Here is a 144,179-nt window from a genome sequence, read left to right as displayed (position 1 = left end):
AAGGAAGCCATTCAGCCCATCGTGCTTGCACCAACAGCAGTCCAACCCAGCCCTATTCTGGAACCCCACGTGTTTACCCTGCTAATTCTTCTGACACTAAGGGGTAATTTAGCACACCCAATCTACCTAACCTACACATCTTTTGACACTAAGGCACAGGTTAGGTGGATTGGCCATGCTAAGTTGCCCCTTAGTGTCCAAAGATTTGCAGGTTAGATGGATTGGCCATGCTAAATTGCCCCTTCATGTCCAAAGATGTGCAAACTACCCAGCCTTCAGGAGAACAGTGACCACAACATCACACAACCCTGCCACAGCAACCTCTGCAAGACATGCTGGATCATCGACATGGATGACATCATCTCACGTGAGAACACCATCCACCAGGTACACGGTACATACTCTTGCAACTCGGCCAACGTTGTCTACCTAACACACTGCAGGAAAGGACGTCCTGAAGCATGGTACATTAGGGAGACCATGCAGACACTACGACAACGGATGAATGAACGCTGCTCGACAATCACCAGGCAAGACTGTTCCCTTCTTATTGGTGAACACTTCACAGGCATTTGGTCTCTGATCTTCGGGTAAGCGTTCTCCAAGACGGCCTTCACAACACACGACAGCACAGAGTCGCTGAGCAGAGACTGATAGCCAACTTCCCCACACGAGCATGGCCTCAACTGGGATCTTGGGCTCGTGCCACACTATCTGTAACCCCCATGACTTGCCTGGGCTTGTAAAATCTTACTTACTATCCTGTCTGGAGATAATACACATCTTTAACCTATGCTAATGCTATCTCCACTCACATTGTCTGCATCTTTAAGACTTGAATAGCAGGTTAGCTGTAAAGACTTGCATTCTAATCAGTATTCTGTAAACTGTGTATGACTTTATATGGCCTTCTCTGATCAGAACCTTCCGTACACCTGATGAAGGAACACCATTTCCGAAAGCTTGTAAGATTACTATCAAATAAACTGGTTGGACTCTAACCTGGTGTTGTGAGACTTCTTACCCAGAGTCTCAACCCCAGAACATTGTAATTCAGAGGTGGTGTTTAAACTCAGTTAATAAAATCTCGAATTTTACTTTACAAAGTTAGTTTCAGTACTGGTAACAACTGTCATCAATTGTGGTAAAAAAATCTCATTCACTAATGTCCCTTTAAGGAAGGAAATCTGCCGTCCTTACCCGGACTGGCCTACATGTGACTCCAGAGCCTCAGCAATGATTCTCAACTGCCCTCTGAAATGGCTGAGTGAGACACTCAGTTCAAGGGGCAATTAGGGCTGGGCATAATGCCCACACCTCGTGAAAGAATAAAAGTAAAAAATAAACAACCATTCAATATATCGTGTCTGTACCCACTCTTCGCTTGAAAAATCCAAAATGAGTCCCACTGCCCTGTCTCTCCCCACAGTCCTTATCCTTGTCCCCTAAATGGTCACTGCCTGACCACTCCCTGTGGGAAGCCAGTCAATGTTCCTCCAACCGTCTGTGCAAAGAGATTTCCCTTTAGGCCAAAGGATGTAGGAGCAGAGGTAGGCCATTCAGCCCATCGGGTCTTCTCCTGACCTCCTCTCTTATTAAACTGTTGAGCTCTCATCATCCATACCCCAATTAGGGGAGATTTTTCCCCTCTTCCACAGCACAAAGCCCTTCATCATTAAACATGTCATGATCTCATTGAATGGCAGGGCACAGTTGATGGGCCAAATGGCCTCCTTCTGTTCCTATGCTTTATGATCTTATGACTCTTTTAAATCCCCTTTTACTTTCTGCTATGCTGGGAATAGTTTTGATTTCACCCCTATACTACATATAGTGTATATTTACACTATACACTTCAAGCTGGCACTGATTTTTCCTTTAGTGTCCAACGATGTGCAGCTTAGGTGGATTAGCCAGGCTAAATTGCCCCTGAGTGTCCAAAGATTTGCAGGTTACGTGGATTGGCCATGTTAAATTACCCCTCAGTGTCTAAAGATGTGCAGGTTAGGTAAATTGCCCATGCTAAATTGCCCCTGAGTGTCCAAAGATGTGCAGCTTAGGTGGATTGGCTATGCTAAAAATTACCCCTTAGTGTCCAAAGATGTGCAGGTTAGGTAAATTGGCCAGGCTAAATTGCCCCTTAGTGTCCAAAGATGTATAGGTTAGGTAGATTGGCCATGCTAAATTGCCCCTGACTGCCAGGTAGATCACAGTAAGAAGTCTCACAGCCACAGGTTAAAGTCCAACAGGTTAGTTGGACCTTTTGGACTTTAACCTGATGTTATGAGACTTCTTACTATGCTTACCCCAGTCCAACACCAGCATCTCCATATCATGACCAGGGAGATCAGCAGGGTAGATATGTGGGGTTACAGGGATAGGGCCTGGGTGGATTGTTGGTGCAGACTCAATGGGCCGAATGGGCTCTTTCTTCACTGTAGTCCCTATGAGTCTTACTGTTCCTACATTTGTTGATCATCCTGAATTGCCTTTGAGAAAGTGGTGGGGAGCTACCTTCAACAATGCGAGCTGCGTTCCCAACCATGTCTGTGATGTTTGCTGCAACTCCACGATTGGCTTGAGAAGGGGTTAAAGTAGCAGCCTCCTGGTTTCTAAAGCTCAGTTATCAATGAAAAGCCTCAAATACAAACCTGAATGTCAGCCATCGTCATGACAATGGGGTGTACTGTTGCCACGAATGAATATTAAAGAGCCCTCGGAGACTAACCGTCCCCAGAGAAGGAGCTCAGTTTTGCCAAGTGGACTCACTTAATGAAACCGATCCTCGTCACAGTTTGTATCAACCGTTTGCCGTGTAATCCAAACCCAGGTACTGGCAGCGTTGTTTTACAGAGGGCAATGGCAGGGGGAAAGGCCAGATGTGAACTGCTGGGGCAACAGACTGTCTGGTAAAGTGCCCCTTAACCCAGACCATACAGCAGTCAATGGCTTCAATAATTATAGAGAAACATCGCAGAATCATCAGTGCAACAATGAGGGGTGTGGGGTATATCAGAGTGTTTCTGTAACACCCTGATATACCCCACGCCCCTCACTGTAACACCCTGATATACCCCACACCCCTCACTGTAACACTCTGATATACCCCACACCCCTCACTGTAACACTCTGATATACCCCACACCCCTCACTGTAACACTCTGATATACCCCACACCCCTCACTGTAACACTCTGATATACCCCACACCCCTCACTGTAACACTCTGATATACCCCACACCCCTCACTGTAACACTCTGATATACCCCACACCCCTCACTGTAACACTCTGATATACCCCACACCCCTCACTGTAACACTCTGATATACCCCACACCCCTCACTGTAACACTCTGATATACCCCACACCCCTCACTGTAACACTCTGACATATCCCACACCCCTCACTGTGAGTGATACAGTGAGTGGAGTAGGGTATATCAGAGTGTTACAGTGAGGGGTGTGTAGTATATCAGAGTATTACAGTGTGGGATGAGGGGTATATCTTATTCTCTGGAATTCTCTGCCCATTGAAGTGGTGGAGCTACCTTGTTGAATGTGTTTAAGTCACAGATAGATAGATTTCTGATCGATAAGGGAATTAAGGGTTATGGGGAGCAGGCGGGTAAATGGAACTGATCCACTTCAGATCAGCCATGATCTTACTGAATGGCGGGGCAGGCTCGAAGGGCTAGATGGCCAACTCCTGCTCCTATTTCTTATGTTCTTATCTTCTCATGTTCTTATCAGAGTGTTACATAAACATAAGAAATAGGAGCAGGAGTAGGACATCTAGCCCTTTGAGCCTGCCCCACCATTCAATAAGATCATGGCTGATCTGAAGTGGATCAGTTCCACTTTCCCACTTTGTCCCCATAACCCTTAATTCCCTTGTCTGTCAAAACCCTATCTACCCATGACTTAAATATATTTAGCGAGGTAGCCTCCACCACTTCAACAGGCAGAGAATTCCAGAGATTCACCACCCTTTGAGTGAAGAAGTTCCTCCTCAACTCTGTTCTAAACTACCCCCCCTTATGTTGAGGCTGTGCCCTCTAGTCCTGCTGTCTTTTCTGAGCGGGAAGAATCTCTCTACCTCTACCCTATCCTTCCCTTTCATTATCTTATACGTCTCTATAAGATCCCCCCTCATCCTTCTAAACTCCAATGAGTACAGACCCAGTCTCTCTTCATAGTCTAACCCCCTCATCTCCGGTATCAGCCTAGTGAACCTCCTCTGCACTCCCTCCAAGGCCAAAATATCCTTGCGCAAGTGCCGCGACCAAAACTGCACACAGTACTCCAGCTGCGGCCTCACCAGTGCCCTGTACAGTTGCAGCAAGACCTCCCTGCTTTTATATTCTTTCCCCCTCGCTATAAAGGCCAGCATCCCATTCGCCTTCTTGATCACCTGCTGCACCTGCAGTCTGGGTTTTTGCGACTCATGCACAAGGACCCCCAGGTCCCTCTGCACCGTAGCGTGCTGCAGCTTTTCACTCTTTAAATAGTAATCCCTCCTACTATTATTTCTGCCAAAGTGGATAACCTCACACATGCTAACATTATACTCCATCTGCCAAGTCCTCACCCACTCGCTCAGCCTATCCAGATCCCTCTGCAGACTTTCCACACCCTCCGCGCAATTTGCTTTTCCACTCATCTTTGTGTCATCAGCAAATTTCGTCACCCTACACTCAGCCCCCTCCTCCAGATCATCTATATAAATGGTAAATAGCTGAGGCCCCAGCACCAATCCCTGCGGCACTCCACTAGTCACCAACCGCCAATCAGAATAGCACCCATTGATACCAACTCTCTGCCTTCTATTAGGCATCCAATCCTCTATCCATGCTATCCAGGGGTGTGCGGTATATCAGAGTGTTACAGTGAGGGGTGTGGGGTACATCAGAGTGTTACAGTGAGGGCTGTGGAGTATATCAGAGTGTTACAATGAGGGGTGTGGGATATATCAGACTGTTACAGTGAGGGGTGTGGGATATTTCAGAGTGTTACAGTGAGGGGTGTGGGATATATCAGAGTGTTACAGTGAGGGGTATGGGGTAAATCAGAGTGTTACAGTGAGGGGGTGTGGAGTATATCAGAGTGTTACAGTGAGGGGGTGTGGAGTATATCAGAGTGTTACAGTGAGGGGGTGTGGGATATATCAGAGTGTTACAATGAGGGGTGTGGGATATATCAGACTGTTACAGTGAGGGGTATATCAGAGTTACAGTGAGGGGTGTGGGGTATATCAGAGTTACAGTGAGGGGGTGTGGAGTATATCAGAGTGTTACAGTGAGGGGATGTGGAGTATATCAGAGTGTTACAGTGAGGGGATGTGGAGTATATCAGAGTGTTACAGTGAGGGGGTGTGGGTTATATCAGAGTGTTACAGTGAGGGGGCGTGGGTTATATCAGAGTGTTACAGTGAGGGGGCGTGGGTTATATCAGAGTGTTACAGTGAGGGGGCGTGGGTTATATCAGAGTGTTACAGTGAGGGGGCGTGGGTTATATCAGAGTGTTACAGTGAGGGGGCGTGGGTTATATCAGAGTGTTACAGTGAGGGGGCGTGGGTTATATCAGAGTGTTACAGTGAGGGGGCGTGGGTTATATCAGAGTGTTACAGTGAGGGGGCGTGGGTTATATCAGAGTGTTACAGTGAGGGGGCGTGGGTTATATCAGAGTGTTACAGTGAGGGGGTGTGGGTTATAGCTGCGTGTTAAGGGTGGAAATTTTATCAGGGACTGTTGCGGTGTGGACTAGCTAAGATTATAAAGCCCCTGACAGTTGCCCATTTCACTGAGAGGGAATGTGACTGAGCCTCCCAATGCGGAGAGAGCATGCAATGCTCCAAGTCTGTTATTGCTTCAGAGCGTGTACTTATCTGGGGGAGAGAGAGAGAGAGACCAGTTGGTGCAGGAGATAAACTAATAAACAAGGTCAACTGAGTGAAAAGTGATACTGCACACTTAAACTGCCTCTCCATCCCTCCTGTCCCCCAAGGTGACGGACTGTAGCATTGTGCCTTTAAGCAAGAAATGCTATAGGCCCCATCTTGAGTTTCAATGTCTGCTGTTCCGTGTCTCTCTATGTACAAGCCTCCTATCCATCTTCCTGTTACGACCTTAAACCGAGGTCTTCTCCTGTCCCTCACTATAATATCCCACAGCCAGATTCCCGGGAGTCCCCACCAATGTTCATCCCTCATCCAAGTCACTTAAAACAACAGATTTGATGGTCATTGCTTGCTTGTGGGAGCTTGCTGTGTACAGGTTGCCCACCCCCATCTCCCACATGTCCTATGTTACAACTTAGAGGTATTTCATTGACTGTGGAGCAGCTGGGGGTGGTTTTTTGGGAAAAGCACTATCGATAGTCTTGATGTGTTTTATGAATTTTCCTCGCTGGTCAGTGTGGACCTTGCTGCTACTCCTCTGATATTCATAACCATTTGTCAGACACGTTTGGTGGCCTCGTGGCACAGTGGTTAGCATTGCTGCCTCACAGCGCCAGGGACCCTCTGGTTCAATTCTGGCCTTGGGTCACTGTTCGGAGTTTGCACATTCTCCCTCTGTCTGCGTGGGTTTTCTCTGGGTTCCCCAGTTTCCTCCCACAGTCCAAAGATGTACAGGTTGGGTGGATTAAGCATGCCTAATTGACCCTTAGTGTCTAAAGATGTGTAGATTGTGCATGGCGAATCCACCTAACCTGTACATCTTTGGACACTAAGGGACAATTTAGCATGGCCAATCCACTCAACCACATCTTTGGACACTAAGGGGCAATTTAAATGGCCAATCCATCTAACCTACACATCTTTGGACACTAAGGAGGAACTTAAAGTTAACAAGTTTAGTTATTAGTCACAAGTAAGGCTTACATTCACACTGCAATGAAGTTATTGTGAAATTCCACTAGTTGCCACATTCTGGCACGTTTGGGTCAACACATCTAACCAGCATGTCTTTCAGACTGTGGGAGAAAACTGGAGTGTTCGGAGGAAACACAAACAGACACGGGGAGAACGTGCAAACTCCACACAGACAGTGACCCCAGCTGGAATCGAATCCAGGTCCCTGGCACTGTGAGGCAGCAGTGCTAACCACCGCACCACTGTGCCACTCATGGGGATTAGTATGGCAAACTACCTAACCTGTATCTCTTTGGACACTATAGGGCAATTTAACATGGCCAATCCACCTAATCTGCACATCTTTGGACTGTGGAAGGAAACTGGAGTACCCTTTACAGTAATAAGGCACCTGGATGTTTCATTATAAGATTATAAGAAACAGAAGTGGGCCTTTCGGCCCCTTGAGTTGCTTCCCCTGGCTGATCTGGTGTTACAATCTCTTTACAGGCACAGGTTGCTGTCGTATCCAAGTCAATAGCTCCAGGAATGAGAACATTTGGAGACGTCATTGTGAGGGTCATATCCTGACCTTGTTCTCAGGTAACCAGACTCAGCCACTGGAGAGCTCGGATTGATCCTTAGCAACAGAAGGTAATGTAACGAGGATAGACAGGGTCAAGCAGGGAGGTTAAAGAGAATCAATCAATCAATCAATCACCAGTCCCTCTCTCCTATTAGTGACAGAGTCGATGAGGTGCTCCCTGCACTGAAACCCCCAGAGAGTGGTAGAGCAGCCTTGGACACAACCGCGGCTGCATCCTCATCATCGTATGACCGAGAGGGCATGAGTGGCACAAGAACAGATCACTGACCCACTGAGAGCCAGTGAGAGCCCAGGAGGGCTGGGAGGAGGGGAATGTGAGGAGGAAAGTGGATGAAGGAGAGCTGTGTGTGAGGGTGGAGGAGAAAGAGAGAAAGTGAAGGATTACAGGTCAGCAAAAGGAGACTGAGGAAGGAGAGAAAAACAGAGGCAGCGGGAGGGAGGGAGAGGGACAGAGAGGATGGTGAGGCAGGCAAGGAGAGAGAGAGAGAGAGTGATAGATAGAAAGAGGGAGGCACAGAATGAAAGGATGCACAGTGGCATAGAGGTTAGCATTACTACCTCACAGCGCCAGGGATCTGGGTTTGATTCCCAGCTTGGGTTACTGCCTGTGTGGAGTTTGCACGTTCTCCCCATGTCTGCGTGGGTTTCCTCCGGGTGCTCCGGTTTCCTTCCACAGTCCAAAGACTTGCTGGTTAGGTGGATTGGCTATGCTCAATTCTCCCTCAGTGTACCCGAAGAGGCGCCGGAGTGTGGCAACTAGGGGATTTTCACAGTAACTTCATTGCAGTGTTAATGTAAGTCTACTTGCGATACTAATAGATAAACTTGAACCTAGAAAGTGGGAGGCTCAGAATGAAAGGGCGGCACAGTGGTTTAGCACTGCTACCTCACAGTGCCAGGAACCCAGGTTCAATTTCAGCCTTAGGTGACTGTGAGGAGTTTGCATGTTTTCCCCATGTCTGCATGGGTTTCCTCCAGCTGCTCTAGTTTCCTCCCATAGTGCAAAGATATTCCGGTTAGGTGGATTGGCCATGCTAAATTGCCCCTTAGTGTCCAAAGATGTGCAGGTTGGGTGGATTGGCCATGCTAAATTGCTCCTTTGGGTAAGATACTCTGTTGGAGAACTTGTGCAGACAAGATGGGCTGAATGGCCTCCTCCTACACTATATGGATTCTATGAGAGAGAGAGAGAGAGAGAGAGAGAGAAAAGCAGAGAGGTCAGAGAGAAAGCAAGAAGGCGAGAGAAACAGACAAAGAGAGGAAAATGGAAGCAGAAAGAGCAGAATGATGGATAGAAGGGAAAGAAAGAGGGAGAAGGGAAGTCCAGGAAGGAGGGAGAGTGAGAGAAGAAAGATCGAGACAGGCAGAGAAAAGGAGCTGAGCGAGTCAGATTTTTAATTCTATCAGAAAGGTTTTTAAGGACACTATTCTCTTGACTCACTGGATTTCTTAACAGAGGGTAGGTAAATTGAGCTGTCTGTAAGATGGGAGGGATGGTTTGGTGGAGGGGGGTGGGGTGTTGGTTTGCGGGAGGGAGAAGGTGAAAGGCACTCGGTGATAGAAATGAAGAACTTGCACTCAATGCGCTGGGGGGCCCTCGCTTACAGCCAAGGGGGAGCAGTGTGTAATAATTTATAACATTGACGGTTCTGGCTGTAAAGGGATCCGTCAGCGCTGCGCACCCCTTCCGTCGCATCCTGTAGGACACACAATGAGGCAGCAGATTGTGCTGATAGATTTCGCACCCTGGCAGGATGAGGCCGGTGCTGAGGTTTTAATCAGTAATACTCCTGACAAAAAAGGCAAGCCTCCCTTCAAACAATTCGCACAGAGCTGACAGTGACTGACAGTTCCGCAGGGGGAACAGAGATCTAAATATTTGCACTGAAGGAGTTTCGAATACACTGACATTAGACCCTGACTCTCTCCGAGGACTGGATTGTCATTTTAGCAAGCTAACACAAAATACACCCGATCTCACCTCAAATTGTTTCATTCCCTGAGCACCTTCTCAAGTGCTTGTAAAATTTATTTATTAGTGTCACAAGTAAGGCTTACATTAATACTGCAATGAAGTTACTGTGAAATTCCCCTAGTCGCCACACACCAGCACCTGTTCAGGTACATTGAGGGAAAATTTAGCATTGCCAATCCACCTAACCTGCACATCTTTGGACACTAAGGGACGCCGTGGAAAGTGTCAAAGTGGATGAAGGAGTCAAAGTCAGGTGGGATTTTCCGGTTTCGGGGCAAGCGTGGCTGGAAAATCCCGCTGGAGAACAAGGGCGAAAAGCTGCAGCATGCTACGGTGCAAAGGGACCTGGGGGTCCTTGTGCATGAGTCGCAAAAACGCAGTCTGCAGGTGCAGCAGGTGATCAGGAAGGCGAATGGGATGCTGGCCTTTATAGCGAGGGGGATAGAATATAAAAGCAGGGAGGTCTTGCTGCAACTGTACAGGGCACTGGTGAGGCCACAGCTGGAGTACTGTGTGCAGTTTTGGTCGCCGCACTTGCGCAAGGATGTTTTGGCCTTGGAAGGAGTGCAGGGGAGGTTACTAGGCTGATACCAGAGATGAGGGGGTTGGCCTATGAAGAGAGGCTAAATAGACTGGGTTTGTACTCGTTGGAGTTTAGAAGGATGAGGGGGAATCTTATAGAGACGTATAAAATAATGAAGGGGATGGACAGGGTAGAGGTAGAGAGATTCTTCCCGCTCAGAAAGGACAGCTGGACTAGAGGGCACAGCCTCAAGGTAAGGGGGGTGCAGTTTAGAACGGAGCTGAGGAGGAACTTCTTCACTCAAAGGGTGGTGAATCTCTGGAATTCTCTGCCCGTTGAAGTGGTAGAGGCTACCTCGCTAAATATATTTAAGTCACGGGTAGATTGGTTTCTGATAGACAAGGGAATTAAGGGTTCTGGGGAGAAAGCAGGAAAGTGGAACTGATCCACTTCAGATCAGCCATGATCTTATTGAATGGCGGGGCAGGCTTGAAGGGGCTAGATGGCCTACTCCTGCTCCTATTTCTTACGTTCTTACGTTCAATCCCAGCTCTAGCCTCCCCGCGATCTGGATAAATCTCTGCATTATTTGGGATGTAGTCTAACTTCTGATGAGGAGTGCTGAGGGAGATCTGCCAGTGAGGCAGCAGTGGATGGCAGGGGGTACTGCCACACTGGCACAGAGAGTTCATTAAAGCCACCCGCTCTGCCTTATTAGCAACAAGCTTCTGTATTTTAACAAGACTAGCCTGCAGCAGGAAAGGAAGGAGCTCAGTTAAAAAAAAACTGACATTTGAAAATGAGAAATTAAGTTTTCACACCTGGCCTGCCATTGAGGGAACTTTTGACAGATTTATGCCCCATGATTTTATCAACAGGAAGTCATTAATCACTCGGCCTCTGTCCTTGCCCCTCCTGAAGGCGCTGACTCATGCCAGGGTATTGGTTTCGTGGCCGATCATCTCCCCTCCTGGCTCCTCATCCAACAGGTCAGTCAGCGGACAACACTCCCGGCCTCTAGGAGTCAGGAGGCTTCTCAGTTTCGAGCCCCACTCAAATCCAAACCAATGCTGGGCAAAACCTAGCCTGGGGAGGGGTGGTGTCACATGCAGCTCATCTGGCTTCTGAGTGCGGCCCCCCACCAGATATTTTGTTGACCGTTACCTTTGCAGGGGGTTGCCACATTCCACTGATCCCCAGCCGCGTAATTTTTTTCCTACTGACGTGACTGATGTGATTGGCACTCGGACAATACGCATTTAGAAGAGTGAGAGGGGAATCTCATAGAAAGTTAGAAAATTCTAACAGCATTAGACAGGGTGGTTAGTACGGCTGCCTCACCCAGCCGGGGACCTGGGTTCGATTCCCGGCTTGGGTCACTGTCTGTGTGGAGTCTGCACATTCTCCCTGTGCCTGCGTGGGTTTCCTCCGGGTGCTCCGGTTTCCTCCCACAGTCCAAAGATGTGCTGGTTAGGGTGCATTGACCTGAACAGATGCTGGAGTGTAGTGACTAGGGGAGTTTCACATTAACTTCATTGCAGTGTTAATGTAAGCCTTATTTATGACTAATAATTAAAATAAAGATTCAGAAAGAATGTTCCCAATGTTGAGGGAGTCCAAAACTAAAGTTTGAATTTACCTATTAGTGTTACAAGTAGACTTATTTTAACACTGCAATGAAGATGCTGTGAAAATCCCCTAGTCGCACCACACTGGCGCCTGTTCGGGCACATTGAGGGAGAATTTAGCACGGCCAATGCACCCTAACCAGCATGTCTTTCAGACTGTGGGAGGAAACCAGAGCACTTGGAGGAAAGACATGGGGGAACATACAGACTCCACACAGGCAGTGACCCAAGCCGGGAATCGAACCCAGGTCCCTGGTGCTGTTTTCTCTCAGTGGGTTGAGGACTTTGGAACTCTCTTTCTCAAAAGAAACACAGAGTCTTTGAATATTTTTAAGGCAGATTCTTGATAACAAGGAAGATAATAAGGGGGTTGGCAGGGATGTAGGATTGAGGTTACAATGAGATAGCCATGATCAACTTGATTGGCGAAACAGGCTTGAGGAGTTGAGTGACCTACTCCTGCTCCTAATTCATCGTACGTATGTATATTTCCACAGAACATTACCTTGAGTCCAGTAACAATACAAACTGCGCCACCGCTATTACCTGCTCTGAGCTGGTATCTTTGACTTACACCTGGATTCAAATAAACTGGTTGGACTTTAACCTGTTGTGAGACTTCTTACTGTGTTTACCCCAGTCCAACGCCAGCATCTCTACATCATTACACCTGGATTAACCAGGAAAGGGATGTGCCAAAATATCCAACACTTCCCTCCCCCACCAACCCCCTTACACCAACTGAGCTGCCCAGACTTGGCAGGAGCTAGGAGAGTGAGCAGTTGGCAATGCCAGGAGGGTAGGGGAACTGGGACGACCAATGTCCTCCCTCACCAGATCTAATTAGTATCATTAGGTACATAATGAGATGAGTTTAATTGTTGTGAGTGAGAGGCCCCAGTGATAATGTAATCACTAATAAGTCCACCAGGGAATTCTGATATGCCTGAGAAACCAATGTATTTGTCTAACAAGGCAGAGAAAGGTGGTGGGGAGACTCAGCTAGCAATGTATGCAATTTGGGGGGAGGAGATTGAATTTGAAATGACTGCAAAAACATCTTGCCCCCTTCATGACCCCGATACCCACCCACAGGCAGCCTCAAAGGCAGGGTGGAGGAAGAGGATTGTGTTAACCACAACATAGGTATGTCAAACCTGATCCAAGAATGGTATTAATTTCCTTCTCTCGACTTGGATTAAATCAAAGGCAACGCCACCCATGATAAGTTGTCTCACATCCCAGGCTCTGCCCCTTGGCTCGACTTGCGCCGTGAGACAACTTGAGTGTTGGTGTGTAACCGGTGGGGTTGGTTCAGGTTAAGTACATCGTACGTTTGCACGAACGATTGCAGCATTCCTCCAGCAGGGTACTTGGTTCCCGAGTCGCTGGGGAAAGAATGTCTATTAACACACGTCATCTCCTGAAAACTGCTAGGAAAACATTGAAATCTTTCTATTTCTGAATTTACTTGTCTCCTGTTCTACCAAACGCATCCCCTCCCCGGGTCTCACACGTTCCTCCTGGCTCCATGGGTGGCATACACGCTCACCTTGGGAACAATCATTTTCACTCCGTGTAGCTCAAGCACTGGAACCCAGGCAGATAGTCCAGTGCAGTGCCAAGAGTGTGCCACACAGTCGGAGGTGCCATCTTCCAAGGGATAGAGAGAAAGACAGACGCTAAGCTGAAGTCAGGCAGAAGATCCCATGCTGCTACTCAGTGAGGAGCTCCACTGGTCACTATATATTCCTGAATAAACATTACACACAAAAAAAATCCCACACAAATGATCGGGCCACGATTACCTTGCTGATTGTGGGATCTTGCTGTGCGCACACCATCACCAAGTTTCCTGCATTATAGCAATGGCTACACTGCAAACAAAATACTCCATTGGCTGTTAAATATTTAGGGATATTCCTTCACTGGTGAAAGGCGCTATATAAATTTTTGCTGAGAGGGGAGTTCTGCTGACCAGGGAAAATGGTAAATGATCATAGAATCCCCACTAAGAGACCATTTGGCCCTTCGAGTCTACACCAACAATAATCCCACCCAGGCCCTAGGCCCATAACCCCACATATTAATCCTGCGAATCACCCTAACGTTAAGGGACAATTTAGCATGGTCGATCTACTTAACCTACACATTTTTGGACACTAAGAGGCAATTTAGCATGGCCAATCCTCTTGCACATCTTTGGAGTGTGGGAGGAAACCGGAGCACCTGGGAGAACGTGCAGACTCGACACAGTGACCCAAGCCGGGAATCGAACCCGGGATCCTGCCGCTGTGAGGCAGCAATGCTAACCACTGTGCCACCCTAATGTTCATCAACAGTAAAATTAGAAAGGGTTACTAACAAACACAGAAGTTCACAAGTCATGATTAGATAGTGGCGTAGGAATTTGTATTGAAAATGTAGATTTATATTGTTGACACAATCCATGACTTTAAAAATGAGACTCCATATTCTGCTCCAATCGACTCAATAACACCTTGCTTTTATATAGCACTTTTCTGTAATAGAACTGTCTGTGCGGAGTCTGCATGTTCTTCCCATAGGCCGTGCTAAATTCTCCCTCAGTGAACCTGAACAGGCGCCAGAGTGTGGTGACTAGGGGATTTTCACAGTAACTTCATTACAGTGTTAATGTAAGCCTACTCGTGACTAATAAACTTTAACTTTACTGAGCACCACAAGGTGACGGCCCAGTGGTATTATCGCGAAACTATTAATCCAGAAACTCACCTAATGTTCTGGGAACCTGGGTTCGAAACCCACCACGGCAGATGGTGGAATTTGACTTCAATAAATATCTGGAATTAAGAATCCACTGATGACCATGAAACCATTGTTGGAAAAATCCATCTGATTCCTTTAGGGGAAGGAAATCTGCCGTTCTTACCCAGTCTGGCCTACATGTGACTCCAGAGCCACAGCAATGTGGTTGACTCTCTACTGCTCTCCAAGGGCAACTAGGGATGGGTAATAAATGCTTGCCCAGCCAACAATGCCCATGTTCCACAAATGAACAATAAAAAGAATGTCAGATAAGCAGGCAGATATTTTTGAGAAAGTGGCAGACTCGGGAGGGAGGTGGGGGGGGGGGGGAATGTTGACATTAGAACCTGGTGTCAGCATGGCTGTGAAAACTGATGGGGAATGGGATCTCGCATAGAGGGTGAGAGTCTCACCTGCTGGCTGGATAGTTGTGATGCCTCTTTGGAAAGACTGCTGGGTCTGATGCCAATCTGGCAAATGTGGGGGACACCAGTGGGCTTTCTCCAATATTCAAGTCCCTGGGGGAAGGGTCCTACCATCCAAACAGCAGCCAGCTGCTCTTGTGCTTGACAGTCCAAGGGAAGGGGAAGTGGCTGTTGTTGGAACAGCAGCCCCAGAGTCTCCCATGACCAAGGAGAAAGTTAATAGCTGGCTGGGGAATATTGGAAGAAAGGGCACAGTTGGCGACCTCCATGCTATGTCCTCAATGTTGCGCACATCCAGGGACTGCCCTCCTCAGCGGACACGCAGCCTGTACAATTTTACCACAGAGTTGGGGGAAAACCCTTAAGTGGTTGTTAACTGGCCAGTTGAGAGTTGCACGTGGAGGCAGGATGGGAAGGCCAACCATGGCCCTTCCTGCCCAGAATGCATTTCTGGTGGGCACAGGAAGGTGTCAGGGATTGATCCTGTGCCCAACCCCCAAACGTTCATGCCCTCCCACCACTTGCAGTGGTGTAATGGTATCGTCATGAGACTAGTAATCCAGAGAACTCTAGGGGACCTGGGTTCAAATCCTGCCACAGCAGATGGTGAAATTTGAGTTCAATAAAAAACTAATTAAAAGTATAATAAGACATAGGAGCAGAATTAGGCCATTTGGCCCATCGAGTCTGCTCCACCATTCAATATGGCTGATATTTTTTCCATCCCAATTCTCCTGTCTTCTTCCCATAACCCCTGATCCCCTTCTTAATCAAGAACCTATCTATCTCTGTCTTAAAGACACTGAATGACCTGGCCTCCACAGCCTTCTGTGGCAAAGAGTTCCACAGATTCACCACTCTCTGGCTGAAGAAATTCCTCCTCATCTCTGTTTTAAAGGATCGTTCCTTTAACCTGAGGTTGTGCCCTCTGGTTCTAGTTTTTCCTACTAGTGGAAACATCCTCTCCATGTCCACTCTATCCAGGCTTCTCAGTATCCTGCAAGTTTCAGTAAGATTGCCCTCATCCTTTTAAAGTCCAACGAGTATAGATCCGGAGTCAACCATTCCCCATACCAAAAGATCTTCATTCCAAGGCTCCTCTGGACCCTTTTCCAGGGCCTTCCTTAGATATGGGACCCACAACTCTCATAATACTCTAAATGGGGTCTTACCACAGTGTTATACAACTGCAGAAGTACGTACCTGGTGTCACTTCAGACCCCTCTGCCATCTGCCTTAAACTGGTGCCCCCTTGTTCTCAACCCTTCCATCACTGTGGCAATGGGGACCCAGTGGTTAGCACTGCTTCCTTACAGCACCAGGGTTCGTTTCTGGCCTCGGGTAACCGTCTGTGTGGAACCAAAAGAGAAAATGCTGGAAAATCTCAGCAGGGTCTGGCAACATCTGTAAGGATAGAAAAGAGCTGATGTTTCGAGTCCAGATGACCCTTTGCCAAAGCTCAAATGCCTGTGTGGAGTTTGCATATTCTCCTCGTGTCTGTGTGCGTTTCCCCCAGGTGCTCTGGTTTCCCCTCTCAATCTGAAGATGTGCAGGTTAGATAGATTAGCCACGCTAATCACCCCTCAGAAGGTTTAGCAGGGTAAATGTGTGAGGTTACGGGAATAGGGCTTGGGTGGGATTGTGGTCAGTTCGGGCTCGATGGGCCAAATGGCCTCTTTCTACACTGTAGGCATTCTCATAGCAACCTGACTGTGCAGAAGGAGGCCATTTGGCCCATCGAGTCTGCACCAACAATTTCTACAAGAATCCCTACAGTACAGAAATGGGCCCATTGAGTCTGCACCTACAACAATCCTACCCCAGGCCCTATCCATACAGTTCCACACATTTACCCTACCCCGCTAATCCTTCTAACCTACACATCCACTGAGGGGCAATTTAACATGGCCAATACACCTAACCTACACATCTGTGGACTGTGGGAGGAAACTGGAGCACCTGGAGGAAACCCACGCAGACACGGGGAGAATGTGCAAACTCTGCACAGGCAGTGACCCGAGCCGGGAATCGAACCCAGGTCCCTGGCGCAGTGAGGCAGCAGTGCTAACCCACTGTGTCACCCCTATTCTATGATTCCATGACCTATTCCCAAAACCACATTGTTCTGGGTCCACCTCGGGTCAAAGAGCTCAATCTCACATGCACTCCCTTTGGGTGAAACTTTTGATACGGCTAGCGGGCCAGGGACCTGACCTCCCCCCTCCCCCATAGTCTCCTCAACAGCCTGTCATTCAGACCTGACAAAAGGCAAAAAAAAATGCAACAACAACAAAAAAAAGAAAGAGGCTGAAAGGCAATCTGTGTGGAGATGTGCGACCCGATCGATATGTTGCTGAGATCCCCTCCGGTTTGTGTAACAGAGGGCGAGATAGTGTTGCAATAAACTATTGACGTGCGTGCTGCCAGTTGCCTGGTGTTGAGCAGTCCTTTATCTGCCTCTTATCTGTCCCAGCTTCCCCATTTTCTCTTGAATTAATAAATAGTCGTATTACCAGTTTCCTGTAAGCCCTGACAAAATGAAAGCAGTGTGGGACGCGGTAATACAACACCCGCATCCTTGAAGTTCAAACACAACAGCACTTTTCACTTTGCAATAGTTCCCACCCGGGCGAACAGCCATCGCTGCATCCTCATTTTTGTAGGATAGACCAACGGAAAGTCACCCTTGATACACGCTTCCATCGTCCCTTTTAAGGCAGTGCTTTTCAGGTTGTAATTCACTGCAAATTTAGTTTTTTGAAAAAAGACTCGCTTCCCTGTTGAATTTTGTCAGTTCTTTGAAAATCAAGTCCCTTACACCACGGGAAAGTTCCCGATTCATTCCGAGAAAATAAAACCCCCTTTCGAATTCCCACCACCTCTAAATCTAACCTGCACATCTTTGGACACTAAGGAGCAATTTAGCATGGCCAATCCACCTAACTTGCACATCTTTGGACTGTGGGGGGAAACTGGAGCACCCGGAGAAAACCCACGCAGACACGAGGAGAATGTGTAGTCTCCACATAGACAGCGACCCAAGCTGGGAGTCGAACCCAGGTCCCTGGTGCTGAGAGACAGCAGTGCTAACCACTGTGCTGCTTTGCAACCTTCCACACTCCCAGGAGAACGATCCCAGTCAGTCCACATCGCCAGTGCTCCTTCATCCCTGGCACCTGGTAAATCTCTATTTATTTTTATCAGTGTCACAAGTAACGCTTACATTAACACTGCAATGAAGTTACTGTGAAAATCCCCTAGTCGCCACACTCCGGCGCCTGTTCGGGTAGGAGAATTTAACATGACCAATCCACCTAACCTACACATCTTTGGGCACTAAGGGAAAATTTAGCATGGCCAATTGTAGCAGTGGTTAGCACTGCTACCTCACAGCGCCAGGGACCCAGGTTCGATTCCTGGCTTGGATCAGTGTCAGTGCGGAGTCTACACATTCTCCTTGTGTCTGCGTGGGTTTTCACAATAACTTCATTGCAGTGTTAATGAAAGCCTTACTTACGACACTGATAACAACAACCTGCACATCTTTGGACTAAGGGGAACTCAGCACGGCCAACCCACCTAACCAACACACCTTTCGGACTGTGGGAGGAAACTGGAGCAGCCAGAGGAAACCCACACAGGCACGAGGAGAATGTGCAGACTCCACACAGACAGTGACCCAAGCCAGGAATCAAACCTGGGTCCCTGGGGCTGAGAGGCAGCAGTGGTAACCACTGTGCCATTGTGCTGCCCTGGCATAGCACAATGTTCTTTGATATAAGTGCCATGACAACGTTTATATCCATTCAGTTTAACTTGTCCTGTGAGAGACTGCATTGCTAATTCTGCAGCCCTCCCTTCCCTCAAACTTCTCAAAGGACAATTAGGGATGGGTAATAAATGCCAGGTCTAACCCCACATCCCAAGAATGAAAAAGAAAAATCAAAAGTGAGTCTTGTGACGCTTATGCAATGTGCCCTGTTAGCTCAGTTGGTAGAGCACGAGACTCAATCTCAGGGTTGTGGGTTCAAACCCCACGTTGGGCATCACTGCTTTAGGGTGGCACAGTGGTTAGCACTGCTACCTCACAGCGCCAGGGACTAGGGTGCGATTCCCAGCTCGGGTCACTGTCTGTGCAGAGTCTGCACGTTCTCCCCGTGCCTGCATGGATTTCTTCCAGGTGCTCCAGTTTCCTCCCACAGTCTAAAAATGTGCATTGACCATGCTAAATTGTCTCTTAGTATCCTGGGATGTGATAGGTTAGAGAGATTAGCAGGGTAACTTAATGGGGATAGGACCTGGTGGGATTATGGTTGATGCAGACATGAGCTGAATGGCCTCTTTCTGCCCAGTAGGGATTCTACAATGTTTCTTATTATCACATTCAAAATGGTGTAACTTACTGAATTCAGGGGTTTGGAACAATTAAAAACTATATCCTCCCAGAAAGTTAAAACCAAATGTCCTTAAAAACTGTTTTCGGATCATTCCGTAACTGCACAAGATGAATTGTTGCAAAAGAATCATCTTGCTGCCCCCTAGTGTTAATATTAAGCACATCATTGCTCTGTTGCATCAAGATGGAAACAACACATGTAACTTGTGCTTAATGCTCTCTCCACTCACACTATCTGTACCTTTAAGACTTGATTAGCTGTAAAGACTCACATTCCAATCATTATTCTGTAAATTGAGTTTGTGTCTTTATATGCCCTGTTTGTGATCAGAACTCCTACTCACCTGACAAAGGAACAGCCAGTTCCGAAAGCTAGTGGTGTTCGCTACAAATAAACCTGTTGGACTTAACCTGGTGTTGTGAGACTTCTTACCGTGTTTACCCCAGTCCAATGCCAGCATCTCCACAGCATCAAGATGGTACAGTGGTTAACACTGCTGCCTCAGAGTCAGGAACTCCAGGTTCGATTTCCAGCTTGGGTCACTGTCTGTGTGGAGTCTGCACGTTCTCCCTGTGTCTGCATGGGTTTCCTCCCACAATCCAAAAGATGTGCCAGTTAGGTGCATTGGCCATGCTAAAATCTCCCTCAGTGTGGCCACTTGGCAAATTTCACAGTAACTTCATTGCAGTGTTAACGTAAGCCAACTTGTGACTAATAAATAAAATTTAAACTAATGGCCATGTTTACCATGGGTCGATGTGTCCCCCCGTGTGTGGGAAAGCAAATTGGGTGGAGGACACAAAGTCTGCACAGAGATTTGGATAGGCTAAGTGAGTGGGCAAAGATGTGGCAGATAGAGTATAACGTTTGCAAGTGTGAAGTTATCCGCTTTGGAAGGAATAATAGTAAAATGGACTATTATTTAAAAGGTGAAAAATCACAACATGCTACTGTGCAGAGGGACCTGGGGTCCTTGTGCATGAATCACAAAAACTCAGTTTGCAGTTGCAGCAGGTGATCAAGAAGGCAAATGGAATGTTGGCCTTTATCGTGAGAGGGATGGAGTATAAAAGCAGGGAGGTCTTGCTGCAATTGTACAAGGTATTGGTGAGGCTGCACCAAGAATACTATGTACAGTTTTGGTCCCCTTATTTAAGAAAGGATATATTAGCTTTGGAGGGGGTACAGAGAAGGTTCACCAGGTTGATTCCGGAGAATTATGCTTACGAGAAGAGACTGAGTAGACTGGGCCTGTACTCATTGGAGTTTAGAAGGTTGAGGGGAGATCTTATAGAGACATATAAGATAATGAAGGGGCTAGACAGGGTAGAAGCAGCGAGGTTATTTCCACTTAGAATGGAAACAAGAACTAGGGGGCATAGCCTCAAAATTTGGGGGGGAGTCAATTTAGGACAAATTTCGCAATTACACATGAATTGTTGCAGAAGAATCATCTTGCTGCCCTCTAATGTTAATATTAAACCCATCATTGCTCTGTTGCAGCAAGATGGAAACAATACATATCTTTTTTAACTAGTGCTTAATGCTCTCTCCACTCACATTATCTGCATCTTTAAGACTTGATTAGCTGTAAAGACTCACATTCCAATCATTATTCTGTAAATTGAGTTTGTGACTTTGTGCCCTGTTTGTGATTAGAACTCCCACCCACCTGACGAAGGAGCACAGAGGGTCGTGAATCTTAGGTATTCTCTGCCCAATGAAGCAGTAGAGGCTACCTTGTTAAATGAGTTTAAGTCACAGGTAGATAGATTTTTAACCAATAAGGAAATTAAGGGTTATGGGGATCAGGCGGGAAAGTGGAACTGAACCCATTATCAGATCAGCCACGATCTTAGTGAATGGTGGAGCAGGCTCGAGGCGCTAGATGGCCTCCTCCTGCTCCTATTTCTTATGTTTTTAAGTGCCAGCAGGGTAAATATGTGGGGATACAGGAATAGGGCCTGGATGGGATTGTCAGCACAGGCTCGATGGACCGAACGGCCTCCTTCTGCACTGTAGGGATTCTATGATCGTTTAGGCTGAGGGTTCACTCAAATGAAAGGCCACCCTCAGCCGAGGCAAGCCAATCACAGCTGAGGGCAGCAGGCTCAGTAAAATCAGAGAGTAGCTAGTGCTGGCGCAGACTCTGACCATCAGCCTGGGTTTCACTCTCCTGGATACTGGGTAGAGTGTGACAATCATACAGTCAAATGAGAGATCATAAGAAATAAAGGCAGCAGTAGGCCATTCAGCCCATTAAGTCTGCTCTGCCATTGGATTATGACTTTAGCTCCATTTGCCTATCTGCCCCCCCCATAATGTTTGACTGCCCCACCTCCCCTTGTCGATCAAAATTTTGTCTAACTGAGCTTTGAATATAATCGATGACCCACTGTTTCCCTCCCCACTGCTATCTGCAAGAGACAGTTCAGGGACCACAGCAGTATTATGTTATGAAGTCGGACTAGAATCCAACTATCTTTGTTTCCTTAGGCATCAGAGTGAGGGCTTCACTCCAGCCATGATTCTATGACACACTTAGGAAGCTTTTATCAAAACAAACTTCACTTTAACAATAGTTTAAATACAGTGAATGAATTTACTTGCTCCTAGAATCCCCACAGTGCAGGAAACCATTCAGCCCATCGATTCCGCATCAACTCTCTGACAGAGCATCTTACCCAGGCCCTCTCTATCCCCGTTATCTACCATAGCTAATCCATCTGGTCAGCACTGCTGCCTCACAACACCAGGGATGTGTTCAATTCCCAGCTTGGGTCACTGTCTGTGTGGAGTTTGCACATTCTCCGTGTCTGCATGGGTTTCTTCCCATGGTATGAAAAGACATGCTAGGTAGGTGCATTGGCCATGCTAAATCAAACCTACACATCTTTGGACCCTAACAGACTATGTAGCATGTGCAATCCATTTAACCCACATCTTGGGTACTAATGTGCAATTTAGTATGCCCAATCCACCGTACCTGCGCATCTTTTGACACAAACTGGAGGCCTGTGACCAGTGATGTGCCTCAAGGATCAGTCCACTGTTATTTGTTGTTTATATTAATGATTTAGATGAGAATATAGGAGGCATAGTTAGTAAGTTTGCAGATGACACCAAATCAGTGGCTTGGTGGGCAGTGAAGGAGGTTACCTCCAATTGCAACAGGATGTTGATCAATTGGGTCAGTGGGCTGATGAATGGCAGATGGAGTTTCATTTAGACAAATGTGAGGTGATGCACTTTGGTAGACTGAACCAGGGCAGGACTTGCTCAGTTCATGGTAGGGCGTTGGGGAGAATTACAGAACAAAGGGATCTTGAGGTACATGTTCATAGCTCCTTGGAAGTGGAGTCACAGGTGGACAGAGTGCTGAAGAAGGCATTCAGCATGCTTGGTTTCATAGATCAGAACACTGAATACAAGAGTTGGGACACCTTGTTGAAGTTATACAAGACATTGATAAGGTCACACTTGGAATACTGTGTGCAGTTCTGGTCATCCTATTATAGAAAGGATATTATTAAACTACAAAGAGTGCAGAAAAGATTTACTAGGATGCTACTGGGACTTGATGATTTGAGTTATAAGGATAGACTGGGACTTTTTTCTCTGAAGCGTAGGAGGCTGATGGGTGATCTTATAGAGGTGTATAAAATAATGAGGGGCACAGGTCAGCTAGAGAGTCAATATCTTTTCCCAAAGATAGGGGAGTCTAAAACTAGACAGCATAGGTTTAAGGTGAGGGGGAGAGACACAAAAAAGTGTCCAGAGGGACAATTTTTCCACACAGAGGGTGGTGTCTGCAACAAGCTGCCAGAGGTAATAGTAGACGTGGGTACAATTTTGTCTTTTAAAAAGCATTTAGACAGTTACATGGGTAAGATGGGTATAGAGGGATATGGGCCAAACACAGGCAATGGGAATTAGCTTCAGGGTTTGAAAAAAAGGGTGGTATGGACAAGTTGGGCTGAAGGTCCTATTTCCATGCTGTAAACCTCTATGACTCAGAGGCAATTTAGCATGGCCAATCTATCTCAACTGCACATCTTTGGAGTGTGGGAGGAAACTTGAGCACCCGGAGGATACCCACGCAGAGACGGGGAGAATGTGCAAACTCCAAACAGTCACCCAAGGCTGGAATTGAACCTGGGTGCTGTTTAGGTTCTCTCCAACAAGAGAGAATCCAGCCATTGCCTCCTCACTGGCACTGAAAACCACACCTCAAGGAGCAGTTGTTCCCCTTAGATTTATCTTTCATCTCCCAGGGTTTTAACTAAAAAGTTAATTTTAGGAAATTCTCATACACGAACATACAACGTAAGAACGTAAGAACTAAGAGCAGGAGTAGGCCATATGGCCCCTCGAGCCTGCTCCGTTATTCAATAAGATCATGGCTGATCTTTTCGTGAACTCAGCTTCACTTACCCGCCCGCTCACCATAACCCTTAATTCCTTTACTGTTCAAAAATCTATCTAACCTTCCCTTAAAAAGATTCAATGAGGTAGCCTCAACTGCTTCACTGGACAGGGAATTCCAGATTCACAACCCTTTGTGTGAAGAAAGGTGGTAGAGTCTGGAATTCTTCTGAAAATGGTGACTGATGCTGAACTGTTAATTTTAATTCTGAGATTGGTAAGATTTTCATCAGTCAAAGGGGCATGAGTTAAAAGGTCACAGATCACCCCACTGAATGGCAGAACAGGCTCGAGGGGCTGAATGGCCTCCTCCTGTCCCTAAGTGCTCTGCAGCACTGTTGCTGATGTTAAGCTAGCCAACAATGGCAGCCAATTTATGCATAGCAAGATCCCACAAACACCAACTGGAAGAATTACAGGCCAGTATGGTGTTGCTCAAGAGAAGTCCCTGTGCCAGCTTCTAAAATAACATCTGGATTCTGACATTCTGAACATCAAACTCCTCAGCATCTGGTGACCATGGGTTACATGCAGCTGCTGCTTTGGAGTTGCTGAACAGATCGTATGAGCAGGGCAGATGGAACACTGCAATTTCTCTCAAAAATTAACAGTAACGGGTGTGTGTTTAAACATGGACTTTTTATTCAATAGAAAAGCATATACTTTTCTACAAAGGAAAATATATTTGAGATGACACACACAGACCCAGAGAGAGAGAGACACACACACACAGATCCAGAAAGTGGTTAAAAAAGGGGCAGTATGGACAAGTTGGGCGAAAGGGCCTGTGTCCTTGCTGTAAACCTCTATGATTGATGGAGAGAGAGAGAGAGAGAGAGAGAGGGAGGAGAGAGAGAAACATGCACACACACACACACACACACACACAAAGACAAATGTATGTAACACATCTTTTGTGCAATATAATGGAAGTAAGTAACAAGACTGGGATATTTTTGCTACCACTGACCTGGACAAATTCAAACCAAAATCCAGAAACAGTCACCACCTAGAGCTGGTCTTAGTGAGTAGGCCAGGTCCTGAACCCCTGGGTTTGGACAAAGTGGAGCAATGGAGAAGGGCATCTAGGGTTCCCCCTTCTACTCACTCAGAGTCAGAGAGAGAGAGAGAGAGAGAGAGATGCACAGACCACAGACATTGATCCTGGACAAGGTCAAGAGCACCTAGGATGCCCACCCAAGCTGAACAGTTTGAAACACTCACCCTCTGGGTGAGGTTCTAAAGGAGAGTCTGTTTCTAGCGAGAAGCTATTCCACTCAGGGAGAAAGTGAAACACTGGGGAGTGGTGAAAACCTTTGGAAAACTTAAAAACCCAGAAATCTGTGCCATCAGTTCGGAGACCCTGTCCTGAGCTTTACGAGCAAACAAGAGACCTCAATTAAACATCTCGTCTGAAAGACAGAGGGCGAGATTCTCCAGCCTCCCAGCACCGTGTTCCCCCCATCCCACCCCCACCGACAGGAGGTGGTGCATTCTTTGCAAGTGACGGGGATTCTGTCAGCGGGAATTCTCAATGACGTCACCCCACTCCGACAGGAGAAACCCGTGGATGGACTGGAGAATCCCGTTCAGAACTGGAAAATCCTGCCGGTGTGAACCGGCCAGTACCTCCTGGACAGCGTGGTGCTCTCCCAGTGCTGCATGGGAAGTGGATTTTGTGTTTGAGCTTCTGGAGTGAGACTTGGGCCTGAGAGCTCCTGGCAGAGTGGCAGCAGCCCACCCCACTCCCTGCCTCCACCCCCCCCACCCCACCCATTGAGCCCTGGCTGGTATCACATTGCTTTGCTGCGTATGAAACTTGAACGGGAGTGTGTGACGCTCAGCTTGGTTTGTCTGTGCGGGGAGGGCATCCTGAGAGACAGGGCCCAGAGAAAAGAGGGCTCTTGCGTGTTCAGGCGACAACTCTGTCACACGTGAGAGAGCGACACGCACTCTCATTCCGTCAGTCGCTGCAGAATGTTTGCACCTCCCTCCCCCCACATTAATTAAAACAAATCTGCCCAAAGACATTTAGACATTGGCCAGAACGCCATCACCCAAACACGAAAACCCTTCCTTTCAGAGACACACACACACACACACACACACACACACACATTACAGAAACGGGAAAAACACTAAACATTCTTTATATCTCAGGCTGGAGTCACTACGTATGTACAATATGTATATAAATAAGGAAAATAAGAAAACACCGGCAGCATTCACAATACAAAGGAGTGCCCTCGCCAGAGCTGGTCCAGCTGACAAACCATTCTTGTCCCCCACCCCCTTCCACGGGTGTGCCAACCCACACATTTCACCCGCTTGATTTGATCATGGCCAAAGCGTTTCACTCCAATACTTCATACCCTTCCTCCTCTCACCCTCCTCCCATCCAAAGATCCAGACTTCAGTGAGGGTCTCCGTCTCTGGTCGCTGGTTAAGACACCGGTTCCCACATCATTAGTCAGCCACAGTGGAAACGGCAGCATCATGTCCCCGGGCTTAACGTCTCATGTCGGAGCTCTGTGAATCGGGTGGGTGGGCAAGGAGGGTTGGGTTTCAAATAGAGGTGTCTTCCCACCGTTCTGCACCCCCACCTCCGCCCCTGCCACACCCCCCCCCAAAAAATTCCGTCCGGGAAAAGCAACCAAATGGGACCTGAGCCCCAACCGGACTGGGAAGCACCACCCCAGCTCCGCAACCCCATCCTGGTCAACAAGCCTGCTAACACTCGCTACTCAGACTTGGGAATATTGTTTGGGGTTGGCAGCCAGGCAAGGGGGAGAAAAAAAGGGAAATTTTTTAAAAGCCTTTATAAAAATAGTTAAAATATTCAAACCTCCTAAAAGTTTACTGCTGCCTTTTTTCAAAGGCAGATCACACTATCCACACCCACTCCCCGCAATATAACCTCCCCAAATAAGGTTATCCTTTCACGACCACCCCCCCAACCACTCTCACTCACCCTACTGATGGGAGATTAGCAGCTTGGCTCATCGGCCAGTAACAATTTTCCAGTAACCACACCCCGTTTCCCCCCACCCCACCCAATCAGGTGTCGTTTCAGAGGATAAGTATGTACAGATTTCCTCCCTCGCATCCATCCACGCATAAATAGATTCTCATATTCTCAAGAGTACATCTTGTGATCCCAAACGCCAGCGGGATGAGTGTGGGTCAACGGGTCAGCTTAGTCCAAATGCAGTCAGCTCCTCCGATTAATTTTCCATCATGAGACTTAGTGCCAACTCCATCCGTGATTCACACCCAAAAACCTCCTCAACATCACAAGATGCAACATTGGAGTGTGTGGGCATACGCACGTGAGAGTGTGAGAATGTGTGCGCGTGTGCTCATGAGAGAGTGTGTGCTCGTGCTCATGCCCATGTGAGTATGTACACGTGTGCGTGCCCATGTAAAAGTGTTTGCCTGCATGTGTGTGTGTGTGCGCGTGTATGAGTGCGTGTGTGTGTGCACGTGTGTGTATATGTGCACTTGTATACACCTGCGCGCGTGCATATGTGTGCGTGTGTATGCGTGCATGTGGGGTGATAGGTGAGAGAGAAGAACTTTCATGGACTGAGTTCATAGGATGCTGACCCTCTCGCTGAGTCTCTGCACGTCGTCACACACCCCCACGCCCCCTCCAGGACGGGGCTGACTGGCCAAGTGGGGCAGGTACGTGAGGTTGCGACCCTGGCTGAACTGCTCCCAGCGCGAGTCATCACTCTCGTGAGTCAGGTAGCGCTCCCCCATCTTACACTCCAGCTCTCGCATGTCCAGCCACGTCTGGTGGTCCTGTAATGGCGGGGGGAGAGAAACAGTTGTCAAGAATCTGGTTCGAAGGCAGCTCACGTTTCTGTTCTCGGGTTTGCCAACTATGATTAAACGTATTCCTGGAGATTCCATCACATGACTTGCCCCCAGGTGGGTTTCATAACAGAAGCACCCCCATCTCACCCACCCCCCCAGCCATTACCCAGGGAGGTTCTTAAGGGTGGACCACCCCAGCATTCAAGAATACGGAGGTGAACTGTACACACACACACACACACACGTTGAAAGTGAAGTTCAACAAGCACAGGAAGGCGAAAGAGAGAGGGCAAGAGAGAGAGTGGCGCAGTGGGGCGGGGGGGCACAGCAGTTAGCACTGCTGCCTCACAGCACCAGGGATGCAGGTTCAATTCCAGCCTCGTGTCACTGTCTGTGTCGAGTTTGCACATTCTCCCCACGTCTGCGTGGGTTTCCTCCAGGTGCTCCGGTTTCCTCCCACAGTCTGAAAGACGGGCTGGTTAGGTGCATTTACCCAAATAGGATCTGGAGTGTGCTATTACAGGATTTTGACAGCAACTTCACTGCAGTGTTAATGTAAACCTACTCATGACTAATAAATAACTAAACTTTAATTTTTAACTTTGAGAACGAAAGGGAAAGAAATATAGAGTGAGAATGAAGTAGAGAAAGAGGAAGAATATATGATAGGATGAGGTGAAGTTGGAGGTCCATATATAGCATAAGTGCAAGGGCAAACCAGTTGGGCTGAATGGCCTGGCTCGCTGCTGGAAAACCACTGGAAATCCCATTTGGCCATTTTGCACTGAAGAAAGATCTGACAGGCAGCAACAAGATGGAACCGCAGTCCGGAGACCCCGAAAGCTCCCAGAATCTCTTCAAAAGGTAAACTGGCATCAATAACATCCAACTGAAATCGGCAAACCGGTGTGAACCAGACAGTGTGGCACACCCTCAGTACTGCACTGAAGTGCCAGTCGAGGTGATAGGATCAGTTCCTGAAGTGGGACTTGAACCCACAATCACCTGGCTCAAAGCCTACCATCAGGCTATGCCTGTCACATACAACTGTACACAATCGTTACCTGTAGAAAGGGATGACTCAAAGACTTGTCCACGCTGTATCGCTTCCTCATTTTAACCTGGAGTAAGTTGTTGATGAGGTCAATGCCTAAAAAAAGCAAAGAGTCTTCAGTATGGCTGAAAATAGAGACATGCTGTCAAAGCTTTTTATCTTGCACTCATCAGAACAGATGCAAGAATACTAAATTTCAAAAGGAACAATTTTGTAATGCATGGGAAAAGGACGTTGGCAAGTCTGTTCTGATTTCAGTACGTCTCTCCTCTGATGTGTATCAAAACAATGTTGGCAGTCGGATCATAAACCATCGTATGCCCCCACTGTCTCCATCAAACACTCCCAGGACAGGTACAGCATAGGGTTAGATACAAAGTAAAGCTCCCTCTACACTGTCCCTCTTCAAACACTCCCAGGACAGGTACAGCACGGGGTTAGATAGAGCTTCAAGCTCCCTCAACACTGTCCCCATCAAACACTCCCAGGACAGGTACAGCACAGGGTTAGATACAGAGTAAAGCTCCCTCAACACTGTCCCCATCAAACACTCCCAGGACAGGTACAGCACGGGGTTAGACACAATGCTCCAACCAATACCATCTTGCGGCACGGTATCATAGTGGTTAGCACGGCTGCTTCACAGCTCCTGGGTTCGATTCCCGGCTTGTGTCACTGTCTGCGTGGGTTTCCTCCCACAATCCAAAGATGTGTGGGTTAGGTTGATTGGCCATGCTAAAATTGCCCCTTAGTGTCCTGAGATGCGTAGGTTAGAGGGATTAGTGGGTAAATATGTAGAGATAAGGGGTTAGGTCCTGGGTGGGATTGTGGTTGTTGCACACTTGATGGGCCAAATGGCGTCCTTCTGCACTGCAGGGTTTCTATGATCTTGCTACAAAATTACCGCCCCCACCAAGGTCTGCCACACTCACCTTCCCGAGAAATCTCCTTCCAGGGGTTTGGTGGATACATGAAGGCGGCATTCTGGATCTGGTCGTTGATGTCCTCGTCCTCGTTGAAGGGGAAGGTGCCGCTCAGGCTGACATACAGGATCACCCCCACTGACCACATGTCCAGCGAGCGATTGTAGCCTTTATTCAGCAGAACCTCGGGGGCCAGGTACGCGGGTGTCCCAACCACCGACCGACGGAAGGACTTCTCCCCAATGATACGGGCAAATCCAAAGTCACAGAGTTTTACCTGGGAACAGCAATGGTTGTGGGCGGGGAGTGGTGGGGATGAGGGGGAAGAAGGGAGTACTTATTGACAGATACAGCAATAGGTGCAAATTATTCTATTTCCTATAAACTCTGTCTCTCACACCAGATTTTACTTTTATTCATTTGTGGGACACGGGCGTCACTGGCTGGATCCAGCCCTGCCCACCCCTAATTGCCCCTTCAGAAGGTGGTGAGTGAGCCACCGTCTTGAACCCGCTACTGTCCATGTGGTGTAGGTACACCCACAGCGCTGTTAGGGAGGGAGTTCCAGGATTTTGACCCAACGACAGCGAAGGAACAGCCGATATATTTCCAAGCCAGGATGGTGAGTGGCTTGGTCGGGAACCTATAGGTGGTGGTGTTCCCCATGTATCTGCTGCCCCTGTCCTTCTTGGAGGCCAGGTTCATGGGATTGAAGGAACCTTGGTGAGATGCTGCCATGCATCTCGTAGATGGTACAGACGGCTGCCACTGTGCGTCAATGGAGGAGGGAGTGAATGTTGAAGGTGGTGGATGGGGCGCCAATGAAGTGGGGCTGCTTTGTGCTGGATGCTGTTGAGCTTCTGAGTGTTGTTGGAGCTGCACCCATCCAGACAAGTGGAGAGAATTCCATCACACTCCTGAGTTGTGTCTCATAGACGGTGGACAGGCTTTGGGGAGTCAGGAGTGAGCTACTCTCTGCAAAATCCCTAGCCTCTGACCTGTTTTGGTAGCCACAATGTTTAAATAGCTGGCCCAGTTCCTGGTCAGTGGTAATCCCAGGGTGTTTGACAGTTTGTGTCAACTCAAAACGATAAAAATTCTTAGCCTGGAATTTCTTGGTCATTGCTGGAGGGAGTGTGTAGGCACCAAGTTGAGGGAGGAGATTGATCCCTAATGAGATGGCCAACAGCCCACCAAACAAGGCCACGGGCTACGTGAATGTGTTACTGCCCTGCAGGAAGTGTCCGTGGAACTCTGTCTTGAAGAGAAGGTGGTCAGAAAGCCACCCAAGGAGGGGCCATATGATATGATGGTGGCCAACCTGATCGCCACGGTTACCTACCTGAGGAAGGGGGTCGGCTGATGCCAGCAGCACATTTTCTGGTTTGAGGTCACAGTGCACGATGTTCTTGAAGTGAAGGTGGCGGAGTGCAACAAGAATCTGTGGAAACCAAACACAACAGGAGGAGCCACCTCGTCAGTGACGGTCTATGAATTCACTCAACCAGGATCTGGTCTTGGAGACCTGTGGCTGGTCTCCGCCCCACTGTATCACCGTCACGCAGCTTCAGCGCAACACCACCCCGCTCCCTCTCAACCCCTCCAACCCCACATCCTTTTTGATCAACAATGGCGTCTGTTGTGCATTCAGTTACAGGGCCTCAGCCATTCAGCATTCTAAGTAAATAAACTTTATTTATTAGTGTCACAAGTCAGCTTACATTAACGCTGCAATGAAGTTACTGTGAAAATCCCCTAGTCGCCTCACTCTGGCGCCTATTCGGGTACGTAAGAACTAGGAGCAGGAAGTAGGCCATCTGGTCCCTCAAGCCTGCTCCGCCATTCCATAAGATCATGAATGATCTCTTCGTGGACTCAGCTCCACTTACCCGCCTGCTCACCTTTGATGTTGAAAATTCCTTTGATGTTCAAAAGTTTATCTATCCTTAACATTCAGTGAGGTAGCCTCAACTGCTTCACCAGGCAGGGAATTCCACAGATTCACAACCCTTTGTGTGAAGACGTTCCTCCTCAACTCAGTCCTAAATCTGCTCCCCCTTATTTTGAGGCCAAGTCCCCTAGTTCTGGTTTCACTGCCACTGACACAGAATTTAGCGTGGCCAGTGCACCCAACCGGCACGTCTTTCAGACTGCACCTGGAGGAAACCCATGCAGACTTCACACAGACAGTGACACAAGCCAGGAATTGAACCTGGGTCCCTGGTGCTGTGAGGTAGCAGCACGAACCACTGTGCCACCACTCTGTGACTGGAATCTCTAGGCAAAGTGTGTGGAAGGTATATTGGTTTCCTGATTATCACCTCCCTGCTAATAGGTGGGCATGTGCAGATGGGATTAGCCTAGATTGAAAAGCCACACTCCGATCCTTCAGGAGAACGGGGAAAATATTCATTCCATTTTCACACACTATGATTTGTTGTTCTAAAACTGCAATAGATTTGTGTGGTGCCTAAATCTTCACTCTTTCCTATTTCTGTAACCTCGTCCAGCCCTACAGCCTCCGTTCTCCAATTGTGGCCTCTTGCACTAGTCCAATTTTAATTTTCATCATTGACAGTTTTGCCTTCAGCTGCCTGGACCCCAAGCTCAGTAATTCCCTCCCTAAACCTCTCTCCCTCTCTTCCTTTCAGAGGCTCCACAAGGTTATGTGGATGATAGGAGACAAATTAAGATAGGAGGCAGCTGGCGTGAAGCATAAATGTTGGCAGAGAAGTTCTTGGCCCACCTGGTGGATAGTGCCAAGTAACCCCAAGCTGTTGGGGTAGTGTATTGAGATGGATGGAAAACTGATTGGCAGATAGTAAATGAAGAGTAGGAATAAATGGGTCATTCTCCGAATGGCAGGCAAGGGTACCACAGGGGTCAGTGCTGGGACCCCCAGCTATGTTAATGATTTAGATGAGGGAACTAAATACGTCATCACCACATTTGCAGACGATACAAAGCAGGGCGGGAGGGTGAGCTGTGAGGAGGATGCAGAGATGCTTCAGTAAGATTTGGACAAGTTGGGTGAATGGGTAAATGAATGGCAGATGCAGTATAATGCGAGGCTATCCACTTTGGTAGCACAAATGGGAAGTCAGGTTACTATCCGAATGGCCATAAATTAGGAGAGGGGAGTGTGCAGTGAGACCTAGGTGTCCTCAAACACCAGTCGCTAAAGGTAAGTGTGCAGGTGCAGCAGGCAGTAATGAAGGCAAATGGTATAGAACATAGAACAATACAGCATAGTACAGGCCCTTCGGCCCTCAAATATTGTGCCCAGCTATGTCCAACCCCAAGATCAAGCTATCCTACTAGGTATGTTGGCCTTCATAGCAAGAGGATTTGAGTACAGGAGCAGGGATATTTTGATGCAATAATACAGGGTCTTGGTGAGTCACACCTGGATTATTGTGTGCAGATTTGGTCTCTTTATCTGAGGAAGGATGTTCTTGCTGTAGAATGAGTGTAGAGAAGGTTTACCAGACTGATTCCAGGGATGGTGGAACTGATGTATGAGGAGAGATTGACTAAGTTAGGACTGTTTTCGCTGGAGTTCAGAAGAACGAGGGAGAGATCCCATAGAAACTTATAAAATTCTAACAGGGTTAGACAGGATAGATGAGGAAGAATGGTGGGGTCATCCAGAACTAGGGGTCACAGTCCAGGGATACAGGGTAGACATATTAGGAGAAATTTCTTCACCCAGAGAATGGCGAGCCTGTGGAATTTGCTACCCACAGGGGACAGTTGAGGCCAAAACATCGAATGTTTCCAAGCAGTTAGATGTAACAGTTGAGGCGAAGGGGACCAAAGGATATTGGGGAGGGGAGGGGTTTAGGCAGAATCAGGCTATTGAATTGGACGATCGGCCATGATCATAACGAATGGCAGAGCAGGCTCGAAGGGCCGAGTGGCCTCTACCTGTTTCGTGTTTCTAAATCAAAACTGTTGCAATACAACCAAATTCCCCCTGGTGGCGATGTAGAGTTACCAAGCCACATGACTCAGCACCACCATCTGCTGGGCTAACGCAATACTGCAGTTTAATTCTACTTAAATTATTTTGCCTGCCCACCAATTAACCTTTCAAAATAAAAACAAAACGCATAGAAGTTCTCAAACGGAAAATGCAAATTCCTGAAGAAAAAGAGTTGGAGGAGGCTGGGGTTTGTGGTAAGGAAACGTCAGGTGGATAAGCAGCCAGTTAGTTACCTGCGTGATCATGAATTTGGTGATCCTCTCAGGTAGACGTCCTCTCTCGCTGGACAGAATCATTTCTAACATGTCCCCGTGGAGCTTTTCCATCACAACAAAGACCTTCTCAGGTGTCTCAAACATACATTCCAGGTTAACCACTCCAGGGTGACGCAGGCCCTGTGTAGAGGATGGAAGAAAAGAGTAAAGAACAAAGAAAATTACAGCACGGGAACAGGCCCTTTGGCCCTCCAAGCCTACACCAACCAGGTTGCCCGACTGAACTAAAACCCCCTACCCTCTATTCCCATCCTATACTATTGTATCTGCTTTCACTACCTCCGCCTGGCAGCAAGTTCCAGGCACCCACCACCCTCTGTGTAAAAAAACTTGCCTCGTACATCCCTTTAAACCTTGCCCCTCGCACCTTTAACCTCTGCCCCCTAGTAATTGGCTCTTCCACTCTGAGAAAAAGCTTCTGACTATCCACTGTGTGCATGCCCCTCAATCTTGTAGGTCTCATAATCTATCAGGTCTCCCCTCAACCTCCGTCATTCCAGTGAGAACAATCCAAGCTTCTCCAACCTCTCCTCATTGCTAATGCCCTCCATACCAGGCAACATCCTGGTAAATCTTTTCTATACCCTCTCCAAAGCCTCCACGTCCTTCTGGTAGCATAGCAACCAGAATTGAACACTATATTCCAAGTGGGTCTAACTAAGGTTCTATAAAGCTGCAACATGACTTGCCAATTTTTAAACTCAATGTCCCAGCCGATGAAGGCAAGCACGCCATATGCCTTCTCGACTACCTTCTCCACCTGCACTGCCACTTTCAGTGATGTGTACCTGTACACCCAGGTCCCTTTGCCCATCTTAAGAACTCTTAAGCGTTCTGCCATTTACTGTACATTTTAAAGTTTATTTATTAGTGTCACAAGGAGGGCTTACATTAACACCGCAATAAAGTTACTGTGAAATTTACCTGGTTGCCACACTCCGGCGCTTGTTCAGGTCTATGCACCTAACTAGCATGTCTTTCAGAATGTGGGAGGAAACCGGAGCACTTGGAGGAAACCCATGCAGACATGGGGAGAACGTGCAGCCACCACACAGATGCTCACGCGACAGGAATGACTTCTTCCCGAGCCAGAGCTCACCTGAAGGATGGCCACCTCGTTGCGTAGCTGACTCTCTTGCTTGGTTGGGAACCGCAACTTGTCGATCACCTTAATAGCCACATCCCGTCCGGTTTCTCGATGTTTGCCTGGAAAGGAGGAGCAAGGTGTATAGGAATAGGCAGTACAATAGAAGACCCTTCAACCCATTGCATTCATGCTGGCTCTTTCAGGCACTGAATTGCGTCATGTATATGGCACAGAAAGAAGCCACTCAGGCACATCTGTCTCAGCTTTTCCTTGTGAAGCTTTTATTGAAAGAGAGGCGTGTTGTCAATGTTTTTCATCTCGCACTTACTAGGACAAACACAAGAGTACCAAATTTCAAATTATCACAATTTATACTACAGGAGAAAAGGATGCTGATTAGTTGACAAGTCAACTTTGATCAGCTGAGATATTACCAGGCTTCCAAAGCTTCTTGATAATTCAAAAAAGGTGCAAAGCTTGGACAGATTCCTTTTGTTTGCAGAGGATAGTTCCCTATGTATGAACCGTCCAACAAGCGAAAATGAGCCACATTATGAGCTGGACTGATGATCTTAAATGGGTTTTTAGTGTGGCTACTGACTCACTCAGGATTGTGCAGCAAGTGCTGTCCAACTGCCAGAATTCTCTCTAACAGTAAATGTTTTGTTCTGGGGTTTTGCAAGGGTGGGTTGGTTGGCTATAGTCTGCCTATTAGTAGCAACTGGAGGAACAAGAGGTTTGATTCGACCAGCGAATTACTGCAATGTACGACCGTACCTAGCTTCATACCAGCACTGAGGTCCATACACAGCATTGCTCAGTCACAATGATCAATTTTGAAAGTTGCCACCTGCTTTCAGCAGCTGGACACAAGGCTCACAAAGTGGCTACAACAGGCCCAGACTTGACAACATGCAGCCTCCTCATCCACACACACACACACACACACAAACACACACAAACACACACAAACACACACAAACACACACCTCTCCCTTCAAGTCTTGAAGTCTGTCAAAGAGTGGTCCCATGGTCCCAACCCCATTTTGCTTAACCCACACTGCCTGGTAATCCAAACCATCAGTGGTCCTCTCTGGGACCCCTGGTAAAGACCTGTGCCCCCGAGGCTCCTTTTGTGGTTTAATATAACATTCCATCCCGATCCCCACACACCTGCCAGTTCCCACCCTCCGTCCTCTCCCAAAGCAGGTACCGACTCCTCGCTGCGGGTTTGGGTTTCACCCACCCAGCTTCCACCCCTATTAGTGCCTGAAGGAGGGAAATAGTATAAAAGCCCCTCATTTTAAATTTACTATAATAAGTACATTCTCCATGTATCTGCGTGGGTTTCCTCCGGGTGCTCCGGTTTCCTCCCACAGTCCAGGGTTAGATTAATTGGCCATGCTAAATTGCCCCTTATTGTCCCATGACGTGTAGATTAGAGGGATATAAATCAGGTAAATGTGCGGGGTTGTGGGGATAGGACCTGGAGTAGGATTGTTGTTGGTGCAGGCTCAATGGACCAAATGGCCTCTTTCTGCACTGTAGGGTTTCTATGAAGTAGACTGAAGTAACCCAGTCTCCTATCCACTGACTCTGTCTACACTTCCCGCTGCGTCAGTAAAGCAGCCATCATAATTAAGGACCCCACGCACCCCAGACATTCTCTCTTCCACCTTCTTCCTTAGGGAAAAAGATACAAAAAAACTCTGAGGTCATGTACTGACCGACTCAAGAACAGCTTCTTCCCTGCTGCCACCAGATTTTTGAATGGACTTATCTTACATTAAGTTGATCTTTCTCTACACCATAGCTATGATTCTAACACTACATTCTGCACTCTCTCCTTTCCTTCTCCCTATGAAGGGTATGCTTTGTCTGTATAGCCTGCAAGAAACAATACATTTCACTGTATCCCAATACCTGTGACAATAATAAATCAATTCACTGAGGTAGAGACTCTGGCTGCTTTAACTCCTCCCAAACTCAGGGGGCACTGCTGCTGTGGTCAAATGTGGAGACAGATCTTCATGCTAAGGGCTAGTAGGACTCTGGAACTGTCTCCCCCAGAGGGCTCTTGAGGCTGTGGGGCGGGGGCTGGGGATGATGAGTTGAAAGATTTTAGATCTGGCATGGCATATGGACCAAATGTGGGAATGTGGGAAAGTGGGATCAGACATGATCTAACTGAAGAACAAATCCGAGAGGGGTTGCATGGATTCTCTCTGTTCTACTGTTCATTAAACAGTCAACAGGAAGAGTTAGATTAATGTTGGCCCTCAGATTAACACTAGTCCTCAGTCTGAGTCTTTGGGCCAACTATCCACAAGCATCCAACTGGCTAGTAACTGTAAGATAGACTCACCTCCATAGACAATGCCAAACTGTCCAGATCCAAGCACTTCATCAGCAAAGATCTGATAGACGGTAGCAATATCCTAGAGAGCAAGAAACAGAGTGTGAGGGACCCCAGACAGAATGCAAGTGTCTCCCAGAATGGTGGCTGGGAGACAACAGTCAGTGTACAGAAAGTCCACTGTAGTAGAGGGACTGAGAAACATCCCACTATATCACCCTGATGCAAGAACAGCACGGGGTTAGATACAGAGTAAAGCTCCCTCTACACTGTCCCCCATCAAACATTCCCTGGACAGGTACAGCACAGGGTTAGATGCAGAGTAAAGCTCCCTCTACACTATCCCCTTTTTCCATATCAGATTGAACCTATAATTACATTGAGATTGGGATGATTGTCATATTATGAACAGGTTTGCGCTCCTGCTCATTGCATCATGAGCTGGTATCACTGAGGCCGCCTAATACTCACCACGTTCTCCAGGATCTGGCTGTTGCTCACAGAGAAATTAACTGATGCCTGTCCTGCAAAGCGAAGGAGAGATAAAGGCAAATCAGAAACAGTCATAGTGACTGGGGTGGCACAGTAGTTAGCACTACTGCCTCACAGCGCCAGGGACCCAGGTTCGATTCCCGGCTTGGGTCACCGACTGTGCAGCATCTACACATTCTCCCCACGTCTGCGTGGAGTTTACTCCAGGCGCTTCAGTTTTCTCCCATAGTCCGAAGGATGTGTTGGTTTAGCTTTTAGTTTTATTTATTTAGTGGTGTCACAAATAGGCTTACCTTAACACCGCAATGAAAATCCCCTAGTTGCCACACTCTGACACCTGTTCGGGTACATTGAAGGAGAATTTAGCACGGCCAATGCACCTAACCAACAGCACCTAACAGTCCAAAAGGCACGCAGGTTAGGTGCACTGGCCATGCTAAATTTCTCCCTCAGTGTACCTGAAGAAGCGCTGGAGTGTGGTGACTAGGGGATTTTCATAGTAACTTCATTGCAGCGTTAATGCAAGCCCTACTTATGACACTAATAAATAAACTAAACTAAAAAGCTAAACTTTAACGTAACGTGACTTGCCAAGGCATGTCACTGGAGCATTACTGAACACAATTCAGACTCCAAGCCACAGGAGGAGATAGTAAGGCAGGTGACCAAAAGCTTGGTTTTAAGGAGGTGGGTATTGAGGAGCGTCTTAAAAGGGGAGTGAGTGAAAGATATGTAGGGAGGTAATTCCAGAACTTGGGGCCCCAGGCAACTGAAGGCACAGTGAAATTCAAATCGGGGTATGCTCAAGAGGCTGGAATTGGAAAAAGTTAAAATTTATTTATTAGTCACAAGTAATGCTTACATTAATACTGCAATGAAGTTACTGTGAAATTCCCTGAGTCACCACACTCTGGCGCCTGTTTGGGTCAATGTACCCTAACCAGCACGTGGGAGGAAACTGGAGCACCGGGAGGAAACTCAGGTGGACGTGGGGAGATCGTGAAGACTCCATACAGACAGTGACCCGAGGCCGGGAATCGAACCTGGGTCACTGGCGCAGTGAAGCAGCAGTGCTAACCACTGTGCCACTGCGCTGCTCGCCGGAACGTGGGAGGAAATTAAAGAGATAGGGAGGATAGTGGGGTGTGAAGGGAGGAGGGATGGGAGGGAGGCAGTGGATGGTATTTTGGAACAACGCTGAGAGTTTTGCAAACCAGATGTTATTGAATAAGGCACGCAGCGAGAGGCGACGGGGAAAGCGGACACCAGCGAAGGCGCAGCGGGAGCAGGACTCAGTGAGAGTTAACATATGAAGAGCAGTTGTGGGTGACCTCAGGATTCTGGAGGGTGGAATGTGGGGGAGCTGGTAGGAGAGCACTGGAATCATTAAGTCTAGAGGCAACAAAGGGATGAGGGTGAGGGTTTCAGCAGCAGATAAGCTCGGGCAGCAGCGAAGGCAAACGAAGTGAGGGAGGTGGAAATAGGCGACTTTAGCAATGGTACAAATATGAGGTCAGATTTCAGTCGAATGTGACATGGAGATTGCAAAGACCTCAGCCTGTTGCCAAGGAAGAGGGATGGCGCCAGTATTCAGGGATTTGATTTTGAGTGTGTATCAAAAACAACGGTTTCAGTTCTCCCGATATTTAACCACAGAAGGATCATTCAGATAATCAGTTCTTACTGCGTGGCGTCTGTTCCTGTGTGCTGACTGTGTCCTGGAAGATGACCGGTTTTAAGGCTTGTCGGATGGCATTCTCCCACGCCTTGGCCTCCTCAGTGCCAGCCACGCCACACAGCCCACCAGAGCTGGACGGCGGCTGCGAAATGGTGGAAGGACTCTCGCCGACAAAGTACACAACGCTGCCAGTGCGGATCTCGAAACAGTGAGGGTTCCCTCCTTGGGGAATGGAGGCAAAGTTCTGAGCCGGCTCCACGGCCAGGATCTCGGAGAGTGGGATTTCCTGAGCAGGGAGGAAAAGGGTCAGGGAAGAAATATAAAACGTTTAGAAATGGGATCTTTCCCACCTCCCACTTCGAACCCAAACTATGCTCGGAGACTGGGCGTGTGCGCAGCAGACGGAGTAAAGCTCCACATCAAACACTCCAGGACAGGCACAGCACGGGGTTAGATACAGAGTAAAGCTCCGTCTACACTTGCGAGTTGACTTTACCTTGTAATACTTGTTTCCTGTGTCATTGTGAAAGAGGGTGATGCACTTGCAGTCCAATCTCCAGTAGTGCCTTTTCCGCTGCAGGAGGGGAGGAAAAAAGACAACACCTGGTCATCTACTGTCCAACAGGAGCAATAAAGGAGCAAACAGGCTGGAGGGTGAACTAGTGTGGGAGGGAGCTAACATGGGGCAGACAGGTTAACTAAAGCAGTGAACATCAAACGATGGCTTCACTACAATGTTATCAGGATTGGTAGGTCCACTGGGCTTGCGTCCATTGGGAAGGGGGTAGATTCACTGGGCTTCCATTCAATGGGAACGGGGTAGATCCACTGGGATTTTATCTCACTGGAGTCAATGAGAAGGGATGGATCCATTGTAACTGCACCCACTGGGACTGAACAAGGGGTGGGTCATTGGAACAGGCATGATGGCTAGTACTGCTGCCTCATGGCGCAAGAGACCCGGGTTCGATTCTGGCCTTGGGTGGCCAACTGTGTGGAGTCTGCATGTTCTCCTCGTGTCTGCACGGGTTTCCTCTGGGTCTCGGGTTTTCTCCTACAGCCTGAAAGACATGCAGCTTAGTGGGATTGGCCATGCTAAATTGCCTCTCAGCGTCCCTAGATGTGCAGGTTAGGGGGATTGGCCATGCTAAATCCACAGGATTACAGATTTGGGGTAAGAGTCTGGGTGTGACACCTTTTCAGAGAATTGGTGCAGACTCGATAGGCCAGATGGCCTCTTTCTGCACTTCAAACCATAGAATCCCTAAAGGTTGTTAGAACAGGACCAGTGCAGTGGAATACAACCATCCCAGCTTCTGCAGACTTCAAACTCAAAGTTCGATATCTGTGCTGTCCTCAAAAATATCAATAACAGGAAGGTACATCACACCACAGAGAGTGAGGCAAAATCCCTGCAACGAGGGAAATTGGGAGATGAGCGGATGGAGGTTGGTACTTGGGTTTGTTTACCAGAGCATCCCGGTTACTGTAGTGAACCACCCAGCCCTCCTTCAGCGTCGTGCTCAGTTTCCGCTTGGTTTGCTTCACAGACTGCACCACACGCATCAGTGGGATGTTACTGGCCATGGGGTCACTGCAAGAGAGGACAAGACAAAGACCAGAGTGTTCAGGTTTTGCACCACACCACACGCTGGCAGCATCTCATTCAAACCTACATTGGGTTGCCCACCTCACGTAGCCCAGACATGATCTTCTCCAGCAGTGAGCACAGAACTGGCCGGCTTGCAAGGTCAGAATGGAAGACAATTAGGAGACAGTTACCAAGTGTGGGACTGCACTCATGTGTAGATCAGATTTTGTGTAGGGTCACATGACAGGGGAAACTGGGCTTTCACAGAATATTCAAGCTTTTGAGTAAAGAGAAAGCAGTGTCTCTCTTTTCCCCCCTTTCTGAAGTTGGAGACTGGAATCTGCCAGAGATTCTGCCGTGTGAGGGTAGATCTTTCTCTGAAAATTGTTGCCTGGAGCTTTGTCCAGAAGTGTTAAGAAGCTGAAAATACAGCATTAGCCATGCTAAATTGCCTCTCAGCGTCCCTAGATGTGCAGGTTAGGGGGATTGGCTGTGCTAAATCCACAGGATTACAGATTTGGGGTAAGAGTCTAGGTGTGACGCCTTTTCAGAGAATTGGTGCAGACTCGATAGGCATGAGCATACTTATTTTTGTGCTAACTAATTCTGAAGAAGGGGATATTGCTTTAAATTGGAACAGCAGAGATAGCTAGCTGTTAGGGAACATACTTTGCTATGACTAGGAATTTTAATTGGTAAAAAGTTACATTAATTATTTTTGCTATATTCTAATGATGTTCTTAAATAAAATTTGTTTTGGTATAAGATTCCTAGTGGGTCGCTTGAATCATACCTGGAGTGAAACATCTGACATTCACCCTAATGCCAAAAATCAAACATAAAAGGTGAGATCTCGGCTAACTGCATAAAATACCTTGGGGTTTCTGGTCTGGGCCTTAACAAGGTGCTATACAAGTGCAATCCTTCGCCATAAGACACAGGAGCAGAATTAGGCCACTCGGTCCAAGGAGTCTGCTCCACTATTCAATCATGGTTGATATTGTTCGCATCCCCATTCTCCTGCCTTTCCCCCTTAGCTCTTGACCCCCTTATTAATCAAGAACCTATCTATCTCTGTCTTCAAGACACTCAATGACCTGGCCTCCACAGCCTTCTGCGGCAAAGAGTTCCACAGATTCACCACTCTGCCTGAAGAAATTCCTTCTCATCTCTGTTTTAAAAGGATCATCCCTTCAGCCTGAGGTTGTGCCCTCTAGTTCTAATTTTTCCTATAAGTGGAAACATCCTCTCCATATCCACTCTATCCAGGCCTCGCAGCATCCTGCAAGTTTCAATAAGATCCCCCCTCATCCTTCTAAACTCCAATGAGTACAGACCCAGAGTCCTCAACCGTTCCTCATACGACAAGCTCTTCATTCTTGTGAACCTCCTCTCGACCCTTTCCATTCAGCCCCGTTTGAAAGTGATCAGCCAGGTTACCTCATCATTCTGTTGGGACTGTCATCATCTCCAGGGAAACCATTCTCTGGATTGACACCGGGGCTGGTGGATACATCTTCAAAGTCTTCCATTGTCAGGGTCTTGTCTCCATCTCCATAGTCACTTACATCCTCCATGTTTACGTCCACATCAATACCCGGACTCATCAAATCTGAAATGAAGCAAAAGTTCAAACTCCTCACGTCTCCAAATCAGGACAACTATAACATACACAGAACTATATAAAAAAAAGCCATCTCAGTCTGAACTTCTGTGTGAAAAGACTGGGTGGTGATCTGATACAGAAATTTAAGACTCTGAAGGGGGTCGATAGGACAAGACAGACTCATTTCCATATGTCTATTTTTCTTCATTCATGGGATGTGGACATTTGCTGCCCAACCCTAATTGCCCCTGAACTGAAGGGCAATTTCAAAAGGGCAGACTAGGTGAGGACAGCAGATTTCCTGCCCTAAAGGGACATCAGTGAATCAGATGTGTTGTTAAGACAACTTGATAATGGTTCCATGGTCATCATTAGCCTTTTAAGATTTTGAGTTCAAATTTCACCATCTGCCATGGTGGGATTCGAACTCAGACCTAGCTAGATTACTAGTCCAGTGACAATAGGACAGCAATGGCACAGTGCTATGTGGATAAGTCCTGAATTAAGATCCACAAATATGAAACATGGTCACCAATAAATCCAGTAAGGAGTTCAGGAGAAACTTTTCCCAGAGAATGTAGAACTCATTCCATGAAAGGCAATGGCCTAGTGGTATTATCGCTGGACTATAAATCCAGAAACTCGGCTAATGTTCTGGGGACCCGTGTTCAAATCCCGCCACAGCAGATAGTGGAATTGGAATTCAATGAATCAGAATTAAGAATACACTAATGCCCATTTAAGGAAGGAAATCTGCCATCCTTACCCAGTCTGGCCTACATGTGACTCCAGAGCCACAGCAATGTGGCTGACTCTCAACTGCCCCTAGGAAACTAGGGATGGGCAAAAATGCTGGCCTAGTCAGTGACGCCCATGTCCCACGAATGAATTTAAAAAAAAAACAAGCAGCGGTGGAGGCAAATCGGATAGATGCCTTGAAGAGGAAGTTGGATAAACACATGACGGGGGGAAAGGAATATGAGGAGATGAAGAGAGGAAGGGACGAAGCTAATGTAGTGCATAAGGACCAGCGTAGGCTAGTTAGGCTGAATCTGCTTCTGTGTGGCACATTCCTCCCGATCTATAGGCTTCAGTCTCTACTCAATGTGCTTTGAAGAATCCGCACGTTAACTGGGTTATTTACTGCAAAGAAGCAGCAGCCATTGAATCCATGATTCCAGCAAACCCACCGCTCTCTTCACTAATTTCTTCAATTAGATTAGGAAAAATAAATCAAGAAACAAAACGAGATGGATTAACAGGAATGAAATAAGATGCAAAATTACTGCAATCAATCAAAATATATTCAGATGCTATCACAGGAGAATTTATGCAGGAGAGGGCTCAATGTCAGTGGGCCTAAAAGGTATAAGTAGAAAACAGTAGGCAGATATTAAAAAGATGAGGCAGTATCGGTGGTTAGCACTGCTGCCTCACAACTCTAAGAACCCGGGTTCAATTCCAGCCTCGGGACACTGTCTATATGGAGTTTGCACGTTATCCCCGTGTCCGCAGGGGTTTCCTCCAATCTCCAAAGGTGTGTGGGTTAGGTGGATTGGCCATGCTAAATTGTCCCTTACTGTCCCAAGATGTACAGGTTTGGTGGATCGACCATGCTAAATTGCCCCTCAATATCCAAAGATGTGCAAGTTACGGCGATTAGTATGGTGAATGTGTGAGGTTACGAGATTAGAGCAGAGGGGTGGGCCTGGGCAAGGTACTCTGAGTCAGTACAGGTTTGAAGGGCTGAATGACCTCTCCTGCACTGTAGGGATTCTATGATTCTAGGGGCAGCAGGTGTATGGATGCACCATCATCTCAAAGATTCTCCTCCAATTCTTAGACCATCCTTGGTTGGGAACAAATGACCATTCCTTCCTTTTTGCGGGGTCAAAAATCCTGGAGTTCCTTTCTTAAGAGAGTTTGGTAAGACAACATTCACCATATGGTCTACAGCATGTTCAGGAAGAAGGCTTGCCACCAAGCTCTCAAGGACAATTATGGTGGGACAATAAGTGCTGGCTTACCCTACAACGCTCCTATCCCACGACTGAATCAAAAAAAAACTGGCAAATGGTTCATTCCTCACCTCCATTGAGAACTGTTTCTCCTAAGCAGTCATTGGGGACTTTCTCCGCACATCGCTTGTGGCAGTTAAACTTGCAGTCTGAGGAAAGCAAAATGGAGAGGAATAAGCACACACAACTTTATAAAACATGGCTCAAAAGAAGCAACAGTATTTAATTTCAATACAGAAACACAAACTCTTCATCAAAACTCTCCAAAGTTTGGAAGATCAACGCATTACAACGTACCAGAATTGTTTTGCTTGTTGTATAACTTCCTGCCTCTTCTGAGATATTCCTCTCCCCACTCCCTTTCCCCCACCAAGACTTTGCCTTTCCTTCAACCCTGTTTCCTCACCGCAACCACCCCCCAACCAATTCCGGCCAAGACTCTCCAAGACGTTCCTCTCCTCCCTCTTCTCCACCACCACCTCACCTTCTCCAAGACGTTCCTCTCCCCTCCTCCCCCCCGCCCAACATCAAGACTTTGCTCTTCCCTTCCTCGCCTCCCCCAAGACATTCCTCTCCCCTCCCCTCCTCCTTCTTACCCCCACCCGACCATCAAGACTTCGCTTCTCCCTCCACCCTCTCCAAGAATTTCCTCTCCCATCCTCCCTTGCCCCACCACCCCCTGCAAGACTCTTCTCTCCTGCTGCCCCTCTGATGTTTATTCTTCTCCCCACAACCTCCGCAGGTCCTTCCTCAGGTTCACAGCAATGAGGCGCGGGTAGGTCAAACCCGAAGGTGAACCGATTTGAGACCGATGGAGACACGGGGCCACCAATCGAGCACTGACCTTTGCACTGCAGTCCCTGCCGGAACAGCCCCTTCAGCAGCTTTTTGCAGTACTGGCAGACGGTGGGCCGGGTGTACGAGTGCACGGCAAACGTGTGAGGGACCTTGACTTTTGACAGGAAGATTTTGTCCAGCTCAATTGGCCGTCCAATGTAGGTGCCCAAGTTCAAACGCTTCTCCTTCAGGGATAAGGTTTCTGCCAACATCTTCTGTACTTCGAGAGAATCAGAGGGGACGGGGCGGGGGGGAAAGAGAATGAAGGGAGAATGAGAGAACAAACAATTAGAGAGAGAAAAGAAAGGATCATTTAAAGATCTATTAGCCCTGGAAATGTGGTCAAGGAAATTTTGTTTTTATTAATTCCTGGGACATGGGCGTTGCTGGCTGGCCAGCATTTATTGCCCATCCCTAGTTGCCCTTGAGTTGGTGGTGGTGAGCCACCTCCTTGAGTTGCTGCAGTTCCTCTGATGTCTTGGCCAACATTCATTGCTCTACCATCAAAAGCATCACTAACTGACACACTCCCTGTACCACCCTCAGAAATAAACCCTTTGTTGTGACACACTTTGCAACGTTCTGTGGATATGTTATGATGCTAAATTAATGCCCTAGCCAACTACCTGGTCAACACTTGAGGGCAGTGGCACAGTGGTATTGTCGCTAGACTAGTAATCCAGAGACCCAGCGCAATGCTCTGGGCACCCAGGATCAAATTCCACCATGGCAGATGATGAACAACGAACAGTACAGCACAGGAACAGGCCTCCAAGCCTGCACCAATCACGATGCCTGCCTAAACTAAAACTGTATGCACTTATGGAGTCCGTATCTTTCCACTCCCATCCTATTCATGTACATGTCTAGTTGCCCCTTAAATGTCGCTATCGCACCTGCTCACACCACCTTCCCGAGCAACACGTTTCACACGTTCACCACCCTCTGTGTCAAAAATGTGCCTCGCACATCTCCTCTAATCTTTTCTCCAAGCATCTTAAACCTATATTCCCGAGTATTTGACTTTTCTACCTTAAGTAAGAGCATCTGACTATCCACTCTGTCCATGTCACTCAATCTTGTACACCTCTATCAGGCAGCCCCTCAACCTCCATCGTTCCAGTGAGAACAAACCAAGTTTATGCACCTCTCCTCATAGTTAATACCTCCAGACCAGACAACATCCTGGTAAACCTCTTCTGTACTCTCTCCAAAGCACGTGAAATTTGAGTCTAGAACTAAAAGTCTAATGATGACCGTTGTCAACTGTCATAAAAACCCATCTGGTTCACTTATGTCCTTTAGGGAAGGAAGCCTGCGGTCATTGTCTGGTCTGGCCTACATGTGACTCTAGAGCCACAGCAATGTTATTAACTCTCAAATATTAAGAGGTGGTATGGTGGCACAGTGTTTAGCACTGCTGCCTCACAGGTTGAGCCTGAGTTCAATTCCCAGCTTGGGTCACTGTCTGTGCGGAGTCTGCACATTCTCCCCGGGGTTCCTATGGGAGCTCCGGTTTCCTCCCGTAGTCCAAAAGACATGCTGGTTAGGTGCATTGGCCATGTTAAATTCTCCCTCAACGTACCCGAGCAGGCGCCAGAGTGTGGCGTCTAGGGAATTTTCACAATAACTTCATTGCAGTGTTAATGTAAGCCTACTTGTAACACTAATAAATAAACTTTAAAATGCCCTCAGGGTTGGGTAATAAATGCTGGCTCAGCCATTGTATGCTAATACACCTGCCAACAATAAATCAAACCAAATCCCTCAACCAAAATAAATTAAAAATCTCAGGCAAAGTAAGAGGTCAGACAGATACGCTAATACGTGTAGGGAGTATAGAATCCAATTGTCTAGGCATTCCTCCTTAAAGTTAAAGTTTATTTATTAGTCACAAGTAAGGCTTACATTAACGCTGCAATGAAGTTACTGTGAAATTCCCCTAGCCGACACAGTCTGGCGCCTGTTGCTTGGGTCAATGTACCCTAACCAGCATATGTCTCAGACTGTGGGAAGAAACCGGAGCACACGGAGGAAACCCATGCAGACACAGGGAGAATGTGCAGACTCTGCACAGACAGTGACCCAAGCTGGGAATCGAACTCGGGTCCCTGGCGCTGTGAGGCAGCCGTGCTAACCGCCATGCCGATCCTGTTGTGTGCAACGTGTCAGGTTTGCTGACACAAGATTGACAATCTTTGCAAGTGATTGATTATAAACATTTAACAGAATTGCGTGTCTACAATGTTAACTGCAGTCAAAGCACATTTGGTCTGCAAACCCACAATGAGTTTTTTGATTGTGAGTAAGGTTACTCTGTGTGTGTGGGGGGTCAGGGGGGAGAGAAAGCGAGAGAGAGAGAGCACGTGCCAGGGTTACAGGGCAGGAAAGTTGAGACCACAGTCAGATCAGCCATGGTCCTACTGACCAGCAGCACAGGCTCGAGGGGCTGAATGGCCTACTCCAATTTCTTTTTATGCCTGTCTGAGTGTAATCATAATGAGTTGTGCTGATCAAAAGTGCCCTCCTTAACTTGAGTCTTGTGTCGAGTAAGGGGTGGAGTGTATCCTGAATTCAACATTGCCCGTAGCATGTCAGGGGAGTTCTCATCTGAGATGGGCAGGCCACTGAAACCCACTCAGAACCATCTCCCTCTGCTTTCAGAACATGAGCTGCCCTCTGCAATGCATGTCACTCCATCCCCCTTCCGCTCGTCAGCTAGGTCTTTCATATTGATGCATGCCATCTCACACTCTTCGTTCCTCTACAAATCCCTAAAGTGTTCTGCTTTTCTATCTCTAAGAATTTTCTCTCTTCCCCATCAGCTCTCAAAATTACTCAACCCAACAGATTCAAAAGAATTCCTACAGTGAAGAAGGAGGCCATTCATCCCATCGAGCCTGTACCAGCAAAAATCCCACCCAAGCTCTATTCCTGTAACCTCAAGTATTTATCCTGTTAATTCCCCTGCCACCAAGGGGCAATTTAGCAGGCCAATCCATTCAACCTGCACATCTTTGGACACTAAGGGGCAATTTAGCATGGCCAATCCACTTAACTTGCACATCTTTGGAGAATGGGAGGAAACCAGAGCACCCAGGAGAAACCCACGCAGACATGGGGAGAACATACAAACTCCACACAGGCAGTGACCCAAGCCAGGAATGGAACCCAGATCCTTGGTGCTGTGAGACAGCAGTGCTAACTACTGTACCACCATGCTGCCCATAACTACTGTGCCACCCGCAACCCTGTTCCCCAGGCCACCTGAAGGCCAGTGAACGAGACACATATTGGTATCACCAGGGAAGAGGGTGCACGTTAAACAGAGCTGATATGATTGGATGAATAAAGTCAGGAGTTTACCATAGGGTTGTCACTGGGGGAGGATGGCAAGTATTCCGTGACCGATAGCCGCGAGGTGATGGAACCGGTGAGCGAGGTGTTGGAGAGTCTTCTCTTCCTGGCACCGCTGCAGTTATTGGGAATGCTGAATGCGCATCTCTTGTGATAGTTCAGTCCGCACCCTGTTTCCAAAGTCAAACAAAAGATCACTCGTTACATTTCCAGTTCCAAATCAATGCCCGACCCTTCCGGCAGACCCCTGGTGAATAGACAAGGAAACCAACAACAACTTGTATTTACATAGCACCTTCAAAGAGATGTTCCCAAGATAGGACTAGAGGGCACAGCCTCAAGATAAGGGGGGTGGGGGGGTGTTTAGAACGGAGTTGAGGAGGAACTTCTTCACTCAAAGGGTGGTGAATCTCTGGAATTCTCTGCCCGCTGAAGTGGTGGAGGCTGCCTCGCTAAATATTTTTAAGACGCGGGTTGATAGGTTTTTGATAGGCAAGGGGATTAAGGGTTATGGGGAGAGGGCGGGAATGTGGAACTGAGACACGACAGATCAGCCATGATCTTGTTGAATGGCGGGGCAGGCTCAAGGGGCTAGATGGCCTACTCCTGCTCCTATTTCTTATGTTCTTATGCCTCACCAGGGCTAAATTTGACAAAGCCAAGTAAGGTTTGGGTCAGGCGAACAAAAGCTCGGACAAAGAGATGGGTTTTAAGGAGTGTTGTAGAGCGCAGAGGGAGAGGTTAGGGAGATAATTCCAGAGCTTGGGATATAGGCAGCTTGTTGCAAGGCCAAAATATGCACAAGGATATTTTGGCCTTGGAGGGAGTGCAGAGGAGGTTCACTAGGCTGATACCGGAGATGAGGGGGCTGGACTATGAAGAGAGACTAAATAGACTGGGTCTGTACTCAGAGTTTAGAAGGATGAGGGGGAATCTTATAGAGACATATAAGATAATGAAAGGGATGGATAGGGTAGAGGTACAGAGATTCTTCCTGCTTAGAAAGGATAGCAGGACTAGAGGACACAGCCTCAAGATAAGGGGGGGGGAGTTTAGATTGGAGTTGAGGAGGAACTTCTTCACTCAAAGGGTGGTGAATCTCTGGAATTCTCTGCCCGTTGAAGTGATGGAGGCTACCTCGCTAAATATATTTAAGTCACGGGTAGATAGGTTTTTGACAGACAAGGGAATTAAGGGTTATGGGGAGAGAGCGGGAAAGTGGAACTGATCCACTTCAGATCAGCCATGATCTTATTGAATGGCGGGGCAGGCTCGAAGGACTAGATGGCCTACTCCTGCTCCTATTTCTCATGTTCTTATGTAATATCAGGGAACGTGTCTTTTACTGGACAATGCAATCTGCATAATGGGATTAAAAGAACCATCTTGTGTCCAACCCAAGGAATTAATGATAATGTAAACCTCTGCGACTCAAAAATGTATAATAACCTGTATGAATCTACAATGGGCACAGAGAACTCACAGGCAACCTGAGATTCCAGGCCCAAGTTCATCTCTCCCTCAAGCATTTGGAATAAAAGTTTTTCTTGAAGTTCTACATGGTCTCTAAAACTTGATTTGTTTTATTTCCCTCCCACACAGCTGAAGACACAGCGGCCAACTGCAGAGTAAATAAAAAAATTGGGGATGTTCGAGAGGGCAGAATTAGAGGAATACAGAGAGTTCAAAGGACCGAGGGATTGGGAGATATTATAGAGATAGGGCAAGGACGAGAAATTTAAAAAGGATGAGCATTTTATTTAAAAATCAAGGCATTGCTTGACCGGAAGTGAATGTGGGTCAGTGACCACAGGGGTGGAGTTTGGGCTCTGAAGAGATTACAACATACCAATTTACATTATTTGCCCAACTCCCATTATTGGATGAATATTTAAGCCATCTAGCCCTCCAGCTCTTGAATTTCCCCTGTTTAAAGCCACCCTCCGACAAAAACAAAGAACAGTACGGCACGGGAACAGGCTCTTTGGCCCGTGCTACTCACGATGCCCTAACTAAACCACACACAAAAAAAGAACAAAGGTAAATACGTCTTTGCCACCTTCTCAGGAACCCACAGAATCTTCAAGCACATGAGGCCATACAGCCCTCCCCCATCTGGGCCTGTACTGGCTCTTTAGCCAATTGAATGAGTCTCACTCTCCTGTCTCTGTGCTCAATGCCTTACCTGGGCTTTTTTTCACCAGGTACCTGTCCAATTTCCTTCTGTAAGTTTTTTTTTCCCCCATTCGTGGGACAAGGGCATTGCTGGCTGGGCCAGCATTTATTGCCTATCCCTAGTTGCCCGAGGGCAGTTGCGAAACAACCACATTGTTGTGGATTTGGAGTCACATGTAGGCCAGACCACGTAAGGATGGCTGATTTTCTTCCCTAAAGGACATTAGTGAACCAGATGGGTTTTTGCAACAATCACAACGGTTTCACGGTCATCAGCAGGTTCTTAATTCCAGATTTTTAAAACAATTGAATTTACATTGAACCAGCTGCCTTGGCAGGATTTGAACATTATAGAATCCCTACGGTGCAGAAGGCAGCCATTCAATCCATCGGCAACAATCCCACTGAGGCCTTATCCCCATAACCCCACATATTTACCCTGCTAACCCCTCTAACTTATGTATCCTGGGACACTAAGGGGCAATTTAGCATGACCAATCAACCTAACTTACACACTTTTGGACTGTGGGAGGAAATCAGAGCATCAGGAGGAAACCCACGTAGACTCAATAACACCGAGAAGGTGCTACAGCTAAGAAAGCTCACCAATGCCTCCACTTTTACAGAAGGCTAAGGAAACTTGGCATGTCTGCCAAAGATGCGCTATAGAAAGCATTGTTTCTGGTTGTATCACAGCTTGGTGTGCATCCTGCTCTGCCCAAGACTGCAAGAAACTACAAAGGGTTGTGAACGTGGCCTGGTCTGCCTTCCATCCACTGACTCTATCTACACTTCCCACTGCCTCGGCAAAGCAGACAGCGTAATTAAGGACCCCACGCATCCCGGACATTCTCTCTTCCATCTTCTTCCGTTGGGAAAAAAATACAAAAGTCTGAGGTCACGTACCAACCGACTCAACAGCTTCTTTCCTGCTACCGTCAGACTTTTGAATCAACCTACCTCACATTAAGTTGATCTTTCTCTATACCCTAGCTATGACTGTAACACTACATTCTGCACTCTCTCCTTCTCTATGAACGATATACTCTGTTTCTATGGCACGCAGGAAACAATACTTTTCACTGTATCCCAATACACGTGACAATAATAAAATCAAATCAAAGTATGACACTGCTTTTCATAGAATCAAAATCCCTACGATGCAGAAGGAGGCCATTTGGACCATCGAGTCTGCATCAACCACAATCCCACCCAGGCCCTATCCCCATATCCCCGCTTATTTACCCTGCTAATCCCCCTGACACAGTGGTCAATTTATCATGGCCAATCAACCCAACATAGCATTGTGGAATTTTTGATGTCCACCCAAGAGGGTAGATTGGGTCTCTGCTTAGCATCTTGTTCAAAGGACAGCACAACTGACAGTGCTGCCCTTCCTCAGTGCCGAGAGTGGGAGAGGGTCAGCCCAGATTGTGCACACAAGCCTCTGGAATGGGATTAGAACTTACAGCCTTCTGACTCAGAGAGGATCCTGATCTCCAGTCCCGGCAGGCTTGCGGAGTCAGCTGTGGAACAGATGCAGAGCCCGAGCTTCAGGAACCTGCCATCGCGAGCAGGGGCCACACAAAAGACAGAGAGAGACTTTGGAAATCTCAAGGAGATGTGACAACACCATTCCATGAATGGAAGGGCTTGGCAATGTCACACTTAAGCCCCTTTAAGTATATGTTGAGAGGCACAGTGGTTAGCACTGCTGCCTCACACTGCCAGGGACCCGGGTTCGATTCCTGGCTTGGGTCAAGGTCTGTGTGGAGTTTGCACATTTTCCACGTGTCTGTTTGAGTTTCCTCCGGGTCCTCTGGTTCCCTCCCACAGTCTGAGAGATGTGCTGGTTAGGGTGCATTGGCTGTGCTAAATTCTCCCTCAGTGTACCCGGACAGGCGCCGGAGCGTGGCGACCAGGGGAATTTCGCAGTAACTTCACTGTAGTGTTAATGTCAGCCTTACTTGTGACTAATAAATAAACTTTATTTTAAGATATAGATGGATTGGTCAAATGGGCAGGTAAGTGGCAAATGGTTTTCAGCCCTCAAAAGTGTGAGATGATACACTTTGGAAGGAGCAATTTGACAAGGAAGTACTCAACAAATGGTAGGACACTAGAAGTTCTATGGAACAAAGGGACCTTGGAGTGTTTGTCCACAGATCTCTGAACACGGAAGGGTATGTTAATAGGGTAGTGAAAATGGCATAAGGGACACGTGCCTTTATCAATCGAGGCACAGATTACAAAAGCAGGAAAATCACATTGGAGTTGTAGAGAACGTTGATGAGGCTACAGCTGGAGTACTGTGTGTAATTCTGGTTGCCACATCATAGGAAGGTTGTGATCACACTGGAAGGGATGCAGCAGAGATTCACCATATGCTGCCTGAGGCGGACCATTTAAGTTATGAAGAGAGGTTGGGTTTTTGTTGGAGACTGAGGGGTGACCTGATAGAGGTGTTCAAGATTATGAGGGACATGGACAGAGTGGATAGGGAGCAGCTGTTCCCCTTAGTTGAAAAGGTCAGTCATGAGGGGACATAGGTTCAAGGTGAGAGGCAGGAGGCTTGGGGAGGGGATGTGAGGAAAGACTTTTTTTTACCCAGAGGGTGGTGAGGGTCTGGAATGCGCTGCCTGGGAGGCGGGATGCCTCACATCCTTTAAAAAAGTATCTGGATGAGCACTTGGCACGCCATAACATTCAGGGCTATGGGACAAGTGCTGGCAGATGGGATTAAGTATTTGTTTGGGTGTTTCTAATGTGTAAGTGCTGACTCGATGGGACAAGAGCCTCTTATGTGCTAGATGATGATATGTAGGGCTAGTTATATTAAAGGAAGATGCCATTCAGCCCGTCAGGTCTCTGCCAGCCTTCTGCATGAACCATGAGACCATAGAAACCTTCCCTTTTCAGATATTGTCCACTATTTGGTTGTCTTCAGTCCTCAGAGTTTGGACAGAAAAGGGAAGACAGACAAAACCTTTCACCAATCCCTACAGGTAATTGGAGCCCAGAGTTTGGTACCAAGATGAGGCTGAGAAAATAAACCACATGCACAAAGGTCAAATCGAAGTGAACTAAACAAGTTCCTGCAGAAACAAGCATTCACAAGACCAGGCACAAGGTAAAGGGATCCGGCAATAAACCCTTTCAGTTTATCATCCTGTTGTACCACAGTCATGATGTAGAGATGTTGGCGTTGGACTGGGGTAAACACAGTAAGAAGTCTCACAACACCAGGTTAAAGTCCAACAGGTTTATTTGGTAGCAAGCGCCACTAGCTTTTGGGGCAAAGCCTGACAAAGGGGAAAAGCCCCGAAAGCTAGCGGTGTTTGCTACCAAATAAACAAGTTGGACTTTAACTTGGTATTGTGAGACTTCTTATTATGTGTACCACAGTCAGCCAGCAGATGGGGCCCAGGGACTACACAGCAAAACTAAACTCTCCAGTTGAGGGTTTATTACGAGGGGTGAAGTGAAGGCTTATCATAGAAAATGGAAGTAGGCCATTCGGCCCTTTGAACCTGCTCCATCGTTCGCTTTGATAATGGCTCGTCATCAAATTCATTATCCTGACCCTCCCCTTCCCCCTATAATCCCCTGATCCCTTTATTCCCTAGAGTTGTATCTAATTTCTTAGGATGCAGAGATGCTTCAGTGTGTGGGCATCTGCATGGCAGATGCAGCAAAATGTAGATAAATATGAGGTTATCCACTATGATAGCAAGAATAGGAAGACAGATTATTACCTGAATGGGTGTAAATTGAGAGGGGTGGATACTCAAATGAGACCTTGGAATCATAGAATCCCTACAGTACAGAAAGAGTCTGCACCAACCACAATCCCACCCAGGCCCTATTCCCTGTAATCCCACATATTTATCTTGCTAATCTGCCTACACAAGGGCCGATGTAGCATGGCCAATCAACGTAACCCGCACGTCTTTGGACTGCGGAAGGAAACCAGAGCACCCGGAGAAAAGTTATGCACATGGGGGAGAATGTGCGAACTCCACACAGACAATGACCGAGGTCAGAACTGAACCTGGGTCCCTGGTTGCTATGAGGCAGCAGTGCTAACCACTGTGCCACCTATGCATCAATTGCTGAAAGTAAGCGCGCAGGTATAGCAGGCAGTAAAGGCAGCAAATGGTATGTTTGACCTTCATAGTGAGAGGATTTAAGTATAGGGATAGGGATGTTTTCTGCAATTGTACAGGGCGTTGATGAGGCCACACCTGGAGTAGTGTGTGCAGTTTTGGTCTCCTTATCTGAAGAAGGATGTCCTCGCTATAGAGGGAGTACAGAGAAGGTTTACCAGGCTGATTCCTGGGGTGGCAGGTCTCTTGTATTAGGAGGGACTAACACAGTTAGGATTGTATCCACTGGAGTTTAGAAGAGTGAGAGGGGGTCTCATAGGACTGAGGTGAGAAGAAATTTCTTCACCCAGAGGGAGGTGAATGTTTGGAATTCAGCACTACAGAAAGTAGTTCAGGCCAAAACATTATGTAATTTCAAGAAGAAATTAGATCTAGTTCTTGGGGCTAAATGGATCAAGGGATATGGTGGGGGTGGGGGGGGGGAAAATCAGGATAGTGAATTCAATGATCAGCCATGATCAAAATAAATGGCAGAGCAGGCTTGGTGGATCGAATAGCCGCCTCCTTCTTTTCCATTTGAGAGACATAGGCATCGCTGGCTGGCCAGCACTTATTGCCCATCACTAATTGCCCTCGAGAAGGTGGTGGTGAGCTGCTTTCTTGAATCGCTGTTGACCCACAATGCCTTTAGGGAGGGAATTCCAGGATTTTGACCCAGTGACTATGAAGGAACGGCTGATAGATTTCCAAGTCAGGAAGGTGAGCGGCTTGGAGGAGAACTTGTAGATGGTGGCATTCCCATGTATCTGCTGCCCTTGTCCTTCTAGATGGAAGTGGTTGTGGGTTTGGAATGTGCTGTTTAAGGATCTTTGGTGAATTGCTGCAGTGCATCTTGTAGATGGTACATACTGCTGCCACTGAGCGTCAGTGGTGGAGGGAGTGAATGTTTGTAAACACAGTGCCAATCAAGTGGGCTGCTTTCTCCTGGGTGCTGTTGAGCTTCTTGAGTGTTGGTGGTGATGCACCCATCCAGGCAAGTGGGGAGTATTCCATCACACTCCTGACTTGTGCCCTGCCTCTAGCTTCTATGTTTCTGGGTGATGTGTTGCAGCTGTAGTATGTGGGTGCTAGTGAATATAAGGTCAGAGTGTTGAAACATGGCTCAAAAAATTAGTGTTGGAGAAATGAATTTTGATTCACGGGGCACTTAGTGTGACAGGGAGGGACATTGAGAGATACATGCCACGTAGAGGCAAAAGATCTTTAGTTTAGAAAGGCGTGAGGGGTCATTGCAGGTTTGGTGAACTGAAGGGCTTGTTCCTATGCTTTACTGTACTTAGGCCCTTAGAAAAAATTTCTCTCCATCTTGAATGGGAGATCCTTTATTTTGAAATTGTGCCACACATATTCCTCCCCCCTTCAGCCTCCCCAGAGGATCTTATCTGTTTCAATAAGTTCTTCTAACCTCCAGTGGGAATGGGCTCAACCTGTCCTCACAAGACAACCCTTCATCCCAGGAATTAGGCCATTGAACCTACTCCAAACTGCCTCCAACGCAAGGCACGGTGGTTAGCACTGCTGCCTCACAGCCTCAAGGACCTGGGTTTGATTCCTGGCTTGGATCACTGTCTAAGTGGAGTTTGCATGTTCTCCCCGTGTCTGCATGGGTTTCCTCCGGGTGCCCTGGTTTCCTCCTACAGTCCGAAAGATGTGTTAGTTAGGTTGATTGACCATGCTAAATTCTCCATAGTGGCAGGGGGCCTAGCAGGGTAAATACATGGGGTTCCAGGGATAGAGTCTGGGTGGGATTGTGGTCGGTGCAGACTCGATAGGCCAAATGGCCTCCTTCTACACTGTAGGGATTCTATAATTCTAAAAAAAAATCCCTCCTTAGATAAGCATCTAGTGTGGAGTAAGGCATGGAAAGGGGGTTGCAATGAGGTAACAGGGAAATCACCATGATTCAAGAATTTCCCCGCAAGGGAAAACACAGAAAACAAAATAATAACTGACCAACTCTGGGCTATTTACAAACAGGATGTGCAAAATGTTTCCAACAAATGCATGACCATGTTCAGATAGGGCAAGTTTCTACACAGCAGAGAAGTTCAATTAAAACTCTCTGTTACAAATATGGCAAGGCTGGAGGGCTGTGGGCTGCAGTGGAGGTGGGCAGGGGGAGGGGGGCAGGTAGGGACACCCTGCTCAGTACCACATCAGTGACCTGCTGCAAAAGGACGGCCCCAACAACATAAAGGGCTGCTGTTTCAATCTCTCAGGAAATTGGGAATGGTGTAGAGGGAGCTTTACTCTGTATCTAAACCTGTGCTGCACCTGTCCCGGGACTATTTGATGGGGGACAGTGTAGGGAGAGCTTTACTCTGTATCTAACCCCGTGCCGTACCTGTTCTGGGAGTGTTTGATTGAGGGACAGTGTTGAGGGAGCTCTATTTCGCTCAGTTAAAAGTACAGGTCAAGTACAATCTTCCAGATTTCTTATTGCTGATTGTGGTCGAATGCCTCTTGTTGAGAAGTGGGTGTGGTGATAGCAGGCTGGAATTTGACATCCCATGGTTGAATTGCCAGTCGAGACTCAGGTGGAGAGGAATTGAGGTAGTGGGGAGTGCTCACCAGTAGTGAAATCAGCAGAGGTATCGCCTTCCACTGAAAACCAAGAGTAAAAAAAATCTTACCATCGCATTTCAGCCCCTGCCTCACCAGGCCAAACAGCATCTCTCCACAATGATCACAGAACGCTGGAGCACGGTACGAGTGCACATTCAAGGTGTGTGGGCGAATCTGGAAGTCCTCAAAAGTTGCTGCACCTGATAGAAAAACAAAGATAATTAATGTTAATTCATTGAGGCAGTACGGAGGGAACTCTATATTGCATCACAGATCACAGAGGCAGTGCAGAGAGAGTTTCGCAGCACATCCCAGATCACAGGGACAGTGCAAAGGCAGCTCTATAAGCAAATCCCCGATCACAGGGAGCTCCCTAACACATTCCAGATCACAGGGACAGTGCAGAGGGAATTCTATATTAATCACAGATCACAGGGACAGTGCAGAGACAGCTCTGTATAGCATTCCAGATATGGAGATGCTGGTGTTGGACTGGGGTAAACACAGTAAGAAGTCTCACACCACCAGGTTAAAGTCCAACACTGTCCTGTCTGGAGACAATACACATCTCTTTAACTTATGCTTAATGCTCTCTCCACTCACATTGTCTGTACCTTTAAGACTTGATTAGCTGTAAAGACGCGCATTCCAATCATTATTCCGTAAATTAAGTTTTTGTCTTTATATGCCCTGTTTGTGAATAGAACTCCCACCCACCTGGCGGAGGAGCAGCACTCCGAAAGCTAGTGACATTTGCTACCAAATAAACCTGTTGGATTTTAACCTGGTGTTGAGAGACTTCTTACAGCGTTCCAGATCACAGGGGCAGTGCAGAGGGAGCTCTGTACAGTGTTCCAGATCACAGGGGCAGTGCAGAGGGAGCTCCGTACAGTGTTCCAGATCACAGCGGCAGTGCAGAGGGAGCTCCGTACAACATTTCAGATCACAGCGGCAGTGCAGAGGGAGCTCTTCAGGATTTCCCAAGTTAGAAGCTCTCTCTCTGGACCCTGAGTATAATTTGTCTGAGTGCAAAAGGTCCCTCAAACCTTCATTTAGAATAAGGCTCATTTATTCCATCATGAACATCCTACCACTGTTTGCTCTACCGTGAGCCAATAGACCACTAAACCAAACAATGGCAGAAATATCTGCTTAATTCAGAAAACTGTTCAATATTTGGCACCGAGTGAGTGTGCATCTGCGCAGGGAGCTCAAGAGAAAGAAAAGTGATTTGTTAAATCAGTTGGGCGAGAGAAGGTTGGAGAGATTTTATCCTAATTTCCAAAACCAACCCACAACATTAAAGTGAACATGAGCTCATTCCTGGCAACAACACAACAGGATAGTTTGACAGAAAGAAAGAGTCTTTTATTACACCCCACACCCTCTGTTTCTCCTGCCTAAACAGAGTTCCTCACTGTACTGTTCTAAAGAGAAGCAAATCTGGGAATCAGGGTCATTACTTTGCTGACAATGGATAGAAAGGCCCCACACACTGACTATAACTTAAAACTTTGCTGGGAGATAGGATAACCTTTCATTGCTAAAACACAAGTGCCATTGTGAAGTATTCCCAGGACAGATACATCACAGGGTTAGATACAGAGTAAAGCTCCCCCTACACTGTCCCCCATCAAACACTCCCAGGACAGGTACAGCATGGGGTTAGATATAGAGTAAAGCTCCCTCCACACTGTCCCCATCAAACATCCCTAGGACAGGTACAGCACAGGGTTAGGTACAGAGTTCAAAAGAGCCTCACAATACTCTCCTCCTCTCTACTGCCTCTGTACACAGATCAACTGGTATTTCCTCTGTCTTTGTGGGATCACACTGTGCATAAAATACAGCCCAGTGCATCTACTCAAGTGCCACTGCAGCTCAGGCACTCAGAGGTTCAGGTTGCATTGATGCCTTCTCAACATTGCCCCTAGCCTGAGGTATGGTGACCCTTGGGTTAGATTACCACCCTCAAAGGGGAAAGCAGCCTCTAGTCATCTGGGACTGTGGCAACTTTACCTTTACTTAAACAATGTCCCCCGTGTGTCAGAAGCAAGTAACATTGGGCTCACCTCAGCTGGCTCTGGGTTCAGGTCCACTTCTGAGACTCTCAACGATCATGCAAGTGGACACTCTTAATCAATTAGGCCAGTGGGCTGACGAATGGCAGATGGAATTTAATTTAGACAAATGCGAAGTGATGCATTTTGGGAGACTGAACCAGGGCAGGACTTGCTCAGTCAAGGGTACAATGTTGGGGAGAGTTACAGAACAAAGATCTAGGGGTACACGTTCATAACTCCTTGAAAGTGGAGTCACAGGTGGACAGAGTGGTGAAGGCGGCATTCAGCATGCTTGGTTTCATTGGTCAGAACATTGAATACAGGAGTTGGAACGTCTTGTTGATGCTGTACAGGACATTAGTAAGGCCATGCTTGGAATACTGTGTGCAATTCTGGTCACCCAATATAGAAAGGATATTATTAAACCAGAAAGAGTGCATAAAAGATTTACTAGGATGCTACCGGGACTTGATGGATTGAGTTATAAGGAGAGGCTGGATAGACTGGGATTTCTTTCTCTGGAGCGTAGGAGGCTCAGGAGTGACCTTATAGAGGTCAATAAAATAATGAGGGGCACAGACAAGGTAGATAGTCAATATCTTTTCCCAAAAATAGGGGAGGCTAAAACTACAGGGCATAGATTTAAGGTGAGCGGGGAGAGATACAAAAGTGTCCAGAGTGGCAATTTTTTCCACACAAAGGGTGGTGAGTGTCTGGAACAAGCTGCCAGAGGTAGTAGTAGAGGCAGGTACAATTTTATCTTTTAAAAAGCGTTTAGATAGTTACATGGGTACAATGGGTATAGAGGAATATGGGCAATTGGGATTAGCTTAGCAGCTTTAAAACAAAAAGGGCAGCATGGACAAGTTGGGCCAAAGGGCCTGTTTCCATGCTGGAAAGCTCTATGACTCCAGTGCAGTACTGAGGGAATGCCACACCCACCAGAGAACAGATGAGATGTTAATCTGTGGGCCCAACTGCCCACGGAGGCAGAGATCAGATACCTCGTGTTATTATAATTCCCCCATGTTCTGGCCAATATTTATCTATCAATTATCGCTTCAAAGGGGAACTTATAACATTGCTTTCAGTGGAACAGGCTGTGTGCAAAATGGCTGTCACATTGCCTAATCTACAACAGAAACTCTAAGACCATAAGACGTTGGAGCAGGAGAAGATCATTCAGCCCATTGTGTCTGCTCCACCAATCATTCAGATCATGGTTAATTTGATGTCATAATCCTCAATTCCACCTACCCTCATAACCCCTTACTGATTAAAAATCAGTTCCCTTACTGATTAAAAATCTGTCTCTCAGCCTTGGACACAGTCAGTGACCCAGCTTCTACAGCCTTTGTGGTTAAGAATTCCACAGATTCATTCCCCTCAGAAGAAATTCCTCCTCACCTGTCTTCAATGGTCAGCACCAGCCCCCCCAAGACTCTCACACAAGAGAAAACAACCTCTCAGCCTCTACCCTGTCAATGCCCCCGAGAATCCAATACATCTCAACAAGCCTCTCATTCTTCTAAACTCCAATGAGCACAGGCCAACCTACTCAACTTCTCCTCATAAGAAACTCACCCCACACCCAGAATCGACATAGTGAACCTTCTCTGGACTGCCTCCAATACCAGTATATAGTTTTTGCTAAATATGCTTTGAGAAAGTGCTTCATTGATTGTAATCAAAAGCTTGTGAAAGGTGCTATATAAATGCAAGTCTCTTATTTCACTAATTATTCCCTGGATAATTATACTCCCTGGATAATGGTGCACAGTTACACAAATCACTGAATCAGTCCCTGACCGTGGAAATGGAAAATAGCTGATGGCCACTGAACCATGCAAAAATCAAATCCAGTCTACTGTTAAACCCAAATTCCATGCCTAGGCACTATCTAGCTTTACAGAATTAGGAGCAGGAGAATGCCCTCTGAGTAGCCCCTCTCTTCCATCCATTCACCCCATAACATCACACATTTTCAATGACTAATCCACCTAACCTGCACATCTTTGGAGACTAAGGGGCAATTTACCATGGCCAATCCACCCAACCTGCACATCTTTGCAGACTAAGGGGCAATTTAGCATGACTAATCCACCTAACCTGCACATTTTTGGAGGATGGGAGGAAACCCACACAGACATGGGGAGAATGTGCAAACTCCACACAGACAGACACCCAAGGCTAGAATCAAACCCAGGTCCTTGGCACTGTGAGGCAGCAGTGCTAACCAGGCTGTCCCATCTCCTGATCTCTGTGTTAAATGGGAGGCCATTTATTTTTAAACTGTGTCCCCTAGTTCTAGATTCCCTGTGAGAGGAAACATCCATTCAGCATCTATCCTGTCAAGTCCCCTCAGAAGATGAACATTATGATAAAATTACCACATTCCAATGGGCAGAGGCTCAATTTACTCATCCTTTCCTCATGAGACAAACGCCTCATCCCATAAATCGGATAGGTGAACCTTCTCAGGGCTGCTACCAACGCAACTGAAGGTGGGATCTGTAATGCCGCTGGACCTGAAGATGATACTCCTTGGCTCTGGCCTTTTGTCCAGTTTCTTCCAGTATGATACTGTTGACACCCAGAGGATTGTCCTAACCAGGATTGCTTAGGTGGTTGGCCATGCTAAATTGTCCCTTAGTGAGTAAGGATGTTTAGGGTACATGGGTTGGCCACGCTAAATTGCCTCTTAATGTCCCAATCTATACAGGTTAGAGGGATTAGTGGAGTAAATATGCGGGCGGGAAATGGGCCTGGGTAAAGAGGCAATGTTGAGACTTGGCGCAGGCTTGATGGGCCGAATGGCCTCCATCTGCGCCGTAGGGATTCGATAATTCTAACTTCACTCTCCGAGAAAGACCTCAACTTGCAGAGTAAGCAGCATACAAAACCGCGGGGCAGAGGAAGCCGAGACTTCCTGCTGCAGAGTGAAAAAGAAAAGCTGCAATTTGCAGATGAAAAATAACCCCCTCCCAGAACACTCAACCCTACCTTCCAGTCACAATAGGTTCCAAACCCTGGGGCACTTACAGCATTAAACAAACTGCACACTAAGGAAACACTGTGTTTGAGATTAAAGACCACACTCCATTCCAGAACGTTCCCTTCTTTCCTTAACCCTCAAGTTTGCATTAAACTTCCCCTTAAGCACATTTGCACTATTCGCCTTGAAGACTTGTGGTGGTGAGTTCCACATTCTAACCACACTGATTTTCTCCTGAATTCCCTGAGGCAAAGTCGCCATAGTCCCAGGTGACCATAGGCCACAGGGGGAGAATAGTGAGAGAGACATAGATAGGATGCAAGACTGGGCAGAGAAGTGGCAGATGGACTTCAAGCGGATAAGTGTGTAATGGTCCATTTTGGCAGGTCCAAAGGGATGAAGGAGTACAATATCAAGGGTAGGACTCTTAGCAATGTTGAGCAGCAGAAGGACCTTGGGGTCCAGGTCTGGGTCCATAGGACTCTTAAATCGGCCTCGCAGGTGGAGGATATGGTCAAGAAGGCATATGGTGTACTAGCCTTCATTAATCAAGGGATTGAGTTTAGGAGTCGGGAGGTAATGCTGCAACTTTATAAGACCCTTGTCAGACCCCGCTTGGAGTACTGTGCGTGATTCTGGTCGCCTCACTACAAGAAGGATGTGGAAGCTATTGAGAGGGTGCAGAGGAGATTTACAAGGATGTTGCCTGGATTGGGAGGCATGCCTTACGAGGATAGGTTGAGGGAGCTAGGTCTCTTCTCCCTGGAGAGACGAAGATCGAGAGGCGACCTGATAGAGGTTTATAAGATGTTGACAGGAATAGGTAGGGTGGATTCTCAGAGGCTATTTCCCAGGGCTGAAATGGTCACTACGAGAGGACACAGGTTTAAAGGTGCTGGGGAGCAGGTACAGAGGAGATGTCAGGGGTAAGTTTTTCACTCAGAGGGTGGTGAGTGAGTGGAATCGGCTGCCGTCAGTGGTGGTAGAGGCGAACTCGCTGGGGTCTTTTAAGAGACTTCTGGGTCAGTACATGGGATTGAGAGTTATAGATAGGCCTGGTAGGTATGGATATGATCGGCGCAACTTGTGGGCCAAAGGGCCTGTTTGTGCTGTAGTGTTCTATGTTTTATGTTCTAAATCAGAGCACCCGAGGAAACCCAGGCAGACACAGGGAGAATTGTGCAGAGTCCGCACAAAATCTGACCCAAGCGGGATTCATACCTGAGTCCTAGACTCAAGGCCGAGTTAGAAAGATTTCTGAGTGACAAGGGAACCAAGGATTACTGGAGGTTGAGGGTTGCGTAGTGGAGAAGCAGGAGAGCGAGTTGGTGCCACATTCCGATCAGCCATGATCGGATCAAACAGTGGACTTGACTCGAGGGGCTGAATAGTCAGCCTTTTTTGGTCTCTCGTGGGATGTGCGCATCGCTGGCAAGACCAGCATTTGTTGCCAATTACCCTTTGAACGGAGTGTCTCACTCAGCCAGCTGAGTGTCAACCACATTGCTGTGGCTCTGGAGTCACATGTAGGACAGACCAGGTAAGGATGACTGGTTTCCTTCCCAGAAAGACATTAGTGAACCAGATGGGTTTTTCTGACAATTGATGAAAAGTTTCATGGTCACCGTTATTGAGACTAACTTTCAAGTCCAGATTTTATTCATTAAATTTAAATTCCACCAACTGTCGTGGTGGGATTTGAACCCATGTCCCCTAGAGCATTTGCCTGGGATCTGAATTGCTGGTCCAGTGATACTACCATTATCCTCCAATACAAATAGGAGTGGCATAGTGGTTAGCACTGCTCTTCACAGCTTCAGGGATCCAGGTTTGATTCCCCGCTAGTTCACTGTCTGTGCGGAGACTCACTTTCTCTCCGAGTTTGCATGCGTTTCCTCCAGGTGCTCTGGTTTCCTCCCACGGTCCAAAAGATGTGCTGGTTAGGTTGTGCTAAATTCTCCCTCCGTGAAAATCTCCCTCTATGAAAATCCCCTAGTCGCCACACTCCTGTGCCTGAACAGGTGCAGGAGTGTGGCGGCTAGGGGATTTTCACAGTAACTTCATTGCAGTGTTAATGTCAGCCTACTCGTGACACTGATAAATAAACTTAAACTGCTTTAACCTCAAATAAGGGAAATTATGAAGGCACAAAAACAGAGGTGGCTAAAGTGAAATTGGTGCAAGTTTAACAATTCCATCAGGGCTGATTGGATTGTGGCATTGGGGTTGGGATCCCTAAACAGCAACAACCCTCTCGTAATACAGAGGCCTGATCTGTGCCTTTGTACATTTGTACAAGATAACACAGGCACCAATAAACAATAGAGGCAGTGTTTTAGAAGCATAATCACTGTGGTAATGCAGGGTATGCGGCAGCCAAATGTGTGCACAGCAAGATCCCACAAACAGCCCCTTTCAATGATTTTGGTCGCAGGCTAAATACTGATCAAGATACTGGACAGAACTTATCTTGCTCCGCTTTTGTTCAAATTATATTTGACAGTCATAAATAAAAATAATTACCAGATAATCCATTTAGTAGCGAGGAATAATTTAATTAACTGGACTGTTGCTCTTTAGTTCAGTATTCGATGCGTGCAAGGTCCAAGCCTAGGTTCCTGGGTTGCAATAATTGATCAAGGTTTGATTTATGAGCTGTTGTTTTAACATTTTCGACTACGCAACTTTAATTAGCTCAATCTCAGTCTGCCCAATCAAAATCAAGGGTGTGCCAGGATCAGAAATGGAGGGTGGAGACCTCAATGAGACACAGAATCTGAGTGAAGAAGAGGCCATTCAGCCAATCGAATCTGCAGCAACTCTCTGCCAGAGTAACTTACCGCCCCCCCCAACCCCTTGGCTTGGTTGGCACAGTGGTTAGCCCTGCTGCCTCAGTTCGATTCCCGGCTTGGGTCACTGTGTGTGGAGTTTGCATGTTCTCCCTGTGTCCAGGTGGGTTTCCCCCAGGTGCTTCGGTTTCCTCCCACAGTCCAAAAGACATGCTGGTTAGGGTGCATTGGCTGTGCTAAATTCTCCCTCAGTGTACCCGAACAGACGCCGGAATGTAGCGATTCGGGGATTTTCACAGTAACTTCACCACAATATTAACGTAAGCCTACTTGTGATACTAATAAACAAACCTTCCAGTAACCCCATATATTTACCATGGCTAATCCATCTGACTTACACATCTTAAGACACAAAGGCGTTTACCATGGCCAATTCACCTAATCTGCATATCTTTGGATGTTAAAGGGCAATTCAGAATGGCTAATCCCCCTAACCAGCATGTCTTTCGGACTGTGGGAGGAAGCTGGAGCACCCGGAGGAAACCCAAGCAGACACATGGAGAACATACAAATTCCACACAGACAGTGATTCCAAGGTGGGAATCGAACCCAGATCCCTGGCACTGTGAAGGCAGCAATGCTAACCGCTGTGACATTGTACCGCCAACTCGAGCCTCCAGACTTCTGTGGTAGAGGCAGCCTCTTACCTGACAGAACGACTTCAATCAGGTCCCCTTCCTGGATGTCGCCAGCCGATTTCACCAACTGGAGGATGTTGTCGCAGGTCGGGTTGTGTCTGAAGAGGAGGATTTTGTCGTACATTCCATAGAAGCCACATTCTGGGAACTGGGGAGGGAGGGACAGCAGGTCAGACCGGTCACGATACAGGGGTGTTTGTACAGAGCACTCTCTCATCCACAACTGTGAAATTGCGGCACAATCACTTAAAATCCTGAAAAATGTGGTAATTATTATAGGAATATCTTTCTCTCCCCTACAAAACCAGAGCACCAGTTGAAGTTTACCAACACAGGATAGTAAAGGCTGTTATCTCTGCCAAGGACTTGTCTCTGACCTAGGCACTGGCACAAAATATTGTTAATGCATGATGAGGAGAGGGTGACCTCATGGCACAGTGATTAGCACTGCTGTCCCACAGCATCAAGGTCCCAGGTTCAATTCCCAGCTTGGGTCACTGTGCAGAGTTTGCACATAAGAGCATAAGAAATAGGAGCAGGAGTAGGCCATCTAGCCCTTCGAGCCTGCCCCGCCATTCAATAAGATCATGGCTGATCTGAAGTGCATCAGTTCCACTTTCCCGCTCTCTCCCCATAACCCTTAATTCCCTTGTCTATCAAAAACCTATCTACCCGTGACTTAAATATATTTAGTGAGGTAGCCTCCACCACTTCAACGGGCAGAGAATTCCAGAGATTCACCACCCTTTGAGTGAAGAAGTTCCTCCTCAACTCTGATCTAAACTGCACCCCTCCCCCCCTTATCTTGAGGCTGTGTCCTCTAGTCCTGCTGTCCTTTGAGCTGGAAGAATCTCTCTACCCCTACCCTATCCATCCCTTTCATTATCTTATACGTCTCTGTAAGATCCCCCCTCATCCTTCTAAACTCCAACGAGTACAGACCCAGTCTAATTAGTCTCTCTTCATAGTCCAACCCCTTCATCTGCAGTATCAGCCTAGTGAACCTCCTCTGCACTCCCCCCCAAGGCCAAAATATCCTTCCGCAAGTGCGGTGACCAAAACTGCACACAATACTCCAGCTGCGGCCTCACCAGTACCCTGTACAGTTGCAGCAAGACCTCCCTGCTTTTATATTCTATCCCCCTCGCTATAAAGGCTAGCATTCCATTCACCTTCTTGATCACCTGCTGCACCTGCAGACTGGGTTTTTGCGACTCATGCACAAGGACCCCCAGGTCCCTCTGCACCGTAGCATGCTGCAGCTTCTCGCCCTTTAAATAGTAATCCCTCCTACTATTATTTCTGCCAAAGTGGATAACCTCACACTTGCTAACATTGTACTCCATCTGCCAGGTCCTCGCCCACTCGCTCAGCCTATCCAGATCCCTCTGCAGACTTTCCACACCCTCCATGCAATTTGCTTTTCCACTCATCTTCGTGTCATCAGCAAATTTCACCACCCTACACTCAGCCCCCTCCTCCAAATCATCTATATAAATGGTAAACAGTTGAGGCCCCAGCACCGATCCCTGCGGCACTCCACTAGTCACCAACCGCCAATCAGAATAGCACCCATTGATACCAACTCTCTGCCTCCTATTAGAGGACCAATCCTCTATCCACGCTAATACCTTACCCCCAACTCCACGCACCCTAACTTTCTGAAGCAACCTTTTATGAGGCATCTTACCAAATGTCTTTTGAAAATCTAGAAACACCACATCCACCAGTTCCCCTCTGTCTACCGTGCTAGTCACATCCTCATAGAAATCCAATAAATTCGTTAAACATGACTTCCCCTTAATGAATCTGTGCTGCGTCTGCTCTATCAAACCATTCCTTTCTAGGTGCCTCGCTATTTCTTCTTTGATGATGGATTCAAGCATTTTTCCAACTACAGACGTTAAACTAACCAGCCTATAATTCCCTGCCTCTTGTCTGCTACCTTTTTTAAATAGCGGCGTAACATTAACCGTTTTCCAATCTTCCTGCACTTCCCCGGAATCCAGTGAATTTTGGTAAGTAATCACTAAGGCATCCACTATCACCTCTGCCATTTCCTTCAGAACCCTAGGATGCATTCTGTCTTGTCCTGGGGATTTGTCCATCATCAGTCCCGTTAGTCTATCAAGCACTACCTCTCTAGTGACAGTAATCGCATTCAAGCCCTCAACTCCTACCATCCTTCTATTTTTAATATCCGGCAAACTATTTGCGTCCTCCCCCATGAAGACCGAGGCAAAAAACTTATTTAAGGCCTCAGCCATTTCCTCATCTCCCACCACTAAATCCTCCCTCTCATCCTCTAAGGGTCCAACATTCACTCTAGCCAGCCTCCTCTTCTTTATATATTTGTAAAAACTCTTACTGTCCTTTTTTATATTTAGTGCTAGTTTAGCTTCATAGTCTATCCTTCCTTTATCAACTTCTTAGTCATTCTTTGTTGATTTTTAAACCTTTCCCAATCTTCTAATCACCCACTATTTTTAGCCACTCTGAACGCATCAGCTTTTAATTTAATACTGTCCTTTATTTCCTTCGATAACCACGGCTGGTTATCCCTTCTCCTACATTCCTTCTTTACCATCCTCCCCATGTCCGTGTGGGTTTCCTCCGGGTGCTCCGGTTTCCTCCCACAGTCCGAAAGACATACTGGTTAGAGTGTGCTGGCCATGTTAAATTCTCCCACAGTGTACCCGAACAGGCGCCGGAGCGCGGCAACTAGGCGAGTTTCACTGCAGTGTTAATGTAAGCCGACTTGAGACCGCAATAAAAAAAAACTAATAAACCTGAAGGTTGAACTAAGTAATCAAAGAGCCTCAAAACAGTTCTGTGGGTTTCTGACAGGAATGGGAGGTTGAATATCTGTTCCTTGCGAATAGAAAATTGAATAAGTAAGCTTCCCAGGAATAAAATAAAGTTACTTAAATGGACTCTGGGAGCAGGGAAGAGAGAGAGGAGCTCCTCATAGGGGGTCCAATGCTGGTTAGCTCAAGATGATTTTGCAGAGCTTTTCAAGTAAAAGAAATTATTTGTTAGTCACAAGTAAGGCTTATATTAACATTGCAATGAAGTTACTGTGAAAATCCCCTAGTCGCCACACTCCGGCACCTGTTCGGGTACACTGAGGGAGAATTTAGCACAGTCAATGCACCCTAACCAGCATGGCTTTGGAATGTTGGAGGAAGCCGGAGCCCCCGGAGGAAACCCACACAGACACGGGGTGAATATGCAGACTCCACACAGACCAAAGCGACTCAAGCCAGGAATTGAACCAAGGTCCCTGGCACTGTGAGGCAGCAGGGCTAACCACTGCCGTGCCACCCAAATCTGTGAATGCCAGACCAGGATCATACAATGCCATAAGACAGAACATTAGAAGTTTGACTGAGCCTCGTGGAGGACGGCTCACTAAACATTGTTAAGGTCATGTTGGACAGATCGTTGATCTACCATGGTGCCAAGGGTTGTGAAGACATGAAGGAAAGGGGAGTTAAGACCATAATCAGATCAGCCATAATCTTACTGAATGGTTGCAGCAAGCTTAAAGGGATGAATGGCCTCCTGATGAGCTACTGCTTATGAAAGGAGTTTAATTGTATCAACCTGCTTAGTGGATAGGTTGCAGAAGAGGAAAAACACAATAACTTGAATTCATACAGCACTCTAAAGGCAGCAAGACATCTCGCAGTGCAATATAAATCAGTCAAAATATCAGACAAGTGAGCAAAAGCTTAAACCTTAGAAGTAGGAGACAGATAGGGGGAACACGCAGGGCAAAGGCGGGGAGAGAGAGAGTGTGAGCAAGAGCAAGAGAGAGAGAGAGAGAGAGCAGAGGGGGCAAAGGGAGGGAGAGAGAGCGAGTATATGAGGGGGCAAAGGGAGAAAGAAAAAAAAGATCACATGGAAAGAAAGGGGAAGAGAGCGAGAGGGCAAAGGGGCAGACAGAGTGAGGGGGCAAAGGGGGGGGGGGGAAGAGAGTGTGAGCGAGCTCGAGTGAAGGGCAAAGGGAGAGACAGACACAGAGACAGACACAGAGACAGACACAGAGACAAAACGAGTGAAGGGGCAAAGGGAAAGAGAGCGCACAAGTGAAAGGCAAAAGGACAGAGAGAGAGAGCGCAAGACAGAAACTGTAGGAGGGTGGGTGAGCCAAGGAGAGAGATTATCACATTTCTCAGAAACTAAGAAAAAGTTTCAGGTGCAGCAAAGTGCAGTTCCTTCTCTGTCAGGGGAGTAAAGGAGTTTATTTCGAGCACAGCCTGATTGTGTAGGCCTTACACAGGAAAAGCGACCCAATGTTTTTCAATGCTTGTGGTTGAGAGAGCAAAGGGTTCCCTGGGATGAAAGGGAGATGGATTCCTGATTCACCACAAGAGGTTAAAATTCCTGAGATATACATTACTGGTGACAGAAACTCATCAGAGATCACTGGCACCGGTTACGCATAGGTTTGACGCAAGAACTGTCTTTCCACTATGAGCAACGTCTCTGTGTCCATGGGCAACTTGTCTGCCACCTGCCACCCTTCCCCCCAGCCATTGTTTTTAATCAGGCTTGATCCAGGAGTCCTCACAGTTTTCTTTGTCTGTTTTGCATTTAACAAGGGCCCAAAAGTGCAAATGACGCAGAAGGAAAACGCAACTAAAGTTCTGACAATGTTTTCAATAGAAAGAGACCTTCTTAAAAAAAACATACAATGGTGCCTTGCTTCCAGTCAAAGCTCCTCCCTTCAGGAATTGCTCTCTTGGCAATTTCTAGAGAGTTCTCCTTGATCATCTTATTAGCAGATCTAGGGGGCCCCCACTCGACAGAGTGTCAACAATCCCCCCACCCTCCACCCTCCACAGCGCTTCACTGAAACAAACAGTGTTGCCAAACCACCAGGACTCAAAGACCAACCTCCAGGACACCTAGTTAGCCCAGGAGGAACAAACGTTATGAGGCAGGGAAACACGGTTGTGCCTTCCTCCTCCACCATGCCCATTTTTTGGATAGGTTAATGAATTAGTTACAAAAATAAATCAGCGACAGTAAATAACCTTCCCCGCTCTGACACTAGTCAAGATTATTCCAACTGCATTTTTAAAAATTCATTCGTGGGACATGGGTCTCGCTAGCTAGCCAGCATTTATTGCCCATCCCTAGTTGCCCCTCGAGAAGGTGGTGGTGAGCTGCCTTCTTGAAATGCCGCAGTCCATGTGCTGTGGGTTGACCCACAATGCTGTTAGGGAGACAATTTTAGGATTTTGACCCAGCGACTGCAAAGGAATGGCCGATATATTTCCAAGTCAGGATGGTGAGTGGCTCAGAGAGTCTATTCCAGAACGTTGCTGAAAAGAGAGGCCTGTCAAAGTTGCTTTGTCTTGTGCGCATCAGGACAAATACAAGATCAAATTTCAATCCGTCACAACAATTCATGCTTACAGGAGCAAAGGGCGATGATTGGATGACAAGTTGATTGTGATTGTTTTCTCCATGGCAATGACTCAGCCAATGGGTGCCCCAAGCTCCCAGGTAATTCAGGGGGTTGGGTTGAACATATTCCTCTTGTTTGCAGAGGATGCATCTCTATGTACGCACATACGTCACTTCTATCCAGTGAAAGTGACTTCTGAATTTGACAGGTCATCTTAAATTGGTTGTTAGTGCAGCTCCATAGAATCCCCACTGTGCAGGAGGCCATTTGGCCCCTCGAGTCTGCACACATTCTCCAAAGCAGCATCTTACCCAGGCCCAGCAACAACCCCCCCCCCCCACCCCTGCCCTGTCGCCATAACCCCACACATTTACCATGGCTAATCCACCTACACATCTTTTGGACACTAAGAGGCAATTTAACATGACTAATCCACCTAACCTGCACATCTCTGGGTTATGGGAGGAAACCAGTGAATCCGGAGGAAACCCACGCAGAGAACAGGCAAACTCCACACAGACAGTGACCCAAGGCCAGAATTGAACTTGGGTCCCTGGCACTGTGATGCAGAAATGCTAACCACTGTGCCACCATGCCCTCTAGTGCACTACTGGTGCACTTGGGATTGAACAGCAAATGCTGCCCTATCACTGAGGACCTTACAGTGCAGAAAGAGGCCGTTCAGCCCATCAAATCTGCAATGACTACGATCCCACCCAGGCCCTCTCTCCACAACCCCACTTGCTCTCTGACAGCAACGGACAATTTAGCATGGCCAATCCACCTAACCTGCACATCTTTGGACTGTGGGAGGAAACCAGAGCACCCAAGGAAACCCATGCAGACACGGGGAGAACAGGCAAACTCCACCCGGCCAGATCACTTGAGGCTAGAATCAAACCTGAGTCCCCGGCACTGGGATGCAAAAATGCTAATCACTGTGCCACCCTAATGTACTATTGATGCACTTAGGATTGTTCAGTAAGTGTTGCGCGATCACTTAGAACTCCTACAGTGCAGAAAGAGGCCATTTGGCCCACCAATTCCGCAATGATCACAATCCCACTTAGGCCCAATCTCTACAACCCGACTCGTTTACTCTACTAGCTCCCTGATAGCAAGAGGCAATTTAGTGTGACAATCCACCTAACCTGCATGTCTTTGGATTCCCGCGGAAAAATATGGCAGCCATTTGGCGTACCACCAGGGCCCAAAAACAGAAAAGACAATAAACCAATGTTCCAATGGACGTAACCCAAACTGAGAGGTGGGCATAGTATCAAGGGAAGACCATTTTGGCAGGGATGCCATCTATCAGATGAGGCACTAAATGAGGTGGGCAACCCCAAGACATTTCTCAAAATATTTGATTGACACATGTATTAACAGAGTGAAAAGTATTGTTTCTTGCACACTATACGGACAAGGCATACCATTCATCGGGTATATCGGGTAGAAGGTGCAAAATATTGTGTTAGTTAAAGCTAGGGTGTAGAGAAAGATCAAGTTAATGCGAGGTAGGTCTATTCAAAAGCCTGACAGTAGCAGGGAAGAAGCCGTTCTTGAGTTGGTTCGTACGTGACCTCAGACTTTTGTGCCTTTTTCCCGATGGAAGAAGGTGGAAGAGAAAATGTCCAAGGTGTATGGGGTCCTTGATTATGCTGGCTGCTTTCCTGAGGCAGCGGGAAGTGTAGACAGACTCAATGTATGGGAGGCTAGTTTGCGTTATGGACTCACAACCCTTTGTAGTTTCTTGCTGTCTTCGGTAGAGCAGGAGCCATACCAAGCTGTGATACAACCAGAAAAGAACGATACTCTCCTGGCTCTGCTGTCCAGGACAATACCGCCAACGTCTTGGCTGGAGTCCTGGAGAAAGTGTCAGCTGTGGCTCAGTGGGTAGTGCTATTCTTTGGAGCAAGAGGTTGCAGGTTCAACAGCAAAACAAAAATTCGAGGCAGACACTTGGGTGCTGCACTATTGGAGGCACTACCTTTTGAGTCATTAAACCAAAGCTCTGTCTGCCAGTTCAGAAGGAGTTAAAGGATCCCTTGGATAGTACAGCAGAGCTGGGGGAAGTCCTGCTTGAAGTTTATCTCTCTAACAAAGTGACCAAAATAGATTATCGCATTGCTAGTCGTGGGAGCTTTCTCTGTCCAAATTGACTGCCAGATTTCCAAAACTGCAACACTCCCAAAACATTTCCTACACTAAAATGCTCTTAAAGGCAGCGTGGAGCTCTTGTGGTGCAGTGGTTGGCATCCCACCTCTGAGCCAGAAGCTCCGGGTTCGAGTCTCACCCCAGGACATTTGTAACACGGTCAAACAAGATGAATGACCACCTGTAAATCCTTCCAAACACACCAGTGGCTAGCAGTAAGAGTGGGAGAGACTGCTGGTCAGAAATGCTTGATGCGGAGTGACGCCCCTTCAAGTTCTGGCGACAGACCGTTCTGGGAATTACTAGCTACGGAAAAGTCTTGGGTGTGGGAAAAGAATTGGGAAAAGGGTAGTGTAAAAACATTTTGGGGCCTCCCAAGGTTATAGAAGGTGCTATTTAAATGCACACACCAAAGTTCTTTGCTAGAATCCAGTGCACAACTCCTTTAATCCACCAAGTGATCTAACTTGGGGACCCCTCCTGCCCCTACATACATGGGTCACCATCAAACCAAATGTAGCATCTGCTGAGGAATTATGAAAGGAACCTAGTGATTGGTGTCAACTTGATGTCTGGGAAGCCAAGAGCTGTGGGTGTGGTGGTAGAGGAGAAAGCTACACTGGCAGTGACCCACAGCATTCTTATTTGCAATCGACAACTGCCACCCACATAAAAAAATTCCTTGAGAAACAGGTCCATCAACAAAGTACTCCGATGACAAACACAGATTCCTTCGCAAGCACATTGGAGGTTTGTACCTCAGTGACTGCGTGCTGCACGCCTTTGCAATTGTCTGATTCTGATCTAGAAAGCAAGAGGAAGTTGGTGTTGAATTGAGATTAACCAAGATATGGTTGGTTTATGCTCAGCACTGACATCATATACTCCCAATTTAAATCTGTAGCAGAGTCCAGCTTCCTTTGTACTGTCTGAATAAACCTGCCTCACTCCCAGTTGATGCTTCAGAAGCTACTTGCATTGATATAGTGCTATATAGTAATGTAGCTATGGATCGCACTACAGTTAAAACCCATCAACACCTCTACTTTCTCAGGAGGCTGCATGTCAGCTACAATTCTCACCAACTTTTACAGATGTACCACAGAAAGCATCTTTCCCGGATGTATCACAGCTTGTTGTGGCCCCTGCTCTGACCAAGGCCGCAAGAAACTACGAAGGGTTGTGAACGTAGCCCAGTCCGTCACGCAAACCAGCCTCCCATCCATTGACTCCATCTACACTTCCCGCTGTCTCGGAAAAGCAGCCAGCATAATTAAGGACTCCACGCACACCAGACATTCTCTCTTCTATCAGGAAAAAAGATAGAAATGTCTGAGGACACTTACCAACTGACTCAAGAACAGCTTCTTCCCTGCTGCCATCAGACATGTGAATGGACCTACCATATATTAAGTTGATCTTTCTCTACACTCTATGACTGTAATACTACATTCTGCACTCTCTCGTTTCCTTTTCTATGAATGGTATGCTTTGTATAGCACGTAAGAAACAAGGACATTTCACTGTGTGCCAATACATGTGACGATAGTAAATCAAATAGCTGACATCCAAAATTCCAACCCTGGCTTTCCACTTTTTATGACACTCCTTAAACTGTATTTCTTTAACATTTAACCAAAGAGCTAAGTTTTTTAAAAAGGGGGGAGATAAGGGTGCTCTCTCTCTTGCCTTCCTCACTATCTTTCAGATGGAGAGCCTCAAAAGATAAGTTGTTCCTGCTTTTATCTTGTGGTCTAGGGCTGAGGGGAAGGTCCTAAATGTGGCTGAATGTAGATCTTCAGGAGGAGACCGTTAACCTCTCAGTCCCAGGCACAATTCAATCCCTGATTCCCAGAGATGAACCTACTCATAGACTGTACTACACAGTCATTTTACACCCAGGTACACAGCGACACACAAGGTCTCAAACACTGCCAAGCTCTCAACCTGGGAGACCACCACTCTCCTGCAGAAAACTCAAACACTGGTTTGTCAATGGACATTCATGCCCACCAGCACGGTGGCACAATGGTTAACACTGCTGCCTCACAGCATCAGGGACTTGGAAGAAACTATTGTCCAGTGGCTCTGACATCCATCATTATGAAGTGCTTCGAAAGGCTGGTCACGGCACCAATCAATTCCAGCCACCTGAACTACCTGGCTCCACTACAATTTGCCTACTGCCAAAACAGGTCCACAGCAGACACCATCTCCCTGAACCTGCACTCAACCCTGGAACACCTAGATAACAAAGACACGTATGTCAGACTCCTACTTATTGACGACAGCTCAGCCTTCAACACCATTATTCCCACAAAACTTATCTCCAAATTCCGTGGCCTGGGCCTCAATTCCTTTTGCGACCGGATCCTGAACTTCCTGACTCACAGACCACAATCAGTAAGGACAGGCAACAACACCACCTCCACGATAATCCTCAACAACGGTGCCCCACAAGGCTGTGTTCTCAGCCCCCTCCAATACTCCTTATACACCCATGACTATGCAGCCAAATTTCCCTCCAATTCAATTTTCAAGTTTGCTGACAACACCACCGCAGTGAGACAGATCTCAAACAATGACAAGACAGAGTACAGGAATAAGACAGAGAATCTGATGAACTGGTGCAGCGACAATAATTTCTCTCTCAATGTCAACAAAACGAAGGAGACTGTCAGTGACTTCAGGAAATGTAGAGGAGAATATGCCCCTGTCTACATGAACAGGGACAAATAGAAAAGGTAGAAACCTTCAAGTTTTTAGGTGTCCAGATCACCAATAAACTGTCCTGGTCCTCCCACGCCAATACTATAATTAAGATAGTCCACCAACACCTCTACTTTCTCAAATTTGGCATGTCAACTACAATTCTCACTAACTTTTACAGATGCATCATAGAAAGCATTCTTTCTGGTTCTATCACAGCTTGGTATGGCTCCTGCTCTGCCCAAGACCGCAAGAAACTACAAAAGGTTGTGAATGTAACCCAATCCATCATGCAAACCAGCCTCCCATCCATTGACTCTGACTACACTTTCCACTGCTTCGGCAAAGCAACCAGCATAATTAAGGACCCCACGCACCCCGGACGTTCTCTGTTCCATCTCTTCTGTCGGGAAAAAGATACAAAAGTCTGAGGTCACACACCAACCGACTCAAGAACAGCTTCTTCTCTGCTACTGTGAGACTTCTGAATGGACCTACTTTGCATTAAGTTGATCTAGCTATGACTCTAACACTACATTCTGCACACTCTCCTTTCCTTCTCTATGAACGGTATGCTTTGTCTGTATTGCACGCAAGAAATAATACTTTTCATTGTATACTAATACACATGACAATATTAAATCAAGACAGATCCCGGCTTGGGTGACTATCTGTGCGGAGTCTGCATGTTCTCCCTGTGCCTGCATGGGCTTCCTCCAGGTGCTCCATTTTCCTCCCACAGTCCAAAGCTGTGTAGATTAGGCCATGCTAAATTGAGTGTTGGAGGTTAGCAGGATAAATATGTGGAGTTATGGGGATAGGGCCTGGGTGGGAGTGTTATAGGTGCAGACTCAATGGGCTGAATGGCTTCTTTCTGCCCTGTAAGGATTCTATGATTCTAGTTGTAATGAATGTCTGCAGAGGGCTATCTGTGCTCTGCACCACCCCCAATTCCAGCACCATCTCTCTCTGTCTCTAAACTCTGCCCATCGCTCTCCTCATGCAACTTCAGTAGGTCTCATGATCCATCTCTTTGACCACAAGCTCAGTCACCTCCCAACACCTTGTCTGGGGATGACCACCACTCTCCTGCAGCAGGAACAGAGAATGTAAAGCGCCTTCAATGGCTAGGTTAATGAGCCCTTAGTGGTTGGGTTAACAAGGCTTGCTTTGAGACAGATGAGTTAATGTTGCTAATTGCAAAGCGATCTGGGTCTTCAGCCAAGCCGCACTACACAAGTGCTTGCTTTTCCAGGTTTAACATTATATCACCTCAGTAACATTCCCTCCAGAGTCTGTAGGTCATGGATCCACGTCCCACTCCAGATATGTGGGCACATAACCAAGCCTGTACAGTAGTGCGGCACCGTCAGAGGTGCTCTCTTCATGAAAAGATTTTCAATTGTGTATAATAAATCCTCCATTCCAAAGAGGAACGGGAAGTTCTCACAGGTGTCCTGGTTCTATATTTATCTCTAAAAATCAGAAGTATTTTTCTAGTGATATTCAAAATCACATTGGTTCACAAGGATGTCCCTGGAACGAAGAGCTTATGGTATGAGGAACAGTTGAGGATTCTGGGTCTGTACTCGTTGGAGTTTAGAAGGATGAGGGGGAATCTTATTGAAACTTACAGGATACTGTGAGGCCAGGATAGAGTGATGTGGAGAGGATGTTTCCACTAATGGGAAAAACTAGAACCAGAGGGCATAACCTCAGACTAAAGGGACAATCTTTTAAAACCGAGATGAGGAGGAATTTCTTCAGCCAGAGAGTGGTGAATATGTGGAACCCTTTGCTGCAGAAGGCTGCGGAGATCAGGTCATTGAGTGTCTTTAAGATGGAGATAGATAGATTCTTGATTAATAAGGGGGTCAGCAGTTATGGGGAAAAGGCAGGAGAATGGGGATGAGAAAAATATCAGCCATGATTGAATAGCAGAGCAGACTTGATGGGCTGAATGGCCTAATTCTGCTCCTATGTCTTATGGATTTATTGCTCTCTGTGGGAGCTTGCTATGCACAAATTATCTGCCACATTACAACAGTGACCACACATTTCATTGACAGGTTTGGAGGATTGTGAAAGGTGTTACATAAATGCAAGCCTTTTTTAAAAACATACTACATCTTAAAAGTTAAAATTTATTTATTAATCACAAGTAAGGCTTATCTTAACACTGCAATGAAGTTACTGTAAAAATCCCCTAGTTGCCACACTCCGCAGCCTGTTTGGGTACACCGAAGGAGAATTTAGTATGGCCAATGCACTCAAACCAGCAGATCTTTGGGACTGGAAGAAATTGGAGCAACCAGAGGAAACCCATGCAGACATGGGGAAAATGTGCAGACTCCACACAGGCAGAGACCCAAGCGGGAATCGAACCGGGGCCCCTGGGGCTGTGAGGCTGCAGTGCTAACCACTGTACCACCGTGCTGCCCAGGGTCAATACAAGTCAAATCCAAGTTAAGCCCAGATGGTTGGGCGAGGCGGCTCGGGAACAAATTATCAATGGGTTTAGCTATTACCTTCCTTAATCCACCGGCACCAATGCCCATTACGACATGCTGGGGCAGAACAAACCCACAGAACTCCTGATCTCTTAAAAAGGGGCACCATTGTGAGCTGTGTCTGTCGGCAAATTCCAGGTGCTGAGAAACTTGTCACTTCTTTTCCGCGAACACAAAAATTGCTCCCACGCCAGGGGAAACTAAACTTGACAGCAGCCGAGCATTACTCAGGACCGCAAGCGGGGGCTGAATAGGCAGTCGTGAAACCACAGATGTAGTCCAAGTGGGAAACCACCGATTCGGCAGGGAAACGAGACCGGAAATCAGAATGGGGAGGGGGGTGGGGGGTGGCTCAGCAACGAGGTTTGGCTGCGATCGGCAGGACTCGAAACAAACACCTATCCTCCTCCTTCCTTCCCCCTCCTGCGCTTATCCGAGTCTGTAGCTAACACAGACGTGGGGCTGCTAGCATACCAGGGCCAAACTAAATGTTGCCCTCACCCAACTAACGTGGTACACTCTCGCCTCAGTCGGGTGTGGGTTTTCGAATCTCACTTCAGAGGCTTGAGCATATAATCCAGGCTGATCCTCCCTGTGCAATCACTCTGGGTGGGAGTGCCGCACTGTCAGAAGTGCCATCTTTCAGATGAGACAATCGACTGCAAGGGGCGGCACAGTGGTTAGCACTGCTGCCTCACAGCATTGCCTATAAAGACTCATATTCCAACCATTGTTTTGTAAATTGAGTTGGTGTCTCTATATGTCCTGTTTATGAACAGAACTCCCACTCGCCCGATGAAGGGGCGGTGCTCCGAAAGCTAGTGGCTCATGCTACCGAATAAACCTGTTGGACATTTAACCTGGTGTTGTGAAACTTATTACTGTGTTTACCCCAGTCCAACGCCAGCATCTCCACATCACGCCTCACAGCACCAGGGATTCGGGTTCAATTCCTGGCTCGGGTCACTGTCTGTGTGGAGTCTGCATGTTCTCCCCGTGTCTGCATGGGTTCTCTCCAGGTGTTCCGGTTTCCTCCCAGAGTCTGAAAGATGGTGCTGGTTAGGTGCACTGACCATGTTAAATTCTCCCTCAGTGTAACCAAACAAGTGCCTGAGTGTGGCGACTAGCGGATTTTCACAGTAACTTCACTGCATTGTTACTGTAAGCCTACTTGTGACACTGATGGATAAACTTAAACTGTTTTAAAGTTAAATAAGGACAATTATGAAGTCACAAAGACAGAGTGACTGAAGTGAACTGGGAAATTAGTTTAAGAGCTAGGTCAATAGAGTTACAGTAGCAAATGTTTGAGGAAATATTTCAGACTACTCAGAAAAGATACATTCTGAAGGAAGGGAAACAAAGTTCTTTTAAAAGATGTGTTAGTCGCAAGTAAGGCTTACATTAACATTGTGATGAAGTTAATGTGAAATTCTCCTAGTTGCCACATTTTGCCACCTGTGCGAGTCAATGAACCTAATCAGCATGTCTTTCAGAACGTGGGAGGAAACACCGGGAGGAAATCCATGCAGACGCGGGGAGAACATGCAGACTCTGTGCAGACAGTGACCCCAAACCAGGAATCGAACCCAGGTCCCTGGCGCTGTGAGGCAGCAGTGCTAACCACTGTGCCACCATGCTGTCCCCAGCAAAGCATCAACTATCTAACTAAAGTAGTTAAAGACAGAATCAAATTGAAAGTAACCAATCACCTATTCATGCTAATATGTTACCCCCTACATCACATAGCAATCACATGGCAACTTGTCTAATTTATTGAGAGTTCTTCGAGGAAGTAACAAGCAATGTGGTTAAAGCAGAACCTGTGGAAGTACCTTACTTAAATTTCCAGAAGGTATTTGAGAAGGTGCCACATCCAAGGTCACCATGTAACATAAAAGCTCATATCGTAGGGGGTAACATATAACATGGACAGATGTTCATTCAGCTAACAAAAAAACAGCAGGTATTAATGGGTCATAAAGTTGTGATGAGTGATGCACCACATGGCTCAGTGCTGGGGTCTCAATTGTTTAAGTTTGTTAATCAAGTAAGGTAAAGTTTAAGTTTAGTTATTAGTCACAAGTAAGGCTTAGATTAACACTGTAATGACGTTACTGTGAAATTCCCTGGTCACCACATCACACTCCAGCGACTGTTTGAGTCAATGCACCTAACCAGCACATCTTTTAGACTGTGGGAGGAAACTGGAGCACCCGGATGAAACCCACGCAGACACAGGAAGAAACTGCAGACTCCACATAGACAATGACCCAAGCTGGAATCGAACCCGGCTCCCTGGCGCTGTGAATTAGCAGCGCTAACCATTGATGTGCTGTCCAGTGTCACAAGTAGGCTTACATTAACACTGCAATGAAGTTACTGTGAAAATCCCCTAGTCACCACACTCTGGCGCCTGTTCAGGTACATTGGAGGGAGAATTTAGTATGGCCAACACACCTTTGGAGTGAGGGTGGAAACCAGAGCACCCGGAGGAAACCCACATAGACATGGGGAAATTGTCTGTGCGGAGTCTGCACAGACAGTGACCCAAGCCGGGAATCAAACTCGGGTTCCTGGCACCATGAGGCAGAGCACTAACCACTGTGACTTTGATGAAGGGACTGAATGCATGGCTCCTAAATTTGCTGCAGACACCAAGGCAGGTAGGAAAGGAAGTTAGCAACTCCACAATGGTTAAGTGAGTGGGCAAAAATTAGCCACATGGAACATAATGTGTGTAAATGTGAACTTGCTCACTGGAGCAGCTTTTTTCACTTAAGTGACGAGATATTGCAAATACAGATGCTACAGAGACACCTGGGTGTCCTGGTAATGAATCAAGAGAAAGTTAGTCTGCAGGTACCGCAAGCGATTAGAAAGGCACATGGAATGTTGGCATATATTGCAAAGGGAATGAAGTGAGGATGTTTTGCTGCAGTTGTACAGGGTGTTGGTGAGACAGTTCTGGTCTCCTTACTTAAGGAAAGAATATAAATGCATGAGAGGCAGTTCAACCGATCCCTTGGATGGGGGTGAAGTGGAGGCAGGGAGGAAAGCTTGATCTTGTTGAAACACACAAGACGTGGTAGCCTAGTGGTATCGCTAGCCTATTAATCCAGAAACTCAGCTAATGTTTTGGGTGATCCAGGTTCGAATCCCGCCACAGCAGACAGTGGAATTTGAATTCAACAAAAAGAATATCTGGAATTAAGAATCTACTGATGACCATGAAACCATTGTTGGAAAAACCTATCTGGTTCATTAATGTCCCTTTAGGAAAGGAAATCTGCCATCCTTTCCCAATCTGGCCTACATGTGACTCCAGAGCCACAGCAATGTTGTTGACTCTCAACTGCCCTCCAAGGGCAACTAGGGATGGCAATAAATTGACATGGGGGGTGGGGGGGGGGGGAGGAATCTCACATTTAAGATGGAGATGAGAAGAGCATTTTTCTCTCAGAAGATCGTGGCTGGGTAACTGAATAATTTTAAAAAGTTAAAAAAGTTAAAGTTTATTTATCAGTCACAAGTAAGGTTTACATTGACACTTCAATTAAGTTACTGTTAAATTCCCCTAGTTACCACACTTCAGCACCTGTTCGGGCTGATGCTCCTAACCAGCACATCTTTCAAAATGTGGGGGGAAAACCAGAGCACCCAGAGGAAACCCACACAGACACGGGCAGAACGTGCAGACTCCACACAGACAGTGACCCAAGTTGGGAATCGAACCTGGGTCCCTGGAGCAGCATGCTCCCATTCTTGCCCCAAGGCTGAGTCAGATAGATTCTTGTCTAACTTTTGGGGGGGGGAGGCGTCAGCCATGATCTTACTGAATGGCGGAGCAGGCTTGTGGAGTCTAGTAGTCTGCTCCAGCTCCTAATTCATCTTTGCCTATGAAACACATGCAACAGCAGGATATAGATAGGCTGGAAAATTGAGTAGAGAAATGGCAGATGGAATTTAATCTGGACAAATGCATTTTGGTAGATCCAATTCAGGTAGGAGTTATAAAGTAAATGGCAGAACCATCAGGAGCACTGAGACACAGATCTGGAGCACATGTCCACAGGTCCTTAAAAAAGTGGCAGCACAGGTGGAAAAGGTGGTGAAGAAAGCATATGGCATGCTTGCCCCATCCGATGGGGCACTGAGTATAAAGGTTGGCAAATTTTGTTGGTTAGGCCACATTTGGAACACTGTGTCCAATTCTGGTCACCACACTTCCAGAAGAACGTGGAGGCTTTGGAGGGAGTGTAAAAAAAGGTTTACCAGGATGTTGCCTGGTATGGAGGGTATTCGCTACGAGGAGAGATTGAATAAACTGGGATTGTTCTCCCTGGAAAAGACGTAGGCGGAGGGGCGACCTGATAGAAGTTTATAAAATAATGAGGGGTATGGATAGAGTGAACAGTTTGAAACTTTTTCCCAGGGCAGAAATGACAATTACAAGGGGTCACAAGTTCAAGATAAGGGAGGGGGAAGGTTCAGTGGAGATATGCAGTTAGAGGGTGACGGGGGGCCTGGAATGCACTGCAATTGAGGCAGTTACATTAGCCATATTTAAGACTTATCTGGATAGACACATGAAGAGGTGGGGAATACAGGGATACAAGCAGCTTGTCTAGATAGGTAAATGTGATCGGTGCAGGTTAGGAGGGCTGAAGGGTATGTTTCCTGTATTGCACTGTTTCTTTGACTCTTAACAGGAAACTGTACTTATTCTTTACTTGCTGAAAAGCCAGGTACCAGAGGCAGCAGGTTCAACACCCGGCCAGTGCTGTTAAAAGATCTCAATGTGAACAGTGTGGCATATGTCTTAACAGTTGTGTTGAGATTTGTGAGGGGTTGGGAAGATCAGCCAGGAATTTTGCCATTTCATTTTTATTCAGTAGCCCTTGTAGGACAGCGCTGTCAATTTGTGTGAACATAGATATATTAGCAATTATATAGCAAATTAAAGATGTCCCGGACTACTTTTTCTACAACAAGGGTGTCGTTGCCGTTGTTGCATTTTCGAAAACACAGCAACCAATTTGCGTACAGCAAGCTCCCACAGTCAGATAATGACCAGATTCATTGTTAGTGAAAAAAGAACGCTATCCTATTCTACAAAAATCACAGAATCCCTGAACTATATTCAGCCCCTCAACATTGCACCCATTCTCCAACAGAGCATCCTAACCAGGCCCTATCCCCGTAATCCCACACATTTACCATGGCCAAGCCACCTAACCAACCTCCCATCCAATGACTCTGTCTACACTTCCCACTGCTTCAAAGTAGCCAGTGTAATTAAGGACCCCACGCACCCTGGACATTCTCTCTTCTACCTTCTTCTGTCGGTAAAAAGATACAAAATTCTGAGGTCATGTACCGAACAGCTTCTTCCATGCTGCTGTCAGGCTTCTGAATGGACCTACCTCGCATTAAGCTGATTTTCCCTACACCTTAGCTATGACTGTACACTACATTCTGCACTCTCTCCTTTCCTTCTCTATGAACGGTACGCTTTGTCTGTATAGCATACAAGAAACAATGCTTTTCAATGGATGCTAGTACATGTGACATAAGACCATAACACCATAAGACATCGTGGCAGCATTAGACCACTCGGCCCATGGAATGGCAGAGCAGAGTCAATCATGGCTGATATTTTTCTCATCCCCATTCTCTTGCCTTTTCCCCATAACCCCTGATCCCCTTATTAATCAAGGCCCTATCTATCTCTGTCTTAAAGACATTCAATGACCTGGCCTCCACAGACTTCTGCAGCTGAAAGAGTTCCACAGATTCGCCACTCTGGCTGAAGAAATTCCTCCTCATCTCTGTTTTAAAGGATTGTCCCTTTAGCCTGAGGTTGTGCCCTCTGGTTCTAGCTTCTCCTACTAGTGGAAACATCCTCTCCACATCCACTTCATCCAGGTCTCCAGTATTCTGTAAGTTTCTTTAAGATCTCCCCCTCATCCAACTCCACCGAATACAGACCCAGAGTTCTCAATTGTTCCTCATGTGACAAGCTCTTCATTCCAGGAATCATTCTTGTGAACTTCCTTTGGACCCTTTCCAAGGCCAGCACATCCTTCCTTAGGTACAGGGCCCAAAACGGCTCACAATATTCCAAATATGGTAACCAGCGACAATAATAAATCAAATCAAACTTACACATCTTTGGACACTAAAGGGGCAATTTTAGCACAACCAATCCACCATCTTTGCACTGTGGAAACCGAAGCGCCTGAAGGAAACCCACGCAGATACGGGGAGGACGTGCAAGCTCCACACAGACAGTGACCCAAGGCTAGATTCGAACCAGGGTACCTGGCTGTGAGGCAGCAGTGCCAACCACTGTGCCACCATGCCACTTAAAAAACAAAATAGCACCAGTGGGTCTTTTATATCCATGATGCAGAGATGCTGGCGTTGGACTGGGGTAAACACAGTAAGAAGTCTCACAACATCAGGTTAAAGTCCAACAGGTTTATTCGGTAGCAAATGCCACTAGTTTTTGGGGCTCTGTCCCTTCATCAGGTGAGTGGGGAGTTCTGATCACAAACAGAGCATATAAAAGGCAGTTTACAGAATACTGATTAGAATGCGAGTCTTTACAGCTAACCAAGTCTTAAAAGGTGCAGACAATGTGAGTGGAGATAGAGGATATAAAATTCTCTTTTATATCCATCAGAGTTGGTGGATGGAGACTCAGTTAATTGTGTCATCTCAAAGATGGCATTGCTGACGTTGCAGCAGGCTGGAGTACCACACTGAGCGTCAGCCCAGATTGTGCTCAAGTCTCTGGAGTGCAACCTGAAACTACAATCGTGCATGACCCACAAGTGACACTCCCCCACATGTCTCTCCCTAGGTTGGAGAGGAGGGAATGGCAATCTGAAGAACAGCTGGACTGGACGCTCCGCTATGAGAAAGTCACTGTTTTATGGAAGGCACACAGCCACTCCAAACAATGGCTGTCTGCAAATGTTTGCTGTTCAGCATCTTAACAGTTTGATGAACTTATTTGGAAATTTAATGAGATAGAACACTCTCAGCAAGGGAAACAACCACAGGATATTACTCATGGTTATCACTGAGAATCAAAACACTCCAAAAGGAGGTTTTGACGGTCATCTGAAGAGCAGGAGAGAGAGAGAGAGAGAGCGAGAGCGAGAATCATAGAAACCCTACAGTGCAGAAAGAGGCCACCTGGCCCATCAGATCTGCACCAACCACAATCCCACCCAGGCCCCACCCCCATATCCCTACACATTTACCCGCTGATCCCTCTAACCTACGCATCTCAGGACACTAAGGGGCAATTTAGCACAGCCAATCAACCTAACCCGCACATCTTTGGACTGTGGGAGGAAACCAGTGCACCCGGAGAAAACCCACACAGACACGAGGAGAATGTGCAAACTCCACACAGACAATGACCCAAGCCAGGAATCGAACCCAGGTCCCTGGAGCTGTGAAGCAGCAGTGCTAACCACTGTGCTACCGTGCCACCTAATTGGAGCACGCGACAGAGGGGGGGGGGGAGGAGGAGGAGGAGGAGGAGGAGGAGAAGGAGGGGGGAGGAGGAGAGAGGAAGAGCGTGCATGTGAGAGCGCAAGAGTGAGAGAAACACCAAGAAAGAACCAATGGTGGGTTGGTAGTAGGGAATGTATCAAACTCTCCCAGATCAAAAGTATGAGTAGATTCAGAGTCATGATGTAGAGATGCTGGCGTTGGACTGGGGTAAACACAGTAAGAAGTCTCACAACACCAGGTTGAAGTCCAACCAGTTTATTTGATAGTAATCCCACAAGCTTTTGGAAACACTGTTCCTTCATCAGGTGTGTGCAAGGTTCTGCTCAGAGAAGGGCATATAGAGACACACAGTTTACAGAATACTGATTAGAATGCAAGTCTTTACAGCTAACCTGCTATTCAAGTCTTAAGGATGCAGACAATGCAAGTGGAGAAAGCATTAGCATAGGTTAAAGAGATGTGTATTGTCTCCAGACAGGACAGTAAGTGAGATTTTGCAAGCACAGGCAAGTCATGGGGGTAACAGATAGCGTGACACAAACTCAAGATCCCAGTTGAGGCCGTCCTCATGTGTGCGGAACTTGGCTATCAGTCTCTGCTCAGCGACTCTGTGCTGTTGTGTGTCGTGAAGGCCGCCTTGGAGAACGCTTACCTGAAGATCAAAGGCCAAATGCCTGTGACCACTGAAGTGTTCGCCAACAGGAAGGGAACAGTCTTGCAGGAAAGGATGTCCTGAAGCATGGTACATTGGGGAGACCATGTAGACGCTACGACAACGGATGAATGAACATCGCTCCACAATCACCAGGCAAGACTGTTCCTTTCCTGTTGGCGAACACTTCCGCGGTCACGGGCATTCGGCCTTTGATCTTCGAGTAAGCGTTCTCCAAGGCGGCCTTCACGACACACAACAGCACAGAGTTGCTGAACAGAGACTGATAGCCAAGTTCCACACGCATGAGGACGGCCTCAACCAGGATCTTGGGTTCATGTCGCACTATCTGGAGCCCCCACGACTTGCCTGGGCTTGCAAAATCTCACTTACTGTCCTGTCTGGAGACAATACATATTTCTTTAACCTATACTAATGCTATTTCCACTCGCATCGTCTGCATCTTTAAGACTAGAATAGCAGGTTAGCTGTAAAGACTTGCATTCTAATCAGTATTCTGTAAACTGTGTGTGACTTCATTTGCCCTTCTCTGATCAGAACCTTGCACATACCTGACGAACGCTGTCAGCGTTTCCAAAAGCTTGTGGGATTACTATCAAATAAACTGGTTGGACTTTAACCTGGTGTTGAGAGACTTCTTACTAGATTCAGAGTAACAGAGCAGGCTTCCATTTTCGCTGTTTCCAGCAAAAGCGGGGGCACAGGTTGGAGTTCCCTCCATCTCAGTTGAGTGTCCTTTCACTCAGCGTCTGATCACAGCACAGAGACGCCATTCAGCTCAGCCAATCAGAATGAAACTTTTCTTAAATCCTTCCCCAGTTCCCATTCCTGTAACCTTTCGAACAAATGCCATTAAATTTGGTGATGTTGGTGAAGGGGGAAAGCAGGAACCCGAAGCAGGAGACCACCACTCAGCCCCTCAAGCACTGCTCCACCATTCAATAAGATCAGGGCTGCTCTGACCTCAGCCCCAATGCCACTTTCCTGGGTAGCATAGTGGCACAGTGCTTAGCACTGCTGCCTCACAGCGGCAGGGACCCAAGTTTGATTCCCAGCTTGGGCCACTGTCTGTGAGTCTGCACATTCTCCCTGTGTCTGCGCGGGTTTCTTCCAGGTGCGACAGTTTCTTCCCACAGTCTGAAAGACGTGCTGGTTAATGCATTAGCCATGCTAAATTCTTCCTCAGTATACCGGAACAGGTGCCAGAGTGTGGTGACTAGGGGAATTTCACAGTAACTTCATTGCACTGTTAATGTATGCTTTACTTGTGACCAACAAATAAACTTTAACTTTTTAATATTTATTCCTCAAACAACAGCACAACACTTGGGTTATCTGGGATGTCAACTGTTTCAATGCTTTGTGGGTTGTGATGAAAGGTAATTTTGAGAGGAAACATTTTTTCTACAGATGCTGCCTGACCTACTTAGCATTCCCAGAACTTTCTTTAAGATTTCCAACATTTGCAGTTTTTTTTCCCTTTTGTACATTTATTAATCAGTGTCACAAGTAGGCTGACATTAAGACTTCAATGAAGTTACTGTGAAAATCCCCTAGTTGCCACAGTCCAGTGCTGATACACAGAGAGAATTTAGCACAGCCAATGCACCCTAACCAGCACGTCTTTCGGACTATAGGCGGAAACCGGAGCACCTGGAGGAAACCCACGCAGACACTGGGAGAACATGCAGCCTCCACACAGACAGTGACCCAAGCCAGGAATTGAACCCGGGTCTCTACCGCTGTGCCACCATGCCAGTATTAGCATTTAGCGCTCCCCTTCCGGAGCTGCCTAACTTGAAGAAGTTCTGCCCTTCTTTCCATCTACCTTGTAACCCTCTGTGCTCCATATTCCTTCTCACGTTTGGTCAGGCATCCAAAAAAAACCCTCCCATGGCCATATTCTCTTCCTTGGCACATTGTATCCAGCTTCCACTTATTCCACATAGATTCCAACATAAAATTCACTCGTTATTATTGCAAATCACAGAATCCCCACAGTGGAGAAGGAGGCTATTCAGCCCATCAAGCCTGTGCCAACAACAATCCCACTCAGACCCTATCCCCATAACCCCACATATTTATCCTGCTAATTCCCCTGACACCCTAAGGGGCAATTTACTATGGCCAATGCACCTAACCCGCACATCGCTGGATTCTAAAGGGCGATTTAGCATGGCTAATCCACCAAACCTGTACATCTTTTGGACTGTGGAAGGAAATGGTGGCACAATGGTTAGCACTACTGCCTCATAGTACCAGACAGCTGGGTTCAATTCTGGCCTCCAATGGCTGTCTGCATGGAGTTTGCACGTTCTCTGTGTCTGAGTGGGATTTCTCCAGGCGCTCTGGTTTCCTCCCACGCTTCAAAAGATGTGCGAGATAGGTGGCTTGGCCGTGCTAAATTGATCCTCAATGGCCAAAGATGTGCAGATTAGATGGCTCAGCTCCTTACTGTCCAAAGATGTGCAGGTTAGGGGGCTTGGCCATGCTAAATTGCCCCTTACTGTCCAAAGATGTATAGGTCAGGTGGATTGATCGTGCTAAATTGCCCCTTACTGTCCCTAAAAAACGAGTAGGAAAAGGGGCCTGCAACAGTACCCTTCCACAGTTGAATAGCAATTCCCACCAAATACCATTGAGGCTGTCACCTTAAACAATATCGGCTTGGGAAAGGTCAGGGAGGTTCCCATAGAAACCACATCCAGGCAACTTGTGCAGCAGAGGGTAAAACGGTCATTGAAAAATAAAAGCCCCCAAGAGGCAAATATAGAAAGGGCCAAAATTACACCCAAGAACATTCTGACGCAGAGAGATTGCAGGCAGTCTGTGAATATAAAAAGCTATTTCACCTTTCACTGCACTGCCCCAGGGTATACATCAATAAAACCCTACCAAGCTGTAGAGTGGAATAGAAAGTGCACATTACATTAATATATTCCATAGTTTACATACCCCAAGGGTCTCCATTCTACCATTCAAACAGAGCACACCAGTCAAAAGTCAACCACTAATCACCCCCTAACTCCCTTAGAATCCCAACAGTGCAGAAAGAGGATATTCGGCCCCTCGAGTCTGCACCGGCTCTCTGAGAGCATCTTACCCAGGCCCCCTCCCCTGCCCTATCCCCATAACCCACACATTTACCATGACCAACCTGCACATCTTTGGATACAAAGGGGCAATTTAGCACGGCCAATCCACATAACCTACATATCGTGGGACTGTGGGAGGAAACCGGAGCACTCGGAAGAAACCCACACAGACATGGGGAGAACGTGCAAACTCCACACAGACTGTGACGCGAGGCTGGGACTCCCCCCTCCTATCCCCACACACACATTGAAGTCGGCACTCATGAGCTTCGACTGCCAGGAACTGCTATTCAACTGTGATGGGCATCACAACGAGCCTGATCAAGTTTCTCTCTAACACCTGTCCCACCCCAGCAGCGAGCGAATCATTTGCCAAGCATCTGGAAGTAGGTACTCAGGATGGGCTTGACGACCACTGCCATCATGGCCACCCCAGCCATCAACTGTGGTCTATATCGGCTAAGGTACAGGCCGGAGTTTGGGGCTTCCTGGCTCAGTGAGACAACAGCACCATGTTCACTTGCGTTGTGGACCTTAGAATGTCTCTCAGTGAAGGGCAGCATGATAGCGCAGTGGTTAGCACTGCTGCCTCACAGTGCCAGAGGCTGGGTTCGATTCCGGGCTTGGGTCACTGTCTATGCAGAGTTTGCATGTTCTCCCCGCGTCTGCATGAGTTTCCTCTGGGTGCTCAGGTTCCCTCTCACACTGCAAAGGTGTGCGGGTTAGGTGGATTGGCCATGCTAAATTGCTCCTTAGTGTCAGGGGGACTAGCTAGGGCAAATGCATGATGAGGTTACGGGGTTAGGGCCTGGGTGCAGACCTGATGGGCTGAATGGCCTCTTTCTGCACTGTAGGGATTCTATCATTCAAACCATGAAAGAACGGTTCTAGTTGAAAGAGGGGAAGTTGGCAACTCTTAGGTTGTTACATACAGACCTTAGCCATGCCTTATTTAAGCTCACTTCTGTTTACGGTGAAAATTCCCAGCTCAATTTTCTTGGTGTTAACAGTATGAGCCTGGAATGCAGAATATTGTAAACACAGCCTCCATAAACAATTCCACAACATCCCCCTCACAAGAATGCGTCAGTGAAAGTTCAAACCAGGACATGAGGCACCCTCCATTCAGCACTGACCACCAGCCAGGAGTTCAAACCAAACACACTGACCTGGTGTCAAAACAACAACTTATATTTATATAGCGCTTTCACTGGAGCATGATAAAACAGCACGACATTGAGTTGCACAGGTTGGTATTAGGTCAGGCAGCCTAAAGTTTACTGAAACAGATATATTTCAAAAGGAACCTGTTTTAAAGTTAAAGTTTATTTATTAGTCACAAGTCAGCATACATTCACAATGCAATGAAGTTACTGTGAAAATCCTTTAGTTGCCATACTCCAGCACCTGCTTGGGTATACGCAGGGAGAATTTAACACGCCAATGCATCTAACCAGCACATCTTTGGACGCTAAGGGGCAATTTAGCATGGCCAATCCACCTACCCGCACAGTTTTGGACTATGGGAGGAACTGTAAGAAGTCTCACAACGTGTGATGTGGATATGTCGGCGTTGGACTGGGGTAAACACAGTAAAAAGTCTGACAACACCAGGTTTAAGTCCAACTGATTTATTTGATATAGTAAACTCACAAGCTTTCGAGGTTAAGCTCTTCTTCACCTTTTTATCAAGTCTTACAACACCAGGTTAAAGTCCAACAGGCTTATCTGGCAGCACAAGCCACAAGCTTTCAGAGCACTGCCCCTTCATCAGGCGATATATATATCACAAACTCAATTTCACAAACTCCACATCTGTGGGAGGAAACCGGAGCACCTGGAGGAAACCCACGCAGACACACACAGACAGTGACCCAAGCTGGGTCCCTGGCACTGTGAGGCAGCAGTGTTAACGACTGTGGCACTGTGCCACACCGCCCCCACACACACACACACCGCAGCCCCCCCCCCCCTCACCCCCCAACCAGGAGGAAAGTGAAGTCAAGAGAGAGGGAGAGGGTATAGGGCAGGTATTCCACATCTTACAGCCCAGGTAACTGAAGCACGATCACCAACTGTGGAACAATTAAAATCAGGGATGCTCAAGAGACCAGGATTAGAGAAGATCATGGAGTATGGGTACCGCTGGCAAGGTCAGCATTTAATCCCCATCCCTAAATTTCCCCTTGACAAAATGTCACCTTACTAGCCAGTTCACGGGGTAGTCAAGAAAAGAGTCAATAACATTGATGAAGATCTGGAGTTAGACCAGAAAGAATGCCAGGTTTTATTTTTTGAAGAACATGGGGGTGGCACAGTGGTTAGCACTACTGCCTCACAGCGCCAGTGACTTGGGTTCAATTCCCAGCTTGGGTCAGTGTCTGTGTGGAATCTGCACATTCTCCCCATGTCTGCGTGTGTTTCCTCTGGGTGCTCTGGTTTTCTCCCACAGTCCAAAGACATGTGGGTTAGGTTGATTGGCCATGCTAAATTGCCCCTTAGTGTCTGTGAATTAGCAAAGTAAATATCTGGATTATGATAATAGGGCCTGGGTGGGATGGTGGTCATAGTGTCACAGAGGTTTACAGCATGGAAACAGGCCCTTCGGCCCAATTTGGCCATGTGGCCCTTTTTTTAACCTCTAAGCCAGTCCCAATTGCCCACACTTGGTCCATATTCCTCTATACCCATCGTATCCATGTAATTGTCTAAATGCTTTTTCAAAGACAAATTATACCCGCCTCTACTATTACCTCTGGCAACTTGTTCCAGACACTCACTATTCTCTGTGTGGAAAAAATTGCCCCTCTGGACACTTTTGTATCTCTCCCCTCTCACCTTAAACCTATGCCCTCTAATTTTAGACTCCTCTACCTTTGGGAAAAGATATCGACTATCTAGCTGATCTGTGCCCCTCATTATTTTGTAGACCTCTATAAGATCACCCCTCAACCTCCTACGCTCCAGAGAAAAAGGGTCGGTGCACTCGTGATGGGCCAAATGTACTGTACGGATTCTATGACTATATGCCTATATCTCCAAGGGAGAACAAGCAAACTAAGAAAATAGACCAACTAAATGAAACAGTGAGCGTAGCAACCAACGTTTGGTTGGGGGGGGGGGGGGGGTCGTGTCAGTGTGTGGAAAGCGGGGACCAATGCATTTCGTTTTCAGTCCCATGGGTTAAATATTAAGCAAAGTGCTTTAACTTCAATGATGAAATTATAAGTGCCTCCTGCACAGGAATATAATGTTCACTCATAAAATTTACTGCCCGTGCACCAAAAGGGACTGTACATCAAATCCATCATTTAAAAAAAAAGTGCTCTTTAAAGGAAATAAAAAAAGTTTCAAACAACTTTCAAGCCAGGATTAAAAAGTTACATTTCCCACAAAGGGAGACCTTGGAACTTCCAGGGAAACACTAACCTGAGCTAGGTTGGGGTGCTTTACAATTGCTTACAGCCCAAGGCGCTTTGGGGCCACTGACATTGTCAGCAAAAGTTCAGGCACACGTTCAGAAGACGATGGAGGAACCCAGCGGGTTAAAAAAAATCTATGCAGAGAGAGAGAGAATAGAAGCAACATTTGAAATGAAGTGCTGGCCCTACCAGCGATGCCTCTGAATGTATACAAAAAGTGGGGTGATGGGAAAACGGTCTGGTTGGGATTGTTGTTGGTGCAGGCTCGGTGGGCTGAATGGCCTCCTTCTGCATTGTAGGGATTCTATGACGTCTGTGCAACGCGGACCAGTAAATGCACTGATGGCCATATTATACTGAAACAAATGATCTCGTCATTATGTTTGTGGGGGCTTGCTGTGCATGAATTGGCTGCCACATTTCCTGCACTTCAGAGCTCGACTTTGAAGGTCTTCCAGACACCAGAGGCTTATGAAAACCATTATAAAATAAAAACGTGCATTTAAATAAAGTTTTTATTTATTAGTGTCACCAGTAGGTTTACATTGTAACTTCATTGCAGTGTTAGTGAAAAGCGCCTCATCGCCACATTCCGGCACCTGTTTGGGTACACCGAGGGAGGATTTAGCATGGCCGATGCATCAAACCTGCATGTCTTTGGACTGTGGGAGGAAACTGGAACACCCAGAGGAAACCCACAAGACACAAGAGAATGGGCACCATGGTGGCACAGTGGTTAGCACTGCTGCCTCACAGAGCCAGGCAAACGTGTTCAATTCCTGGTTTGGGTCATCGTGTGTGTGGGTTTCCTCTGCTTGCTCCAGTTTCCTCCCACATTCTGAAAGGCATGCTGGTTAGGCGCATTGGCCATTCTCCCTCAGTGTACCCAAAAAGGTGCCAGAGTGTGGTGACTCAGATTTTCACAGTAACTTGACTGCAGTGTTAACTTAAGCCTCCTTGTGACAATAGTAAGTAAACTTAAAGTACAGACTCCACGCAGACAGTCACCCAAGCTGGGAATTGAACTCAGATCCCCAGCGCTGTGAAGGCAGCAGTGCTAACCACTGTGCTGCCCCCATTCTTTTTGCACGTTTTAACTGTTTATCTGATTCCTGTTCAGAAGTTCCTCCTGGATCTGTTTCAGGCGGCACCTTCCAGATCAACAACCCCACTGTGTGTCAACATAAAAAAAATCTACACATTGCCAATGAGTTTCAATCCAGATATCATCTGGCTGGCACACACAAAGCTGTTTCACCTAATCTAATCTATCAATAAGGCTGTGTGCTTCCCTTTCAAGGGTTGTTCCATTCTAGTTGTTCTCAAACACAATGAAAAAAGGTGCTCAAATTTTTTTTGTTAAAAAGGAGCAAAAACAGGAATTAAAAGCACAGAATAAATTCTGAACACTTACTCTGAAATGGATTGTCAGAGTAAGTTCTGGGTCACATTGTTCCACTATTATACACCAAAGGACAAAAAGTCTGTGCCAGAAATATACACAGCAGTGACCATGGCAATCGCCTTTCTGTTTTACAGCTACCAACCCTCAACTCATCTTCTCCATTGGTTCACAGCCAAAGGGTTGCCAACTTTCCCAAAGATTTGTCCAGAGACTCCAGAAAATAAAACTGATTTTTGAGGACAGTGCTGTGAGCGACAGTCAGGGAGAAAATTCACAGGGACAATGGAAAAAGATTCGCTCTCATTTTCTTGGAGCACTTCGATTTACAAAAATACAGCGGATGGTGAGGGGAAAGGCCCGTTTGCCTGTGCGATGGCACAGTGGTTTAGCACTGCTGCCTCACAGCGCCAGGAACCCAGGTTCAATTCCGGCCTTGGGTCACTGTCTGTGTAGAGTTTACACGTTCTCCTCATGTCTGTGTGAGTTTCCTCTGGCTTGCTCCCACAGCCCAAAGATGCGAACGTTAGGTGGACTGGCCATGTTAAATTGACCTGAATGTCAGGGAGATTCACAGGGTAAATGTGTTGGGTTATGGGAATAGGGTCTGGGTGGGACTGTGGTTGGTATAGACTCGATGGGCCAATGGCCTCCTTCAGCACTGTCGGGATTCTATGGGATTGTCTGAGCATTAATGTGCTCATTGGCAACCGTGGGGCATCAAACCATAATGTCTCTGCAGCTAGGAATACACACAGTGGCTCAAAAATGACATTAACCTTATAGCTGCATACAAGTACATTATTTCCACAGTGTTCCTTTTGAAGTCTCTTACTCTCAAAAATTTGCAGTAATTTTGACAAAGGTTCAATAGTTGCAGAAAAAGCTCGCCTCCACAAACAGATTTGAAAATCTAATAGCCCCAAGGCCATCGAACACCCAATCATTAAATATTCATTGCAGCGGTGTGAAAAAATTGTTTCATTTAGGTAGCACCTTTCACAACCTTGGGACTTTACACGCCAAATGAAACACAGCTGCCCCAAGAGGGAAGACTGTGCCTTGGTTCAACGTCTCACTGGAGATCAGGAACTTCTGACAGTGCAGCATTCTGTTAGTATTGCCCTAGAGCTGTGAACCAAGTGAAGACGTGGGGATGCTGGTGTTGAACTGGGGTAAACACATTAACAAGTCTCACGACCCCAGGTTAAAGTCCAACCAGTTTATTTGATAGTAAACCCACAAGCTTTCGGGGTTTGCCCCTTCATCAGGTGGTGGAGAGTTTATATGCTCTCTGAGACCAGAACACTCCACTCACCTGACAAAGGGGCAAACCCCGAAAGCTTGTGGGTTTACTGTCAAATAAACAGGTTGGACTCTAACCTGAGACTTCTAACCAAGTGAAGAACAGACAAGTCCCTGCTGCCTGTGCCCCCGCCCTTTGTGCCAGACCTACATTTATTCCTAAAAGCAGTCAAACTGGTTATTTATCTCCCTGTAATTTGAGAGACAATTTCTTGCCTTTGCACTGTCATCTTAATTAGGAAATTGGTTAACTCGACACTGGCCGAAAGTCCTGCCAGGATCTCTCCTGGTCCGAAAGATTCAATGTCTCATCATGAATACCAAAGCACTCAAGTCAACAGAAATTGCGTATAGAAGCTAAACTACTCAAATCGGGGTGAACAATTTGCCTCCTTATTTGGGCAGAATGGATATCTAAACCTAAACAGCTGTTTCCACTTCACCCAAACATGAGCCTGGAGTGCTCTCCTGGCAACAGAAGACGTAAACTTATCGATTAAAGTAATCCTCATTTTGTGTCGTTGGCAAAACATCAGTAAGACACGATGGAGGGTTTGAAATTTCTACTGTGCAAAGCCCAGTTTAACCAAATATGGAGTTGCTACATCTTGGGTTTACAGGCCAGGGGTGCACGTGCTGAGATTTTCCAGCATTTTCAGGTTGTACATCCAGGGAGGATATTTGGGACTGTTTTTCAAATGAGAAAAAGTTTCCATCAAAAAAAAGACAGACAGATTCCTGAATTCAATCCAAATATAAAATCGGGGGACACAGGAAAAAAACTCAACCGAGGGAGCATATGTAACGAAACTACAATCTAAATAACTCCTAACATTCTTGGCTATTGTTTAACTGGATTTGATTTGATTCATTGTCACATGTATTGGGATACAGTGAAAAGTATTGTTTCTTGTGCGCTAAACAGACAAAGCATACCGTTCATAGAGAAGGAAAGGAAAGAGTGCAGAATGTAGTGTTACAGTCATAGCTAGGGTATAGAGAAAGATCAACTTAATGGAAGTCTTGGTATGTCATGTGGACTTGACATGTCAGCATTTTTCTCTCCTTACAGATGTTGCCAGACCTGCTGAGATTCTCCTGTGTTCTCTCTTTTAGTTTCAACTTAACGCAAGGTAGGTCCATTCAAAAATCTGATGGCAGCAGGGAAGGAGCTGTTCTTCCCTGTTGGTTGGTATGTGACCTCATACTTTTGTATTTTTTTTCCCTGACAGAAGGTGGTGGAAGAGAGAATGTCTGGGGTGCGTGGAGTCCTTAATTATGCTGGCTGCTTTGCAGAGGCTGCGGGAAGTGTAGCACCTCTCGCCCAGTTAGCAGGCCTGGTTTCCAGCTCAACTCCAGGGACACGAACACAAAATTCAGGCTGATATATCAGTGCGGTACTGAGGGCAGTCAGAGAAACTGAGGGGGGGGGGGGGTGGTGGTGCGTGGGATGAGAACTTTCCCAAAAGGTCCGTTGACCTCAGATAGGATTTTCTCATTTTAGGGCAAGGGCAGCTGGAAAATCCTGTCTTCATTCAGATGTGATATCAAAACGGTGACCCTTGGGTGACAGAAACCACTTCTCTATTTCGAAGAAGCATGGGGGAAATAAGTGCAGTGGAGTTACCCACCCCCATTTCTGGTCAAATCTATCCTTCAACCGACATCACGCAAAGCAAAAGTCAATGATACTTGTTATGTACAACTTAGGGCTGCTACATTCCCTACATTGTGACAGCAATTACTCTCGCAAAACGTTCCACTGGCTGGATGTCCTTGCCCTACTGCCCCACGAGGTCCAGGGAAGAACACATGTCTGAACCTTCCAAGTCTGGGCAGCATGGCGACGCAATGGTTAGCACTGCTGATTCACAGCGCCAGGGTTCTGGGTTCAAATCCTGGCTTGGGTCACTGCCTGTGTGGAGTTTGCACATTCTCCCCATGTTCATGTAGGTTTCCTCTGCATGCTCCAGTTTCCTCCCACAGTCCAAAGACGTGTAAGTTAGGTGGATTGGCCATGTTAAATTGCCCATAAGTGCCAGGGAGACTAGCAGGGTAAATGCATAGGATTCTGGGGATAGGGCCTGGGTGGGATTGTGGTCAGTGCAGACTCGATGACCGGATGGTCTCCTGCTACACTGTAGGATTCTTTAATTCTGTCTTCAATCTTCAGTCCAGTCCCTGTAAATCCAGGCTATAACACCTGGATAGAATGCTGTCCAACAGCAATCATTGATAGTTGCACGTGACACCAATTAAGCCTCATGCTCTGATCTTAATCAAGAACAGCTTAGATACTCCCACTGTGCAGGCAAAACAATTTCAGATGCACATATTTACTTCGCAAACATCTATCGCCAGTTGCTATCAAAACAGTAAAACTACCCACCAATGATCACTTGTATGTCCTGCTTCCCATTTCACTGAACAACGCCCAATAGGCTGAAGTTCACGTGTAAATATGAATCATAGAATAATAGAACCTTACAGAAGCAGGTCATTTCATACTTCACATCTGCGCTAGATCTTGGAAAGAGAACACAGAACTTTTATAGGTCACAGACAGTGTGTATTATATAGTTTTTAAATTTGCTAAGCAGGAATGCAGTTAGACACATCTGGATTCCCAATTCGCCAGGTGTCTAGTGGTTAACATTCTAAGTTTATTTATTAGTCACAAGTAGGCTTACTATAAGACTGCAATGAACTTACTGTGAAAACCCCCTAGTCATCACACTGATGCCTATTTGGGTACACCGAGGGAGAATGTAGCATGGCCATTGCACCTAACCAGCAAATCTTTCGGACTGTGGGAGGAAACTGGAGCACCCGGAAGAAATCCATACAGATACAGGGAGAATGTGCAGACTCCGCATAGACAGTGACCCAAGCTGGGAATCGAATCCGGGTCTGTGGCACTGTGATGCAGCAGGGCTGACTACTGTGCCACTATGTCACTAAACTGGAGGTGGCACAGTGGTTAGCACTGCTGCCTCAGTGCCAGGGACCCAGCTTCAATTCCAGCCTTGGGTCACTGACTGTGTGGAGTCTGCACATTCTCCCCGTGTCTGCATAGGTTTCCTCTGGGTGCTCCAGTTTCCTCCCACACTCCAAAAGACAAGCTGGTTAGGTAGATTGGCCATGCTAAATTCACCCTCAGTGTATCCAAACAGGTGCCGAAGTATGGCGAAATGAGGATTTTCACAGTAACTTCATTGCAGTGTTAATGTAAACCTAATTTGTGACTAATAAATAAACTTTAACTCGTGAAGCATTAACCTCTAGATCCTTAGAGAGGATGCTGGTGACACAGGACATCGGGAGATGCTGTGGCAACATGCAAACTTTATTTACATGCTGTAGCCTGGAGCTGTGGATAGCGATTGCTGAACTTTCTTTCCATTACCTATGCTGACCAGGAATCTCTTCCGTTCTTACTGCCAGCATTGGTGTGTTTGGAAGCATTTTGCAAGTTGACACTCAACTTGTTTGACTGCGTTGTGAACACACCTTCCTTGGCCATCAAATCCTGGAGTGGGACTCAAACCCGGAGCTTCTGGTTCAGAGGCAGGGATACCATTCAGCGCACCACTAAACCTCCCAGAGGCAGCAGGAACAATTTCAGCTACAACACCCCAAACAGAACCCCTTTCCTGGGGCCCGATGTCACTCCAAGCAGCAATTGTTTTCACACCCTATCATTCAATCCCTTCAGTATCCAAACAGGTGCCAGAGGTGGGAGACTAGGGGAATTTCACAATAACTTCATTGCAGTGTTAATGCAAGCCTTACTCATGACTAATAAATAAGCTTCACTTTTAGATCAAAGATTTCTTTGAGCAAAGGCATTCACCATCTCAGTCCTAAATTGTTGGAGTTTAGAAGGATGAGGGGGGATCTTATAGAGATGTATAAGATAATGAAAGGGATGGATAGGGTAGAGGTAGAGAGATTTTTCCCGCTTAGAGAGGATAGCAGGACTAGAGGGCACAGCCTCAAGATAAGTTGGGGGGGGGGGTGGAGTTTAGAACAGAGTTGAGGAGGAACTTCTTCACTCAAAGGGTGGTGAATCTCTGGAATTCTCTGCCCATTGAAATGGTGGAGGCTACCTCGCTAAATATATTTAAGTCACGGGTAGATAGGTTTTTGACAGACAAGGGAATTAAGGGTTATGGGGAGAAAGCGGGAAAGTGGAACTGATCCACTTCAGATCAGCCATGATCTTATTGAATGGCGGAGTAGGCTCGAAGGGCTAGATGGCCTACTCCTGCTCCTATTTTTTATGTTCTTATGTTCTAAATGGTTGACACATTTTCCTGAGGGCATGGCCCCCAGAAAGGGCCATCACACTTTAGACATCAGAATTAATCAATGAATTGCCACCACCATCATTTCAAAGAAAATACAATAGCCAGTTTCTGCACAGCAAGATTCGAAAATTGGCAATGAAGTAATGAATTGACTTGCTTCAGAGATGGTATCTTTGGCAGAATATGGTGGCATGGCGGTTAGCACTGCTGACCTACAGCGCCAGGGACCGGGGTTTAATTCCCCTTTGCGCAGACTCCACACATACAGTGACCCATTCTCCCCGTGTCTGCGTGGGTTCCCTCCCAGTCCAAAGATTTGCGTGTGTTAGGTGGATTGGCCATGCTAAATTGAACCTGGTGTTAGGGGAGTACCAGGGTAAATATGTGGGGTTACAGAAATAGGGTCTGGGTGGGATTGTGGTTGGTGCAGACTCAATGGGCCCAATGGCCTCCTTCTGCACTATAGGGATTTGATGAACTTCCTGCTGTCTGAATCTATGTCCATCTCAAGAAGCCAATGATCAAATTAATGTATTAACCTAGATTAAGGAATCAAGTGTATAGGGCATTGGTGAGGCCGCAGCTGGAGTACTGTGTGCAGTTTTGGGCACCGTACTCATGCAAGGATATTTTGGCCTTGGAGGGAGTGCAGAGGAGGTTTACTAGGCTGATGCCGGAGTTGAGAGGGTTGAGCTATGAGGAGAGGCTGAATAAACTAGGCTTGTACTCGTTAGAGTTTAGAAGAATGAGGGGAGATCTCATTGAGACATATAAGATGATGAATGGCATGGAAAGGATAGAGGTGGAGAGACTCTTCCCGCTCAGAAAGGATAGTAGGACTAGGGGGCACAGCCTCAAGATAAAGGGGGGGGGGGCGGTTTAGAACGGAGTTGAGGAGGAACTTCTTCACTCAAAGGGTGGTGAATCTCTGGAATTCTCTGCCCGTTGAAGTGGTGGAGGCTGCCTCGCTAAATATTTTTAAGACGCGGGTTGATGGGTTTTTGATAAGAGAGGGGATTAAGGGTTATGGGGAGAGGGCGGGAATGTGGAACTGAGCCACGACAGATCAGCCATGATCTTATTGAATGGCAGGGCAGGCTCGAAGGCCTACTCCTGCTCCTACTTCTTATGTTCTTATGACTCAGAGCAGAGTATAATCAGTTCCATCAACCTAATGGGCATGCGGCACGAATGAATAAGCTCTTCCAATTTTCCACTGCATTCGAAGTTGTTCTGGCAAACTAACAATCGTATCACAGAATCCCTACAGTGCTGAAGAGGCCATTCAGCCCAATGAGTCCTTCCCTCCCCAGGGAATTGAAAGTTGGGGTGGGAGAAAGCAGAACACTGCTAGGTTCTCTTATCTGTCTTTAATGCAGGCAGCTATGTGGGACATCACAGTCCCCGACGCTGCATCTGCAGGAAGTGCTCCCAAGTCTTGTGGCTTCAACGTAGCCGCTCTGTTTTTGCGATGGTGATTGAGGCATGACTATCTGCCACAACATAAGGGAGGACTTCCCTACACGCTTTTTAAAAAAAAATAGTGTCAAGGACTATTGTTTGAAAAAAAATGCCTGTCTGAGGCAGGGAGAAGACCAAGGCCTCAGTCTGAAACCTCATCTGAGATGAGAGTCAGTGCCGATGACAGTGCAGCACTCCTTCAATGCCCCACTAGTAGTGTTAGCCTGGATTGTAGGCTCAGGTCTTGGGGTAGTCATCGGATTTTGTGTCAGTGGGACCAGCTAGGGTAAATGCATGGGGAATAGGGCCTGGGTGGGATTGTGGTCAGTGCAGATTCCAAGGGCCAAATGGCCTCCTCCTGCACAGCAAGGATTCTGATCTGTGACTTGAATCCACAACCTTGCTGACTCAGAAGTGAGAGTGCTACCCACTTGAGTCACGGCTGACACCAAGCAGAAACTGAGGACAGAAGGTTAGAAAGTGACTGTTACAACTGAAGCACATTGCGGTGATAATGTACTTAACAACTGCACTCTTACAGCAGGATCAGTAACGGAACAAAGCTTTAACTCAAGGTCAGATCCAACCCAAATTGTAAATGGAAAAGCGTTAGCAAACCAACAAGTCAAAGAACAAAATCAGCCCGGGAAACAGGCCCTTCGGCCCAACGAGCCCGCGCCACCATCTCAACACCACCAGTCCCCCTCTCTGCCCACGACCCCTGTCTAACGTTTTATGGCCATCCACATTGAGGGAAACTGATTTAGGGACAATTTATTCCTGCCAATCAGCCCAACAGCACATCTTTGGGGTGTGGGAGGAAACCGAAGCAAACCCACACAAGCACGGGGAGAATGCGCAAACTCCCACAGACACCGGCCCAAATCCATGTGTCTGCACAGCAATCAGCGATAGTCACTGAGCTGTCGTCTTGCCCAGTATCTGGTCCAGTTTAGGCAAACACTAACGACATGAAGCACTAGGCCAATCTCGAACAACCAAGAGCAGCCCTAGTATGACCCATCGCGTGTATGCCTGTGGTTGACTCTCAACTGCCCCCTGAATAAGGGCAACCAGGGATGGGCAATAAATGCTGATCAGCCAGTGACACCCATGTCCCCTGAATGAATAAAATAAACTTCACTTGCCATTGCTTTACATGTGAACCACTTCAGTCGTACCAGTAGGGAATAAAAACTACACGGATGGAAATCAGGGAATGTGGCTAGCTAGCATGTGGGCAACAGTTAACAAAATGTCTCAGCCACCTTACAGCCAATTAGATATTTTTGGAAGACTTGAAAGGCTTTACATAAATGCAAATCTTTCTTTGTGAGGGTTGTACACAATTCTGCATAACTCAAGTGGCTTCCAGAGCAGAATAGTGAGATACAGAAAGTTCTCCAGGACCTGATGACACTCCCTTCCACCACCTACCACCATCCCCCCACCGCCCGGTAGAAGAGGCTAGCCAGCATTTGTTGCCCACCCCTAGTTGCCTTTTGAGGGCAGTTGAGAGTCAACGACATTGCTGTCGCTCTGGAGTCACATGTAGGCCAGACCAGGGGAGGATGGCAGATTTCCTTCCCTAAAGGGCATTAGTGAGCCAGATAGGTTTTTCTGACAATGGTTTGATGGTCATCAGTAGATTCTTAATTCCAGATTTTTTTTTATTTAATTGAACTCAAATTTCACCATCTTCCGTGGTGGGATTTGAACTGTGGTCCCAGAAAATTAGCTGCGTTTCTGGATTAACAGTCTAATGCTGCAGCATATGTGTGCGTGTGTGCAGGGGGGGGGGGGGGGGGGGGGGGGGGGGTTCCAACGTGCAGTTTCAATAATAGCTTACACTTAATAAATAAAGTCCCCGGCGAGCAAGATCTCAGATAGGTTCAGAGTTCATTCACCTCAGGGTAGGTACAAGATTGAGGGACATGGATAGGGTGGATAAGCAGCAGCTGTTCCTGTTAGTTGATGCACCAGTTACAACCCAGAGGGTGGTGGACGTGGGTTGTCAACACTGACAGAAAGCATGTGTGTAGCAGGCAGGTGACACACATGCCCATAACCATTGTGCACAGTGGTTAGCACTGCTGCCTCACAGAGCCAGGGACCCGCGTTCGATTCCCAGCTTGGGTCACTGCCTACGTGGAGTCTGCAAATTCTCCCCGTGTCCGCGTGGATTTCCTCCGGGTGCTCCGATTTCCTCCCACAGTCCTAGATGTGCTAATTAGGTGCATCAACCCGAACAGGCGCCGGGGTGTGGCGACTAGGGGAATTTCACAGTAACTTCATTGCAGCGTGAATGTAGCCTTACTTGTAACTAATAAACTTTAAAAATTTTAACAAGCCTCAGGTGTCGGCTGAGGCCCATAAGTAGCTCTCTTGCCGCAACCTCAGATGATTACAAGTTCAAGTCCCTGCTCCTAAGAGCACATAATCTAGCCAAAGTCTTCCAGTGCAGTGTTTAAAAAATGCTACACAGTTCTTATCTTGCAGTTGAGTTGCTTGCTAAATCAAGGCTCTGTGTAGTTGGGACACCACGCACCCTGCATGGCTAGTCTGCAGTGCAAGCTCTCCCCAATGTCCTGGCCAACAGGGAATTTTCACAGTAACTTCATTAGTGTTCATATAAGCTTACTTGTGACACTAATAAAGTTTAAAACCTGTAACATTTATTCCTGAACCAACACCATCATGTGATTTGCCCTGACAAAGTATTTATTTGGCAGCAAAGTGATTTTGGGCAGCTTTTTTTCTATTGAGGCAGAGAATCAGTTTCCAATGGGGGCGGGCACAGTGGTTAGCACTGCTGCCTCACAGTGCCAGGAACCCAGTGTTCGATTCCTGGCTTGGGTCACTGTCTGTGTGGTGCTTGCATGTTCTCCCCATGTTTGCGCAGATTTCCTCCGGATACTCAGTTTCCTCCCACAGTCCAAAGACGTGTGGGCTAGGTAGATTGGCCATGCTAAATTGCCCCTAGTATCAGTGGATTAGCAGGTTAAATATGTGGGGTTACAGGAGTACGGCCTGGGTGGGATGGTGGTTGGTGCTGACTCAATGGGCTGAATGGCCTCGTTCTGTACTGTAGGGATTCTATGAAATGAGGTAATGAGCCCGATCTGAGACAGTGAAGAGCAAAGTTGTTCCCCCGGGGTCCCGGCCAACATTCCTCCCTCAGTCAACAGCAGCTGCTAGTGGGATCTTGCTGTGCACTAACTGGCAGTCCCTTTTCCCTGTCCAGCATTCCTGGGTTGGGAAGCCCCAAGAAAGTTAGCCAGGTGCCATTTAAAGGTAGTAATGGAATAGTCTGCACAACGTTCGCCGTCTAACCTTAAATAACAGGAAAAGTTTTTGCTGGGGGAGTGGTGGGGAGAGTCAGAAACAATGGGGTCTCCATCTTAAGCGAAGATGGTAAAAAAATTATGGGGGTTTCTTTCAAAAGAAAGTTAAATCAGTTAAGGCATACAGCTGTTTCTTTTTCAAAGTAGCAATTTCTACTAGAATTCCGCAGCGTAGGAAGGTACCTTTCAGTTTAAAGTCTAATAGTAGAACAAGTAGGCTTACATTAACGCTGCAATGAAGTTACTGTGAAAATCCTCTAGTTGCCACACTCTGGAGCCTGTTCGGGTAACACTGAGGGAGATTTAGCATGGCCAAAGCACCCTAACCAGCACGTCTTTCAGACTGTGGGAGGAAACCGAAGCACCCAGGGGAAACCCACGCAGACACGGGGAGAACATGCAGACTCTGCACAGTGACTCAAGCCAGGAATCAAACCCAGGTCCCTGCTGCTGTAAGGCAGCAGTGCTAACCACTGTGCCACCCTTTGTATCTGTGCAAGCTCTTTGAAAAAAAAGCTATCCAATTAGTCCCATTACCCTCCCCCCGCCACACCTATTTTTTTCTTACTGAATTCCCTTTTGAACATTACTATTCAATCTGCTTCTACTGTCTTTTCAGACAGAGTTGCTTAAAAATAATCTCATTTCCTTTCTAACGTTTTTTTCTACTAATTATCTTTTTTTTTCTAAAAAAAGAATAAACAGTTGTCTTCGAGAAAGGTTCTGCAGCCCCTGTGCATTCTCACACAACTATATTCAAAACCAGTGCCCACAAAGGATGGGTGTGAACCATAACATCACCTCACACAACTCACGGTTCAAGGACTTCAATTGAGTGTCGAGATTCAACATCAACCTGAAGTTTATTTATTAGTTGCAAGTAGTCTTACACATTAAAACTGCAATGAAGTTACTGTGAAAATCTCCTAGCCACCACACTCCGGCCCCTCTTCGGGTACACTGAGGGAGAATTTAGCACGGTCAATGAACCCAACCCCAGCACGTCTTTCAGACTGTGGGAGGAAACCGGAGCGCCCAGGGAAAACCCACGCAGACACGGGGAGAACGTGCAGACTCCACACAGACAGTGACCCAAACCAGGAATCGAAGCCGGGGCCCTGGAGCTGTGAGGCAGCAGTGCCAACCACTCTCTCCCCCCAACTCCTGCTTCATAACTCAGGGTTCTCCTCAACCCTGGCAGAATGAGAATTACCACTCAACTTGAAACCCTGTCTAAAGCCCACTCCCAATAAGTAGGCTGTGATTCTCAGAGTTAGAGACAGAGGGAGAGAAAGTTATAGACTTAAAATGAACTTCTAAAGCAGCTCACTAATAGAAATGCATTCCGCATCGAGTTACATGGCTTTAAAACTTTTTATCTCTAATGTGGCACGCTGCCACAGTGGTTTGCACTGCTGCCTCATAGTGCCAGGGACCCGGGTACAATTCCAGCCTCGGGTGTGGAGTCTCACGTTCTCCCCCTGTCTGCATGGGTTTCCTCCAGGTGCTCCGGTTTCCTCCCATACTCGAAAGACATGCAATTTAAGTGGATTGGCTGTTAATGTCCCAAAGTGTGTATCTTAGGGGGACTACTGGGATAAATGCCTGGTGTTATGGGCATAGGCCTTAGGTAAAATGCTCTGTTGGACAGTTAGTGTAGACTCAATGGGCCAAGTGGCCTCCTTCTGCACTGTGGGGATTCTATTCTACAAATGCCTTGACTGTGTCAGCGTTGAAAGAAAGAGTGAACCAGACTTAAAATACAACAGTGGTTAGCACTGCTGTATCAAAACGCTAGGGATCAGGGTTCGATTCCCAACTTGGGTCACTGCCTTTGCAAAGTCTGCACCTTCTCCCCACGTCTGCGTGGTTTCCTCCCACAGTCAGACAGACATGCTGGTTAGGTACATCGGCTATGCTAAATTCTCCCCCGGTGTACTCAAAGAGGCGCCGGAGCGTGCTCGGGGATTTTCACAGTAACTTTATTGCGGTGTTAATGGGATCTTTACGGTAGGGAGGAGGCCATTTGGCCCATCAAGTCAGCATTGATCACAATCCCAGCCAGGCCCTATCACCATAACCCCATACATTTACCCTAGCTAGTCTTCATGACACTAAGGGGCAATTTAGCATGGCCAATCCTGCACATCTTTGGCGTGTGGGAGGAAACCGGAGCACCTGGAGGAAACCCATGCAGACATGGGGAGAACATGCAGGCTCCACACAGACAGTGACCCAGGCCTAGGAATTGAACCTGGGTCCCTTGCTCTGTGAGGCAGCAGTGCTAACCCACTGCACCATCGCTAATGCAAGCCAACTTGTGACACTAATAAATAAACTTTTAAAAATATATAACTTAATTAAGAAAACTAAATTAAAAATAAAAATCAGGTCTTTAAAATAAGTGCACTTTGCATGAAATTCCAGGGCTTTCAAAGGTTGGGGGGGGCGGGGGGGGGAAAAAGAAAAACAACTTTTCATTTCCAATCCTTTTGACTCTGATCCCTGGCTATCAAATTGGGTCAAAATGTCCATCAAACCATATGGGTGCAAAGGGAGCAAACCTGCTTTAAAAATGCGTGGTTGGGAAACACTTGGGGGATGGGGGAGTGGGGTATGGGAAGCCACATACACACACACATTAAAAGAGAGACTGCATTAAATAGCCCGCACAGAGTGGCAGGAAATGATTGGAAATTGCTATCAAGTCAAATCAGAATCTTCCTCAAAACACACAGCGGAGTAAGCCAGCACGGGGTGGCATACAGCCCCTGGAAGAGGCAGATACCAAACAGAAAAAAAAAATCACAAAAGTTATCAGTACATGGGACAAAAAAAGTTTTAAGTTTCCAAGTGAAATTGACACTCCTCGCCTGAAGTTGTTGAATACAAATGAGTTTTTTTTTGTTTCTAATCACTCGGCTGGAAATAAAACAACTGATCCAAAGACAAAGGGGTCGCTTCTCCTTACCTTCTGGTCCACGATAGAGCAGGCAAGTTCCTTGACTCTCGCTAAGGTGCTGTCTCCGCAGTGTGGGAGCAGCACGGATTCCCTGGTCAGTCCGATCTGGATGATGAAGGATGTGCCCATGCAGCTTGACGGATAGGGGCTAGCGCTGCTGTTGCTGGCTCCATGTCCCAGGCAAGGAGGGGGGCTGGTCGGACAGGCTAGAGGTACAGAACTCATCACCTGTAGCCCCTTCCCGTGCCCAGAGGCAAGTCAGGAGTGTTGGGAAAGTCTCAGAGGAAAGGTGGTGGTGGTGGTGGAGGGTGGATTTAAAAAAAAATCACCTCTTAAACAAAAACCACAGCCTCAAATCAGACAGAGACAAAGCTCCCTTTACAAACAGCCTCCCCGCAGCAAACTCTGGCTGGATTCACTCTGTTTTTGATTGTTTAAAGCAACAAAAAAATGGCGTCAATTACAAAAACAGGAAACACCCTGTCACTCACGCTACCCTGTCTGACTCCTTCAATAACTTATTAGCTCATTATGCAGGGAGAGGGAGGGACTGTGCCGTGACAGGCAAGGGCTCCAGCCAATGTACAACTGCGTTCCTGTCCTAACACAGGCGAGCTCCCTGAGTTAGTGGAGAGCACCAGCCTTTGGGGTTCTCACATTCAAGTTGGGACTTTGGCTCCTTGTAGCTTCATTGAAGTGACTTCCTTCCCCATTTGATTCAAAGCACCTCGCCCCCTCTACTCCATCTTGATATTACTACAACCTCTTTTTAAAAAAAAAGATCAGGGCAAGCCCCTTTTTCTAGAGTGTTGATCTTGTTAGCAGATAAGCTGAACAGACCAGTTTTCACATCAGTATGGGAAAATTACTTGGGCGTCACTGTACTTTCATCCTAAACAATTGCCACCAGTCACTCGATTCTAACTGGGAAGGGGGAGATGTAGCTAGTTGTTGGATGGCGTTCTACAGTACGGAAAGATGCCCTTTGGCCTATACTATGTGCCAGCCATCCAACACCAATTTATTCTAATCCCACTTTACAGCACTTGGTCCCATAGTTGTGTGTGCTAGGGCGTTTCCAGTCCTCATCCAAATGCTTCTTAAATGTTACGAGGGTTCCTGCCTCCACTACCCTTTCGGGCAGCGAGTTCCAGATTCCCGCCACCCTCTGGGTGAAAAAGATTTTCCTCAAATCCCCTCTAAATCTCCTTCCCTTACCTTAAATCTCTGCCCCCTGTTTATTGATCACTCTACTAAGGGGAAAAATTTCATAGAATCTTAGAGTGCCATTTGGCCCATCGAGTCTGCACCGACCACAATCCCAACCAAGCCCTATCTTCTTAACCCCATGCATGTTACCCTAGCTAGTCCCACTGACACTAAGACGCAATTTAGCATGGCCAATCCACCTAACCCGTAAATCTTTGGACTGTGGGAGGAAACCAGAGTAGCCGGAGGAAACCCATGCAGACATGGGGAGAACTCCGCACAGACAGTGACCCAAGCTGGGAATTGAACCCAGGTTCCTGGCACAGTGAGATAGCAGTGATAGCCACTGTGGTGCCATCTCCTATCTAACCTATCTATATCCCTTGGAATTTTGTATATCCCAATCAGGCACCCCCCTCAGCCTAGTCAGCACCTTAGCACAGTGGTTAGCACTGCTGCTTCACAGCTCCAGGGACCTGGGTTTGATTCCTGGCTTGGGTCACTGTCTGTGTCAGGTTTGCACATTCTCCTCGTGTCTGCGGGTGTTTCCTCCAGGGTGCTTCGGTTTCCTCCCACAGTCCAAAGATGTGCAGGTTAGGTTGATTGGCCTTGCTAAAAATTGCCCCTGAGATGCATAGGTTTGCAGGATTAGCAGGTAAATATGTAGGGATATGCGGGTAGGACCTGGGTGGGATTGTGGTCAATGGAGACTCGATGAGCTGAATGGCCCCCTTCTGCACTGTAGGGTTTCTATGATTCTAGCTTGTTCCAAGGCAAAAACCCCAGCCTAAGCAGCCTCTCTTCATAGCTGAAATGCTCCAGCCCAGGCAAACACCCTGGTGAATCGTCTCTGCACCCTTTCTATTACATCCTTCCCATCGTGTGGCAACCAGAACTGCACATAATAATCTAGCTGTGGCCTAATGAACAACTGTAATTTTTATTCACAAATAAAAGATGAGTATTAGATCTTTTTCACCCTGAGGTTGAGGGAAATCATAGAATCACAGAACCCTACAGTGCAGAAAGAGGCCCTTCGGCCCATCAAGTCTGCACCGAACACAATCCCGCCCAGGCCCTACCCCCCTATCCCTACATATTATACCCACTAATCCCTCTAACCTACGCATCCCTGGACACTAAGGGGCAATTTCTTAGTATGGCCAATCAACCTAACCTGCACATCTTTGGACTGTGGGAGGAAACCGGAGTGCCCGGAGGAAACCCACGCAGACTCGAGGAGAACGTGCAAACTCCACACAGACAGTGATCCAAACCGAGAATCAAACCCAGGACCCTGGAGCTGTGAAGCAGCAGTGCTAACCACTGTGCTACCGTGCTGCCCCTAGAACTAGGGAATCTAGAACTTGTTGCCTAAAAGGGTGGTGGAGGCAGGAAGCCTCACAACATTTAAGAAGCATTTAGATGAGCACTTGAAACGCCATAACGCAGAAGGGACCAAGTGCTGGAAAATTGGATTAGGATAGATGTATGTTCAATGGCCGGTACAGACATGATGGGCTGAAGCGTCTCTCTCTTTACTATAAAACTCTACGGGCGGAATTTTCCCGTCCTGTCCACCACAGGAATTGTAATGGGCGGGACACAGACCTTACAAATATCCGTTGACCTTGGGTGAGATTTTCCAGCCTTGGGGCAAGTGCCGCTGGAAAATCCCACCCTATGACTCCATGCTGTGCGTGTTGTCATGCCTTACAAGCATTCATATGAGCATTGAGTCCTCTCCCAAGTCAACATGCCCACCATCAAGGCCCTCAAAACCAGCTCCACAGACTGCAGACTCCTGAAACAACCATCGATGTATGAGGAGAGATTGACTAGGTTAGGATTGTTTTCGCTGGAGTTGAGATGAATGGGGGGGGAAATCTCATCGAGACTTATAAAATTGTAACAGGACTAGACAGGGTAGATGCAGAGGGGATGTTCCTGATGGTGGAGGGGAGTTCAGAACCAGAGGTCACAGTCTGAGGATTCAAGGTAGACCATTTAGGACAGAGGCGAGGAGACATTTCTTCACCCAAAGAATGATGAGCCTATGGAATTCATTACCACAGGAAGTAGTTGATGCCAAAACATTGAATGTATTCAAGAGGCAGCTGCATATAACACTTGGGGCAAATGAGATAGAAGGTTATGGGGAGAAAGACTATTGAGTTGGATGATCAGCCATGATTGTGATGAATCGAAGGGCCAGGTGACTCCCTCCTGCTCCTAAGTTCTATGTTTCTGTGGAACACAGTCGCTTCATGAGACTCCCAGAGGACAGGGGGAACGTTCACGCTGGTTAACCCTGGATTGTGACTGACCAAAATGGGGAAGGCCCACGGGGAGGTTCTCAGCACATCGAGTTGCAAATGTCCCAGATGCGACGTTGAGATGTTGGAAGAAAAATGCACAAATCTCCAAGCAACCCATCTACCCAACCCTTCCAGCGCCACCTGCCCTGCCTGCCCGCATGCAGCAGAGTCTGCAGCTTGCACATTGTGACTGATCAGCCATTTCAGAACCCATCAAACCAAAGCTGACACAAGTCATCCTTGGTCCTGAGGGACAACCTAAGAAGCAGAAGAAGCAGTATCAAGTATAAAAGACTTACATTTATACAGCACCTTTCATGACCTCAGAATAGGGCTTGATAACCAAACAAATACTTCTGGAGCCAAAAGAGAAAATGCTGGAAAATCTCAGCAAGTCTGGCAGCATCTGTAAGGAGAGAAAAGAGCTGATGTTTTGAGTCCAGATGACCCTTTGTCAAAGCTCTTTTTTTTCCCAGATGTAGGTGGGAAGGGAATGGACCAAAGGAATGAGGATGGAGTCAAGATGAGTGGAAATAAGTTCAATGAGGCAGGAGCATGTTGACACAATGGACCTACCAGCACAGTCAAAGGCTTTGACAAAGGGTCATCTGGACTTGAAACGTCAGCTCTTTTCTCTTAGTGTCAGGGGGATTAGCAGGTAAATACGTGGGGTGACAGAGATAGGGGCGGGGTGGGATTGTTGTCGGTCACGCTCGCTGGGCTGAATGGCCTCCTTTTATATCGTAAGAATTCTATGATTACAGGGAAAGTGTAGGAGACAAATCGGATTGCTGTACTGAAGAGCTGGCATGATGTGGATATGCCAGCGTTGGACTGGGGTAAACACAGTAAAAAGTCTGACAACACCAGGTTTCAGTCCAACCGATTTATTTGATAGTAAACTTTATTTTATAGTAAAATTTATTTGATAGTGAGTTTACTACCAAATAAATCGGTTGGACTGAAACCTGGTGTTGTCAGACTTTTTACTGAAGAGCTGGCACAGTCATTGTGGGCTGAATGGCCTCCCTCTGTGCCACATCATTCCAAGGAGCTGTGAATTGCTGGAGGAGCTTTTCTTTCCCACCAATAAAATGATCAATGCACAGCATGGCGAGTGGAAGAAGAAATCTCAGAGGATGTCAAAAATAAACTACAAAGGGTCTTACCAAAAAATGGGGTTTAAAATTGCGAGAAACGTATTAGAAAAATGCTGTGGCTGGGCGGTCTAGACGGGACAAGTGTCTGCTCCTGCCTGACACATAGATTGGGCAAGTTGCCAGCAAATGGAGGGCATTTACATAGCAACAAGAAGCAGGAGTAAGCCATTCAGTCCTTCGAGCCTGCTCCACCACTCATTTTGATCATGGCTGATCATCAAATTCAATATCCTGATCCCCCCTCCATCCCCCATATCCCTTGATCCCTTTAGACCCAAGAGCTAGATCTAACTTCTTCTTGGAATCACACAACGTTTTGGCCTCAACTACTTTCTGTGACAGTAAATTCCACACATTCACCACCCTCTGGGTGAAGAGATTTCTCCTCACCTCAATTCTAAAAGGTTTATCCCTTATCGTCAAACCATGACCCCCTAGTTCTGCACTCTCCCCATCATCAGGAACATTCTTTCTTAATCTATCGTGTCTAAATCAGTTCGAAATTTATAAGTTTCTATGAGATCCCCTCCCTCTCCTAAACTCCAGTGAACATAATCCTAACCGACTTAGTCTCTTTTCATAATACAGATCTGCCACCCCAGGATTCAGCCTAGTAAACCTTTGCTGTACTCCCTCTATAGCAAGGACATCCCTCCTCAGATAAAGACACTCAAAACTGCACACAATACTCCAGGTGTGGCCTCACCAACACTCTATACAATTGCAGCAAAACATCTCTATTCCTGTACTCAAATCCTCTCACTATGAAGGCCAACATACCATTTGCCTTCTTTACTGCCTGCTGTACCCGCACGCTTACTTTCAGCGACTGATGCACGAGGACTCCAAGGTCTCGCTGAGTATCCACCCCTCTCAATTTACACTCATTCAAGTAATAATCTGTTTTCCTATTATTGCTACCAAAGTGGATAACCTCACATTTATCTACATTAAACTGCATCTGTCATGTACATGCCCACAAACTCAGCCTATCCAAATCACAGTGAAGCATCCCTGCATCCTCCTCACAGCTCACCCTCCCACCCAACTTTGTATCATCTGCAAACTTGGAGATAGTACATTCAATTCCCTCTTCCAAATCATTAGTGTGTAATGTGAACAGCTGGGGTCCTAACACAGATTCCTGCGGTACCCCACTAGCCACTGACTGCCAATCAGAAAAAGACCCACTTATGCCAACTCTTTCATATATTGTTTTTTCCCTCCTAAACCAATCCCTTGCTCCTCCGTTGCTGAACTTTAAACTGCTCCCAATCCTCAGGCCGAATGCTTTTTCTCTTGCCAATTTGTGTACTTCTTCCTTAAATCTGATACTATCTCTAATTTCCCTTGTAAGCCGTGGTTTGGCCACACTCCCTTACCACTCTTGCGCCAAACAGGAAGAAGTAACTTCTGGAGTTCACCTATTCATAATGTAAATGCCTGCCGTTGCCTGCCCACTGTAATACGCTGAACAAATGCGTAGGTTGCCACTGCCACTTTCAATTTTCAATGTTTGTTTTTTGCTCCAAGGCCCTAGCAAAAACATTTCACTAAGTTACAGAAACATTTTTATTAAGTTACTCCAACTGACATGTCAGAAGAGCGAGACGGGATGAGAAGACTCATTAAGATTGTTCCATCTTAAAACCTCTTCGAATAATCCTAGAATCATAGAATCCCTACAGCGCAGAAAGAGGCCATTGGACCCATCAAGTCTGCACCTTCAGCACCCAGTTCTCTCCTGGCCACTGGCAGGATGGCATATTATAATTTATTTAAATTGATGGTAATTAGGTTCACACTCTTGCTGGTTGTGAGCCTGATGATATCACCACTGGATGATATCCCAGACTCGTTCTGGCCCTCTTGCAAGAGTCTCCGGCCAGCATGGGATTTGCACCTGGCAAATCTCAACCATTGCCATTTTTGAAAAAATTCATTCATGGGTGGTGAACATGGTTGGCTCTGCTACCCATTTGCAGGTTTGGAAGGTGCTGTCGGAGGAGTCTTGGTGAGTTGCAGTGCATCTTGCAAGTGCAGGGTGGCACAGTGGTTAGCACTGCTGCCTCACAGTGCCAGGGACCCAGGTTCAATTCCGGCCTCGGGTCACTATCTGTGTGGAGTTTGCACATTCTCCCCATGTCTGTGCGGGTTTCCTCCCACAGTCCAAAGACATGCAGGTTAGGTTGATTGGCTGTGCTCAATTGCACCCTAGTGCAGGGTAAATACATGGGGTTGTGAGAATAGGGCCTAGGTGGGATTGTGGTCAGTACAGACTCGATGGACTGAATGGCCTCCCTCTGTACTGTAGGGATTCTATATTGGAGATGGCTGCCACTGTGAGTGGGTGGTGGAGGGAGTGAATGTTTAAAAGCAAAATACTGTGGATGCTGGAATCTGAAACAAAAACAGAAAATGCTGGAAAATCTCAGCAGGTCTGACAGCATCTGTGAAGAGACAATAGAGCCAACATTTCCAGTCTAGTTGACCCTTAGATGCTGTTATACCTCTGTTTCTGTTGGAGTGAACGTTTGTGAGTAGGATGCCAATCAAGTGGGGCTGCTTTGTCCTGGATGGTGTTGAGCTTCTTGATTGTTGTTGGAGCCACATCTAGGCAATTGGGGAGTATTGCATCACAGACCTGACTTCCATAGATACCCCACAGTGCAGAAGGAGACCATTTGGCCCATCGAGTCTGCACCGACAACAATCCCACCCAAGCCCTAGCCCCACAACCCCATGTATTTACCCAGTTAATTCCCCTTACCTATATACCTGACACCAAGGAACAATTCGGCATGGCCAATCCACCTAACCTGCACAGTTTTAGACTGTGGGAGGAACTGGAGCACCCAGAGGAAACGTACACACACACAGGGAGAATGTGCAAACTCCACACAGAGTCATCCGAGGCCGGAACTGAACCTGGGTCCCTGCCGCTGTGAGGCTGCAGTGCTAACCACTGTGCCATCGTGCCACTCTGGCACTTGTGCCTTGTAGATGGTGGACAGGCTTTGGGGAGTCAGGAGGTGAGTTACTCATCACAGGATTCCCAGCCTCTGATCTGCTCTTGTAGTCACAGTCACATGGCTGGTCCTAAAGTTTATTTATTACTCACAAGTAACATTGCAATGAAGTTACTGTGAAAATCCCCTCCTCGCCACAATCCGGTGTCTGTTTGGATCAATGCACCTAACCAGCACATCTTTTAGACTGTGGGAAGAAGCCGCAGCACCCAGAGGAAACCCATGCAGACACGAAGAGAATGTGCAGACTCCGCACAGACAGTGACCCAAGCCAGGAATTGAACCTGGGTCTCTAGCACTGGGAGGCAGAAGTGTTAACCACTGTGCTGCCCTGTTCCAGTCCTGTTCAATTTATGAAATAAATATTAAATTGGGAATCTGTCCTCTGTAATGGGTGTAAACGATCAAATAGCACTATTCAAAGAATAACAGGATAATTCTCTCCAGTGTCCTGGCCACTATTTTTCTCCCAACCATAATCACTATCCATTTATTGAATTGAGCAACAGAAGATGTTCTGTGTTTCACAAATGTTTTATTATTGCACTCTGGTTCAGTACAAATACCAGTTTCCCCTCTACCCCTCCGGACCCTCTCCTTGTGGGACAGCACGATGACACTGCAGCTAGTACTGCTGCCTCACAATGTCGGGGACCCAGTTCGATTCCTGGCTTGGGTCATTGTCTGTGTGGAGTTTGCGCATTCTCCCGTGTCTTTGTGGGTTGCCTCCGGGTGCTCTGGTTTCCTCCCACAGTCCAAAGATGTGCAGGTTAGGTGGATTGGTCATGTTAAGTTACCCTTTAGTGTCAGGGGGAAACTAGCTAGGGTAAATGAATGGGGTTATGGGAACAGAGCCGGGGTGGGATTATAGTCAGTGCAGATCCAATGGGCCGAATGGCATCCTTTTGCACTGTAGGATTCTATAATTCCGTCCAGAAGCAACAACCCCCAATTGGGAAAGACCCAACTACTAAATACAGCCTTAAATGAGCACCATCTGCCCCCAATTCACTCTGAAACTTGCCTTGGTTTTCTCTTAAACGGACCTGTAGTTCCAACATTGTCAATCGCTGAGAAAGGAAATCTGGTGTATTGTTCCATTGCTGTTTGTTGGAGCTTACTGTGTTCAAATTGGCAGCTGCATTTGGTACATTTTAGGGAGGTGGTGGTATAGTGGAATTACCACTCGACCAGAGATCCAGGGTAATGCTCTGGCGACCCGGGTTCGAATCCCATCACGACAGATGGTGAAATTTGAATTCAATAAAAAAAAACTGGAATTAAGGGTGGGATTTTACGGCCTCGCTTGACCCAAGACCGGAAACTCTTGCATTAGGTCAACAGACCTTCCCAATCCGGGTGCTCCGGATTCCTCCCACAGTGCAAAGATGTGTGGGTTAGGTTAAATGGCCACAGTAAATTGACCCTAGTGTCAGCGGGGGATTAACACAGGGTAAATAAGTGGGGTTATGGGAATAGGGGCTGGATGGGATTATGGTCAGTGCAGACTCGATGGGCCCAGTAGCCTCCTTTGGCACTGTAGGGATTATATGATTGTCCACCCTCGCCTATCCCGATTCCCGTGGCAGGCAGGGCAGTAGAATTCCAACGTAAAAGTCTAATGATATCCATGAAACCATTATCGATTGTCGGGAAAAACCCATCTGGTTCACTAATGTCTTTTAGGGAAGGAAATCTGCCGTCCTTACCCAGGCTTGCCTACACATGACTCCAGACCCATAGCGATGTGGTTGACTCTCAAATGCCTGAAATGGAGGGCACTTAGGGATGGGCAATAAATGCTGGCTCAGCCAGTGATGCCCACATCCCATAAAAATGAAATTATAATGAATTATGGCCAATGCAGGAGAGAGAGCAAGGGGATAAGGAGTGAATGGGACTTGGTGTAAGTTAAAGTTAAAAGTTTGTTTATTAGTCACAAGTAGGCATATACGAACACTGCAATGAAGTTACTGTAAAACTCCCCTAATCGTCACACTCTGGTGCCTGTTCAGATACACTGAGAGAGAATTTAGCACTGTCAATGCACCTAACCAGCATGTCTTTCAGAATGTGGGAGGAAACCCACACAGACCCAGGGAGAGCGTGCAAACTCTGCACAGACAGTGACCCAAGCCGGATCACTGGTGTTGTGAGGCAGCAGTGCTCACCACCCTAGTTAGGATGCAGGCAGCAGAGTTGTGAATGAACTCAAGTCTGCAGAGAGGCCAGTCATGAATGCAATGTAATAATCAAGTTTAGATATAACAAAGTGAGAATTAATTACTCAGGGTAAGATTTTAACCCCTATCCCATCCCACAGTGTGTTTTCCAGCATCGGCTGATTGGATGTGAATTGCCATTGGCTAGCAGTGGGATCTTGCCGTCCTCTTGATGTCTACGGCATTTTGTGTGGCTCGCTTGTCCCTCACTGCTGGGGAACTTGTCCCAGTGGGGAGTGTAGTGGGCACATTCGGTGGGACTGGAAAATCCCACTAGCGGGAAGAGCTGGAAAATCCTGTCCTCAAACTCTGTCAACCAGCTTTTAATTCCCCCGCCCCCCACAAATATTTTAATACTAAATAAACAACAGGCTTCAAAGGCATTGGGAAATTAAAATTTCAATTCAAAGCCCTGATGTTTTTACTCTCCGGATTTTGCCTGTAACAATGTCCTGGGAATTAGTCTTCAGTTACTGGAAGTTCCAGCACATTCCTGACATGCTGGCAAGCACAAACGAAATCAGGACCTGTCATGAGCGAGTTTTGTATTTAAAAGGGATGACTCGATTTTCCTGTCTGAGGGGCGTTCCTCATTCTTAGATCAGGCGGATAAATCGTGGAAGGGGTTTAAACAACAGGAAAGTCCCGAAAGAGCTGATGTGACTTCCTCGAGTTGTGTTTTCAAGGAAAGGCAATTGGGTAGGTGGGGGCGTCATTGCTCACACAATCAGTGTTGCAATAATCATGCAATTGCTTGAATGGTGCTGCACTAGAGTTAAAAATGAAAACATACTCAACTTCCTTTTTGGCTGCCTATTGTGAGGAGGGAACTTTCTGCTGCCACAATTCTCCAGCGTTGCTTTTTAAATTAACTGTTTTTAAATGAATGCAGCAGAGCCAAAGGGTTGCTTTGTTTCATGCTCCTTAAATTGCTGTTGGCAGCCCTAGCTGACATCCTCAATCAAGATCTGGCCATTGATCGTTCTGTGAGGCAGTCCTTTGCTGCTTTTGGAGGGCACAGTAAGAAGTCTCATAACACCAGGTTAAAGTCCAACAGGTTTATTTGGTAGCACGAGCTTGCGGAGTGCTGTCCCTTCATCAGGTGAGTCGCTGCGCTGTGCCAGCATCTCCACACCATGGTTTTTGGTAATGCCAGTCACATGCAGAGTCAGCAATTGTTCCTCTTTACAGCTGCTGTATACTATATAAATTTCATACTAACTCTTTTCCGAGTCCTAAGCTTGTAGATGTCCCAAAGGGCTTTACAGCCAATTGAGTACTTTTGATATAGAGTCACTTTTGCAATTGTTCCCACTGTTAGTGGGAACACCACTACCTGCAACTTCCCTTCCAAGCTGTTTGCCATCCTAACTTGGAAATATATCGGCTGTTCCTTCACTGTCGCTGGATCTAAATAGATTTTCACAGTAACTCCATTGCAGTGTTAATGTGAGACACTGGGTGGCACAGTGGTTAGCACTGCTGCCTCACAGCGCCAATGACCCGGGTTCGATTCCCGGCTTCGGGTCACTGTCTGTGTGGAGTCTGCACATTCTCCCCATGTCTGCATGGGTTTCCTCCGGGTGCTCTGGTTTCCTCCCACAGTCTGAAAGACGTGCTGGTTAGGTGCATTTCCCCAAAAAAAGCACTGAAATGTGGTGACTAGGGAAATTTCACAGTAACTTCATTACAATGTTAATATAAGACTTACTTGTGACTAATAAACAAGCTTTAATTTTATTTTTCTTCACACTTGTAGGTAAGAGACCTAACACATTTTTGAGCCTCCTGCCATAAATGTGTTTCACCTTGAGGCAAAAATAAATCAACACTCAGTAAAATTGGATCTAGGGACCCTGCAAAATTTTCACATTAACCTACCTGAATATGAAGTCCACTTTACGGGCAGCACAGTGGTTAGCACTGCAGCCTCACAGTGCCAGACACCCTGGTTCAATTCCCAGCTTGGGTCACTGTCAGTGTGGAATTTGCACATTCTCCCCATGTCTGCGTGGGTTTTCTCCGGTGCTCCTGTTTCCTCCCATAGTCCAAAGGTGTGCAGGCTAGGTTAATTGGCCATGCTAAATTGCCCCTTAGTGTCGTGGGGATTAGCATGGTAAATATATGGGGTTCCAGGGATAGGGCCTGCGGGGGATTGTTGTTGGTGCAGAGTCGATGGGCCAAACGTCCTCCTTCTGCACTATAGGGATTCTGTGATTTATTAACATCATAAAAGGACAGACTTCAATTATGATCACTTTGCTGATTGTGGGAGCTTGCTGTGCACATATAGGCTGCCACATTTCCCTGCATTTTTCACTGATGCGATTTGGCATTGCTGGCTAAGCCAGAATTTGTTGCCTATCCTTGGTTGCCCCTTGAGAAGGTGATGGTGACTTGCCTTCTTGAACTGCTGCAGTCCCTAGGGTGTAGGTACCCTCAGAGTGTTGTTAAGGATGTGAGGCAGCAGTGCTAACCCGCTGTGCTGCCCCAGGAAAAAGGAAATAAATGAAGAATTATGTGGTGCCTATCAGATCAATCCATTGTGCTTTGCAGCCAATGAAGTACTATTGAAGTATAATGTGGAAAGATCACAGCCAATATGTGCACAGCAAGCTCCACAAGCTGGAAAGTGATGATGAGCAGGCCACCTGGGCCTCATTTCAGTTGTGTTGGTTGAGTGATAAATATTGGCTCGGATACATGGGAAGAACAAGATCAGGAACTAATGCACCAGGGGGTCAGTGAAGGATGTGGGAGCATCAAAGAAAGTAGCTGGGAAGAGATTGAAAATAGTATGGTCATGTGGTGTGTAGAGAGAGATATGGGCTGGAATTTTCTAACCGTTCACTGGCCCCCACCCCCCCGCCACATCACTGCAAGCGAGAATGAGAATTTGGCACTCGGCCAAATCCCAGTTCTCATAGAATCCCTACAGTGCAGAAAGAGGCTATTCAGCCAATTAGGCTTGCACCAACAACAATCTAACCCAGGCCCTATCCCCATAACCTATATTTACCCTGCTAGTCCCTTTGACACTAAGGGGCAATTTAGGATGGCCAATCCACCTAACCCACACATCTTTGGACACTAAGGGGCAATTTACATGACAGCACACAAAGTTGCTGAGCAGAGACTGATAGCCAAGTTCTGCACACATGAGGACGGCCTCAACCGGGATCTTGGATTCATGTCACACTACCTGTAATCCAAGACTTGCCTGAACTTGTAACATCTCACTTACTGTCCTGTCTGGAGACAATACACAGCATTAAGCATAGGTTAAAGAGATATCTCCATTCACATTGTCTGCACCTTTAAGCTTGAATAGCAGATTAGCTGTAAAGACTCGCATTCTAATCAGTATTCTGTAAACTGTGTGTGCCTTTATATGCCCTGATCAGAACTTTCCACTCACCTGACGAAGGAACAGTGTTCTGAAAGCTTGTGGGTTTACTATCAAATAAACTTGTTGGACTTTAACCTGGTATTGTGAGACTTCTTACTGACTGACAGAAACCCAGGAGGAGATATCGAAAGGCAATTAACTAACATTCTGGTGACTTCAAGCAAAATGGGAGAAGTTGGAAGAATGAGAAGAAGATATGCAGGAGCAAGCTTCTCCTCTTCTTCAAGAATAAAATGGCAAAGGAGGCAGCAACAGGATGCAGTCACAGAGAGACAAGGCGCACAGAAAACTAGGACAGGCAAACAGCAACAGGGCAAATAATAGTGTAGAAAGAGCAGGAATTAGATGTGGAAGTAAACATGGTGTTGGAGTGAATGCATGTTATCACTAGGAGCATGACGAGTAATGTTGATGAGTTCCAGGCACAACCTGGGATTAAAATACAGTGACTGTAAAAAGGGGCTCTGGCTTAAAGGCAAGCAAGTCTTTACACAGAAGGTGGTGGGTGCCAGGAACTCGCTGCCAGAGGAGGTAGTGGAAGCAAGTACGATAGTGTCTTTTAAGGGCCGTCTTGACAAATACATGAATAGAATGGGAATAAAGGGATATGGTCCCCAGAAACGTAGGGGGTTTTAGTTCAGTCAGACAGCATGGTCAGTGCAGGCTTGGAGGGCCGAAGGGCCTGTTCCTATGCTGTAATTTTCTTTGTTCTAGGAATGGGAACTAATTATACCTGCCTGCAATGTATTTTTCAGAAAAAGGGAAGAAAAATAACAGAAGGAGTGGTCACAGTATTGAGCATGGATAGAACCATAAGACCCCTACAGTGCAGAAACAGGCTATTCGGCCCAATGAATCTGCACTGACTCTCTGAAAGGGCATTCCAACATGATTGGGTGGGGTCCACTGCCACTCTGCATGTGATCAGTGGTGGAGAGGGAAGGGGGGGTCTACTGCTACTCTGCGTGTGATCGGTGGGGGGACAATGGGGGACAGGAGGCCATGATCAGAATGGGTAGTGGGGGGAGGGGGTAGGGGGAATAAGGACGACTGTTATGCTGTGGGGTTGGGGCAATGTCTGTGGGGGCCGGGGGGAGGCATTATCCAGCCCCTGAGCGATGTGGCAGAGGAGCGATTTTTCTATTTTTTTTCACTGCGCATGTGTAGTTGAAGGCTCTGATTGGAGCTGCAGGATTTTGGGCATGTTAAGCCCTGTCCATAGGCATCTGCAGCACAATTCAGAATCACTACTACTTTTTCAGGCAGAGTGCGAATGGGGGCACCTGAGAATGGGTCTAAAAGTTGGATCTGAAACACTCCCAGGTTCAAGTCGTCCCAGCACTTAGAATCAAAATGGTAAAATCAGGCCCTAAGGGGCAATTTAGCACGGCCAATCCACCTAACCTGCACATCTTTCAACACTAAGGGGCAATTTAGCATGGCCAATCCACCTAACCTACACATCTTTTGACACTAAGGGGCAATTTAGCATGGCCAATCCGCCTAACCTGCACATCTTTAGATACTAAGGGGCAATTTAGCATGGCCAATCCGCCTAACCTGCACATCTTTAGATACTAAGGGGCAATTTAACATGGCCAATCCATCTAACCTGCAAATCTTTGGACACTAAGGGGCAATTTAGCATGGCCAATCCACCTAACCTGCACAACTTTGGAATGTGGGAGGAAACCGGAGCACTTGGAGGAAACCCACGCAGACGCAGGGAACACATGCAAATGTCACACAGACAGTGACCCGAGGCTGGAATTGAACCTGGTTCCCTGGCACTGTGGGGCAGCAGTGCTAACCACTGGCTATAAGGAAGGTTTTTCTTTTACATCCAAATAAATCAATTCCCAGGTGCTCCAATAGCCTTGATGAAAATATGGAAGATAATAGTGGTTCTTTTTGTTCTTGTGAATGGCGCAAGTAAGCTAGTTTGAAATTATTTCTTCCATAGAAAGCGTGTAACAGCTGGACACCAGCCTGATCACTGAGCTCTCACGTGACATTTTGCTATTCCAAGGTGACCTTGGTGAAGTCTTTCAAGAACATCAAGCTGATGTGCGCTCGGTATTACTATTCTATCATTGAGGACCTAGTGGGGTGTTAATGATAGTGAGTTTTTTACGCTGTTCCAAGTACTGCTGCAGTATCAGATTCATGGGAATATAGTCTGGCAATCTTTCCAGATAATATTCTCCGATTTAGAGATGTTCTTCATCTCATTGCTGGGTTTTTAAAAAAAATTTTTGCAGTAGCTGGTGCCAGAGTAAAATTGAAATTAAAAAATACAAGATGGTTACCTGGCACAAAATGGACTCTGTAAAAAGACATTAAGATGTGCTGACTTGGGCACAGACATTGCACAATGAATTAAATCCTGTTAGTGTCTAATTGCCGCAGGAAATAAATCAGACTCTGAGGCCCAGATGATCACCTTAGCTTGAAATAAAGCAGAGCCAAAATAATGAGTTTTGGTAACAAGATCAGTCATTGATGGGGGCAAAAATGTATAACGATGTGATAACTGCTAATGTCCATACTTGTCTATTCTATGTATAACGATGTGCTGAGTGCCAAATTCTCCGTTCTCACTGGCAGTGTTGGCAGAGCATATGAGATCAGAAAAGAAGCTCAGCTGCCATTTTAAAGTTGAGAAGTGATTGCGAGCACTGCAGAGAGCCCCGCACTTTTCCCAAAGCTTTGTCCGATAAACTGCATGTTGAACCTTCAAATCTGACTCCGAGTGATGATTTTCCCATAACACTGGTAAGTGTTGAATGATTAAGGACATATTCACGGCAGCACAGTGGTTAGCATTGCTGTCTCACAGCACCAGGGACCCGGGTTCGATTCCTTGCTTGGGTCACTGTCTGAGGTCTGAGATCACGTATCAACCGACTCAAGAACAGCTTCTTTTCTGCTGCTGTCAGACTTTTGAATGGACCTACCTCGCATGAAGCTGATCTTTCTCTACAGCCTAGCTATGACTGTAACATTACACTCTACACTCTCTTTTCCTTCTCTATAAATGGTATGCTCAGTCTGTATAGCATGCAAGATACAATACTTTTCGCTGCATACCAATGCATGCGACAATAATAAATCAAATGTCTGTGTGGAATCTGCACCTTCTCCCCATGTCTGCGTGGGTTTCCTCTGGGTGCTCCAGTTTCCTCCCATGCTAAATTCTTCCTCAGTATACCCAAATAGATGCTGGAGTATGGCGACTAGGGGATTTTCACAGTAACTTCATTGCAGTGTTAATGTAAGCTTACTTGTGACACTAATAAAATAAAATTTAATGTTAAAACTAAAAATAAACCTTCTCAATGAAATGTAAATCCTCTTGTTCAGTTTCTTCTGATGGTATTTGTGAGGGTGTGTCTGTCATTGTTTGATAGTTTGCTTGCACATACTCTGTGATGGAGTCATATCTCACCAATATTAATCTAAATCGTTAGATTCTGACTGGTGTCTTTGCAATTAATTGCATATTCAAAAGGATGAGGAGTGTTTTATGGTCTGTTTCAATTTTGAAATGCAATCCCACAATCTGAAATTTTTTCGCAAGCCAATGTTTTTTCTGTTGTGCATATAATTGTTATGTGTCTGTTAATGACTCAGAAGCATAGGCCAGAATTCATGGACCTTGCTCACAGCTAGGATTCTCTGGTCCCGCTGCACTGAATGGAATTTTGGCTGAGCACCAAATTCTCTGTTCTCGCTGGCAGTGCATATAAGATCAGAGAATTCCAGCCATCATAGATTAGGCTACGCTTGCAGTCTCTCTGCACTTGAAATTAAGCTGTCTCCAGATGAGTAGATGATGTATCTGCTGCTATAATGTTTGGAAATTCCAGATAATAATATGCCAAGATTTCAGAAGAGATCAAAAGTTGCTTAATCCTTTGGAAAACATTTTGCCAGTTCCCATCTCAGCATCACTATTGACCCTATCCTAACAGCTGTTTCAAAGGTGCGTTGACCTCTGCTAAAGGCAAGAACTTGCCTTCTTGGTTGACCATCCTAAGGAATCTTTGAAGCTCAGTTATGTTCCTAGGTTGTGAAATCTCTCTGACTACTTTCATATTTTGTGGATCAACTGCAATTCCAGTGACTTGTACTATGTGATCTAGAAACTTGACCATCAGTTTGGTGAACTCATGTTTTTCCTTATATGTTAGACCTCCATCCTGTAAGACTTTCAGCGCTGCCCTTACTCTGCGATCATTCTTTTCTCTTATGAAGCCATGTGTAGGTTGTCCATATGGTGCATTCATTCTTCTATGCCCTCTGGAATGTGAGTCATTGTTCTCCATAAACTCTCTGGAGTGAGTGGTATGCCAAAGGGCAATTTATTGAAACAATAGTGGCTGAATGCCATAATAAATGTTTTAATTTCCTGTAACGTTTTTGCAATAGCTGCAAATGATTAAGGATGTACATGGTTCAACCTTCTCAATGGAGTGTACATCCTATTGTCTGGTTTCTTCTGATGGTATTTGTGATCATGTGTCTGCCATTGTTTGATACTTCCATTGCTCATACAGTGCTAACCACTGTGCAACTGTGCTGCCCAATGAATGGTGCGATAACCCTGTGTCTTTGCAATTTCACTCTTGACTTTGTCCAAGAGTGGATGGGGAAGTTTCCACAGTTCAAGTAGACAAATTGGTTTAGCATCAGCTCATTGGGTGAAATTTTATTGATCACTAATTCCCCAAGCCCTGACCAGTGCAAAACTAAGGGTTGAGGATAAGGGGAAAACCTTTCAGGACTGAGGTGAGGAGAAATTTCTTCACCCACAGAGTGGTGAATGCGTGGAATTCACTACCACAGAAAGAAGTTCAGGCCAAAATGTTGTGTCATTTCAAGAAGAAATTAGATAAAGCTCTTGAGGTTAAAGGGATCAAGGGGTATGGGGAGAATAAAGTATTGTTTCTGGTTGTATCACAGCATGGTATGGCTCCTCTCTGCCGCAAGGAACTACAAAGGTCGTGAATGTATCCATTGACACTGCTCACACTTCCTGCTGCCTCAGCAAAGCAGCCAGCATAATTAAAACCCCTCGTATCCCGGACATTCTCTCTTCCACCTTTTTCATTCGGGAAAAGGATGCAAAAGTCTGAGGTCATGTACCAACTGACTCAAAAACAGCTTCTTCCCTGCTGCCATCAGACTTTTGAATGGATCTGCCTTGCATTAAGTTGATCTTTCTCTACATCCTAGCTATGACTGTAACACTACATTCTGCACCCTCTCCTTTCCTTCTCTATGAATGGTATGCTTTGTCTGCGTGGAGCACAAGAAACAATACATTTCACATGTGACAATAATAAATCAAATCAATTCAGGGCGGGGGGGCAAAATCAGTGTATTGAATTTGATGATCAGCCATGATCAAAATGAATGGTGGAGCAAGCTCAAAAGGCCGAATGGCCTACTCCTGCTTCTAGTCTCTACATAAACAATTTTGGAAGTTCATTTGGAAATGTGTTTCTATGTTATTTTTAGCATCGGCATCCATTTTAGAGATCAATTTTGGTTTGAGGTATGCTTTTCTGCATAGCATCAAGCACATTTGACTCTGAATGGTAGAAAGACGTTCCAGGATTTCTTGGTCTTTATATTTTAGCATTGACATGAGTTGGCCTTTTGCATTTAACATTGTCCCGCCAGACCCTTGTAGTCTGAAGGGTGAGGGTTGCAATGCAATCTGTTTGAGCCATTTGTCTGAGGCGTTCAAGTCAGCAATCCTGACCTATATAAGAAATCCAGATATGATCTATGGAAATCCATCAAAGATGCCAAAGGAGCAACACTGGACCAAGCTAGAGTCCTAGGCTAGCCACATGGACTCCCATCGACTATGGCAAGATCTGCAAGGCATAACAGGCTACAAGGTAAAGGCATGTAGAATTGTCAGCACCAAAGCAGTCCTACCCGATGAGCTCAATGCATTCTTGCCCGTTTTGAGCAAGAGGTTAGTGAAAGCACGTCACAGAGGCTTCGGTCCAACCGATATCCAAGGACACCATCGCAGATGTCAACCCACGGAAAGCAAGTGGCCCAGATGGTGTACCCAGATGAGCACTTAGATCATGCGTGGATCAGCTGGCGGGGGTATTTGCAGACATCTTTAACATCTCTTCACACTAATCTGAAGTCCCTATTTGCTTCAGGAAGTCAATCATCATCCCTTATCAAAGAAAAACCAAACAGAGTGCCTTAATGACTATCGTCCGGTGACTCTGACATCCATCATTATGCTTTTACAAGTTAGTCATGGCATGAATCAATTCCAACCTCCTGGATTGTCTGGATCCACTACAGTTCACCTATCGCTGCAACAGGTCCACAGCAGACACCATCTCCCTGGCCCTGCACTCAACCCATACTTGGGTAACAAAGACATTTATGCCAAACTCCTCTTTATTGACTACAGTTCAGCCTTCAAACCATTATTCCTATAAAATTAATCTCCAAACTCTGTAGCCTGCAGCTCAGCTCCTCCCTTTGCGACTGGATTCTAGACTTCCTAACCCACACACTGCAGTCAGTGAGGATAGGCAACAACACCTCCAACACGTTCATGCTCAACACCGGTGCCCCACAAAGCAATGTCCTCAGCCCTTTACTATACTCCTTAAACACCCATGACTGTGTGACCAAATTCCCCTCCAGCTCGATTTTCAAGTTTGCTGATGACACTACTGTAGTGGGTCAGATCTCAAACTATGATGAGACAGAATTCAGGAATGAGATAGAGAATCTAGTGAACTGGTGTGGCAACAATAATCTCGCCCTCAATATCAACAAAATGAAGGAGATAATCATCGACTTCAGGAAGCATACTGGAGGGCATGTTCCGCCTACATCTATAGGGATGAAGTGGAAATGGTTGAGAGCTTCAAGTTTCGAGGTGACCAGATCAACAACAAACTGTCTTGGTCCTTTCACGCTAATATTATAGTTAAGAAAGCCCAAGTAGCCTCTACTTTCTCAGGAGGCTAAATAAATTTGGTATGTCCACTATGGTTCTCATCAACTTTTACAGATGCACCACAGAAACCATCTTTTCTGGATCTATCAGCTTGGTATGGCTCCTGCAAGAAACTACAAGCGGTTGTGAACGTAGCCTATCCATCACGCAAACCAGCCTCCCATCCATTGGTTCTGACTACACTTCACACTGCCTCGGAAAAATAACATAGTCATGGACCCCATGCATCCTGGACATATTCTCTTCCACCTTCTTCCGTCAGGAAAAAGATACAGAAATCTGAGGTCATGCACCATCCAACTCAAGATCAGTTTTTTCCCTGTGGTGTCAGACTTCTGAATGGACCTACCTCATATTAAGTTGTTCTTTCTCTACACACTAGCTATGACTGTAACACTATATTCTGCACTTTCTCCTTTCCTTCTCCCCTATGTACTCCAGCTACAGTATGCTTTGTCTGTACAGTGTGCAAGAAATTAAACTGACCTTTCGCTACACACTAGCTATGATGTAACACTATATTCTGCCCGCTCTCCTTTTCTTCTCCCCTATATACTCTTTCTATGGTAAGCTTTGTCCGATAGTGCGCAAGAAATAATACTTTTCCGCTGTGTACTAATACATGTGACAATAACGTATCAAATCAGATCAAAAAACTTACTCTGATAAAACAGAAACCCCTGCTCCTGTATCTAGTTTTAAACCCTTGGAGTGTCCACCCACTTCAAGTTTAGTACTCTTATTTTTGGTATCATTTATCTCCCCCAAGGTTAGTTCCTTCGTTTGTGACTTGTCCACTTTTTACGTGTCTGTTTAAAATTTTCTCTCTCCTTTGAGCACCAAAAAAATTCTGAAATGGCCTATTGTCCCACAGTTGTGCCACTCCCTGGCTAGAACACGCTTTTTGCTGTGTGGCCTGTTCCCTTCTCACCAAAGACATTTCAAAATGGCAGTTGACACGCTTTTCTCCATTTAGATGGACTTAGTCTTTTATGTACTTTGTCTTGTGGCTTACAACTTGAATGGCCTCACTCACTCTCCTCCATGGGACTTCTCCCTTCCTTCTGAGCAAATGACCGATTCTGTTCCCGAGTTCTGTTTGTCTACCTTGCTTTCACTTGTGTTAAATCCTTTCTTGTCTGTAAGAAATCTGATAATGCTTCATCTTGGATCCAGATTACAAATCTGCGGGAAATTAATTCTTTAAGATTTCGAAATCACACTGCCTTGCTAGCCTATAGAGATCATTGATAAATGAATCCATGCTTACGCCTGCTGTCTGCTTTTCTTTAATTATTATTTGGGGAATTTCACAGTAGCTTCATGTGACTAATAAATAAACTTTAAATTTAGCCCTCTCTATTATTAAATTCCAATAATACTGAAATGAGAATTGAAAGCTGCAACTTCACAAGAAGTTGAAGTCTCATCAACCAAAAAAAAAGTGCTGGAAAATCTCAGCAGGTCTGGCAGCATTTGTAAGAGAGGAAAAAGAGCTGACATTTTGAGTCCAGGTGGCCCTTTGTCAAAGCTAAAAGGCATCAAAAGTGGGAGATATTTATACTGCAGGGTGAGGGAATGAAAGATGAGTCATAGAATCATAGAAACCCTCTATGGAGGAGAAAACTGGAGCACCCGGAGGAAATGCACACAGATGCGAAGAGAAAGTGAAGACTCCACATAGGCAGTGGCACAAGCTGGAAATCGAACTCGGGTCCCTGGTGCTGTTTGGCAGTTGTGCTAACCACTGTGCCACCCTGTACCTTTCTCTCCAATTCTCTCATTCTGGACCTGTTGTGAGGATTAAGTGCTCTGGAATGCTTCTGCCAGTTGACAGAGTGGATTCATGCTTCAACTGAGCCTCAGAGTTGGTCCTGCTTCTACCTACTGCTTTGGATCTGTGCTTACTGCATCTGCTGCTCTTGTGATATTTTGAACATCTAGGTCAATCTTAATATTTTCTTTTGTTCTTTCGTTGAGGATCTTTTTGTTCTTGCCAGACCTGATCTGCTTTTTACGGTTTGCTGGGTATTTTACTTGCTGCCACCATGTTTTGTTGTGTTGGGGTCTAGATAGGGTTTTGAGGATTTGCTACGCTCCTAAAGTATGCTGCTTGAATCTGTAGAGGAGGCGTTGGCTTGGTAGTATCGCTAGACTATAAATCCAGAAACTCAGTTCATGTTCTGAGGGACCTGAGTTTGAATCTCATCATGGCAGATAGTGGAATTGAATTCAATGAAAAAAAAATCTGGAATTAATTAGGATTGAAACCATATGTGGGAAAAACTATCTGGTTCTCCAATACCCCTTTAGGGAAGGAAATCTACAGCTCTTGTCTGGCCTATATGTGACTCCAGAGCCACACCAATGTGATTAACTCTGAACTGCCCTCAGGCAACTGGGGATGGACAACAGATGGTGGCCAGCCAGCGACACCCATGTCCTACGAATGAATAAAGAAAAGCACTCTCAAAGCCGTTACTCTCTATTTACACATTTGAGCCTCTGCACAAGATTGGATCTTCTCCTTCCATGTGTGACCTGCCATCATTATTACATCAGCGTCACATATGCTTTCAATGTTAACCCTCTACTCTGCATCTAATGGGGTTGAATAGCCTACTCCTGTTCCTTAATCATGTGGGACACTAGAGGGTTCAAAAACTGAATCTATCTGATCAGAGTTAAGCAATGGAAAAGGAGCTATTAAATTGCCAGAGGTCCATCCAGCGCCAGAGGAAACTGGTCGGAAAATTTCAAAGGAATGTTAAGACAACAGAGCAGTCGTAGTAGGAGATTTCAATTAACCTAATATAGACTGGGAATAGAGATTAATGGACAAGTGGGTTGAATTCCTAAGATATGTGCTGGAAAAACTTCCTTAATCAGTATGATTCTAGTCCAACAAGCAAGGAAGCAGTGCTGGATCTGGTTCTGAGAAATGAAGTAGCTCAAATGGAATGTGTTGCAATAGGAAAAAAGTTCTGGTAATAATAATACATTGGCTCCAGTTAGACAGTACCTCAATTTGACATTTTTCATCCTTGTTTTCAAATCCCTTAACAGCCTCGACCTCCCTACCTCTGCAATGTTCTCCAGTCTCTTAACCCGCCGAGATCTCTGCGCTCCTCTAATTCAGGCCCCTTAAACATCCCCAAATTTAAACACTCTAACATTGGTGGGGGAGTGAGTTCGTGCATTTAGCTGCTTGAGCTGCAAGCTCTGGAATTCCCTCCCTAAACCTTTAAAACCTATATGATTAACCAGATATTCGGTCACTCACCCTAATATCTCCTCATGTGACAAACTTTGTCTGATTATATTTGCATGACGTGCCAAGGACGGTTTGCTGATGTTTCTCTAGCATCGGCTAGGCATTAGCCTTTTGCTTTGCTTGCTACACAGAAATGACCATAAGTGGCATCGTGCTAATCTAGTGATACAGAGAGTCTAGACTAATGCTCTGGTGACACAATACAACAGAAAATGCTGGAAAATCTCAGCAGGTCTGACAGCACGTGCAGAGGGAGAATAGAGCTAACATTTCAACTCTGGATGAGCCTTCGTCAGAGTTTAAGAACGTAAGAAGTAGAAGCAGGAGTAGGCCATCTGGCGCCTCGAGCCTGTTCCTCCATTCAATAAGATCATGGCTGATCTTTTTGTAGACTCAGCTCCACTTACCCACCCGCACACCATAGCCCTTAATTCCTTTACTGTTCAAAAACCTATCTATCCTTGCCTTAAAAACATTTAATGACATAACCTCATCTGCTTCATTGGGCAGGGAATTCCACAGATTCACCACCCTTTGGGTGAAGAAGCTCCTCCTCAACTCAGTCCCAAATCTGCTTCCCCTTATTTTGAGGCTATGCTCCCAAGTTCTCATTTCACCTGACAGTGGGAACAACTTCCCTGCTTCTATCTTATCTATTCCCTTCATAATCTTATATGTTTCTATAAGATCTGCCCTCATTCTTCTGAATTCCAATGAGTATAATCCCAGTCTACTCAATCTCTCCTCATAAGCCAACCCTCTCAACTCCGGAATCAACCTAGTGAATCTCTTCTGCACCTCCTCCAGTGCCAGTATATCCTTTCTCAAGGAACGAGACCAATACTGTACACAGTATTCCAGGTTTCATCAGATCTCTTGTGACATGGGTTCAAATCCCACCATTGCAGCCAGTGGAATCTAGTTAATAAAATCTGCAATTGAAAGACAGTCTCAGCAATGGTGACCGTGAAAATATCATTGATTGTTGTAAAAAAACCATCTGCTTCAATAATTTCCAATTTAGGGAAGGAAATCTGCCATCCTTAATTGGCCTGACTCCAAAACCCTGGCCACAGCTTCACAGCTCCAAGGACCCAGGTCTGACTCCTGGCTTGGGTCACTGTCTGTGTGTAGTTTGCACCTTCTCCCCATGTCTGCATGGGTTTCCTCTGGATGCTCCAGTTTCCTCCCACAGTTCAAAAGACATGCTGGTTAGGTGGATGAGCCATGCTAAATGCTCCCTCAGTGTACCTGAACAGGCAGTGGAGTGTGGTGACTAGTGGATTTTTACAGTAACTTCATTGCAGTGTTAATGTAAGCCTACTTGTGACACTAATAAGTGAATAAAATAAATAAACGTGTTTGATTCTTAACTGCCCATCTGAAATGGCCAAGCAAGCCACTCAGCTCAAGGGCAATTAGGGGATGGGCAGCAGATGCTGGCCTTGCCAGTGATGGTCATACCCCATGAAAGAATTAAGAATAAAAAAGCTGGGTTTAATGAGTGTAGTTTTGAGGTTTGGCATTGTAATAAATAGGTACATTTGTAGACATGTAGAGGACATAAATCTCCAATTAAATAGGCAGACATTTGTAAACTAAAAGTTTATTTTAGTGTCACAAGGTTTACATTAACGCAGCAATGAAGTTACTGTGAAAATCCCCTAGTTGCCACAGCCTGGTGCCTGTTCGGGTGCACCGAGGGAGAATTTAGCATGGTCAGTTTATCTAACCTGCACATCTTTGGATTGTGGGAGAAAACCAGAGTACACAGAGGAAACCCACGCAGACATGGGGTCGCAATAATGTGGCTGAGGCAATATAATTCGAGTGAAGAGAAACATGGAGAGAAACATCATAATCCAAATGATACTACTTTGAGGGTTGCAAGAACAGAGAGACCAAGTTGCTGTCTGTCTTGTCATACCTAGTGGCACACAAGGCAGATTTTCATCTGTTCCCATAGCTAGTCTTTTCTCAAACAGATCACTACCTTGTTGCCAGAGGCTCATAGCTTGAGGGGCATGTATCAGGCATGGCAGCAGTGGCAGTGGCACAGTGCTTAGCATTGCTGCCTCACAGAGCCAGGGACCCAGGTTCAATTCCTGGCTTGGGTCACTGTCTGGAACTTGCACATATCTGCTTGGGTTTTGTCTGGGTGCTCCGGTTTCCTCCCACACTCCAAAGATGTGCAAATTAGGTGGATTGGCTATGCTAAATTGCCCCTTTGTATCCAAAGATGCACAGGTTAGGATGATTGGCCATGCTAAATTGCCTCTTCATGCCAGGGGGAATTAGCAAGGTAAATTCCTGGGTTTAAAGGGATAGTGCCTAAGTGGGATCATTGACAATGCAAGCTGGACAGGCTGAATGGCCTCTTTCTGCACTGCAGGATTCTATGTTTCTATGGCTGACCAGGAGTCTCTTCAAGTCTTACCATCTGTCATTGGCATGTTTGAAAGGATTTTGCAGGTTGACACAACTTGTTTGGCCTTGGATCATTGCCCATCCAGTCCTGAGATTCGCACACATGGCTTCTGTCCCAGAGGCACAGACACTGCCACGTGACCTGACGAAGTGACTACATATTCCTGAATCCTTAAGGATCACAGGGTAAATTGATAAGGCAGTTAAGAAAGCATATAGGATAGTGGGCTTGTAAATATGGTCTTTGCTTTTGTATTCAATGACCTAAGACATAGAAGCAGAATTTAGGCCACTTGACCCATCGCGTCTGCTCTGCCATTCAATCATGGCTGATATTTTCTCATCCCCATTTTCTTCCCTTTTCCCCATAATCCCTGATCCCCCTATTAATCAAGAACCTATCTATCTCTGTCTTAAAGACACTCAACGACCTGGCCTCCACAGTCTTCTGCAGCAAAGAGTTCCACTGATTTACCGCTCTGCGGCTGAAGAAATTCCTCCTCATCTTTGTTTTAAAGGATTGTCCCTTTAGCCTGAGATTGTGCTTGGTTTTTCCTCCTAATGGAAACACCCTCTCCATGTCCACTCTATCCAGGTCCCCCTCCATCCTTCTAAATTCCAACGTGTACACACCCAAAGTCCTCAACTGTTCCTCATATGACGAGCTCTTCATTCCAGGGATTATTCTTTTGATCCTCCTCTGGACCCTCTCCAAGGCCAGCACATCCTTCTTTAGATATGGGGCCCAAAAGAGTCATGCTAAACCCTTACAAATCACTGTTTAAACCTCAACTAGGGTACTGGGTGCAATTCTGGGCACCACGTTTTAAGAAGTATATAAAGGTTCCTTGGAGAGGGTAGAGAGCAGATTTAATCAGGATTATACGTGGAACAAAAGACTGTTACGTAGAAAGATTGGAGAAGCTGCAACTATTATCCTTAGAACAGAGTGTTAAGGGTAGACCATAAAATAGGATAACCTAACTGGAAAGAAACTCCTTCCACAGGTAAGTGGGCCAGAGATCTAAAATAATTTCCAAAAAAACTAGAGGGAAATGAGGTGGATCAACTTCACACAGAGGCTTGTTATAATTTGAAATGCACTACCTAAAATGGCAGTAGAATCAAATTCCTTAAGAACTTTCAAAAGACAATTTGTTATTTAGTTGAAGAGAACTAATTCAATATGGCATGATGGCACAGTGGTAGCACTACTGCTTCACAGCACCAGGGACCCAGATTCAATTCCAGCCTTGGATCATTGTGTGGAGTTTGCATGTTCTCCCCATGTCAATGTGGGTTTTCTCAGGTTGCTCTGGTTTCCTCCCACATCCCAAAAATGCAAAGGTTGGGTGGATTGGCTATGCTAAATTGCCCCCAAGTGTCCAAGATGTGTAAGCTGGGTGAATTGGCCATGCTAAATTGTCCCTCAGTGTCCAAAGATGTGCAGGTTAGATGGATTGGCTATGCTAAATTATCCCTTAGTGTCCAAAGATGTGTAGGCTGGGTGGATTGGTCATGCTAAACTGCCCCTTAATAGCCCAAGAATTGGAGGTTAGGGGGAATTAATGGGGTAAATATGTAGGGTTACAGGGATAGAGCCTTGGTGAGATACTCCGTCAGAGATTTGGTGCAGATTTGATGGGCCAAATGGCCCCATTCTGCACTGTAGGGATTCTATAATTCTATGAATTGCAGGATTACTGAGGAGAAAGCAGCAGTGTAGGATTAAATTGGACTTTTTCTCTTTCAAAGAGCCAGTATCAGCACAAGACGCTTTGTGGATTGTAAGATTCTAATGCCACGGATCTTTTATACTCAGCTGAGATAGTAGACGGATTCTCTGTTTAACATCCCATCCATTGTGGGAAGTTCCCATCCACTCTGACTGTGCCACACTGTCTGACACTGCAATGGGCAAGTATTCACACTGAGTCTGAACACAAAACCTTCTCACTCAATAGCGAGAGCACTTGGGGCTAGCACTGTTGCCTCACAGCGCCAGGGACCCAGGTTTGATTCCTGGCTTGGGTCACTGTGCAGCGTTTGCACGTGCTCCCCGTGTCTGCGTGTTTTTCCTTTGGATACTCCGGTTTCCTCCCACAGTCTGAAAGAAGTGCTGGTTAGCCAGACACCAGAGTGTGGCGATTAGGGGAATTCCACAGTAACTTCTTCAGCGTTAATGTAAGCCTTACTTGTGACTAATAAATAAAAACTTTATTTTAGCTGGGAGGACATCATAGGTTGGCATGGACTGATTGGATCACAGGGCTTGTTTCCATGCTGCATTGCTCTATGACTGAGGGAATTTTTCCCCATCCCACCCTCCACGGGAAACATAGCAGACAAGGGGCGGACCATGCAGAGGTGCACAGACCTCAGGCGGGATTTTCTGATTTGAGGTTGAGCGTGGCTGGAAAATCCTGCCCTATTACTGAACTTCAGCAGACACAATGATTGAAACAAGTCTGGGACATCTGTGGACTTGATAAGATGCTTTGCAAATACAAAATCCTTCTTTAATTCATATGTAGAACTTTAACAGAGGGTGACTTAGCACAAGATGCAATGATTTGATAGGTAACTTTCTCTTGAGGTTTGGGCGTACTTGACAGTGGTCAGATAAGACAGACTGTGGAGATGATTTATTACTAGTGTTTCCTCTCTGCCTTGAATGCTAACTGAATAATAATTTCTTTACCAGAGCAATATATGGTTGTGTGGGCTGTCTAGAAGAACAATGCACACAAATATAACAAACAAATAGATAACAATAAACTACATGGGGAGGCAATGGCCTTGTAGTATTACTGCTAGACTATTAATCCGGAAACTCAGCTAATGTTTTGGGGACCCGAGTTCAAATACCCTCACGACAAAATTTGAATTCAATAAAAAATATCTGGAATCTACTGATGACCATGAAACCATTGTTGGAAAAACCCATCTGGGTCACGAATGCCCTTTAGGGAAGGAAATCTGCCATCCTTACCTGGTTTGGCCTACATGTGACTCCAGAGTCACAGCAATGTAGTTGACATTCAACTGCCCTCCACGGGCAATAAATACTGGCCCAGCCAGCAACACCCATGTCCCATGAATGAATGAAAAAAAAAATCTCAAGAACTGTGCAATTTTAGTGTTCTTGGAGGTGGTTCTCCCAAACAAATTCTAAATGTGGAATTAGCGTGAAAACTCCCACCAATTTCCTTTAGTGTGATTTTCAGAACGAGTCTCCAACACTGAGCACTGCTGAGTGGAGGGGCTGGCAGTATAGTGCTGACCACTGGCCAGCCCCACGACACTGCATCTCTGCTTCCCCATCCCCAATCGCTGGCATTCCAAAGGTCTCCGGACGAGAACCAATATCCTCCACACCCCCAATCTCCCTGATCCCTGCCAGCTGCCCTGGCAGTTCCCAGCATCCTCCAAACCGGATGGCCAGCCCCAATCTCTCCTCAGATATCAGTCCTGCCATCCCAGGAATCAGTCCAGTAAACCTTCTCTGGGCTCCCTCAAGAGCAGGAATCTGTGCTTCCTGATGTGACCTCTGAATGGCCTGATTCTAATCTTAAGGTTATCCCCGCCCCCACTCCAGCAGAGAGAATAGGTTCTGTTTTTCTGCCCTACCGAGTCCTTTAATTCTCAAATATTACAGTTCAAATATCTCTTAGTCATTTATATTTATCACTGAAAATGAATTGTCTGGTCATGCATCTCACTACTGTTTAGGGGGTTTTGAGTGTGCCAAACAGCTGCTACATTTCCGAAAGCTATAACTGTGACAACATTTCTAAATGACTACATTGGCTGTAAACTATTAAAGAGGGCATTGAAGGCTGTCTCCTCCTCAAAAAACAAGATTCCTGTTGCAACTATCCAAAGGTCTGCAGGTTAGGTTGATTGGCCATGTTAAATTGACCCCAGTGTCAGGGGATTATGTTCTTATGTTCTTATGATTAGCCGGCTAAATATGTGGGGTTGTGGGTGTAGGGCCTGGGTGGGATTGTGGTCAGTGCAGATATGATGGACTGAATGGCCTCCTTCTGCACTGTAGAGATTCTATGATTCTAAATCATCAATACTTTCACATCTCAAATTGTTTCCCTATCTCCCTCTCTTGTACCGGGTAAGTTACATTCCAGGTAAACATCAGCCAGCAGACAGATATCCTAACTTAACAGACAGCTGTGTAGTTACCAAGACGATAATATTTTCTGACATTGCATAAAGGTTTGTATTTATTTAGTGTATTTAACCTCGGGTGTCTCAAAGCGCTTTACAGCCAATGATATACCTTTTGATTAAAGATGAGTCATAGCCACAGAAACAAGGGGAAAGGCTGCTAATGGCAGCCCACAGAGAAAATAGGTGTGAATGGCCAAACGGCAGAGTTGCCATTCTCTCTATGGACTGCCATTAGCAACCTTTCCCCTAGATTCTGTGGCTATGACTCATCTTTCATTCCCTCTATACCCTACAATATAAATACCTCCCACTTTTCTATGCCTTTTAGCTTTGACAAAGGGTCATCTGGACTCGAAACGTCAACTCTTTTCTCTCCTTACAGATGCTGCCAGACCTGCTGAGATCTTCCAGCATTTATTTTCTGAAGTGCAGTGAATACTGTGTAGTTGGAAGCGTGTGCCTAATTTGCACACAGCAAGACGCCAAAAACATCAATGACCAGTTAAATTGCTCTTAATGACATTCATAGAAATCCTACAGTGCAGAAAGAGTCCATTCAGCCCATCGAGTTTGCACCTACCACAATCCCACCCAGGTCCTACCCCCCATATCCCTACATATTTACCCCCTAATCCCTCTAACCTATGCATCTCAGGGGAAAGGGGAAATTTTTAGCATGGCCAATCATCCTAACCCACGCATCTTTGGACTGTGGGAGGAAACTGGGCCAGAGGAAATCCACGCAAACACAGGGAGAACTGCAAACTCCACACAGACCGTGGCCCAAGTCGGGAATTGAACCCAGATCCCTGGAACTGTGAAGCAGCAGTGCTAACCACTGTGCTATTGTGCTGAAGTTGGTTGAAGAAAAGACTTGTAGCTTTTCACAACCATCACACTGGTTTCAAACTGCTTTACAGCCAATTAAATAATATTTTTTGAAGTGTAGTCCCTGTCATAATGTAGGTAACATGGCACAACAAGAAGCTCCCACGAACAGCAATGTGATAATGATCAGATAATCTGCTTTTTTTTCTGACTGCAATCAAGGGCAGCACGGTGGTATAGCAGTTAGCATTGCTGCCTCGCAGCACCAGGGGCCCGGGTTCGATTCCTGGCTTGGGTCACTGTCTGTGTGGAGTCTGCATGTTCTCCCCACGTCTGTGTGGGTTTCCTCCGGGTGCTCCGGTTTCCTCCCACACTCCAAAGATGTGTGTGTCACGTCAATTGGCTGTGCTAAATTGCCCCTTTGTGTCAATGAGACTAGCAAGGTAAATACATGAGGGTTAGTGGATGGGGTCTGGGTGGGATTGTTGGTGCCAGCTCGAAGGGCTGAATGGCCTCCTTCCACACTTGAGGGAACCTATGATTCTATGAAGGGATAAATATTGGCTAGAACACAAGGGACAACTGCTCTTTAAAATTGCGCTTAGAGGGTACTTGGGGACCTCAGTTTAAAGTCTCAATCAAAGAATGGCACCTCTGACAGTGTGGTACTCCATCATTACTGGATTGGAGCTTTGATTTTTGGAATGGGACTTGAACTTTAAGATAATAGAGGCAAGAGCACTACTCACTGAGCCATAGCTCATAAAACCAAATTAGCATTTGAAATATTTCAGCCCACGTACCAACCAGATGTTATCGCACAAATGAGAGATCACGTTGATTTTAAAAATCTCAGCTGCTATGTTACAGGAAGTAGGTGGGGAGGGGAGGAGCATCACAATTTGGTTAGCACTGCTGCCTCACAGCGTCGGTTCGATTCCAGCTTGGGTCACTGTGTAGAGTCTGCATGCTCTCCCCATGTCTGCATGGGTTTCCTCCAGGTGCTCCAGTTTCCTTCCACAGCCCAAAAATGTGCAGGTTAGAGAGACTGGGCATGCTAAACTGACCCTTTGTGTCCAAAGATGTGCAAAATACAGGAATGAGATACAGAATCTGGTGAATTGGTGCGGCAGCAAAAATCTCTCCCTCAATGTCAGCAAAATGAAAGAAAGAGATTGTCATCAACTTCAGGAAGCATAAAGGAAAACATGCCTCATCTACATCAATGGAGACAAAATAAAAAGGGTCGAGAGCTTCAAGTTTTCAGGTGTCCAGATCACCAGCAACCTGTCCTGGTCTCCCCCTGCCGACACTACAGTTAAGAAAGCCCACCAACACCTCTACTTTCTCAGAAGACTAAGGAAATTTGGCATGTCAGCTACAACTCTCACCAACATTTACAGATGCACCACAGAAAGCATTTTTTCTGGTTGTATCACAGCTTGGTATGGCTCCTGCTCTGCCCAAGACCACAAGGAACAACAACAGGTTGTGAATGTAGCCCAATCCATCCTCCCAACCATCGACTCTGTCTACACTTCCCACTGCCTCAGAAAAGCAGCCAGCATAATTAAGGGCCCTACGCATCCCGGACATTCTCTCTTCTGCTTTCTTCTGTCAGGAAAAAGACACTAAAGTCTGAGGTCACGTACCAACCGACTCAAGAACAGCTTCTTTCCTGCTGCTGCCAGATGATTGAATGGACTTACCTTGCATTAAGTTGATCTTTCTCTACACCCTAGCTATGTCTGTAACACTACATTCTACACCCTTCCTTTCCTTCTCTATGAAGGTATGCTTTGTCTGTATAGCATGCAAGAAACAATACTTTTCACTGTATGTTAATACACATGACAATAATAAATCAAGTCACAGTTAAATAGATTGACCATGCTAAATTGACCCTTAACGTCAGGGGATTAGCAGGATAAATACATAGAGTTATGGGGATAGGTCCAGGGTAGGATTATTGTCAGTGCAGGCTCGATGGACTGAATGCCCTCCTTCTGCTCTGTAGGGATTCTATGATTCTATGACCGTGACCAGCCTGATGTGAGTGAACTGATCAATGGAAAGAGTGGGGTAAAGCACCATTGTACTGCTGTTTGTAGCATGTTATTCCAATGGAAGATTACCATGCAGCTTTAGGCAGAGTGTAAATCGACTCCATTTGTCAACCAATGAGTTACAGATGGGGGCGAAACTTCTGGCAGGATTCAAGCAGACAATCTCAAAGCAAACAACAATTACGTACTCTGTAAAGAGAGTCAATTTAAAAAGAACAAAACAAAGAAAATTGCAGCACAGGAACAGGTCCTTCTGCTCCTGAAGCCTGCATCAACAATGCTGCCCAACTTAACTAAAACCCCCTACCCCTCTGGGGACCATATCCCTCTGTTCCCATCCTATTCATGTATTTGTCAAGATGCCCCTCAAAAGTCACTATCGTATCTGTTTCCACTACCTCCCTCGGCAACACGTTCCAGGCACCCACCACCCTCTGTGTAAAAAATCTGCCTCATACATCTCCTTAAACCTTACCCCTTGCACCTTAAACCTGTGCCCCCTGGTAATTGACTTTTCCACCCTGGGAAAAAGGTTCTGACTATCCACTTCATCCATGCCTCTCAATCATGTAGACTTCTATCAGACCTCCCCTCAACCTGTGTTGCTCCAGTGAGAACAAACCAAGTTTCTCCAACCTCTCCTCACAGCTAATGTTCTCCATGCCAGGCAACATCCTGGTAAATCTTTTCTGTACCCTAAGGTTTTAACAAAGGGCCTCTTTGAGCTACCACAAACAGAATCCATGAAAGAAACAGCTTAGCTATAGGCCAGAATTCCACCACCTCACCTGCCACACAACTGGAGCAGACAAGGGTCCAACAACAGAAATCTCCATTGACTTTGGGCAGGAATTTCTGGTCTCACTCAAGCAAGGCTGTAAAGTCCCAACCATAAAGTTGTATGTTGCTGAAGAGGCCCTTTGGCCCATCAAGTCTGTGTCAACAATAACTATTACTAAAGTCACGCTAATCCCAATAAAGGCAGGATCATTCATCCAGCAGAATACAGTAAATACAGCATAGCAAGGGAAGTAGGGAACCATACCCAGCTTGTTTCTTCAGAAGGAACTCTTCAAAATGCAGCTAATGAAAATACAACAAAACTTACTCCAACTTATAAATCAAAGAAAGGGTTTAATAAAGGAACATCATTACTCCATCACCATGGGCCACTCCAAGCTCACCACAATTCTACATGGTTCCTTATTTATAGTGAATCAGCTGGTCAACTGACTATTACATCACTCTAATTGGCTCCATAGTTTACTGGGTCAGCTGACCCTTACATCTTGTTCCCATTGGTCACATTACATCCAATACAAAGTTGTCACCAGTTATATTCTAACACAGATCACGATGCAGACACCCACACTGCTAAATGGGCACAATGTTGTTGAGCGAGTTCAAGGATACCCCCAAAGTCTCCTGAAGATGTGAAGAAGGCCTATAGCGTGTTAGTGTTTATTAACAGGGGGTTTGAGTTTAAGAGCCGTAGGGTTATGCTGTAATTGTACAAGACCTTGGTGAGACCATATTTGGAATATTGTGTGCAGTTCTGGTCACCTCACTATAAGAAGGATGTGGAAACATTGGAGAGAGTGCAGATGACATTGACCAGGATGCTGCCTGGTTTGGAGGATAGGTTGTGAGGAAAGGTTGAGGGAGCTAGGGCTTTTCTCTTTAGAGTGGAGGAGGTTGAGAGGCAACTTAATAGAGGTTTGTAAGATGATGAGGGTGATATGTACAGTGGATGTTCAGAGACTATTTCCTCCGGTGGATGTAGCTGTTACCAGGGGGCATAACTATAAGGTTCATGGTGGGAGATAATAGGCGGGACGTCTGAGGTAGGTTCTTTACTCACAGTGGTTGGGGTGCGGAATGGACAGCCTGCTGCGATCATGGAGTTGGACACTTTAGGAACTTTCAAGCGGTTATTGAATAGGCACATGGAGCATTCCAGAATGATAGGGAGTGGGATAGCTTGATCTTGGGATCGGACAAAGGTCGGCACAACATCGAGGGCCTAAGGGCCTGTACTGTGCTGTACTGTTCTATGTTCATTGGATGGCATTTACATGTGAGGAGTTGACCAGTCACTTACAGGAGAATGGCATACTGGCATGATTGGGAGGAGAATCACCCAGTGTTGGGTGTGGGACTAGAAGCTGACTATGCCCATGGTTGTGACGAAATTTGCTGATGACACAAAGATGAGTGGAAAAGCAAATTGCGTAGAGGGTGTGGAAAGTCTGCAGAGAGATCTGGATAGGCTGAGTGAGTGGGCGAGGACCTGGCAGATGGAGTATAATGCTAGCAAGTGTGAGGTTATCCACTTTGGCAGAAATAATAGTAGGAGAGATTATTATTTAAAAGGCAAAAAGCTGTAGCATGCTATGGTGCAGAGGGACCTGGGGGTCCTTGTGCATGAGTCGCAAAAATCCAGTCTGCAGGTGCAGCAGGTGATCAAGAAGGCGAATGGAATGTTGGTCTTTATAGCGAGGGGGATAGAATATAAAAGTGGGGAGATCTTGCTGCAACTGTACAGGGTACTGGTGAGGCCGCAGCTGGAGTACTGTGTGCAGTTTTGG

The 144,179-nt window shown here is 46.5% G+C and overlaps 1 protein-coding gene across 1 annotated transcript; it reads right to left on the bottom strand.

Annotated features, from left to right (window-relative positions):
- Positions 1-26,247: 26,247 nt before the first annotated feature.
- On the bottom strand, positions 26,248-108,938 carry prkd2 (protein kinase D2). Its single transcript, XM_080218143.1, has 18 exons — positions 108,459-108,938; positions 66,156-66,294; positions 57,670-57,801; positions 48,705-48,865; positions 45,346-45,553; positions 44,573-44,650; positions 42,318-42,489; positions 40,757-40,880; positions 39,783-39,860; positions 39,293-39,572; positions 37,588-37,640; positions 37,126-37,198; positions 34,773-34,879; positions 33,632-33,793; positions 30,756-30,854; positions 29,423-29,690; positions 28,501-28,586; positions 26,248-27,421 (listed from the first exon to the last, which is right to left on the bottom strand). The coding sequence occupies exons 1-18, from the start codon at positions 108,672-108,674 to the stop codon at positions 27,209-27,211; spliced, it is 2,649 nt and encodes an 882-aa protein (XP_080074269.1). The 5' UTR covers positions 108,675-108,938; the 3' UTR covers positions 26,248-27,208.
- Between the last annotated feature and the right edge of the window lie 35,241 nt (positions 108,939-144,179).

Source organism: Carcharhinus amblyrhynchos, unplaced genomic scaffold, assembly GCF_965287045.1.
Source record: "Carcharhinus amblyrhynchos unplaced genomic scaffold, sCarAmb.v2.hapA scaffold_37, whole genome shotgun sequence".
Taxonomy (NCBI): Eukaryota; Metazoa; Chordata; class Chondrichthyes; order Carcharhiniformes; family Carcharhinidae; genus Carcharhinus; species Carcharhinus amblyrhynchos.
This window is presented reverse-complemented; position numbering and strand designations above follow the sequence as displayed.

Excerpts from the sequence above, each read along its gene's own strand:
- prkd2 (XM_080218143.1), bottom strand. The coding sequence starts at position 108,674 with ATGAGTTCTGTACCTCTAGCCTGTCCGACCAGCCCCCCTCCTTGCCTG. Across the intron at positions 66,295-108,458 it reads GCTCTATCGTGGACCAGAAG|TTCCCAGAATGTGGCTTCTA; the intron begins GTAAGGAGAAGC and ends CTCCCTCCCCAG. Across the intron at positions 33,794-34,772 it reads ACGAGGTGGCCATCCTTCAG|GGCCTGCGTCACCCTGGAGT; the intron begins GTGAGCTCTGGC and ends TCCTCTACACAG.